This window comes from Lutra lutra, chromosome 4 (genome assembly GCF_902655055.1).
Source record: "Lutra lutra chromosome 4, mLutLut1.2, whole genome shotgun sequence".
Lineage (NCBI taxonomy): Eukaryota > Metazoa > Chordata > Mammalia > Carnivora > Mustelidae > Lutra > Lutra lutra.
In genome coordinates, this window is record NC_062281.1 from 122,052,032 (window position 1) to 122,167,316 (window position 115,285).

General features: G+C 38.6%; 2 protein-coding genes and 1 pseudogene across 6 annotated transcripts; all 3 read left to right on the forward strand.

Moving 5' to 3' along the window:
- The first annotated feature begins 16,900 nt into the window (after positions 1-16,900).
- On the forward strand, positions 16,901-32,926 carry GBP1 (guanylate binding protein 1). Its single transcript, XM_047727779.1, is given in 15 exon segments — positions 16,901-17,073; positions 22,911-23,119; positions 24,639-24,766; positions 25,919-26,028; positions 26,297-26,495; positions 27,297-27,461; positions 27,463-27,499; positions 27,502-27,543; positions 28,430-28,488; positions 28,490-28,711; positions 29,356-29,568; positions 30,356-30,458; positions 30,696-30,701; positions 30,704-30,888; positions 31,460-32,926. Coding segments are annotated over 14 exon segments (1,776 nt in total). The 5' UTR covers positions 16,901-17,073; positions 22,911-22,929; the 3' UTR covers positions 31,577-32,926.
- LOC125097367 (homeobox protein MSX-2-like) lies at positions 32,200-36,299 on the forward strand (annotated as a pseudogene).
- Positions 36,300-48,305: 12,006 nt separating this feature from the next.
- KYAT3 (kynurenine aminotransferase 3) lies at positions 48,306-107,093 on the forward strand. 5 transcript variants are annotated; one of them, XM_047725795.1, is made up of 15 exons: positions 48,306-48,444; positions 54,138-54,234; positions 75,359-75,417; positions 75,934-76,078; positions 79,760-79,909; positions 83,427-83,513; positions 84,874-84,999; positions 85,099-85,219; positions 91,667-91,743; positions 93,182-93,271; positions 97,142-97,328; positions 99,540-99,616; positions 99,882-99,968; positions 106,702-106,776; positions 106,939-107,093. In XM_047725795.1, exons 2-14 carry the CDS (start codon positions 54,139-54,141, stop codon positions 106,762-106,764), a joined length of 1,365 nt encoding a protein of 454 aa, XP_047581751.1. In that variant the 5' UTR covers positions 48,306-48,444; position 54,138; the 3' UTR covers positions 106,765-106,776; positions 106,939-107,093. The 5 variants fall into 5 exon arrangements, with proteins under 5 accessions (XP_047581751.1, XP_047581756.1, XP_047581754.1 ...); XM_047725796.1 differs by lacking the exon at positions 48,306-48,444 and adding an exon at positions 49,966-50,120; XM_047725797.1 differs by lacking the exon at positions 48,306-48,444 and adding an exon at positions 50,541-50,718.
- Positions 107,094-115,285: the final 8,192 nt, after the last annotated feature.

Below are 115,285 nucleotides of genomic sequence, written 5' to 3' on the forward strand. Positions count from 1 at the left end.
TACTGTGGAAGGAGCCAAGATGTCCTCCAGAAGATGAATGGATAAAGAAGATGTGGTTCATATATACAATGGAATGCTATTCAGCCATCAGAAAGGATGAATACCCACTTTTTACATCGACATGGATGGAACTGGAGAGCATTATGCTAAGTGAAATAAATTAGAGTAAGACAATTACATGGTCTTAGTCATATGTGGAATACAAGGAACAGCACAGAGGATCAAAGGGAAGGGAGGGAAAACTAAATGGGAGGAAATCAGAGAGAGAGACAAGCCATGAGAGACTCTTGACTCTGGGAAACAAACTGAGGGTTGTGGAAAGGGAGGTGGGTGGGGAAAGAGGTTACTGGGTGATGAGTATTAAGGAAGGCACATGATGTGATGAACACTGGGTGTTACATGCAACTAATGAATCATTGAACACTATATCAAAAACTAATGATGGGGGGCACCTGGGTGGCTCAGTAGGTTAAAGCCTCTGCCTTCGGCTCAGGTCATGATCCCAAGGTCCTGGGATCGAGCCCGGAATCAGGCTCTCTGCTCAGCGGGGAGCCTGCTTCCCCCTCTCTGCCTGCCTCTCTGCCTACTTGTGATCTCTGTCTTTCAAATAAATAAATAAAATCTTTTAAAAAAACTAATGATGGGCTATATGTTGGCTAATTGAATTTAAATAAAATATTATTGATGATAGTCAACATGCTGTACATCTAATATTTTTTAATATTCAGTCACTTGAAAAGTTGCTGAAATGCTCCAAGTTCCAACCCCATGCTTATAAAGGGGATGAATTCGAAGAAAATTGTTCTTCAGAATCAACTAGATTTTTCTGGAATTCCAGATTGTGTTTCTGGAAGAAAGATGAAGGTTTTTTTACATTAGTACATTTATTTGAACCTATTTTATGGGAATCAGAGCAATCTCAATCTCTGAATGGTCCTCCTGAAAAAAGAATGGGCAAAGTCTAGGACTCCACCCGTCATCACCATCAGAGATGTGGCACAAACAAGGCTGTCTTAACCCATGTAACCTTTTTTTTTTCTTTTAGAGATGGAGGGTGAGGAGAGGGACAGAGGGAGAGAGAGGGCTCAGTCTCACAACCCTGAGATCATGACCTGAGCTGAAATCAAGAGTCAAATGCTTGACAAACTGAGCCATCCAGATGCCCCGGTCTTACTGCATATAAGGGTGGATGATGGAAGAGAGGCACGTGGCCTGAACCTCTTTGGAGAATGAGCACAAAAGCTCACTGAGATAATAGCTTGAAAGACACTTTTATCAGCTCATAAATATGTTATACTGACACTTTACTGTCCAAGTCTTACTGGAGACTCTTTCCTAAATTCCATCCTGCAAATTAAAATCCTCTGTAATTTCAGTTTTCCTTATAAGACCTATGTTTTTGGTGCAATAAGACGGAACTTAAGGTATACTTTCTCGTGATGCAATTTTCAAACCAGCTTGCATGCAAGGTTGCCACTTTCCAATGGCCATTTGCCACTTTCCAATGGTGCACGGGAGAAGAATGAGGCACAAACAAGCCCTCTTCAAAAGAATGGGAGCGTGGGTTGGCAGTTGAGAAGACTGCCGCCCAGAGCTACCCCTCAGTCCCATACTTACTAGATACAAGATAACAACCAACAAAGAAGTTGAAGGAGATTATAGATAAGCAAGATATGTCTGATCAAGCAGTATAGGATTTGTGGTTGAATAAGCACATTTAAAGGAATCATCTAATTAAATACAAGTGATCTCTGGAGAAGGGGAGATAACAGAAAAAAGAACAGGGGAGTTCCACCCTGAGCCGGCCAGGCGTTCCCAGCTGCTGGGCTTTGAGGACTAGATCATCCTCTCCTTTAGAGGTCTGTTGCTGGTACATGTTCAACCATGTTTTGGTCAGTACATTGTCCTGAGGGACAGTTACACAAGCTGCCATGTGTATCACAGTCAAACCACGAAGCAAGTTCCATCATCTTACATTTTATGTAGTTCTGAATTTCTCTTCTCTTATTCTGTGTTTTTCAAAGCCCAGCAAATGCAAGGTGATTTTGGTTTTGGATTGTTTTTACTCTTATGTTACAGGGCTAAACGCTCCAGGTCTAGAATTCCCTAAACCTGTCCCTACACAGCTATTATTTTTTAAAACATTCAATTTTTAAATGAACAATTGCACTCACCACATTTCTGCACTAAAATTATTTCATGTTTGTACTTTTCTGTAAGGGCTGATACATTTGCTGTTTTGTGGTTTGGAGAGGAAGGATGTTAAAGGAGACTCTTCCTGCCTGAGAATTTCCGCTGTACTTCAAAGATGAGTGCATCACGTGTCAAATAACCACAATTTCTAAAACAATGTTAACACCCCATTTTTTGGAGTTAAATTAACAAAACATGAAAAAAATCATCTCTATTAAATTCTCGTTAGCTTAAGTTTTAGAAACTTAAGTTTAAGAAACTATTTTAATCATTCTTTATCAGTAGTATACTCTTGTTACTTAGACTTACAGAATATGAAAAGTTATCTTTCCTTGCATCATTTACAAATAATGAAATCTGGAAGAAAGCCTCCAAATTTATTTTTTTTCATTACTATGTAATAAAAACATTTTGCTAGAAATCCAAAAATAACTAGTGAGATTTAGACCCATCATCTCAAGCATTGTATCTTTATAGCTTCATAAATAAAATGAAAAATAACAAAAGTGAGAGAGAAAAGAGATTCTTTGATCTGATTGTTGAAGAAGGACCCTTTTTATTTGGGCTATAGTCATGTGCCCACCTTCCTCCTATAGCAGTGTCTTGTTTCAGAAAGTACAGGGCCTCTATATTTAGCCCAGCTTGGGTTCAACCCTTAAAATGGCCAAGTTTAATTTCAGGGATCATGAAAATATCTGTCTCTGGATGCCTGGGTGGTTCAGTTAGTTAAATGTCCGACTCTTAATTTCGGTTCAGGTCCTGATCTCAGTGTTGTGAAATTGAGCCCTATCTCAGGATTCACGCTCAGTGGGGAGTCTACTTCTCTCCATCCCACTCTCTCTCTTAAAAAAAAAAAATCTTTAAGATATATCTGCCTCAGATATTGTTGCATATATTTTATTGATTGTCTAAAATTAATTTTTGATTATTATGTTCAATTAGCCAACACAGAGTATATATCATTAGGTTTTGATGTAGCGTTCAATGATTCATTAGTTGTTGCATATATTTTTACAGTAATAACAGAAATCTCAGCTCTAAATATTAATAAGGTTTCATTATCAAAACTAGCTCATGAAAACCCTGTGAGATGTTAGGTTTTTCTAGCTGCTCTTAAAGCTAGCAATGGTCATGCGGTTGTGTTTGCACATGAGATATAAGCAGCAATATGTTTATGTGATTTGAGAGTCTGGGCCATAGATTTATGCTCCTGTGCTCCACCAGTACATCTTTTACAATCTCCCAGATCAGATTTGGCAGCAGTAGAGCTTTGACCTTGCCGATAAATAGGCTTTCTTGGTGGATACAGAACAAGATGGAAGGAACTTGAATCCCTCAACAACCTTGTGGAGCAAAGCTTCCACACATGCCTGGAATGGTAGAACAGTGATGTGTCTTCTAAGCTGTAGCTGCAACCTCTGAAGTGATCTCTATCTCCAGTGTCCTCACTTTACTTTTCCTCTTCCTGCCATCAGAATGTGGAACTCAATACTATTCTGAGCATACCTAATAATATTCAAAGCCTATATCTGCCTTTGGAATAAATTCCATGACTCAGGTCCCAACTGATCTATCAACCTCATCCTTAATAAGCCTATCGCTATAGTGAACTCCAGCTGATTCCTAGCATTTGCTCACTACCATTGCGTATTTGCTCATTCCCTTCCTTCAGTCTAAAATAGATTTCCTCTCAATTTCTCCTTGCTGCAATCTGAGTCCTCCTTCAAGATCCAGCAGTAATGGCACTTCCTCTGTGAAGCCATCTAAAATCCTTCTGAATATAATTCATTGTTGTTTTTGTAGCCAACCAAATACTTTATTTTTTTTAATATTTTTATTTATTTACTTGAGAGAGAGAGTGAGCAAGAGAGAGAGAGAACATGAACAGGGGGAGGGGCAAAGGGAGAGGGAAAAGCAGACTCCCCACTGAGCAGGGAGCCCAACATTAGGCTCTATCCCAGGACCCTGGGATCATGACCTGAGCTCAAGGCAGATGCTTAACCAGCTGAACCACATAGGGGCACCTCATTCACTTTATTTTTAACATTATTTTATCAGTAATCACTTCTTATCTAATGGTAAAGTATCTGTCCTTTTCATGATGCAGGTTAGCCAAGAATGAGAACTTTTCTTGTTTTTAAATATACAAAAGCAATGGAAATACTAGTTTGAAGGACTGGAAGGTATGTAATAATAACAAATAGGCAAAACATAAAGTAAAATCTTTTTGTCAGTAGGCTTTGATTGGGCTTAATAACAAAATCTCAAATTTAAAAATTCCTTAACTGTAAATGAACTATTCTCAAAAAGTCCAATGACATGTATAAAGGATACTTTCAAAAGTGGAGAGTAACAAAAATTGGTTTCTAGGAATTTATCCATTTCTTCCAGTTTGTCTAATTTGTTAGCATACAGTTTTTCATAACATTCTCTTATAATTGTTTGTATTTCTGTACAACTATGTTCACTCTTATCCTCCTAGATCTAATCTAGTCCTAGGAATTTTTTGCTTTTAAAAACTAATCAAAATTTCACATACATAAAGAATAATAACCAAATTATAATATTACGGAGATTTTCAAAGAGTAGACATGTCTTTGTGCCATTATGTAAGGAAAAGGATTTTACAAATGTGCCCAGAAGCTTAGTCATAACACCTTCCAGATTTCCACTCGCTCCCTTTTCCCACAAAGGAAGTGTAGAAAGCAATTTCTAGCACTAGCTTTCAGTGATCCCTGACTCCTATTATTCACATTCTTGTGCAACTGCCTCTGCCTTGAGTGTAAACTGAGCCTGGTGAACAGCTTCTAATGATAGAATATCATAAACATGAGATGTAACTTCTATGACTACGTAACAAAGGATTGATTTCCATCTTGATAGTATTTTCTCCCTCTTATTGCTGCTCTCTTTCTCTCTATCCCATTCTCTTTTTTTCTCTCTCTCCCTCCTCCTGCCCCTCTCGTTCTCTCTTTCTTGGCTTGTTCACATGGATGAAGGCAAGTTACCATGGTAGAGAGGCCCACATGGTAATGAATTAAGGATGGCCTTCAGACAACAAACTTCAAGGAATTGAGGGCTTCAGTCTAACAACCCATAAAGAAATGAATCCCGCCAAGAACCACATCGGAGATCTTGGGAAGTGATCTGGGGAAGTGATTCTTCCCCACTTTGCTCTGAACTGACTACCATTGCCACTCAGCACTGTATTACAGTCTATAGGAGACACTGAAGCACAGGACCCAACTAAACCCATAGCCAGATTACTGTGACCAACAGAAGCTTTGAGATTATAAATGTTGTTATGGAAAGCTGCTAAATTTGGGGAAAATTTATTATGTGGTAACAGATGACTAACACAGAAACTTTTATCTGACTTCTAACACCATGATTGCTATTGTCTGGGTTTCGTCTTTATATAAATTCAAGTATGTAGATGATTCATCTCATTTTGGCTTCTTTGGTTCAACAATGTATTTTTAAAATTCATCCAAATTGTTGGATTCAGTAGCAATATTTCTGCACATAACAAGGAGTGAAATTATTTGCTCTCTGTTATGTATTTGCTCATTTTATGGTAGGTAATATCAGTTTTTCAATGTGATTGTCCAAATTTATACAGCCATAAGTGATACATAAAATTCCTAGTTCCACATTCTTATCATCACTTAGTAATGCCAGACTTGTAAATTTTAGTCATTGTAATAAGTGTATAGTTTTAATTGTGGGTTTAATTTGTTTAATTAGTGGTAATTAGGAGGATTGAGTGCATTTTTGTGTTTGTTGCCTTTTGCATACCTTCCTATTCACTATTTTTGCTTATGTGTTTAATGGGTTGTCTGTCCTTTTTTCTTTTCTTCTTTATTTAGAGACTATATATCCTATATTCTATAATTTTTTTTCTATTAGCATTTAGTTTACTTTTAAATTCTCTTAGTGGTGTTTGAATGAACATGAATTTTTAATAGTAATCTGTTTACAAGTTATTGATTTGTTCTATTGCCTGACTTGGAGGACATGAAAATAATATTTGACTTACTTCTAAACATTTTGTTATTTCGTCTTCCATATTGGGATTTATAATCCACCTAAATCAATTTTATAATGTCAGAAGGTAAGAGTCAAGTTTCATTTTTTTATGAGTATGTAATATTGACCTAGCAACAGTTATTGAGAAGACTATCTTTTTACTATAGTTGTCATGAATCAATTTTCTTTACATGTGTGAAAATAGAAATTGTTTCAAATCTACAGATAAATATGTGAAGAAATGACACTCAAAAAATAGTCTTCTAATTCGTCATCATACGTCCCACAATTTGTTAGCCCTTTGAAATCGTTCAGTAATATTTTATATTTTGCAACATATACTCTTTGTACATTTTATTAGATTTATTCCTGAATGTTTTTAAATAACTTTCTGAAGCATAAATATACATGCTAAAATATATATATGTATAATATAAATTATTATATATAAATATAAATTACTAAAATAACTTTAAAAATTAAACTAAGAAGGCAAAAGACTTATAGAGTGAAAGCTATAAAACCTGGCTGAAAGAATTTAAAGAAGACACAAATAATGAAAAGACATCCCATGTTCATGAATTCCAAGACTTAATATTGTTAAAATGTCCATTCTAATCTACGCATACTACAGATTCAATGCAATTCCTATCAAAATCCCAATAACATTTCTTGCAGAAACATAAAAAGTATCCTAAAATTCATATGGACTTTCAAGGAATTCTAAATAGCCCTAACAGTCCTGAAAAAGACTGATAAAGTTGGAGACTGCACACTTTCTTATTTCAAAATATATTACAAAGCTAAAGTAATTAAAGCAGTCAAGTACTGGCATAAAGATAGACATATAGACAGCTCAGAAATAACCCTCACATATGTGGTCAAATGATCTTTAACAAGCTTATCAAGACGACACAATGGGAAAGGACAGTCTCTTCAATAAAGTTGGAAAAACTGAACATCCACATACAAAAGAATGAATATGGATCTTTAAAATATATATAAAATTTAACTCAAAATACATTAAAGAACTAGACATAAGATTTGAGAGATGAAGCAGGGGTGGGGAGAGGTGAGAGGGAGAAGGAAAAGCAGACTCCCTGCTGAGCAGGGAGCCAGACATGAGGCTTTATCCCAGGACCCTGTGATCAGGACCTGAGCCAAAGGTAGACACTTAACTGACTGAACCACCCAGGCACCCCTATAAACCTTAGAAGAAAACATAGAGGAGAGCTTCATGACATTGGATTTGGTAATGATTTCTTGGATATGACAACAACAAATCACAGAAACAAAAGCAAAAAGAGAAAAACAGGACTACATCAAATTTTAAAACTTCAGTGCATTAAAGGAAAAGCTATGATGTGATGAGTACTGGGTTTTATACAAAACTCATGAATTATTGAAGACTACATCTGAAACTAATGACGTACTAGAAGTTGGCTAATTGAATTTAAGTTTAAAAAAAGAAAAAATACAAATAATCTGATTTTAAAACAACAACAACAACAACAACAAACAAGCAAAAAAGAAAACCAATAGAATGAAAAAGCAATGTGGAGAATGGGAGAAAATATTTGAAAATCATATATCTAATAGAAGACAAATATCTAGAATATATAAAGAGCTCTACAATTCACAACAAGAAAGAAATAACTCAGTTTTTAAAATGTTCAAAGGAGTTGAATAGGCATTTCATTAAAGATGAGACAAATAGCCAACAAGCATATGAAAAAATGCTTAATATCACTAATCCTTAGAGAAATGCAAATCAAAAATATAATGAGATACTATCTCATACATATTGGGATGGCCACTATAAAAAAAAAATAGAAAATAACAAATATTGGTGGAAATATGGAGAAACTGAAACTCATATATAATGTGAATGGAAATTAAATAAATAAATAAATAAATAACAGGGGCATCTGGGTAACTCAGTTGGTTAAGCATCCAACTCTTGATTTCAGCTCATATCATGATCCCAGGGGCATGAGATCGAGCCTCATGTCAGGCTCCATTCAGAGCTTGGAGTCTGCTTAAGATTCTCTCTCTCTCTCTCTCTCTCTCTGCCCTTCTCTGTACCAGACACATGTTCTCTCTCTCTGAAAAAAAAAAAAATGCAGTTGCTATGGAAAACTGTAAGGTGGATCCTCAAAGAATTAGAAATAGAGTTAACCATAAGTTTTGGAATTTTACTAATGAGTATGCATCTAAAAGAACTGAAACAAAATCTTGAAGAGATATTTACACACCCACATTTATTGCAACATTATTCACAACAATCAAGAAGTAGAAGCAACCCATATGTCTATCTGGACAGACGAATGGATAAAGAAAATGTTGTATATATACAATGGAATGTTACTCAGTCTTAAAAGGGAAATCTGTCACATGCTAAAACAAGAACTAACCATGAAAACATTAAGTAAAATAATAAATTATGAAAGACAAATATTTTATGATTTCACCTATATGAGGTTTATCTAAGTTAATCAAACTCATAGACACAGAAAGTACAAATGGTGTCACCAAGGGCTCGAGTGAGAAGAGAATGGAATGTAGAAATGCTTGCTCTCTCTCTCTCTCTCTCTACACACACACACACACACACACACACACACACACACTCTGAAAGTTGTTTTCCTGGTCTTGCCTCCTATTGTATATGAGACTCAGTGACCCCAACTAAATAATGAATTCCTGTTGCTGAGTACCTTAAAATGTTCTGCTTGGGATTCTCCATGTGTAAAACAGCTTAATATAAAAACATTCTAGATGTGTAATTCTGGGTAACATGTGAAACCATTAAGCATATATACATACATAAATTTTTAATTTAATAATACTAACACACAAGTTAATTTGATTTGTGTCTGTCTTTTAGAATAAGTATTCCAGAGGCTGCAATTCCAATTATACTAGAAAGTAGGGAAATATAGATAGCTTCTTCATACCCAGTGTTTAAAAGAAAAAGTCCCTAGAACAATTTGCAAGGCTGACATAGAAACAAAATGCACAAAAATTGCACACAACTCATTATGTTACATAAGAAAGAGCTTTTTCTTAACATCTGGCCTATTTCTGAGAAACTAAGAGTTTGTTCCTGCTTTCATTTTCAATTGACATGTGTTCAATAAAAACAGTTTCAAGTTGTCCTTAAATGAGACAAGAAATCCCTTAACTGAGAAGCAGAGACTTTTATTTGCTGAAAGGACTAATCAGACTGTCAAAATTGGTAGGGATAAAAGATATATACTATACCAGAGTGTCCCAGGCCACTTTTGCAAATACAGAGGCATGGATGAACTTAATTTGACCTCTCTCTTTTAATGCACTGACATCATTTAAGGAAATCTCAATTGTCCTGTTGCCCACTGAACTCTTATTTAAAAAACATCTTTAAATGCCAGTTAGTTAACATACAGTGTTTCTGGTATACAAATAAAAACTTTAAAAAACATTCCAGATAAATAAAAACAGAATTTTTTGCTAGCAGGCTCATCTCACAAGAAATAGTGAAATTCTTCAGACTGAAAGTGAGCCCAGGTAATATGAATGCACATAAAAAGAAAAGAACACTAGTAAATTATATAATTATAGGACAGTATAAATAGTTTTCTTAACTGATTTTTTAAAATAAATAAATAAATAAAATCTTTAAACTGTATTTACTAGTCTACAGAATGCAAATGATAACACCTACTCATAAGCATGTGCTAAAGAATAAATTAAATTTAATTAGCAACACCTATAAGGAATTAGCACAATGTCTACCATATAGTAGGCACCAAATGCATTTTATTTATTATAACATTATTTCAGGCTTCAATGCCTCAACAAAACTTCTATACTATGAGATAAAAATGTGGTAAAAATAATCATATAAATATATGTTCTTTTTCAGCAATAATAAAAAATTGTCTATTGAAATAGCATGATATTATCTCCCTCTCAGTGTAGCTTAGATTTTTAAGAAGCTATGATTCCACTTGTTTGGGAGGATGTGAAAAGTACATACTTTATATACATATTTGGAGAGTAGGAAAGTATGAACATTTCCAGAAGCAAATTTTATAGTATGTCTCCAAAGTCTCTGAAAAGAGCAAAGCCTTTCACCAGCGTGTTCACTTTCACAATTGGATCCATTCAATCACAAATACTTACTGAGGGCCTATTGCATGCCAGGCATTTTTTTTTTTTTTTTTGAGAGATTCAGAAGTCGAAACAAAAATCACTGCCTTCGTGGAGGTTAACATTCTAGCAGGCAATAAAAATATCAACTATCCAGAATATCAGATGACAATTTCTATGCAGAAAAGTGAAATAGGAATAGGGGAAAGTGCCGGCAATTTGAAGTAGACCAATTTTAAATAGGGTGTCAGGAGCACCACCAGGGAAGCGACCTTTCAGCAAAGAGCTAAAGCTGTAAAGGGAGTAGATCACTTGGATGTATGCGGAAACAGTGTAAGCTGCAGGGGAAACAGCAAGTACAAAGGTCCTAGGGAAGGATCATGCTCAGCATGTTTGTGAGAGGCCAGGAGAGGGAAGTTATAGGGGAGAAACTCCAAGCCCATAAGCCCTGTAGTCTCTTGTGAGGACATGGTTTTTATAGATACTAAAGCAAGAAGCTCTCAGCCTGTGATGAGTTCAGGCTTTCTCTGAATTGCCCACTACAGCCAGAGCTAGCATCAGAGGTGAGATGGAGAAGATTCAAGTCCGTGCACCAGAAGCATCTGGAATGGTTCACTCCTTGCACCACTCTGATCGCTGTGCCTTATGTTAAATGAAATCCATCATCTTATCTTCAAGTTGGTGACTAGCTACAATTCTATAAAGGACTTACTACACATGACTTTGTACATGCCACAGACTTTAACTCTTGCAACTTGTCATAGACCATAATGGATGCTCACCATGTCCCTCTTCCACCACCCTAAACCAGGCATCCTGCTTTAGCTACTTAACAAAGTTGAGCTGTGTGTCTAAAACACTCGTTCTACCAAACAAGACTAACCCAAAGAGAAAATATAACTGGAAAGATACTTAAGGATTTAATAACTTCTAGGTACTAGAAGGCCAGCTTATACTCCGATGAAAAAGGTAATAAGCTCCCGTGGGACAGCACATTCCACTTATTTATTAACATTTATAAAGATTGCATGCAGCCCTCTGTCTTTACTTTTTATATGGCTGCATTGTTATATGACATACTCATACTAATGCCCACAAATACTGTCCAATAGCAAGTTACAATCACCCAGAATCTATTTCGCTGTGTTACATAAAGTCACAGATAAGTTATTGCAGTTGGGAAAAAAACCCCACAAATTTCTCATGGTTTTATGTAATAACTTCAACACACAGTATTGCCAGTTGATCAGTATTTATTAAAATCATGGAAAATCTACAATAACGGAGTAGCATTTGGACTCTACATAACACCTTATACATGTTTTCTTTTTATTCTGACTAATTCATCATAATCTATTTGGGATACGGATACTGAATATGTTGTGCTTTTTAAAATCTTAGCATTTTTCCTGCTTCCTCCTCTCTCTCTGCCTGCCTCTCTGCCTACTTGTGATCTCTGTCTGTCAAATAAATAAATAAAATCTTTAAAAAAATAAAAAAATAAATTCTTAGCATTTTTTCCAAGTAGTCATGCAAAACCACTTTTGGTTTTGGTTTTGGTTTAAGTCCAGGAACTAGTTGGAAGATTTCTATGACATTTGAAGAATGTCACTCTTCATCATGATGTCCCATAGTGGAAACCTCATTCTAAATGTAATTGCAACAATTCATTCAAAATAATAGTGAAGTTTCTTCAAGACATTAGTAAATATTTTCATATTTGATTTACATTGAATTCAAGAAATGCAAAGCTTTTTATGTTCTATGGAGTCTTCATCAGATTTTGAGGCTTCTTTTTTTTCTCAGTTTGGAAAGTACATGTCATAAGTATTGTCTGTCCTGGTGAAAATTATTCACTAACAACAACATATACAAACTTTTAATTCTGGAATAGGCTAGCTATGATCTCATAACAGCTTGAATAATTTTTAAAATTTGAATATTGTTTATTAGCTCAGGGACAAATATAGGCCTAAGTAGTCCCAACAGAATAACTCCAATCCCTCACCTAAAAAGCTCAAAGAATGTCACCAAAAGATGCCACAGTCTTGATTCAAATTTCCATCATTTCATAATAAAGGAGATAGATATATGGATAAGAGGCATCAACTACTCATTTCTTATAGCTACATATCTATTTAACATTTGCGATAACCAGTCTAAATGTCTGTTCAGACATTCAATGGTCCCTTCCAAAAGGGGTGGGAGGCAGAATTCCAGCTTTTTACAACAGCAACTACCAAAAAAGTACATGACCTAAGGAAATAATAAGCTTCTGTAAGAGCATTATTTTTTTTAGGAAATACACATTGGACAATTTAGGAGCAAAGAGGCATTGTGTCTATAACTCTCAAATAGTTCAGAGAGAGGAGGAAAGTACATGTGGTAAAATAACTTTTGACAAATTGGATAAATTTCTTCTTTCTTTTACCAAGTTATCAGCAATTCAATCTCTTTACTTGTGTACTTTGGTGCATTCAGATGAGCTATTTCTTCTTGAGACAGTTTAAGTAGTTTGTGTCGTTCCAGGTACTGGTCCATTGTTCTTTTCTTTTCTTTAAAGATTATTTATTTATTTGAGAGAGAGCATGACTGAGCAGGGACAGAAGCAGAGGGAGAGGGACAAGCAAAAGCAGAACCCAACTCAGGGCTCAATCTCACAACCCTGAGATCATGATCTGAGCAAAAATCAAAAGTCAGGTGCTTAACCGTCTGAGGCACCCAGGTGCCCTGATACTAGTCCATTTTTGAAACAATTTGTTGGTATACAGTTGTTCATAGTATTGTCTTACAATTCTTTTTATTTCTGAAAGTCAATATTAATATTCCCCTTTTCATTCCCGATTTTAGTAATTTGAGTCTTCTATGTTTTTTCTTGGCCTGTTTGACTTCAAATTTGTCAATTTTGTTGATCTTTTCAAAGATAGGGGGCCCCTGAGTGGCTCAGTTGGTTAAACAATTGCCTTCCGCTCTGGTCTTGATCCCAGTGGACTGGGATCAAGCCCTGCATAGGCTTCCTGCTCAGCAGGGAGCCTGCTTCTCCCTCGCCCTCTGCCACTCCCCCTGCTGGTGTGCTCTGGCTCTCTTTCTCTCTCTGTCAAATAAATAAACAAAATCTTAAAAAAGAAAAAAAAAGATAAGTTTTGCTTTCATTAATTTTCTCTATTTCATTAATTTCATTACATTCATTTACAAAAATCTTTATTATTTTCTACATTCCATCACTTTGGATTTTAGTTTGCTCTTCTTTAACCAGTTACTTAAGGTGAAAAGATACTGATTTGAGACTATTTTCTTTGGCTGCTCCAGGGCTAACCACATATAAACAAAGATATAAATAGATAGAGATATAAATCTTCTCTAAGCCTGAAATTTATGCTAACTTAGCTCCAGCAAGATATAGAATTGTTACTCCTACACTCCTACTCCCTCCTCCCCCTTTTAGTGCTACTAATCTTATATATATTAAATATATCTACATATATTACAAGTCCAACTATACATTGTTATAATTATTCATTTATACAATTGTGTGTCTTTTAAAGTAGCTGAAAGAGGAAGAATAAATATATAGGACTTGTTATATTAACTTTCTTACTTATAATTTCTGGTTCTCTTTATTTATTCCTATGGATTCAAGTCAATGTCTGGTGTTATATCTTTATTCCAATAAGCTTTGCACTCATGTAGCTGCTTTGTGCTGCTGTTAACATATTACATTTATATATGTTATAGGCCCTCTGATACAATTATATACATATTATTTTATATAATTTCTTTTTAAGTCAGTTAAGAAAAGAGAAATAATAAGCAGTTATTTTGTCTTTTATAATTACATATTCCCTCATTGGTGGTGTTAGTTTTTCCACTTGGGTCACTTGTTCCCTGCCTGAAAATCTCCTGTTAGTATTTCTTATAAATGTCAATCTGCAGCAATAAATTTTCTTCAAGTCCTCAGGCTTGAACTTCCCCCACACTCCATTTTAAATAAAGTCAGTCCCACCGGGGAGAGCTTCACGGTGCTCTGTGTTTATGGACTGCCTCTGTCCTTGGATAAAAATCTCTGTGCCCTTCCACTGGGCAGGTATGGTAGCCTCTGGTGTTTTTTTCACTTGCCTTTCCTAAACATGGAAACTCCACCCTACAAATGAACCAGAGTGAGGAAGGTCAGGCCAGATGTTCTCAGCCTGCTAAATCCGGCTAAAACCTCCACTCTAAAAGCAGGGCTGGGTAGAGACTGGGAGACCCCCGGTCCCTGGTCACACTAACCAGGAATTTAGTCTCTGCAACCCAATGTTGGAGGGGATGAGAAATACCAGTGACCTGCATTTACAAATGAGATACCTTATCTCTGCTTGGAAAATGAGGGAAAAGCAAGCCATATCTTTTTTGCCATACTGGCCATGAGTGGAGCTTTTGTTAAACTGAACTGGGAATGGGGAGGGAGTGCGTCCTTGCTCAAGTACCATGGACTCTCAGCTTTTCTTTCCAGAGTTGTAGGAAATCTTCCTGAATAAATGTTCCATTGTTTGATGTATGACTTTAGGACTGCTTGCAGCTATTTTTTTTTTATTTTAATTTTTTTAGAGAGACAGCATGTGTGCACACACACACACAAGTGGGGGAAGGGACAGAGGGAGAATCTCAGGCAGGCTCCATGCTCAGCGTAGAGCCCAGTGAAAGGCTCCATCTTAGGACTACAAAATCATGACTTGAGCCAAAACCAAGAGTTTGACATTTAACTGACTGAGCCCACAGGTGTCCCACAGATATTTTCAATAGTTCAAATTATTTGACTGAAGAATGATGCTTCTAAAAAAGAAATAAGTTAAAGGATTTTAAAATAGCTTTAATAATGATGAAGATAAATATTTTTAAAAGATGGGAAGTATTTGAATAAAATTATTTTATAAAATATGAGTAAGAAACAATATATCTGTATTACAAATACATGTAATATGGAATTTTAGAACTATATAATGAAATTAACAAATATGTTTTGTTTTTTTTAATCATTTTTAATTTATTTTCAGCATAACAGTATTCATTGTTTTTGTACCACACCCAGTGAACAAATAAATGTTTTACATAGGTATTCTACTATTTTTTCTATACTTCAAAAGGTTTATATATTAGAATTGGCAAAAGTGTGGGGTTTCTCTCATAGTTGGGGTCATTTTGTATTTAGTCACATAATAGCTATTGAACTTCCATTCCATGCCAAGCCCTACTGTAGGTGCTGTGAATACGTGAGTTAACTGCTTTTATGAACCTGAATTTCAGGTAGTCATAAAGGGAAAAAAAATCAAGGTGATGTGATGGGACACTGAGAAAGGGCTCATGGGAAACCAGTCGACTAGAAAGGGACCAATCTTACCAAGATCAAGGATAAGAAAGTTTCACATCTGCAAAATTGCCGTTTCCAGTCCGTTAAGGCAGGAAGAAACTGGGTGTATACCAGCAACGGTAATACCCAGAGAAGTCATACTTTTCTAGACAAATTGAAGAGCTATTTACTCAGAGACATTTGGAAAGTTAATGCAAAAAGGGACAAGAAAAGAAAGCGTACAATTCTATTTGTTAAATATCTCACACTGGCTTCTAGGTATAGAGAAATATCTGGGATCAGCAGAGAACCTGGTAAACCTCTCTCTTTCTCCTCATTTTCTTATTCCTTCCTTTCAGAAACAATGGGGAAGAAGAGGGAAAAGCAGAATTTAAAGGTAAAAATAGTTTAAAGTTTGATTCCCATGCTTATGACTCACTTACTGAATATGGACAGGCATATAATACACCCTCTCTCAAGCCTCCTTCTTTTCACTGTAAGATGAAGACAATGTCACTTATTCAGCATGATTGTTACCAGGAATGAGCTAGACATGTAACACATAAAAAAGGAGAGATAAACCTGTTACTTCTATTGCTATTCACTCAGATCTCTGCACAGTGAAGTAGCTTAACAAGAGGGGACAACACTGATTCAGTTTAGATTACTTATAGTGCTGTGATATGGCTTAAGACATTCACCCTTTCTGAGCCTCAGCTTCTATAAAATTGTGGGGAAAAGTTTAGCATGAGATATAAGTTATGAAACCCATGTACAGCAATCGGCATAGAGCCTGGAACATGTGTGCAATATATGGAGACACTTCCTAACTGTGCACTGGGGATTAGGGCAGATGCTGGGTGTTGTGAGTGTGAGGCATGTCCTTTTCTTCGCTTACTGTATGTATAAACGAGAAGCCAGGTCTACTGTAACTGTGTTCATTACTTAAGGAAATTAGACCTAAAAATTTATGTGATTGGTTCCTCATTCTGGGTTTCTCAAACTGAACCCCAAGTCTGAGATCCATTTCATTATATTTAAATATCTGATAGACATTTCTTTAAATCAGCAAATATTCTCTAAAATCTCTTCTTTCAAAGGAATGTGAAGTTTCCGATTGAGAAATTATGTTAAGCTCATCTACCCTCCCATTGACTCAGCTTCCAGAAATTCCTTTTATGGTCATTGAGTTCATTGTTTTGTGTTTAGTGCTTTCATTTTCGTGTTACTATAAAGTCTGTTACAGTGGTTGCTTTACTTCTGTTCTGTCTTTAAAGGAAATCTGGAAAGTCCAATGACGTTGGACAGGGGAAATAAAAGATCCACGATCCAGTGAGAGACAGAGAAGTAACAGAAACCACTCTACCTAACTGAGAAGGAAAAAAAAAGAGGTAAGAACTCCACTTTCTCTTCAAAGCAGCTTTCTCTTCAGCTTTAAAGAAGCTCTGCTCTGGGAAATGGAACTCATGATAAGGTTGGGGCAGAGATGGGAAGGGATTCATAAGGGGCGGTTTTCTTCAAAGGTGACCAGCATCGGGACAGGCTGCAGGTGAACCTGCTGTGGCTACCAGGTCAGATGGTGACATACTGGTGTTACCTGGTGGTAGCAGGTTCCTACCTATTCTGCACTGTGCTTCTGCAGAATTAGGCACCAGCAGACATGGGCCTAAATGAAGTTTGAAATGCATTAGGATTTCTTTCTCTTTTCTTTTAAAGTGTCATTGTCTTTGATGGAACTTGCTAGGTACCCATCTGACTACAAATAAGAAACTAAAAGGCAACTGAAATAGGTTACATTAGAGTAGTAAAAGAGGTGCTAAACAGCCAATGACACTGTTAAAGACAGAGAAAGAAAAAACTGAAACCCAGAGTGAAAGATGAGATTTATGAAAACACGGTACTTTTTAATCACATACTTGAACTTTATTTCATAGTGTATTTTTCTTCCTTTAGAAATAATCCAGGTTCAGTAGATCCAATGTCTTGGTACCAACTTATTTCTTACCCCTTACAAATAGTATCTGCAGCCCTGTTTTACTAAACGCTTCCTCTGTAAAGAATCTACTGTGGTGCATCACTGAAGGCAACATCTTTGTTTGCCTTGACCTCTCCGTGCCCTCAAGCAGTTCCAACCTTGACTTCTGGAAACTCCTGCCCTGAATTCTTTGGCTTGGCATGAGCTTTATTCATCATCCCCTTGTCTGACAGCTCCCTCTCCCTCTCCGTTTCTCTTCCTCCTTTCCCCTCATCTCTCATTCTTCTCCCTCTCCCCTTCACCTTCTCTTCCTGCCTTTCCTTCTCCACCAAATGGAAGAGAAAACAGAACAGAAAACTTAGAAGTGTATGGCTGAAAATACAGATATTTTCTTTGAACAGCTTCCCCTCTACCTCTCCTGATCTGCCTCCTGCTTTTTTTTTTTTTAGTTTCATATATACAATATAATGATTCAACAATTCTGTGCATTACTCAGTGCTCATCACAATAAGCACACCCTTAATTCCCTTCACATATTTCACCCAAACCCCCACCCACCTCACCTCTGGCAACCTTCAGTTTCTTCTCTATATTTAAGGGTCTGTTTTTGGCTTGTTTTTCTCTTTTTTGCTTTGTTTGTTTGCTTGGTTTCTTAAATTAATTCCACATATGAGGGAAATCATATGGTGTTTGTCTTTCTCTGACTGATTTATTTCACTTAGCCTAATACTCTATAGATCCACACATGTTGTTGGAAATGACAAGATCTTATTTTCTATGGCTGAATAGTATTTCATCATATTAAAGGCATATTATTATTCTATTAATATGTATTACATATAATGGCAATTATACTATTATATATATGTACCACTTCCTCTTTATCCACTTTAACTACTCATCTACTGTTGGACACTTGGGTTGCTTCCATATCATAAATAATGCTGCAATAAACATGGAGCTGCATATATATTTTTGAATTAGCATTTTTGTTTTCTGTGGGTAAATACCCAGTAATGGAATTACTGGATCATATGGTAGTTCTATTTTTTTAAGTTTTTATTTATTTATTTGACAGAGAGAAAGAGACCATAAGTAGGCAGAGAAGCAGGCAGAGAGAGAGGGGGAAACAGGCCCCCCGCTGAGCAGAGAGATTGATGTAGGGCTTGATCCCAGGACCCTGAGATCATGACCTGGGCCAAAGGCAGAGGCTTAACCCACTGAGCCACCCAGGTGCCCCTCTATTTTTTAATTTTTGAGGAACCTCCATACTGTTTTCCACAGCGGCTTCACCCGTTTGCATTCCCACCATCAGTGCACCAGGAATCTTTTCTTCATATCCTCGCCAACACTTTTTTCTTGAGTTTTTTATTTTAAACATTCTGACGGGTATAATGTGATATCACATTGTGGTTTTGATTTACATTTCCCTGATGATGAGTGATGTTATGAGCATCTTTTCATGTGTTTTTTTGCCATCTGTATGTCTTCGTTGGAAAAATGTCTGATCATGTCTTCTGCCCATTTTTAATTGGATTATTAGTTTTTTGGTGTTGAATTATGTAAGTTCATTATATATTTGGATATTAACTCCTTATCAGACATGTCATCTGCAAATATCTTCTCTGATTCAATAGGTTAACTTTTTGTTTTGTTGATGGTTTCCTTCACTGTGCAAAAGCTTCTTATTTTGATGTAGTCCCAGCAGTTTATTTGTGCTTTTGTTCCACTTGCCTCTGGAGAAAAATGCTTGTAAGGCTGATGGCAAAGAAATTATTGTCCATGTTTTCTCCTAGGAATTTTGTGCTTTCACATCTCATTTTTTAGGTCTTTAATCCATTTGAATTTATTTTTGTGTTTGGTATAAGAAAATGGTCCAGTTTCATTCTTTTGCATGTACTATCCTGTTTTCCCAATACCATTTGTTGAAGAAACTTTTTCCCATTGCATTTTCTTTTTCTTTTAAAGATTTATTTATTTATTTTAGAGAGAAAGAGAAAGAAAAAGAGAGTGTGTGAGTAGGGGGAGGAACAAGGAGAGAGACAGAGAGACAATCCCAAGCAGACTCCATGCTCAGCATGGGGCCCAATGCAGGGCTCAATCCCGCAACTCCGAGATCACAACCTGAACTAAATTCAAGAGCCGGACACTCAATTGACTGAGCCACACAGGCACCCCTCTCATTGCATATTCCTGCCTCCTTTGTTGTAGATCAACTGACCATAAAAGCACAAGTTTATTTCTAGACTGTCTAGCCTATTCCATTGATCTATGTCTCTCCTTTTGTACCAGTACTATACTGTTTTGATTACTAGAGCTTTATAGTATATCTTGAAATCCAAGATTCTGATACCTCCAGTTTTGTTCTTTTTTCTCAAAATTGCCTTGGCTGTTTGTAGTTCTATGCAAATGTTAGGATTATTTGTTCTAGTTCTGTGAAAAAATGCTATTGGTATTTTTATAGAAATTGCATTATATCTGTAGATTTCTTTAGGTAGTATGGACATTTTCACAATATCCATTCTCCCAATCATTGAATATGGAATATCTTTCCATTTGTTTGTCTCACTGAAATTCTCCACTCTCCATTCTCCAATAGGTATCTTTATCATCATTATTTTGAATTCTCTATCAGACATTTCTTATCTCCATTTCATTTAGCTTTTACTGTGGTTTTGTCTTGTTCTTTCTATCTAGAACATATTCCTTTGCCTCCTCATTTTGTCTAACCCTCTGTGTTTGTTTTTATGTATTAGCAAAGTCAGCTATATCTCCTGATCTTGAAAGTAGTGGCCTCAGCTCTTTGCAATGGACTTCTTTGCCTGTTGTGAGAAGGATTTGGTCTCTGTCTGTTCAGGGACCAGTCTGGGGCAGCCTTGCGCTTATAGTTAGGTCAGACCAGATAGCTGCCCTGAGCCCATTTGCAGGAAATGTGGTTGCACAGAACTGCAGGGTGCTTTTTCTGCATTGTCCTCTGAGAGGCTTTCATTGGTGGGAAGGAACTGCAGTCAGATCAAATGTCTGACTCCCAGTCTATCTGTTGGGGTTGTTGTGACTCCAAACTACAGGGAGCTCTGTGCAGACACTTGTGAGGTTTTTCTTGGTGGGCAGAACCAGCAGTCAGATCAGACCATTGAGGCTGCAGTTAAACTGGTGCGTGTATGGTTATCTTCAGACACTTTGGAGTGGTGCTGACAACTATCAGAGCTACTTGAAAGATGAGACCAGGCCAAAGCACTTTGGAGGAACTCCTCCTGAGTGGGGTAGGTTGGATAGGGGGATCTGCAGGAGAACAGGGTATGTGGTGTTAGGAAATTAGATGGTGAATGTTCACACTAGTTACCACAGGTGTCTGCATATCTAGGCTGGGGTTGAGAGAGAGAAATGGCATCCACCAGTTCTTTTGTTCTTGGAGAAGTCTCCCAAAGATCCTTGCCCCTCCTGTGCACATTCTGAGGTTAGTAAATAAATCTCCTCATATACCCCAGTTGCCTTTCAAACTGTTGCCTCTGTGCTGTGTCTTACTGGGGTTGTTTTTTATGCAGGCTCTTTAAGGGTGGGTACTCACTTTTCCATCACCCTCCAGGCTCTCTCAGAGCCAAGTCTTTTAAAGTTCTTGATGTTAGGTGCCTGGTTGGTTTAGTCTGTTATGTGTCTGCCTTCAGTTCAGGTTATGATCCCAGAGTCCTGAGATCAAGCCCCACATCAGGCTCCATGCCCAGCAGAGAGTCTGCTTTCCCTCTTCCCCTGCCCATCTCCTGACTTGTGCTTTCTCTCTTTCTCAAACAAGTAAGTAAAATCTTAAGGGGTGCCTGGGTGGCTCAGATGGTTAAGCATCTCCATTCAGTCCAGGTTATGATCTCCAAGTCCTGGGATGAAGCCCCATGTCGGGCTTTCAGCTTAGCTGGGAATCTGCTTCTCCCTCTCTCTCTGCCTCTCTCCTTGTTTATACTCTCTTTCTCAAATAAATAAATAAAATCTTTAAAAAAAATAAAGTTCCCAATGTTAAGCACCACTGACTATAAAAACTCAAAAAGTAAATCCACTCTAGTTTTCAAAGCCAGATGTAATGGGGAGTGTATTCCCAGTGCAGGTCCCCCATGTCTGGGGTGACTGGTTTGGGGTCTGTTCCTCTCCATTCTCTGTACTTGTGGTATTCCTCGTGCTTGTGGTTAGTCTTGCATGTTAGTTTCATTTCCAACCAGACTTTACCCTTGCTATTATTTTCGATGTGGTCTCATATCTGCGATTAACTGTTGACAGTCTTCTCTACCAGTCTTTGCTTCATTTTTGGGTAATTACACTGATGTAGCTGTTACTAGGTATGTCCATGGGATGAGGTGAGCTTAGGATCCTCCTATTCTGCAATCTTTCCAGGCTTCTCTGCCTCCTGATCATTTAATCCTTATTTCAGTCTTTTGTTCCCTTACTTATATATGTATACACACACACACATATATATGTATATTTATGTGTATATATGTATATGTCTATACACATAATTTTTAGCCACATTAAGTATTTCCAGTTGTGCACTTGTGCTGTCATGTAGCTGGAGGCTAATTTACTTGTGAAGGTAATGAAGTTTAAGTTTAAAGGCCCCTTGCTTACACAACCCACACCAAGGCTTTGGATGGGTCTCTACTTATGTGTCTCACATGGGCATATGTTTTTATAAAATTTGCAAAAGTAGGTTATATTGGTTCCACTTTTGGAATGGCAGTGTGAGCAGCTCTGTGGACCATCATTACAGCCAAATAAGAATAACTAGGGGGGAAAAAATACTTAAAAATCTCTGGGAACTGTTCAAAGGGTATACATGAAATGATGTATGAAAGTCTTTATTCGCAGTAAGAAGTAATGAATACATCAACATTGAATTTTTTACATATAACCAGGAAGTAAAATAAATCTTTCTAAATTCTATTCTATTTTACACTTAAAGTTTACTCTAAATTTTTTAATGCAAATCCAAAAAGAAAGTTTTCTATAGTGAACTAAGTGAACAATATTTTTATGAGGGAGGCTGAATGTTCCTAAGATACTGTCATACCAGTATTTTTTCAGTGGACTACTTTGACAATCCTTCTGCCACTTCCTAAAATGATACAGATATTACCCTCATCTATCTCAATGCTGACATCAAACTTTTGGACATTTGGGGACTCTACCTTCTGAATGTAAAATAACCTGGTGAATTATTTGATCTACTTATACTGGAAGTTTTATTTCATCCCATCTTTTCTCTTGCAGACTAAGGAACACTCTGAACATGGCCTCAGAAATGGTGATGCCAGCCCCCATGTGCCTCATTGAGAACACTGGAGAGCAACTGGTGGCTAATCAGGAAGCTCTGAAGATCCTGTCAGCCCATAAGAATCCTCTTGTTGTGGTAGCTATTGTGGGCCTCTACCGCACAGGCAAATCCTACCTGATGAACAAGCTGGCTGGGAAGAACAAGGGTGAGTGGCACCAACAAAGCTCTGCCAAGTCCTTTCTGTCCACCCTCTGCCACCATTGAGTGCAATGATGCAAGAAGAGGAAGTCAGAGATGCAGAAGAATATTGAAAGTTACCTTTCAGCCCACAGTTATGCTCTTATTTTCACTATGGTGTATAAAAGGCAGTTCATCTCACTTCCCACTTTGCCTTTGTATCCCCTTTTAAAAGCATAAATTGTTCCTTTCCTAGAAAGACTAATAATGCAGTAACAAAAATAATTAGTGTACAAAATAATAAACTACAAGACATTTGCTGAAATGTTTATGCAGTAAAAGCAACTTTCCACTGATTATTAAGTGGAATGTTTAGGTCTGTATTGGCTGTTTTTTTTAACTGTTGTAAAATAAACATAACATAAAATTTACCATTGTAACAATTTTTAAGTGTACATACAGTTCTGTGGCATTAAGTTAAGTTCACACTGTTATGCAATCATTGCCATCATCTGTCATCATAACTTTTTCATCTTCCCTAGCAGAAACTCTGTACCCATTAAACAATAACTTCCCACCCCTTGGTAGCTACCGTTCTATATTCTGTCTCTATGACACTTGCTCTAGGAATCTTATTTAAGAGGAATCAGACATTATTTCTCCTTTTGTAATTTGCTTATTTCACTTAGCATAATATCTTCAAAGTTCATCAGTGTTGTACCATATGTCAGAATTCTCTTCCTTTTTATGGCTGAACAACTCTATGGGCATACCAATTTGTTTCTCCATTCATCTGCTGAAGGATCCTTGGGTTGCTTCCATTTTTGGCTATAATGAATAATGCCACTAAAAACATGAGGGTACAAATATCTCTTCAAGTGCCTATTTTCACTTTTGGGGGGTATATACCCAGAAGTGGGATTGCTGAATCACATGGTAGTATGTTTAATTTTTTTAAGAAATCATCATATTGTTTTCCAAAGTAACTGCACCATTTTATATTCCCACCAGAAAAACACAAGGTTTCTATTATCCCCACGTCCTCCCCAATACTTACTACTTTCTGGCTTTTTGGTAGTGGCCATCCTAATGAGTGTGAAGTAGTATCTCATTGTGGTTTTCATTTGTTATTTCCTTAATGAATAGTGATGTTGAGCATCTTTTCATTTGTTTACTGGTCATTTGTATATTTTCTTTGGAGAAATGTCTATTCAAGTCCTGTGCTCATTTAGAAAAAAATTTTTTATCACTTTCAGAGGTGGAATTTAGTGATTCATCAGTTGCGTATAACACCCAGTGCTCATTACATCAAGTGTCTTCCTTAATGCCCATCACCCATTTATTCTTTGCCCCTACCCTCCAACAACCCTCAGTTGGTTTCCTAGAGCTCAGCATCTCTTAGGGACTATTCACCACAACCAAGTGGGATTTATTCCTGGGCTTTGCTCATTTTTTAACCAAGGTTGTTTTTTGTGTTGCATTGTGGGACTTCTAGATCCATCCGCTATTAAAACTCTACCCCCTCTTATCCCCACTCCCCTTCATAGGCTTTTCTCTGGGCTCCACAGTGCAGTCCCATACGAAAGGAATCTGGATATGGTGTGTGCCTCATCCCAAGAAGCCAAACCACACGTTAGTTCTTCTGGACACTGAGGGCCTGGGAGATGTAGAGAAGGTAAGGATTAAGGATTTCATTTTGGCATAAGAACCTAATAATATTCTCTACAGTATTTATTTTTTTAATAAAAGCTTTCATTTAAATATGTTTTTTCATTTCTGTTTATGTGCCCTGAGACCAAGTTTAGCAACCAGAGGTCAGGAAAACATTCAGAAGGCAGAATCCAAGAAAATCATAGTAGTCAGTGGGTAGTATTCTAATTATTAACAACAGCCTATATGCTAAGTCAGTTAACCAAGATACATAAAAGTAGTACAAATAAAATCAATGTCATGAGTTCAATCCTGCAGAGAACTTTAGTTAGAATTTAGGTTCTGAGGCTCTTGGGTGACTCAGTTGGCTCAGGTGGCTCAAAGTCTACCTTTGGCTCAGGTCATGATCCAGGGGTCCTGGGATCAAGCCCCACATCAGGCTGCCTGCTCAGTAGCAAGTCTACTTCTCCCCATCCCTCTCCCTCTGTGATGTCTCTCACTCTTGCTCTCTCTCAAATAAATAAATAAAATCTTAAAAAAAAAAAAAGAATTTAGGTTCTGAAGTCCCATACCCTGTGTTTAAATATAAGCCCTGTCACTAACTCAGTGGTGTTGGCAAGTTATTTGACCTATTTTGACCTCAGTTTCTCTAAATCTATAAAACAGATTTTTGCCTATCTATAGATCTATATTTGCCTCATAGTATTATTTTGAATAAGGTAAGTAATGGAAATGTTAAGTGCCTAATAATTGCTCAATGAAGTAGGCTACACATATTATTACTCTTATATAAGTCAACTTTGTTATAAAAAGGAAAAGAAAACTTTAAACTTAAGTTATATTTAAAGCCTTAGCATGCCCACCAATCTTGATTATTTGTTTCGTAATTATCTGTCAATGATCATAAGAGGACCTAGTGAGAATCAATGAACACTAAAATACTAATTATAAAATGACCCAAAACTGAAGTCCCACTCACATATTTGTTTGGATTTGGTTTTCTCATATAGGTCATTAACCAAACCAAAGCAAACCAAACTAAACTAAAACAAACAAACAAACAAGCACAATGACCCTCTAATTAAATGAGCATCCTTTTACTGCTGCTGATCTGCAAAGTACCAGGAGAATGAAACATAATCTCAGCATCTCAGCCCAAATGTGTTCTGATTTCCAGGGTAATAACCAGAATGACTCCTGGATCTTTGCCCTAGCAATACTCCTGAGCAGCACCTTTGTGTACAACAGCATGGGAACCATCAACCAGCAGGCCATGGACCAACTACAGTATCCTTTTTGCTGTTCAAAATAGCACCAAAGTAGGAGGGGAGACCTATTTAAAAACCAGCTGCTTGGCTGTTGAATCCTGGTGAATCAAGCACAAAAAGAGAAAACATAAGAAATAATTCAAGGGTAAGAGAAAGATCCAATGTACCCATTGAAGAATTGACCCGGGTTAAAAACAAGGGTGAAATGAAGGTTTTAAATATATGGAACTAATGTGAGATGGAGGACACTGTTCTTTTCTGCTAGTTTTCCTTAGTTTGCTACTCAGCTATGTGACAGAGCTGTCAGATCGAATCAGGGCAAAATCCTCCCGTAATGCCAATGGGATTGAAGATTCAGCTGACTTTATGAGCTTCTTTCCAGATTTTGTATGGACACTGAGGGATTTTTCCTTAGATTTGGAAGTAAATGGACTACCCATCACAGCAGATGAGTACCTGGAGAATTCACTCAAGCTTAAACGAGGTAAATGGCAGGGATTTATAATTCAAAGGGGATAACAAAACACAAGAAACTATCATGTTCAGCATTCCATTTACAGTTTTCTTACATTTATAGTTTTCTATTTATTTGTAGCTAGCTATAACTAAGAATTATTGTTTATTTAGGGGCGCCTGGGTGGCTCAGTGGATTAAGCCGCTGCCTTCGGCTCAGGTCATGATCTCAGGGTCCTGGGATCGAGCCCCACATCGGGCTCTCTGCTCAGCAGGGTGCCTGCTTCCCTCTCTCTCTCTCTGCCTGCCTCTCCATCTACTTGTGATCTCTCTCTGTCAAATAAATAAATAAAAATCTTTAAAAAAAAGAATTATTGTTTATTTGATACATGAATTTAATAAATTTGATTTTAAATTATAGTCTCCTCTTTTCTAAGAATAATTATTTTTCTTTCATCTTTTCCTGTGCTATTATTAGATTGATTTTATTTCCTTGTTTAGGGCTTGCAATTAGCTATGGAATATGGAATAGAATAGCCTTGATTGGAAGAAAAATAGTTAAGGCCTGAACAGTGTTCCAGTCCAAGGGTTGGCAAATGATGGCCAATCCAGCCTGCCAGCCTATCTTTGTACATAAGGTTTATTGGAATAATGCTATAGCATTCATTTATAGATTGCTTATGGCTGCTTTCATGCTGCAACAGCAGGATTGTGTACTTGGAAAAGAGACCACCTGTTTTGAAAAGCCTAAAATATTTACTGTTTGGCTGTTCACAGAAAAAGGTTTGCAAGCCTCTATATTTGGGAAATTCGTTTTTTATCTTCCTGCAGGTAACCACTGAAAGTGACCAAAATTTTAATCTGCCCCCGTCTCTGTATCCGGAAGTTTTTTCCCCAACAAGAAATTGCTTTATCTTTGATCGGCCCACTCACAGGAAGAAGAAGCTAGGCCAGCTTGAGACATTGCATGATAATGAGCTGGATTCTGAATTTGTGCAAACAAACTGCAGTCTTCTGTTCCTACATCTTTAGCAATTCCAAACTAAAACTCTTTCAGGAGGCATCAAAGTCAATGGACCTCGTGAGTCCTCTTCCTAGTCTTTTTCTTTCATTGTTAAGACTAAGGAGGGTAGAATTATACCCACACAGTTTCAGCTTTGAAAAAATGCAAATCCTACTGTTATTACCATTTAAATTCTAGATGACCAACCAACATTTCCAATAGATTTTACTAGCCAAATTCCCTTGGGTGAGAAAAGATGGGTGAGGCCAAAGGAGAAAAAAGCTCTATTTCTTAAATTTATCCTAGTTAATTTGACCTGCATTGCCCCAATATGGTAGCCACTATACAAGTGTAGCTCTCTCAATTTAAGTGTAAATTAATTAAAATTAAGGAAAACTTAAAATTCCAATTATACAGTGATATTTCAAAGGCCCATACATACCTACATGGGGCTAGCAGTTGGATACCATACTGTACAATACACATAAAACACTTCCATCGTCCAGAATTTCTCTTGGACAACACTATGCTAGAACAAACAAAACTCCTTTTGATTTGTTCTACAATATTGATCAAATGCTTACCACAGACCAGGGCTGATGACAGAGACTTAAATGAGAGAGGGTATGGTTCTTGTCCCTAATGATGTTTGGGGGGGTAAAGTGGATGCAAACACTCAAAAAACATAGGCATATGTTACTATAATAGAGATTCTTGACCTTTCATGTGTATACATATCACCTGGGCCTCTTGCCAGAGAGGAGGATCTAATTAAGTTGATCTGGGGATGAGAATCTGCATTTCCAGGAAGCTTCCAGCTGGATGTTGGAAGGAAGCAAGCTTCCTGAGGGACGTTGATGCTGTGAGGCAAATGAATAGTAATAGACGTGATCAGAATTATACAGAATAGAATGTTTCCCTCATCCCACCAGCAACAAGTATTCTCATTTGTTCTCATTTGTAGGTCTAGAGAACCTGGTGTTGACCTATGTCAATGCCATCAGTAGTGGAGATCTGCCCTGCAATGGAGAATGCAGTTCTGGCCTTGGCCCAGATTGAGAATGCAGCTGCAGTGCAAAAGGCTATTGCCCACTATGACCAGGAGATGAGCCAGAGGGTGCAGCTGCCCACAGAAACCCTCCAGGAGCTGCTGGACCTGCACCAGGCGTGTGAGAAAGAGGCCATCGAACTCTTCATGAATAGTTCCTTCAAAGATGTAGACCATTTATTTCAAAAGGACTTAGGGGTAATTTTTTCTCAAGTTTATATGGATTAGGGCTTGGAAAACAAAGTACTACCAGAAAATGAAATGGGCATTTATTTTGAGAGAGGGAATGTCTACTAGACTTTAGAATGGTGATAACCACTATTTGTTATTATCATAAAAAGAAGAACAAAGTTTGTTATGATAAACTCAAAGTTTTGAAACAATTTTCTTTCATAAATAATAATCTTCCTCAAAATTTAACTAAATGTATATAGGTAACAATCAGAGCTTCTATTCAAATGCCCACTGTTATCAGACTGGTTTGATATCCTAATCAAAGACAAAGAAAACTGTAGTCCTGATTATCATATGCAGGCTTATGTTGAGCCACATTTATTCTATGTAATCACTGGTCTAATTTGACAAGCAGAAGTCTACCTCTTAAAGGTGTAGCAAAAAAAAAAAAAAAAAAAAAGCCAGCAATCTCTGCTCTGAACTTCACCTCCAAGGAAAAAAGACTTTAGTAAGAGTCAGGAGCAAGAAGAAGGATATGATCCTGTTGAAGTGCCTATAACTTTTTCTAGGGTCATAGACTTGTTCTTGAGATGCCTTTCCAAAATCTCCAAGGTCAAGCTAACATCTTTTCCCTGTTACTCTTTTTACTTCTCATTTTTAAATTAAAGGCCCAACTAGAAAAGAAGCGAGATGACTTTTGTAAACAGAATCAGCAAGCATCAACAGATCGTTGCTCAGATTTACTTAAGGATATTTTCAGTCCTCTAGAAGAAGCTGTGAAGCAGGGGGTTTATTCTAAACCAAGAGGATATCGTCTCTTTATCAAGAAGATGCAAGAGCTAAAGACGGAGTACCTTCAGAAACCTGGGAAGGGGATACAGGTAACCAAGATTTATCCGCTGACTCTGGAAAGCTGCTGACATGCCTCCTTGGAAGACCAGCATAACCAAGTGTAATTGAGCACGTTGCAAGAACAACAGCATTCAAACTTTCGTTTGATAAACACATACAGGGAGCCTATTATACCACATATGTCCTATATGCTCATCCAAAAGAATGCACTCAATTAATAACTGAGTTATTAATTGAATTTTCAGATTAACCACCAAGTTGTTACTGTAATTCACTATTATAGCTGGATCTTTATGCTGTAAGGGACAGAAACCCAGTAATGGTCACTTAAACAAAAATGGTAATTCATCAGTTTAGGCTACAAACTGGCTTTAAGGACAGCTAGATTCAAGATTTCAAGAAATGCCATCATCTGTCTCTCTGTCTTCACTCTCCTTAACCCCACACTTCTGTCTTTCCTTCTCCCTCTACCTTTCCTTTGATCTGCTTTCTCCATGATGGCTTCCTTTTTTAGTAACTCAATCAAAAGGATGCCACAGCACCAATAACTCCAAAACTAGAGCCCTTAGTCTGAAAGAACAAAGAATCTCTTTTCCCCAGTGTCTCTATCAGTCTCCTATAAAGGATTCTGCTTAGTAGGTGCTATGATTGGCCAGCCTGGAGCAAGTGCCCATACCTGTGGCAAGGAATCTTGACCAGCAGCCACATCAGGGCCCAGAGGAGCAATTCCTAGAGGAAAAGATGGTGGGAAGACAATCAGGAACAAGGGTTTCTGGCCATTTCCTATTACTAAGTCCATGTTTTCTGGGTCCTAAGGCTGAAGAGGTTCTTCAGGAATACTTGAAGTCCAAAGAGTCTATGACTGATGCCATTCTGCAGACGGACCAGACTCTCACAGAAAAGGAAAAGGAGATCGAAGGTGAGGAGCCAGTCCAGAGGCTAGATAGCCTCTAGAGCTCTCAAAGTTTAAATAATTTGGCTGGGTAAGCCTGTGATCCTTACACTTGGGCAAAAAGAACGAAGATACCCTTCACTTGCTGAGGTCATTTCTGAGTAGGGCATATGCAGTGAGCAGCAACAAGGACAGGTAAGTGTGCAGGGAAAGAAGGGACAACATGCTTTCTCAATACATTTTTCTTCTTTTTCCTCCTCCCAGTGGAACGTGGAAAGCCGAATCTGCACAGGCTGCAACAAAAGCACTGGAGGAAATGCAAATAAAGAATCAGCAGATGATGGAACAGAAAGAGAGGAGCTATCAGGAACATGTGAAACAATTAACTGAGAAGATGGAGAGGGATAGAATCCAGTTGCTGGAAGAACAAAAGAGAACTCTAGCTTGCAAACTTCAGGTTTTTAATTATATTACCTTGAGGTTTCTGTTTTTCTCTTTCCTCTCCACTGTCCCTGATCATATCTTAGTGTAGCAGTGAGAACAAGATGCCCAGAAGAAGGTCCTTGCACCACTTGTATTTTTCGATTTCTGTCTTCCTGCCTGACCTGGCTCCTGCTTCTGCCTGGTTATTAAAAGATTTTATTTGCATTAGGTTCCATCTAGTCCTTTATCTATACATCCTTCAATCAGTGGTGGCTGCTATCTGCTAGACTTTCTGAAAAATCAGTTATTTGTATCTCTTGCTTAATACTATATGAAGCAAGAACTACCATGCCTCTATTACTTGGGAAAAGAAACAGAAGTTCAGAAAAGTTCCAATAACTTTTATAGGGTCACATAGCTGGGTAAGATATCTGAACTGTCTTTACCACTCAGTGGAAATGTAATCACAGATGTAATCACAGGATGCCCAAGAGAAACTAATGAAAAGTATATGTAGAGAAAATGTCAAAAAGAAATGAAATATCTTTTAAAAATCTATGAATGTGGAAACCTGATATACTCAGTCTCCATTTTTCCCTTTTTAGGAACAGTCCCAACTACTAAAGGAAGGATTCCAAAATGAGAGCAAACAACTTCATAATGAGATAGAAAATCTCCGGAGGAACATGGCAAGGCCAAGGACAGTATGCGTCATAAGCTGAAGACTTAAAGAACAGAGCTTTAATGGTCATTCTTTTTTTTTATTTTATTTTTTTAAACTTTTAATTTATTTGACAGAGAGAGATCACAAGTAGGCAAAGAGGCAGGCGGTGGGGGCAGGGGGGTGGGAAGCAGGCTCCCTGCTGAGCAGAAAGCCCAACGCAGGGCTCAATCTCAGGACCCTGGGATCATGACTTGAGCTGAAGGCAGAAGCTTAACCCACTGAGCCACCCAGGCGCCCCCTCTGGTCACCCTTAACCAAGGCATAGCTTAAGTAATTTTTGAATTTGTAAATACAGCATTACACTTGAAAATAATTAGGTCTTGCATTTTTATAACACTATAAATTTGCAAAGACATGCAGTGCTATAATTAAAATCATGTCCATCCTCCTAAAAACATTGTAAGTTGTGTAACAAAGGTCAGTTTTACCTCTTTAACAACACAGAAGGTATTTCAGCTGGTACCATTCAGGAGCAGTTTATTCTTCCGCGTGACCATTAGTTGACAAATGGATAAAAACCAAATCTTAAGTAAAAATTTAAGAACAAAGTGGGGCATCAGTTTGGCCAAGTGTACAATGGGCTTCAATGTCAGGGACAACCATCTTAGCTTTTTAGTGAAGATGGTGTGTGTGCAGTTTTCTACTGTGTCACAACTGCACAGTCTGAGCAGTTATGTGATCACTAGGCCCTGGAAAAGGACAACCTTCCTGATGGATTACAAGCTGAAGCAAGCCACCTTTTATAGAGACCCAGAACTTCTACAGAATTTTCATAAGATGGAAGAAATCATTAGCATGAGTAGGGTTGGGTCACAAACAAACAGGCCAAAAGGAAACTCTCCTTTCTTGCTCAATTCACCCAGATTATAAATTCAATGAGACATTTTAGAATTTTAGGTAATTGACACTGAGCTGAACATAGTAACGTGATGACAATTATGCATTGTGTATTTATAACAATATATAATTCACAAAGATGGACCTTAAATGATGATGGATAATATATTAGAAAACTGAACTAAATTATTAGATTGTTTATAGTGTATAATTTAGGCAATATTTTCCCAGTTCTTAGCAGTCTATACTTGGAAGTTTGCTGATTTTCCCCCAAAGAAATTATAGATTTCTTTTTATATTTTTTGGCCAACAAAATAGTGTTCTTGGTATTACATAGTGTATATAGAATTTATCCTAATTTTCTAAACCCTAGGTAGGTGGTTGTTTCTTAAAATGATTAAAAATTATTTTCAACATCATTCTACATCAGGGAAATACAAATCAAAACACAATGAGATACCACCTCACACTAGTCAGAATGGCTAAAATTAATAAGTCAGGAAACAACAGATGTTGCCAAGGATGCAGAGAAAGGGGGACCCTCCTACACTGTTGGTGGGAATGCAAGCTGGTGCAGCCACTCTGAAAAACAATATGGAGGTTCCTCAAAATGTTGAAAATAAAGCTACCCTATGACCCAGAAATCGGACTACAAATGTAGTGATCCAAAGGGGCACGTGCACCCGAATGTTTATAGCAGCAATGTCCACAATAGCCAAACTATGGAAAGAACTTAGATGTCCATCAACAAATGAATGGATAAAGAAGATGTGGTGTGTGTGTGTGTGTGTGTGTGTGTGTGTGTGTGTATGCAGTGAAATAATATGCAGCCATTAACAGAAATGAAATCTTGCCATTTGCAACAACACAAATAGAACTAGAGGGTATTATGCTGAGTGAAATAAGTCAATCAGAGACAATTATCATATGATCTCTCTGATATGAGGAATTTGAGAGGGAGGGTGGGGGGTTGTGGGGGGTAGGGAAGGAAAAAATGAAACAAGATGGGATCGGGAGACAAACCATAAGAGACTTAATCTCCGGAAACAAACTGAGGGTTGCTGGGGGGGTGGGTAGGTGTGTAGGGATAGAGTGGCTGGGTTATGGACATTGGGGAGGATATGTGCTATGGTGAGTGCTATGAAATGTGTTAGCCTAATGATTCACAGACCTGTACCCCTGGGGCTAATAATACATTATATGTTAATAAAATTTTTTTTTCAAGCTGAAAATAAAATGTGCTTCACTAGCCTTTTTATTTCTGATAGTGGTTTTTTTTCAGTTTTCAGCAAAAAATAAGGCTTTATTCTTGATAGAAATGGTTGACTAACTTTCCTGCAAAAGACCAGACAATTATTATTCATGGCATTGTGGTCTCTGTAATTCCTGTCTCAGCTGTGCAACTCTGCCATGTAGTATGAAAGCAGTCATAGACAATACATACATGGATGGGCATGGCTGTGTCCAATACACCTTTATTTAAAAAATAGGTGGCACCCCCCCAAGCCATAGTTTTCAGATTATTGCTCTATTAAAACATTGATCAAATTCTATGTATCTGCCTTACATTGCTTACATTTGTAAGGGGATGTGTATTAAATTGTATGTTAGGATCTTGAAAGTATTACACAATGTTTCAATATATTACAAGATGAGAGAAATACAGGGAAGCAGCTAATGCCATTGAATGATTTGTCTGGTTTAGTGCCTTTTCCATACTGTCTCCCGGAACAAAATAAAGCTCTCTCCCCAGGGAGGCATGTTGCTTTCAATAGTGGTCCTCAGTCCAGCTGTGGAAATAAAACCAGGAAATCAGGAAATAAAAATCAGGAAATAAAACTGATATAGTGTTGGGTCATTGGGTGATACAATAACAAAAAAAAAAGGTAATTCAAGGCTCTCAGCTTTCAGTCTGCCAAAGCTACCCACGTTAGGACTGATATTTGCTGACCCTTATGGTGTTCTTCTGTCAAAATTCTTTTTAACGCAGAGAAGTATATTTTCTCTTGCTTAAATGTCAGGATGTTACTTTTCCTTCTGTGGGTTTAGTGAAAGGATGTATAAGATCTCCCGATTTAGAGAAAGGCAACACAAAACACTGAGATCCTGACAAAACAGCAGAGCTTCCTCAGTGAAAGCTGTCCTCCACAGGTCAAAAATCAGCTGGGCCGGGAGTCCCCCGCTCCATAGGTCAGAGAAGTCATGGCTTCTGCGTCAAAGGCAAGGACCTGTTTTCGTCTGATGAGGAGGCCCAGGCAATGGTGGCTAGGCTGGGCCGGGGCCTGGGGGAGCGAAGGGGATGGTGGAGGAGTGCCACATGGAGGTCTCCAGACTGCCCTTCAGCTGGAGGCGCTTAAGCTCATATGGGACAAGAAGCTGCCCAAGGGGGTGTCCCCACTGCCAGCCAGGCAAAACCACCTCCACCACCCTCGCCACCTTCACCCCACTGAGCTGCTGGGTAAGCCCTTAGACTGCCTTCATCAAGTCGGAAAACTCAGGAGACCAGGCCGCCAGCATGCAGGAACCTGGCAGATATTCCCCGCGGCCAAGACACAGGAGCCCCACCACCTGCTCCCTGCAGAAGCACAAGACACATCAGTAGCCGCGAATACCCCTTACGAAGGCCCAGCTCCTTGCTCCAGAGCGAAAACTGCGCGGGAAGCAGCACTTCTCCATTGTACAGAGGGCAGAGTTGTCCAGGGCTCCAAACCTCACAGAGACCCAGGTCAAAATCTGGTTCCAGTACCAACGGGCCACAGCGAAAAGACTGCAGGAGGCAGAACTAGAAAAGCTGAAAATGGCTACAAACCTGTGCTGCCTGCCCTCTGGTTTCAGCCTCCCTTTCCCCATCATTTCTTCCCTGTGAGCAGCATCCATATACAAGGCGTCCTACCCTTTTCATAGATCTGTGCTTTTCATCCCGCCATTGGACTCTATGTGACTCCAGTCAGATATGGCATGTACCATCTATCCTAAGAAAGACCAGTTCCGTAGACTCCGTGATGGATGTTTGTTAAAATGGGTCCTCCTTCCCTCTCCAAGAAGGCAGTAGCAAGCCGGTACTCCTGCTCAGCAAACCTTGCAGGAGCCACCCCTAAGTGGCTAGACCCACAGGGCCACAGACATAGTTCGAATTTGTTCTTTAGGCTGGAGGCACCAAGCCCCATTTTCTTGGTGTGATCTTCTAGAAGCCCCCTTCTCTTTTCACAAAGATTGGCTCTGATGGTTTTCATACATAAATATATACATAATAAAATATAATGACATTTTTATACAGCAGATGTAAAAATTCAGTTTATTTTGAAAGGCAAAATTTATATGCACATATGTATACTTTTTTCTCTATATCCCCTTCCTAAAAGAGACTGCTTAAGTCCATTTTCTTTTCTTATAAGAGAGACCAACTATTTGCTAAAATTGCTGACATCTGGTGATTTTGATTGGATGATTGACTTTTGTTTATGGAGAACAAAGGTTAGAATTAGGCATGATGTTTAGGAAATAGATTCCTCAAAATAGAGACATCGTGTTTTTGAGTTTTTACATGCGTTAAAAAAAACTCACGGGGCTCCTGGGTGGCTCAGTGGGTTAGAAAACTCATTAGGTACCACCGTATTTGGCCCTATATTTTCCCCTCTGTCCGCATTGTTACAGATTGTTAAAGTCTTAACTTTTTTTTTTTTTTTTGTAAGATCAATAAAAGGGGGGATGAGAAGAATCCCGAGAATACCCTGGGGTAAGATGGGATATGGAAGTACTTCCTAATTCCTCTCAAGGCTGTTGCTTAACTCCATTTCAGATAATTAGTAAAAAGTTAAAACATGTTGGGGGATTGATGGTTTCTGTGAAATATGAGCACAAGTCAGTCAGCACACATTACAAAGGTGATTGGGGGGCAGGGAGTATAGTTAATTCTCTGCTTAAAATATATATATATATATAGTAACTATTACCTATATGCTAAATATTCCTGAGCAATGAACAGATTCAGAAAGAAAAAAAAATCATGCTTTCTCTGGTACCTATTGTATGTGCTAAACTTATTAGAAAAACTTATATATCTTTTAACATGTTGGCACAGGGTAAAGCCATGTTTTGACTTGCTAAAAATGGTGTTGTCAAACAGCCCACTTAGCTCCCTGGTTCTTCATCTTTCTCTCAATCTTTCCCCCACCACATCCCTTTGAAAGGTTGACTCATAATATATATTTCACTGAAGAGTTATTTCTTCTCATTTATTCTATTAGAATTAAATATTTGTTTAATTGCCAAAAAAGAGAATCAAGTAGGCCAATGAAGATATTCAATGAAAAATTAATGCAAACATAAAGATTTAAGAAATCTTTTAAATATTTGATATATAGATAAGCTAAAAATGAACACTGTTACCATTCTACATGCATATTTTCAACAAATTAGATGAAATGGACCAATTTCACAAAAACACAAACTGAAACCAATCCAAGGTGAAATAGATGACCTGAACTGTCCTATAACTTCTAAAGAAATTACATTTGTAGTTCAAAAATAATAATAAAAGAAAGTAAAACCTGCAAGACGATGGAAAAGGAAGTCCTAGGCCTCATTCTCTAACAAAAACACCGATAAAAGAATGCTATTTCACTTTACTGGTATCAGTCCCTCCCATTAGTTGTAATGGTCAGCATCTAAAAAAAAATCCCTTCAGCCCACAATTTCTCCCTCAGGGGCAGAAAAATGAGTGAAGCAACGATCTGACATTACCCTCACTTTTCAAGATGCTGCCCAAAAGATCTACTTCTATCTCAACTCATTTAAGAGTGCAGAGACAACTTCTGGGGGTAACTAAGAACAAAGATAAGGGGTAAGAGCTCTCAGCTGCCTGCATGGATCTATGGGATTGAGAGAAGGTATGCAAAATTCCCAGAAATTTGTAAACTACCAAAACTGAAACAGGAAAAAGTAGAATATTTGAACAGACCCATAGTCAGCAAAGAAATTAAATTAGTCATCAAAGATCTCCTGACAAACAAAAGTCCTATGCCAGATGGCTTCCCAGGTGAATTCTACTGGACATTTAAAGAAGAGTTAATACCTTTTCTTCTCAAACTGTTCCTAAAAATAGAAATGGAAGGAAAATTTCCAAACTCATTCTATGAAGCTGATATGGGAAACAGAGGCAGAAGAAAAATTATTAAATTTCCTTACCCACTGACAAGCCCTTGAAACAGTCAGAGTGATATTCCTCTAGGGACTCAACTACCTCCACCTTTAGGCTTTGTTAAGGGCAAAGGGCCATCCTAGCCTGACCTACCCCTCACCCCAACCACGATCCTCTAAGTCTACTTTAACAATTCCTTTGGAAACTTCCTTTATCTCTAAACCCTCCAAGATACTGTTGACAATCATTCCCAAGCATAAGGCCCACTGATACACATCTAAAGGGTGTCATGACAAAGGTTTTATTACCATTAATGAATAACCTTTTCCCCAACAACAGCTAGCCCCTCAAGGTCCTGGAAACCTTGCTCCCAAAATTCCTTAGAGACTTACTCCATCCCTAATCCCCTCCCAACTTGCAAGCATAGAATGGACCACTCCGCACAACCCTGGGGCAGCAGCTCTTTCTGCCCATGGGTCCTGTCCCCGTGCTTTAATAAACCACCATTTTGCACCAAAGATGTCTCAAGAATTCTTTCTTGGTCATTGGCTCTGGACCTCACCCCACAGAACCTCACTTTTATTCTAAAACTTCATCAAAGCCAGCATTACCTTGATTCCAAAACCAGACAAGACCCCACTGAATAGGAAAATTATAGGCCAATATCCCTGATGAACATGGATGCAAAAAATCCTCAATAAAATACTAGCAAATTGAATTCAACAGTAAATTAAGAGAATTATTCACCACAATCAAGTGGATTTATTCCTGGGCTGCAGGGCTGGTTCAATATTCCCAAATCAATCAACATGATATATCACATTAATAAAAGAATGGATAAGAACCATATGATCTTGCCAATAGATGCAAAAAAAAAAAAAAAGCATTTGACAAAATATAGCATCCTTTCTTGATTAAAAAAAAAACCTTCAATAAAGTAGAGATATTTGGAACATATCTCAACATCATAAAGGCCATATGTGAAAGACCCACAAGTAATATTATGCCTCAATGGGGAAAAACTGAGCCTTCCTCCTACGTCAGGAAAAAGACAAGGGTGTCCATTCTCACCATTACCATTTAACATAGTACTAGAAGTCTTAACCTCAGCAATCAGACAACAAAAAGAAATAAAAAGTATCCAGAACAGCAAGGAAGAAGTCAGACTTTCACTATTTACAGATGACATGATACTCTGTAGAAAACCTGAAAGATGCCACCAAAAAATTGTTAGAACTAATTCATGAATTCAACAAAGTTTCAGGATAGAAAACCAATATGCAAAAAGCTGTTGCATTTCTATGCCCCAATAATGAAGCAGCAGAAAAAGAAATTAAGGAATCCATCCATTTGCAATTGCACCAAAACCGTAAAGATACTTAGGAATAAACCTAAAGAGGTAAAAGTTCTGTACTCTGAAAACTATAGAACACTTATGAAAGAAATTGAAGAGGACACAATGAAATGAAAAGGCATTCCATGCTCATGGATTGGAAGAACAAACATTGTTAAAATGTCTATACTACTGAAAGCAATCTACATACTTAATGCAATCCTGACCAAATATCACCAACATTTTTCACAGAGCTAGAACAAACAGCACTAAAATTTGTATGGAACCACAAAAGACTCTGAGTAGCCAAAGCCATTCTGAAAAAGAAAAACAAAACTGGAGGCATCACTGTTCTAAATTTTAAGCTATAGTACAAAGCTGTGATAACCAAGACAGTATGGTACTGGCACAAAAACAGACACATAGATCAATGGAACAGAACAGAAAATCCACAACTATATGGTCAACTATTTTTTGATAAAGCAAGAGAGAATATTCAACTGAAAAAAGACAGTCTCTTCAACAAATGACCTTAGGAAAACTGGACAGCGGCATGCAGAAGAATGAAACTGGATCATTGTCTTACACCACACACAAAATAAATTCAAAATGGATGAAAGACCTAAATGTGAGACAGGAAACCACCAAAATCCTAGAGGAGAACACAAGCAAAAACCTTTTTGACCTTGGCCATAACAGCTTCTTTCTAGTTACCTAGCCAGAGGCAAGGGAAACAAAAGCAAAAATGAATCACAGGGATTTCATTAAGATAAAAAGTTTCTGCACAGTGAAGGAAACAATCAACAAAACTAAAAGGTAGCCTACTTAATGGGAGAAGATATTTGCAAACAACATATCTGATAAAGGGTTGGTATCTAAAATCTATAAAGAATGCAACACCCAAAAACCAAATAATCCAGTTAAGAAATGGGCAAAATGGCCAATAGACACATGAAAAAATACTCAACATCACTCATCATCAGGGAAACACAAATCAAAATCATGATGAGGTATCACCTGACACCTGTCAGAATGGCTAAAATTAACAACACAAGAAACAACAGGTTTTGGTGAGGATACAGAGAAAGGGAACCCTCTTGCACTGCTGGTGGGAATGCAAACTGGTGTAGCTACTCTGGAGAACAGTATGGTGGTTCCTCAAAAAGATAAAAATAGAGTTACCCTATGATCCAGCAATTGCACCACTAGATATTTACTCAAAGGATGCAAAAATACAGATTCAAAGGGATACATGCATCTCAATGTTTATAGCAGCATTATCAACAATAGCCAAACTATGGAGAGAGCCCAAATGTCCATCAATGATGAATGAATAAAGAAGAGGTGAGATATATAGATATAGATATAGGTTGATATATATGTATATATAGGATGGATGAAATAGGTGAAAGGGATTAAAAGGTACAAACTTACAGTTATAGAATAAATCATGGAGGTGAGAAGTACAGCATAGGAGACATAGTCAATAATATTGTAATATGCTATGTAGTGACAGATGGCGACCATAATAGTTACGGTAAACATTGAGTAAAGCACAGAATTGTCAAATCAGTATGTCCCCAGGAGCGCTGACAAAACTGACTCCATCATTGACTATGAGTTTGGGCCCCTTGGAGATTAATATACATACCTTAGAAATGCCTCTTGAGGTAGAGAAGGGGGCAGGCTTGCTTTGGCCTCCTAGAAATCTGTTAGAGATAACATCTTTCCTTCCCCTTCCACGCATAGGTAGTACTACAAAATCTAATTGAAGGGTAGCTGTCAGGTGTATGGAAGCCCTCTGAGGTGCACGCTAACCCTTTGATCTCATTACAGTGCCCCTTCTGAGTGTCCCCTCGCTCCATAAAATCTGTGGACTAAGGTCTGAATTTTGTGCAGAATAACTAGACAGCTGACATGGATCTCCTCCACCAGATCTTCCCTCTTGGTAAGTTTTCCTGAATAAAACTGTGTAAACTGTACGGGGTGGCCTGCTTTGTTTTCTGGTCTCAAAATGCCTTTTAAGTTTGGGGGATACTTTCCTGTCTTTTCTCTACCTTCTAAAAATGTTACACACCTGGGGCGCCTGGGTGGCTCAGTGGGTTGAGCCTCCGCTTTCAGCTCAGGTCATGATCCCAAGGTCCTGGGATCGAGCCTCGCATGGGAATCTCTGCTCAGCAGGGAGGCTGCTTCCCTTTCTCTCTCTCTGCCTGCCTCTCTGCCTACTTGTGGTCTCTATCAAATAAACAAATAAAATCTTAAAAATAAATAAATAAAATTTAAATAAAAATAAAAATGTTACACACCTGAAATTAATGTAACATTGTATGTCAATTTTACTTCAATAATTTAAAAAAACCTATATTCAGCTGCATTTCTATATATAAGCAATGAACACTTGGAAGCATGGGTGTGCTCTCTCTCTTTCAAAAGAAAAGAAAAGAAAAATATGCATGTGTCTGTGTGTGTATGTGAATGTGTGTGTCCATTTGGTGTGTTAGGCTTCCTCTAAGTAGAAAAAGGAAAAAATATGGCCCTGTACTCAGAAAGCCAAAAAGTACTTCTGACACACACACACACACACACACACACACACACACACACACATTTCCCACTGACTGAGAGTTCTTTGGCAGAGAGAAATTCACAGAACACAAGACAGACAAACTTACCTAAGGTTTTATTATGGAGATTTTTTCCCCCAACCAAACATCAAAACAGAGTTCCCAGGGAGTTAGGTGAGACCACAGGGAAAACGGCAATTACTTGGATTAAAGGGAGTCATTCATTCAAAAGGTACTTGCTGGGTACTCTGTCAAGGACTGGGAAACATTCCTGTAGTCCCTCTCTTGAGGAGCCAATAGTCTAGTTGTGAATACAGATATTAAACAAATAAATACATAAAAGGAAATACCCAGGAAATTGAGGGGAGAGGATTTCTATGATATAGGAAGGATGTGATCTAATCCACCTATCCTAAGATATCTTGGTTGGCTCCGTTGTATGTGTTGGGTCCATGGTCAAAGGAGCGAGAAGGTCAAGCAAAGCTTTATTTCACACCAAGCATCGAGAATCAAACTGACCAGCCAGGGCCGTCTCTTGCAAAGAGGCGACCCCTCCCAGCCTCACAGACTAATTTTATAGAGTAAAGGCCATGTGGTTGAGCCTGGCCACACACAGGTGACCAATTGAATTACAATTCACCCTATAGTAGTTATTTGAACTAGCCTATCACTCTGGTCAGAATTGGCGCCCAAAAGGCAGGGCCCACATTCTTGGGTGGTTAGGGAGGTGCTTTCCTGATTGGATGTCTTCACCTGGCTTGGCTCATCCTTGTATTCTGGGCTCTGTTACCTCCCCCTGACCTGACACGTCCTGGTATATGGGCTCTGTTACCAGGGGCTGGTCAGTCATATTTTTCTGGTTTCCCAGACTTGTTTCTAAATAAGTTCCTCTGGGCAGGACAGGGGCAATCTAAGTTTACTGCATAAACAACAAAATGGCTCGCTCTGGCTAAGCAGGCCCTTACAGTATGTCTTAACTCTGTTTCCCCCTTTCAGTTCACAGAAAAATAAAATCCAAATTAGGAGGGAGATATAGGGAGAGAGAGACAGCCTATCACCTGACCCCAAAATACAACTTTAATAGTAGGTCATGCACTCAGCATCTCTTTTTGAGTGGATTGGTTAAGTGAAATGAAAAAGGCAATGAGCTCCATCTAGTGGCCAACGTCTTAGTTTTTCCTCATGGTATTCTTATCACGGCTTTTCATCACTTCAGTTTGTCAGTATATATTGCCTGCTTCTCCCACTAGAATACAAGCTCCATGTGGGTAGGAACTGTTTTGTTCATCACTGGAATCAGCAGAGTCCAGAAGGGTGCCTGGCATAGTAAACACTTCATACCATATATATCTTTAAACATATAAGAGAACATCCTTACGCTGCTTATCATCACAAGTCCATTCCTGAGGGTTCTCCCCGGAAGTTTACCATTTGGTTATTTAACATCATATTGACTATTGCAGGAATTTGATAGTTATTTATATTCTTGTACTATTTAAAGGAGAATCTTCTCCCTCTCCCTCCTCACAAAGAATTTCATCATTATCTCTTCCTTACAGACCTAGAGAATCTGGTTTTAATTTCCTGCCACTGCTCTGGAGAGTCACCCAGCATAACGCACGTGGCACTGCCACGTGCAGCAGTGCCATAGAGATACTGCACACTATGACAAATACAGAGATCAAAAGGCCGTCACCATAGAAACCCTTTAGTGGGGGCACCTGGGTGGCTCAGTCGGTTAAGGGCTGCTTTCAGCTCAGGTCCTGGGGTCAAGCCCCACATCAGGCTCTCTGCTCAGCAGGAAGTCTGCTTCTCTCCCTCTGCCTGCCGCTCTGCCTACTTGTGCTCTATCTCTCTCCGTCAAATAAATAAAGAAAACCTTTTAAAGAAAGAAAGACAGAGGAAGAAAGAAAGGGAAAGAAACCCTTTAGAAGCTGAGAATCTGCATATAGCCTATAAGAGAGAGGCCTCTGAAAGATTGAGAGCTCCATGAAGAATGTGAACCATGAATTGCAGAGACAGAGTAGATTGAGAAGAAACACATGACACCTGGGGCGCCTGGGTGGCTCAGTGGGTTAAAGCCTCTGCCTTCAGCTCAGGTCATGATCCCAGGGTCCTGGGATCGAACCTCGGATCGGGCTCTCCGCTCAGCAAGGAGCCTGCTTCTCCCTCTCCCTCTGCCTGCCTCTCTGTCTACTTGTGATCTGTCTGTCAAATAAATAAATACAATCTTTAAAAAAAAAAAAAAGAAAGAAACACATGACACCTCCCTGAGAAGAGCGTTTTCTATTAGATTCTAACACAATGATACTCAATTGTGTAGGGACATTTTCTAACACTATTTAGCCAGAAGCCACACACCTAGCCTAGAAGGGTATAATATTTGCCAAAGCAAATATTATTGTATCTTACATATGAACCCCATGTTTTGCATTAATTTTTTCCTACCAAATTTATTTGTAAAGTCAAAATTTATTTTCTCTTGTAAACGACTGTTCAGAGACTATGAAGACTTTCTGAACAGCTTAAATAACCAATGCTAATAGCTACATTGCTATAAATCCAGCCAAATGTGTGTGTAGATAGACAGATGGATAGACAGATAAATAGATCCATAGTTACCTTAGGCAGGCTTTCCATGGGAAAATGTATAATTTCTACTACAGTTTTTGAATTACTTAAACTAATGTTTGTATATCTATTATTTATCTAGCTGGAAAGCATTAATACCTCTTGTGAAGCATTTCCAGGTAATGGAGCTTTGCTTCCACCTTGTTCTCCTCCCTGTTACTCCTCTATTGTCACCTGGGAGGTCATGTAAAAGTAAAGTGGAATGCCTTTGGTAAGCAAACTAGAAGTGTCAGGAACGCATCAACAGTCACAGTACAACAGCATGTCAAAAAATTCATATGAAAGAGTTAAACAGAAATGAAGTTGATTTCTCTCCCACTTAAATACAGTAGATGTGGGGCTGGAATAGTGGCTCCCTAATGTCAGGGGCTCAGGCTCCTTCTCTCTCATTCTATTTATTGCTCCACCATCTTCAACTTGCAGATTCCATCTGGTGGCCCAAGAGATCTGCAGCCATCTTGTCTGCACACAGACTGTCAGGGGAACTGCAAAACAAGGGAGCAATAAGGGCGTGCTAGCCCTTTAAGATTTTTCTGGATGAAGCACATGTAGTTTCCATTTATATCCCAGTGACCAGAATTTAGTTTTACCCCCCAACCCAGCTACAACAGAGGGTGAAATGTAGTCTTTATACCAACTACCCACAAACTCTGCTGAAATTTTGTAAGTTCTGTCATCAGCTAGACCCCAAGACCTGAACTTCACTGCTCACTTGCTTGTATCTACTGACCTTTGTGCCACTTTTTCCCCTAAGCTCTTCTTTCCAGTTTATCTATTCTGTAAGGAAAATACACCTATGAGCTATTAATTCCAGGGAATCACTTATATTTCTATATTTCTCTTTAACATCAACATGATTTCTCTTAAACATCAACATGAGTATAAAGAATAACATGAGGCTTAATGTAGGAACAAAGCATCTGAATCCCCAGCATTTGGTCATTCAGTCATTTAATGAGTCTGTATGTAAACCGATAACAACAATAGCAAGAGACAGCAAATCTAAGATATTTATGTTTTAACTCTACGTAAGCCCACCAAAATAACAGTAAGGAGGTTCTTTTAAGCCATAAACCCATGGGAACAAAAACAAAAGGAAAGAGAGTGGCCACAAAAATTAGAGAAGTTAGAAAGCAAGTGGGGTTTCTAGCAGACAGGTAGTAGAGAGCAGATTCAGATAAGTTGAGTCCTAGACCAGTCATGAAGAAAGTAAAAATGGCAGCTGCATTTACCCCCAGATGACTCTCCAAAGGTTCAGGACTAAACACAGAACGATCGTTTAAAGGACTTTCTAGGAAACGATTAGATCTCCAGACCCCCATTCCTGGTCCACATAGCCCTGCCAATTGCCCCCTCTTCATCTTAGCAAGAGATTAGCAGTTTATACTCTGAAGATGGTGAGTAAAGAGTGTCTGAATTTGGAGAAACCTAGCACACCTGAAGGTGGAGGGGCAACGCTGAGATAGAAGCAGTAACTTAATGTCAGCGGAATGAATGTTGAGATCCGTAGCCCTTTTTCCCTCCCCTGCCACCACCCAATATCAATATCACTCCCCACTTTAGCAACCTCCTAAGAGGTTTTCCTGCTTCAACTTTTGCCTGCCCCCAAGTCTCTTCTCCAAAGCAGCTAGAGTATCTTTTTATAAAAATGTAATTAAGATTACATTATTCCTCAGCTAAAGGTTTCCCAATGGCTGCTTCAAAATAAAATCTGAACTCCTTTCTGGGGTCTACAGGGTTCTGCATGATACAGCCCTGCTTTCTTCTCTACCCTAATCTAGAAGCACTTTCCTTCTGAATTGCTATACTTAAACCACACTGATCTCGTTTATTCCTTGTGCATGCCAAGTTTATTCCCTTTTCAGGTCATTTACCACTATTATTTTCTTTTCCAGAGTCATTTTTTGCAAGGTTGCTTCTTCATCATTCAATTCAGGATTGAATGTCACCCCTAACAAAAAAGAAAAGAAATTCCCAACCATCCTATTTAAATCATCTGCTGTCTCCACCCATCATTGCTTCTTTTATAGCACTTATCATCATCCGAAGTCACTGTATATATTAACGCCTCTATGTGTGTTTCTCCCTCTGTAAGGTTTATGACACACACTTCCTCTGCCTCATTTTTTTCAAGTAGGCTCAGCACCTATGTACTCAATTCATATTTGTTAACTGTGAGGAAAAGAAAAGCAGCACCAGACATTGGGAACTGAACTGACACTTACTCTTAAGGCTTCAGTGTTTTTAGGAACTGACTGCAGTGTTCACCTATAGAATATAACAGTTTAACAGAACACCAACATGAGACAAAAAATCACTCTGTGATCATGATGAAGTGAGATAACAGACAAGATCACTTAATAATCTGGCCTAAACACAGATTTAAAAACTAGGTAATAATGGAAACTACAAAAATACTAAATTTCCTCCTCTCCCATTTGGCAAAATTGTTGCCTCTTTACCAATTCCGGAGTTACCCTTGCAATTTCCTCCCTCCTTCTACATAAAATGTCATATGATACCTCATCCTACAATTGCCTCTACTTCCTGACAGGATTCAAAACAGAATGAATCTCCCTTTCCTTGAATCCTCCCCCCAAATCACCTAATACATGCAAAATTTTTTTAAGTCCTTTCTAACGCCCTGTTATTGGAATAACCAACCCATGGCTCCCCAGGGTGTGTGTTCTCCCTCATTGCAACCAGTAATATACCCAACTTTCTGACTACAGGTGTGTTCTTGGTGGTCTTCTGGACCATCAATATTGTCCAGCAAAAAGGAGAGTATTGACAAATTGTTGGAAAATATTGACAACTGAATGGTTTCCACAACAATTCACAATCTAGGGCCAGGGTCTCTGTAGCACCCAGTTATTTCTCCATTCACCTAATTGTCTCCTGAACCCTTGTACCTAGTTGAAGAGTATGTTCCTTCAACCAAAGATTACCTTTGTTCCTTCCTCTAGGCTTAAGTAACAATGTTGCTGTTACTCTCACTTCATCTATCCACTCATCTTCTTAAAATAAGAGAGGAAGAAAGTCTAATTGTGAAATGTGATTCTTAACAGAAACAGTGCTTTCACTAGCACTACATCACCTAAGACTGGTGGTGTCTTTTTCTCCTTGGCGATTTTTTCTTAACTTTTGAAATGTCGTCTATTTCCCTCCAGTGTCACACTCCCTTTTCTTGTCGGTTCTCTAATCAAACTCTTTTTTTTTATTTATTCAGAGATGTAAATTCCTGCCTTTTATTTCCTTAAGCTTTTGTTTATTAGACAGAGAGAAACAGCGAGAGAGGGAACACAAACAGGGGGAGTGGGAGGAGAACAGGCTTCCCGCTGAGCAGGGTGCCCGATGCGGGGCTCCATGTGGTGCTCGATCCCAGAATCCTGGGATCATGACCTGAGCTGAAAGCAGGCCCTTAACGACTGAGCCACCCAGGCGCCGGTAAATTCCTGCTTTTTTTCTTACCCCCATCACAGGCAATGAATACATCTACAAATCCCTTTTCACATTCTGTTTAGACTTGCCCTCTGCCAGGCACCCTCCAACATTATTCTTTCTACAGCCATCCCTGCCCTAAGCGTAGTGCCCCAAGTTTGCCCTTTCTTCCAAATCAGTCCTTGTCCTACAACCACCCAACCCAAATCAAGGACGCATATCTAATTAGAGCCCTGGGCCTAGTCTTCATCTCCAATCCCCGGCCTATCCAGGTCTCCCCGCCCCACCCCGTGGCTCATACCTGCCTCTACCCAGCCGACCTAATGCTGCCCCACACCTCCACCTGCCAGCGCAGTCCGCGCCCCTCCAACTCACTGCCACCCACCCCGCCTCCCGAGCCAACCAGTCCGCGCTGGCGGCCGACGCCTCAGCCAATCCGCGTTCTGCATCCCGCCTCAGCGCGCCCTAGCGCCACCCCCACGTCCGAGTTCCTCCGCTCCCTACCCCGCCCTGGAGCGCCCGGGGGCCGGGAGCCGGAGGAGGCGAGACTGTCGCGCGCCTGCGGTGAGTGTCCGGAGGGCAGGTGCAGCGGGCCCGGCGCGCCGAGTCGTGCGGAGCCAGGTCAGCCGGGAGGGAGGTCTCCGAGCGCCGTGCCGGGCGGGGCCGAGAGCCCGGCTGGATCTCCTTCGGGACTCGGACTGGCGCTCGGGGGCCGGCGCCCGCGCTGGAATCACGTTTCTTCCCGGCGGGTGGCTGGCCTCGCAGCGTGCGGCCTCTGCCCCCGGTCATCCAAAAAGACGGGCTTTGTGCCTCCTTTGGCTCTTGATTCGACGACGCTGGCACTGTGGGAACACCGACTCCAGTTCATCCACAACCGGGCTTCCTAAGAAGAAAGGGAACGCAGGCTGTTCTGCTGCTAAGTAAGTGAAGTGTGGAATCTCCGGCGTGTCGTGGAAAGAGCCGGACAGCTCCAGCGGCGGCTCCGGGCGGTCCTCCCCCGCCGCCGGGGGCCAGAGCTGGGCAGCTCGCTCTCTCCCACAGCGGCCGCAAGTGTCACCTCGTGCTGGGCAGAAACCTCGTTCCTTCTCCTGGAGACCAGGCAGCCCCACTTCTGACCCTGGGCACATGTATAGTCCACGGACCCCTGTTCACAGAACGGCTTTCCAGCAGTTTCTGGATCCGCCGCCTTTTAGCTCGGGCTAAATATGGCTAATTTTTTCCACTTTTGCTCCAGTCACGACTTGGGAGGCTTATTATTCCCAATGTACTTCCCCAGCCAGTACCGGTTCACCTTCTAATGCCTTCTGTTGCAGGGGGGAACCTTATAAACATTGTAGAAGTGGATGGGCAGGGAGAGCATAAAGGAGAAATAACCTTTGTTCAGACTTCACAGCGTGGGTGGTGCGTTGATTAGCATCAGCCTTTGTTTGCAGACACTCACCTTAGCCTTCCCTGACCTTGCAGTTAACCTGAAAGTTCGGAACTTTGTCAGGTGACTTAAATCTCCTCTCTCTCTCCTCCGCACGTGCAAAGTGGTTATATGTAAATTGATCATCTGGGTTTAAGGCCGTTTCAAACTTGATACAATTCACTTTGTCTACTTTTTTTTTTTTTTTTACATTGTAGCTGTGGATTCTGCACCCCGCCCCCCGCCCCCAGCAATTCACCAGCCTTCTCAGCTTCTGCCACACATACCTGCTGTATCTTCATTTTAAATAGTTGGCTCCCATGATAAGAAATACATTAGTTTTCTATTGATCATGCGTATTTGAATATGGAGATGACCTTATTTACAATATGCCATAATCTGGTTTACCAGATCACCTTGATTCACAATTGACTGGTTTTCTTCATAGAACATTGTTTTTAAGGAGAAACTAGAAAAAATACAGTGAAATTATTGTTTAGAATTAAAAGCCATATACGTTTGGATTTTCTCCAACTTTTCAATGACATCCAAATTTGTTCATCTATTTTTATTATTTGTGAATATATGTATGGAGTGTTAACTGCATTAGGAAGTGCTAGTCAAAATGTGTATGTAAAGCGCAGAAGAAAAGTAGTAGTTTCGGAGGTTCTGAATCTGTATGTCAGCCCACTTAGATTTCTCTGGAGCTATTTTTTTTTCCACTGATGTCCCCACAATTCTTCCCACAATCAGATTAGTTAGTGAGAGATTAGTGAGTGAGTAGATAGAATCCAGATGTGGGTATTGAGAAATTCCATCATTCAATGGCAGATTGGAGGAGAGGTAGGAGGGAAATGAGGGATTGTACTATGTCAAAAGCCAAGGGTACATGGTGTTTCTGGGAGGGGACAGGTTTGACCAACAGGATCTAAAACTGTAGGGAGCTCAAGGGAAGTGAGAGGATTGCCAGATGTTCACTGGACTTAACAATATGAAGGTCAAAGCTGACTTGAACAAGAGCTGTGTCTGTGGAGTCTTGGGTACAAAAGTCAGTTGGCACCAGGTTGAAGAGTATAGATTGAGGAAAAGAAGACAACTGAGAACATAACGTTTTAAAAGCTTTGCTCTCACGAGAAGGTAACTGGAAAGTTTTGATTTGAAGAGGAAATGAGCAACAGGGAGGAGAACGTAGAGTCAAGAGTTTTAATTTTTGTTTATATTTTGTATTTATTGTTTTTTAACCAGAAGAGATGTAAGCAAGGGATGTTGCATATACCAGAGAAAGGGGTAAAAATCATTGGAGCAAGGTCTCCATATAGTTAGTCACGGGAGGAAGAATTCTCCTTTTGTGGGAGGGTCACTTTCTTTATTATAATAGAAGGGAAGGAAAGCATTTGGGGGGTTGGTGTTTTCAATTTGAGTAAATTGAAATGGCAAATCTGATAGCTTCTGTTTTCTCTGTGATAGGAATCAAGGTCATCTACTTGGAATAAAGTGCTTTTATGTTAGAGGAGTATGGGAAAAATTAAAATATAGTCATTCTCGACTGTGGGAGAGAAGTATGGCCTGTTCTTTTAGGGTTTCCAGTTGGGCCTGAGAATTGAACTGCCATAATGAAGATTACAGAAGGAGAGTACACACATTTAATATAAGGTCTACGTGACACAGGAATCCTAAGAAAATGAAGACCTGAAGCAGTGGCAAGAACAAATGTTGTTATACTAGGTTGAACTTGGAGAGGCAATTGTGGAAAAGTAACCAAAATATTTGGGGAGGCTAAAGGAAGGTAAGAGTTATTTTAACAAGTTCTGAGTTTACAGAATTCTCTCAGCTTCAACTTTCCATGTAAGAATGTTTCTTTTTTCCTGTGCAGGGAGAGCACTTTTCACATGGGAATTTTATCTCCTGTTTTCAGAAAAAAGGAGAGGAATCAGATTGCTCTTCTTGTGTTTGCTGTTTTTCAAGTGCTTTTAGCTCAAAATAATTCTTATTCTAAAGTGGGATATTTTGAGGTGACATATTCTGCCATCCTTCCCCTGTAAAATACAGCATAAATGCTGGAGAGTTTGGGAATCAATTTGAGATTAATGACCATGAATTTATGGTGAAACCAAACATGTCCTATGTGACTTTCCCCAGCATTCCACAGCATGGGGAAATCAGACTCTGTGGAAGACTGCATCCAGGGCTAGAGTGTTGAAAACAGGTGAAAGGACAGACAGGTGGGTAGGGCATTGTCAAGAACATTACGAAAGTGGTAGAACTGGCATCTAATTTGGAAAACAATGGAATAGGAAGGCTGACTGGGAAAAGGAGAGGAAGCCTCCTAGAGATCTCGATAATACTGAAGAATAGAATAATTAACTGAAAGGGATGGTAGCTTATGGTCAAAAAGCAGAATGTTTCAGTTAGTTATTTTGGAATTAGACCAGACCGAGGTAATGGCAAGGTGCAGGGTCAGGATATAATGGCAGGAAAGTGACTAAGATGGAATGGAGCAGAAGACCAACAGACATGGGATTGTCAGCTGTTGGGAGGATCCTCTCTGAAGCCACTGAAATTATCTGGGATGGTCACAGTACTTTGCGTTGAGAAGAAAACTGTATGCCTAATCACAAATCTTTAGTAATGACAGGAAGTTATCAGCAGACCAGGAGATAACATTAGTGAGGCAGATGAGGGAACTAATAGTCTGGAAGTGGTGAAATGGACAACAGGAAAGACTTAGGTGTGGAATATAAAAACAAAAGCCAGCACTGAGGAACATAGAAATGGTATCTTCAGAGAACAATAAGATTGGCATTAAAGCAAGGAAAACACGCTGAGAATGTAAAGATATATTGATGTTTGCTGATTATGGCCTATCTGTTCCAAAAGACACATGGAAGGTATGGAAAGTGGCAGAGAAATGAAGAACTGGGTCACTTGCCGGGATTACATTGTACCGTGGAGGTAATACACTGTTGAAGGTAGCTAGAGATGATGCAGAATTTAGGCTTTGGGATTTCCAGATGAAAACAGATGGATTTAGTGTTGACTCCCTATAGAGAATGGGCACTGAGACCTGCAGGCCAGAGGGCATGGTTCACCCAGTGTGGAGTGAAATCTCCCAAGAATTGTGCCTAAGCTCACACATGATCAGCCATTGACTTACCAGCCCCTTCTGACTTGACCTTCAAATCAACGCTTTGTGTATTCATCTGTTTTGAAAAATGAGGGAACTGAGGTTCAGCAAGAATCAGTGACTTGTCCAAGGATAGAAAACTTCTATTTTTTAATTATTTTTATTAATATATAATGTATGAAAACTTTTTAAAATATCAGACTAGAATCGAGGTACTCTGGTTCCTATGCTGTTTTTTCACCTAGTTTATCTCAAGAACGTAGAAGAGGTTTCTCCCATTTTTCTACTTGCAAGAAAGCATTTTGCTTATACTTTGCTTGAATACCTAAGAAATTGGGCTGAACTTAAATAAATGGACATTTGTTTGCTGGGGGTGGGGGGAAACAACTGTATTATCCTAAATCAAATAACTCCGTGATACTAAATAAGATTTTTCGATATTGTTCCTGTTGTTTGGTAATATCTTTCCTTAAAACAACCCATATTGCCTAACCTAGTTAATATTTTATTCCTGAACGGAACAGTTAATGACAGAAGACTAGGCATTTCTTGATTTAAGAAAACCTGTTCTTCAACTTGAAAGATGTACAACATAAGGGGTAATTATTTACTTTAAAAAGGAATCAGGGGCGCCTGGGTGGCTCAGTGTGTTAAAGCCTCTGCCTTCAGCTCAGGTCATGATCTCAGGGTCCAGGGATCGAGTCCCACATCGGGATCTCTGCTCAGCAGGGAGCCTGCTTCCTCCTCTCTCTGCCTTCCTCTCTGCCTACTTCTGATCTGTCTCTGTCAAAGAAATAAATAAAATCTTTAAAAAATAAAAAATAAATAAAAAATAAAAAGGAATCAATATTTCATAAAAGACCTCATAAATAGTCCACCTAAATCATTAATTTATAGTGTGATTTTTCTGTATTTATTCAGTCATTTAATATTGTTATTTACCAAGTGCCTACCAGGTGCCAGAGAATGCATTGGTAAACTAAACACATCAGGTCCCTGTTCATGAAACATCGAATAAGTGAATGAGTGACCAACCAAACAACAGCAACAAAAGTGCTTTGCAGAGAATTTAAAGGGCTGATGTGATATAGAACAGCTAAAGATGGTCACTTGAAGCTGAGATTTTGTTGATACGGTCAGGATTTTATATTTAACCTTTTAACAAGCATCCAATATATTATTTCTCACCTTTAAATCTGTCTGTAGCCTTAACATTTCGGTAACTTGAAAAGATTCATAGCTAGCTGGCTTCAGTGGATTCCTTTGAGTAGTAGAGTATGTCTCTTTTTCTAAAGTTTAATTAACTACCAGAGATGGAGGAAGTGCCATCCACTTGATACAGCATTCTCGTAAGTAAGACCTTATGAGAAGTTTCTTCTTATACATTTGGATGTTTTTTAGAAAGCTGGGTTTTCTTATACTTGTAAGTGCGGTACAGTAATAGAATTTCATATTTCTTTGGTAAGTTTTCTTTATAGGTAGAGATGTAATTCAGAATGCATGCTTGTTATGTAACTGGAATCTATTGAAATAGTTTGCTCGCTGTCTATAGGATTGTTGAAGAAAGTACCATCTATGAAAATAACCTAAGATTCACTCATATATTCTTTATATTTATCAAGGACTTGATATAATCCTTTTCAAACAACTTGCTAAATTCTAACAACTTTAATTTACTGTCAAAAATTGTGCTGTTTTACCAGTGACTATTATCCAGGAAACTATGAAAATTGAGTATTTCCTAGATTGAAATATTCTGGTTTTTATAGCTGCTACAAATGAAACTTTTACTTACTGTAATTCTATGCCCTCGACTAAATGAGAGCCTTGTTTTTTGAATTTACAATATCCTTACACATCTTTAGTTTAAAATGACAGATTCATAAATTTTTGTAAGATAAGGAGGATTCTATTAGAATGATTCTAGTGGTGAGAGATTATATATGGGAAGAAAACAGCTATCAACAATTTTTACTTATATTTTATATAAACTTATGGTCTATTAGGTAGCTGCAAGTATCTGATAGTGATTCAAATATCATATATTTTCTTCCTTTTAAAGTTTTTCTTTTATTCTGCAGCATGTTTTCGGCCCAGCGGAGACTCTGCTCCCTTAACAGTACAGCAAAATTCCTGACAATTAATTCTTCAAAAATCCTTGGACTCCCTACTTCTGCTGTATGTATTGCTTAATCACTGACACAGATAAATATTGTGCATATCCTGTTATGTCAAAAAAAAATGAGATACAGTTTTTCAAGTACCTTATAAGCATTTTATTGGAATGAGTATTTCTATGCTATGTGAACCGGAGGTATCGTTTGTCACTGTTAGAGCTGACGCTCCCTGAGTGACTGCTTGTGTGTGTATGTATCAAACACAGGGTGGGCCTTGCCTTCTCATCATCTCATTTTATCTTTATAAAACTCATCAAGTTATGAATTGTTATATTTCCTTCCTGTGGAGGCTTAGATAGGTGTGGTAACTTGCCCAAGGTCACAGATTTTAAGCGGCATAACCAAAATACCACGCTCACGCCTGCCTAATACAGGCACTCCCAAGAAAGGGCATGCTTTGTCTAAAGATAGGATATTATAGTGACTATCAGTACTGGCCCCGTGACTTCCAGTTTTCAAAAAATATGGCAGATTGAGGAACAAGTTACGTGAAATCATGGAAAAGCAAACAAATCCAAAATGTGGGTCATAACCACAGGATAGATAACTGACCTAATTCCTTTAGTAAGTCAGTGACATGGGAGAAAAGTGGGAGAGGGTAAGTTTAGAAGGACTGCTCTAGGATGAAAAGAGGCTTGAGAACTTCATCCAGCAAATACAATGTGTGGACCTTGTTTACAAACTTGATGCAATCAAATGAAATGTAAAAAAGATATTTATTTACTTACTTACTTATTTCTTTTGTGGGGGGAGAGAAAGAGCATGTATGAGGGGCAGGGAGGAGGGACAGAGAGAGAGGGGAAGCAGACTCTGCTGAGCACAGAGCCCATCGTGGGCTCTATCTTGTGACCCTGAGATTATGACCTGAACCAAAATCAAGAGTCAGACACTTAACTGATTAAGCCACCCAGGTGCCCCTGTAAAAAAGATATTTTTAAAGGCAATCATAAAAATATGAATATGGACTGGGTACTAGATGGTACTGTTAAAGAAATAAAAGCCAACTGAGAAAATTTGAAGATCTAACTGGCTTTATTAAATGACTCTTGAGCAGGGCACCCATCCCATCCAGGAGGCAGAGAAGAGCCCCCAGGGAGCTGTACAGAACGGAAGGTTGTTGTAGAAGGAGGGTGGGGAAAGAAAGTAATTAGCAAATGAAAGTAATGAATTCCAGGCCTGGGTGGCTTTCCATTGGTGGGGTGGGGGAGTAGATGACAAGGGGTCTTATCATGCAGATTACCTCATCTTTCTTTGGGGGATGTGAGGGGCCCATGTGGTAGACTTTTTGGCACTAATTGAAAAATTCCTGGCTGACTGGTTAAGACAACATTTCTGGTGGAGGTTGAAAGTGTCATTAGATTAGGTATTAAACCCCAATTTGGGAACTTGATCTAAGTGGCATCATTTTGGGCTTGTGGTTTTGTTTTTAACAATTCTCTCAATTCTCCAGGTAACTGAGAGATATGATCAAAATTTAAGGCACTAGCACCACTCTCAGCTACCACTCTGAAATTCACAGTTTTCATTGTTTCTTTGTCTGGTGCCTATAGGTCATGATATTCCTGTTCAACTTCTTGATATTCATAGTTCACAGTTTCTAGTTTACACTTGTTAAGTTGGTTATTTTCTTCATTTCTTAGATGGTCCACTCATTTGTTTGGTGGTTAATGGCTACAAACACGCACTTAAAGCTTTTGAGAGAATACAGTGTGTCAGGAAGATTATTATGATTGCTCTAAGGAGGATAATTCCCAATGTTTGGAGTGTACTTTGAAGCCATGGTCCCAAGACCCAAACCAGTCAAAATCAAATAAGTCAAAGAAAGGCCCCATGGAAGGAGTCATTTTTTTCTGTGATCTCATGTAATTTAGCTTCAATTTCCCAGAATGCTAATCTTGGCACAGCAGATAGTGTTGGCCACACCACAGACACCTCCTTGTTCAGCTATAAGATCATCAAGAGCTATTCTAGTACCAAGGACAACTTTGCCAGAGAGGCTCAAGATCTTTATTGGGTGCCTAGGCCATCAGCAACAGATTCTACATTATCTTCAAGAGTGAGGGAGAGCTTTCTGATCACATCTTGTTTTCACTAACTCCTAACCAGGAAAGCATGGCCCTGCCAAAAAGACACAAATCCTGAATCATGAATGCCTCCTGGTAGGTCTTTTTTATCTCGATGATATAAATTCAAGGGAGTCAACTAATGAGATGTCTTAGTTTGCTTGTAAAAAGTTAGCTGTACAATTAACTTAAGAGTCATTGCCCAGTTGTGCACCAACTAGGCATTCATAGGCCAACGGAGAATGTTAACTGCCTCAAAGACATACAACCATTCCCTTTAGGTGGTGCTATTAATGAATTCATTCTCGGGGATTATTGCATTCACCCTCTCCAGCTTGGGGTCAGTTAGGTTTTCAGCACCCACCAGAAAATCTCCTAGCCTGAGAGAGTCGTTCATTCTAAATACCCTGCAAAGATGGGTGTTGCTGGTGAGATGCCTTAGAGCAGGGAGCAGAAGCTAGATGATCACAAGAACATGGGGGTGCAAATGTACCAAAGTTTACATAAGTAGTTGTGTTTCCTTGGGTACGTACACTCATAGTTGAAGAAAGATAAAAGCAAGGGACAGGTCGTTCTGGCTGTAAACGTTGAAATTAGTGGGAGTCTTCTGGAGGAGTCAATTGTAGTTTGCAGTGACATTAGGAAAAGAAGAGAAGTTAATTACAGAGAGGACTAGGGGGTCTCTAGCATCATGGACAGATTGGAATCTTTGATGACAAGCTAGCAATCTGAAAGATGACACCTCCCCACTCCTCAATGGCCTGGGAGATACACATGAGAGCGTATCTTTCCAGGCTGTCACCAGAGGAAAGAAAAAGGAGAAAAAAAGATTTCATGTTAAAGTATGAAGTCTTGATCTGGCACCTTGGGCAGAAGCTGCTCACCTTGATGTGAGCTACTTGTCTTCCCTTGTCTATTCAATTTAGAGGTCTCTAGCATCTCTATAGGACCAGAGGTCAGTTGGGGGCATGTTTAGCTGTGAGATTTGTAGGCAAGGCTCAGTGCCCTCTAGTTTTGGCCTCTAGTGTCAGGAACATTTGGTAAGGTCGTTTCCAATGTGGCTTAAGAGCTGCTTTTCCCACCTCTCCGCAACAGTGCTTCCAAAATTACCAGGCTCCAGACTAACCCACAGGGGTCAGAGAACCCTTCTTTAACTTGTTGATGGTAGGCTTTAGCATTAGACATTAAAGGCTCACAGTAGCTGGTCATACTGGCATGAGGGCAGAAGGGATCATATTGGCAGGGAATCAGCAGAAAGTTGCATGCCAGTACACTTTGGCCTACTGGTAACCATCTCATATGGAGTGAGTGTATATTTTCCAAGGGTGATATTGTCAATTAGCAACAGAGCTAGCAGCAGTGCCTTAGGCCAGGGGAGTCCAGTAGAGTCTAAGCTTAGAGATTTTAGGTTGGAAAATTCCATTAGTTCTTTCAACTTTGCCAGTAATTGAGGGTATCAGGGACAATGATAATTCCAGGATGTTTATAAGGCCTTTATTAAAGCTTGTATGATTTTCCCAGTGAAGTGGGTATCTTGATCACTAGAAATTATAGAAGGTGTACCCCAAGTGGAAGACATGTTTGCTAACAGTTTCTTTGCCATGGTGAGGGCATTAGCCTCGCAGCAGGGAAAAACTTTAGCCAGCTAGAAAACGTAAAAACAATAACAGGAACATACTGATAATCCCAGAATTGTGGCAAATGAATGAAGTCCAGCTGCAGGTGTTCCAAAGGTCCACAGGGAGGAGGTTTGAGGCATCTGGGAGCAAAAATAGGTTTTCCAGAACTATGGACCTGTTAGGTTAGATATTGACAATAAACTGGTTTTTGTTTTTTGTTTTTGTTTTTGTTTTGCAGTGTTGTAGAAATCTCCCCACCAATGTTTATTTATAAATTGAGTTATTTTAAATACATCATGGTGGGTGAAGCACTGTAAAAATAAAAAAAAAAGAATTTGCCAAGGGGCTGGGAAGAACGAAGGGGCCATCTTGGGTTTCCCATATCCCTGACTGTTGAAATTATAGCCATTATTTGCCCATCCTAATTTTTCTGATTCAGGAGCAGACTATTGCCATGTCGCAAGGACATTAGGATGGCAAATCTGGCAACAAGAGGTCATTCTTTTGTAGAAGCGGAATGGACTCTCCCCACATGTTCCACAACCTTTACAGATTCTCTTGCTGTTGACTCTGCATGAAAGTCCACTGGGGCATTTCCCTAATAGTCAGGCTTAGTCCTTTTAGTGTGTGTCTGTATTTGAGGACAGCAACTTCAGAAGATAGAAGAGCAGTTGTGGTCATGTACTTGTCCATTTTTGATCGGGGTCCCAGTGGACATGAGAAAACCCCTTTGTTTCCATAACATTCCGAATTCATGGACAACCCAACAATGTATTGGCCAGCATATAAATATTAAAATTTGTCCTCTTGATAGCTGGCACAGTCTGGTGAGGGTGTGGAGTTCTTCCTTGTTAGGCCGGTTTACCTTGTGGGAGATTTCCCTTTCCAGGTAGTTCATATTGGGTGGTAATAGCATAACCAGCCTGGAAATTCCCTTTTTCATTTTTTTTTTTTTTATTTGACAGACAGAGATCACAAGTAGGCAGAGAGGCAGACAGAGAGAGAGGGGGAAGCAGGCTCCCCACTGAGCAGAGAGCCCGATGTGGGGCTCGATCCCAGGACCCAGGGATCATGACCTGAGCCGAAGGCAGAGGCTTTAACCCACTGAGCCACCCAGGTGCCCCCCCTTTTTCATTTTTACAATATGACTCATCCACAAACAAAATTAGATCAGAATTAGTCAAAGGGATGTGCCTTGGATCAGGATGTGGTGTCATGAAGTGGGATGCCAGTACCTCCCGGTCGTGGGGCTTACCTTCATTAGACAGGGGCAATAATGTGGCAGAATTAAGAATATTACAGTGTTTAAGATGAAGATTGGTGGCAAAAGCAGAAGGGCATCATAAGACTTGTCTGCTTGCAGAGAAAGTTTGGGTTAATCCAGAGAAATAAGAAGGGATCTCTGTGAACCTTGGACTCAGAATACAACTGTCCAGATATATTGATTTTCTAAGTAAGGGCAAATAGGTCTTGGCTGTCAGGATCTTCAGGGGTGCTAAAAGCGGCTGAACGGAGGTTTGCCACATGAGCCATTTTGAGTCAGGTGGAACTTGTGACAAAAGGATGTTTCGGAAAGGCAGAATAACTGTCTTGATAGATTTGGACAAATTGCTATCCCTTCCCAATAGGTTTCCAGACTGGCAAGACTCTTGAATATTAGAGGGGCTGGTACAGAATTAACTGACTCCTGGCTGATTAGGTCTTCTCTTATTGGTTCAAGGCCCTGCGTGGATATTTGAGACAATTTAGGAAGAAGTTTAATTACATCTATAGGAATTTTTATAGGCACTGCTTTTTTTATCCTCCCAACTAGATACTAGTAATACTAGAAACGGCCCATCAAATTTCAGACACCTCGATTAAATTAAAGAACTTTTGTTAGAATTTTTCTGTTTCAAGGATATATGGTAAAGAACAGGAAAGACCATTACTAGTGTCAATGGAAACTTTTTACATAAAAGGTAACTCTGAGGAAAGGACCGTACTGGGGGCTGGGCTACAATTTGTCTGTCACTTGCTTGTTTTTACAACATTGTATTTTTGTTGCTTCTGTAATTTTAGATAAATAATACTTTAAATTGCTTATTTATTTTTATTTTATGCTATTTTTAATTGGCTAAGTATCTTTCTTTATTAATTTTTTAATTTTTTTTATAAACATATAATGTATTTTTATCCACAGGGATACAGGTCTATGAATCGCCAGGTTTACACATTTCACAGCACTCACCATAGCACATACCCTCCCCAATGTCCATAACCCCACATATGAACAGACATTTCTGCGAAAAAGACATCCAGATGGCCAACAGACACATGATAAATAATACTTTAAAGGTTAAGAAAAAAATTGCTGCTATACAGCAAGAAAAGGAAGAAGAGGAACTCAGGATAAAAATCACTCTCTGTCCCCTATTTAACACCTAGATCTCAAAGGCTTAGAAACTGGGATATAAAGTTTATATTATCCCTTGGCACCAGAAAGCCAAAGAAAAGAATTAGTGATTGATGAGAGAAAGGTGGAAGGGAAGAAACAAGGAAGGAAGAAAGGAGTCCTTGCTGGTGAGATGTCTCTTGGAACACCCTCTTCTACCTCACCATGTTACCCTTGGTTAGACTAACCTTATTTTAGGGTTAATCATTCAGACTGCAGTTTGTAGCCCACTGGTTTTCTGCTTTGCTTTCATTAATAATGTGTTGTCTGCTTCTCCTCCAAATAGCCTTCCTTAATAGGACTTCTCAAGGAAAACATTCTGTATGATGCTATAATGGACGCATGTTACACATTTGTCAAAACCCATTGAATTTACAACACATAGAAGGAACCCTAAGATAAACTGGAGTCTGGGTGATAATGTGTCAGTATTGGTTCATCAGCTATAACAAATGCACCACTCTGATGGGGGATGTTATTGGTGGGGAGAGAAGGTGGGGGTATATGGGAACCCTGTACTTTCTACTCAATTTGGTGTGAGCCTAAAACTACTCTCAAAGATAGATCTGGGGTGCCTGTGTGGCTCAGTTGGTTATGTGTCAGACTCTTTTTTTTTTTTTTTTAAGATTTTATTTATTTGTTTGACAGAGAATGAGAGAGCAAGAGTGAGCATGAGCAGGGGGAGGGGTAGGGGAGGGGTGGGGGATGGGGGAGGGAGATGTGGACTTCTGGCTGAGCAGGGAGTCTAACTCAGGACTTAGTCCCAAGACCCTGGGATCATGACCTGAGCCGAAGGCAGCCGCTTAACCGACTGAGCCACCCAGGTGCCCCAGTATCCGACTTGATTTCAGCTCAGGTCTTGATCTCAGGGTCATGAGTTTAGGCCCCACACTGTGCTCCATGCTGGGCATAGAGCCTACTTAAAAAAAAAATAGATAAATTTTTTTAAAGCATCTTCTAAAATTTACATGTCCATCAGAAAAAAACAAAGCGTTTATTTTATAGCAGCTAAAACAAAAACTGTCCCTTCTCCTTTAGTCTGTCCTTCCTAAAGAAATCACAGCTCTCTTTTTTGATGTGAAAATATTATCTCTTGTACAGTTAGTACCTACCCAATTCTCCTTACCATATTTGGTGTTAAGTCACTCATCCTCTTTGTATTTAAGATAATCTTTTCCACTTCCTAATTGGACACTTGGTGTTAAGTGTATGGTATGTTTTCCACTATGGATTTAATGTACTTAAGCATCATAGCAATTGCATGGGGGCACAGATTCATTTTCCTTATTAACAAATGAGGAAACTGAGTTTCAGAGAAGTCACGTAACCTCCTACTTCACACAGCTCGTAGTTTTGATGTTTAATTTCAAAGTAAGATCTACCTGGCTTGAAACTCTTTGTATTTCTCTTGGAGATTTTAATTGGAATATAGGCATATATTGCAGGATACAGAGTTTGAAAGGGCCCCAGATCTAGTTTTATGTATTTTCCTGGTCACAAATACACAGTAGGAACCCAAGACCTCTTGCCCAATCTCAAATCCAAATTTCTAAGAGTTGTCCTGATTAGTTTAGCTTGACTCTGTCCATCCCAACCTAATTAACTTTTGAGGGTTGGGGGATGGGATTATATAGTCCAGACAGGCAAAAAGATTCACCTCTGTGAGTATAGATGGGGTCAGTAAACACACAGGATCTTGGCCCAAGCCTGATTTTCAAAGAGAATAAATCAGGCTTTTTTTTTTCCTTGACCTGAGTCCCATTTTTTGGCATTCCAACCATATGTTTATTCTGTCGGCTCCCAGGTTTGAAGAAACTCTTGCTTCCAATAAACTTGTTTCTCTGCAGGTATTGTTAAAAGATAATTTTCAGAAAAGGGCAAAATCCTGACTTATACAGATGTAAAAATGAATGTGTATTAAGGATTTTTATTTTATTCATATGAGGGAATAACACAAGTTATAACCAGTTCAAAGGAAAGTCAGTCCCTGGATGGAGGGAAGTCAATCAAAATTCTAGAACCAGAGTTTGCATGTCTGTCAGTTACCCTCAGTCTGCAAAGGTCCAAAATATGTTAAAGACCAAATTTAGCTCTGCTAGAATTAGCCCTGTGAGGGTGTGCTGAAACCACTGCATATTCTCCCCTAGAGAACTCATTTTTTCTGCAATGTATTGTCTCTCAGAAGGGATTGAGATTCCTTCCCTTTCCCTCACTTGTTTAGTTGACAAATACCAAATAGCTACAGGATATTAGACACAAGTAAGTATAACATGAAACAACTATAGATGTTGCTTAAAAATTCTGGTTAAATATGTGTGCCTTTGAGTTATAAGCTGGATTGTTATATAATTAGATTTTCCCCACGTATATCTTAAGTCATTGGTCCCTGCTCTATGTTTCCACTTACGAGTTTTACTTTCGGTTCTTCTACCATTGCAGGAGCATTCTGTGCCATCTAGTGGTGAAAGACCCATTTGTCTGGGGTTTTTTTGGATTGTATGTACAATCATAACTTGGAAGACATCAAAATCTATGAGATAGCTCTATTAATGCCTGCCTGATTGAGGAGTATTTTGTTCAAAGGGAGAAAGAAGATACGATTTCAGAATGGTCTGGAACCTTTTTTTTTTCTTTTTTTTTTTCTTTTTGTTTTCTTTTTTAATAGATCTCTGTTTTTTAGAGCACTATAGGTAGGTTCAGAGCAAAACTGAGCAGGAACTAGAGAATTCCTATATATCCCCTGCCCTCTCACATGCATAGCCTGCCTTTTTACTATACCCGCCACCACCGTGATGCATTTATTCCAATCGATGAACCTACATTGAAACTACATTGTCCACAGTTGATATTAGGGTTCACTCTTAGTGTTGCACATTCTGTGGATTTTGACAATGTGTAATGACACAAATGCACCTTTGCAGTATCCTGCAGAATATTTTCATTGTCCTAAAAATCCTGTCTTTACTGCCAGTTTATCCCTCCTTCCGCCTCCCAAGCCCTGGAAATCATTGATCTTTTTACTATCTTTGTGATTTTGCCTGTAAGATTCCCACATGTGTTGTCTCTTTGCTGAATAGCTCATTTCTTTTTAGCACTGAATAATATTCTACTGTCTGGTTGTATCAGTTTATCCATTCACCTAATGAAGGATGTCTTTGTTGCTTCTAAGTTCTGGCAATTATAAATAAAGCTGCATAAACATGCACACACAGGATTTTTTATGAACATAATTTTTCAACACTTTTGCGTAAATACCAAGGAAAGTGATTGAGGGATTATATAGTGAGAGTATCTTTAGTTTTATAAGAAACTACTCTGGCAGCTTTTTAAAATCAGCTTTATCAAGATGCAATAAATAGCAACCATTTAGAGTGTAAAACTCACTGACTACTTAAAGATGTATGTATTATGAAACCTTTGCTGAAATCAACATTCAGAACATGCCCCTCACCCTGAAAGATCCCTCATGCTCCTTCGCAGTCCATCCCTGTCTCTATTGATTTGTTCTGGCTCTATGGATTAGTTTGCTTTTTTTTTTTTTTTTTAAGATTTTATTTATTTATTTGACAGAGAGAGATCACAAGTAGGCAGAGAGGCAGGCAGAGAGAGAGGAGGAAGCAGGCTCCCTGCTGAGCAGAGAGCCTGATGTGGGACTCGATTCCAGGACCCTGGGATCATGACCTGAGCCAAAGGCAGAGGCTTTTAACCCACTGAGCCACCCAGGCGCCCTAGTTTGCTTTTTTTAAAAAAAGTTATTACTTTAGGGATGTCTGGTGGCTCAGCTGATTAAACCTCTGATTCTTGATTTTGGCTCAAATTATGATCTCTGGGTTATGAAATCAAGTCCTGCATCTGGCTCTACACTGAGCGTGGAGTTTAAGACTCTCTCTTCTCCCTCTGCCTTTCCCACCCCCCATTCACACACATTCTCTCTAAATAAATGAATAAATAAATGTGTAAAAAATAATTTTAAATTATTTATATCAATTGTATTATATATATGTACAATTTTACCATTTCTTCATATGCTTAATGATTTTTAAATTTATGCATGTTGTGATGTATCAGTAGTTCATTCTTTTTTTATTTCTAAACAGTATGCCATTATATGGCATATATAAACAAATGATGTACCGTTATTTGTTTACCCCTTTACCTGTTAATGGACTTACAGATTTTTTCCAGTGTTTTGCTATTGTGAATAAAACTATTATGAACATTTGTGTACAAGCAGTTGTGTAACCATACATTTTCATTTCTCTTAGGTAAATACCTAACAGTGGAAGGTTAGGTTGTATGCTACAATTATGTTTACTTTTTAAGCTAAGCAGCTTTCTGAAGTGGTTGTACCATTTTACTTTCCCACTAGGGTTGTGTGAGTTCCAGCTACACATCCTTGCCAACACTCAGTGTCCATAATTTTAGCCATTCAGATGGGTATCTAGTAGTACCTCATTGTGGTTTTATTTTGCATTTCCCTAATGATTAATGACATTGAGGATCTTTTACGTGCTTCTGGCCATTCATATATCTTCTACAAAGTGGCTGTCAAATCCTGTTTGCCTTCCCATTGAGTTGTAGAAGTTCTTTACATATTCCAAGTAATTGTCTTTGTAAGATATGTGTTGTAATACTTTCTCCCATTCTGTGGCTCACCTGGCAACTATTTAAGATTTGTGAACCCATTGAATGATACTGCAGGGGAGGAATAATATAACTCTGTCATCCAGCCTCCTAGGTTTTCTGACTGAGGCCCTGCAAATTAGATTTATAAAAGACAGATTGATAAGAATAAAACGGACATAGTTAATTAACATATGCATTGTACATACACATGGGAGAGCTCAGTGATGAATAACTAACTCAAAGGGGTGGTTAGAACTTGGGCTTGGATAGCATCGTAAGAAAGAACAATAAATTTAAAGAGAAATGACAAGACAAAGGAAAAGAGGCTTAGGAATGGAAAATAAGGGAAGTTTTAATGAGGGTTCCTACATAGACTCCTCTGGTGCTATTTCAGCAGGTTAAGAGTCTAGAATTGTGTCTGGTGACGTCTTGCCTATCCTGGTAGAGAGGGGAGGGCAGAGAGTTTTTCCTCCATCTGCTGCTTCTCAGTTGCCATCAGCTCAAAATGGTCCTCATGTCAAAGTGGCATATTTTGGGGTGGCATACTCTGATTTTCTACAAAATCATAATAGAGCTCATGGATTTTTTTTTAAGTCAAGTGATAGTAATAATAAATGTCTTGGAGTGTTCACCATGTGCCTTTGCAGTATGTGCTTCACATGCTGTCTCATTGAATCCTTCTAGCTGTCCTATTTTGTAAATACTATTTTTATCTGCAATTTATGCCTAAGGAAGTGTGGGTTTGGAAGGGTTTAGTAATTTTCTTTAATCACATTCCTAATGTCTTTAATCATTATGCTCTATGTTGTCAGATAGATTGTGTTTAATAGTTTCCTATGGCTGCTTGCTGTAACAAATTACCACAAACCTGATGGCTTAATAATACAGAAATTTATTCTCAGTTGTGGAGATGAGAATTTAAGATCAGTATCACCGGGCCAAAATGAAGGTATCACTGGACCCAACTCCCTCCAGAGGCTCTCGGGAGTAATCTTTTCCTTACTTCATCCAGCTTCTGGTGGCTGCTGGTACTCCTTGGCTTTCGGTCATGTTAGCCAGCACCTTCAGATTGCCCTCTGCTCCATCTTCACACGGCCTTTTCGTCTATACGTGTATGAACACCTTCCGTTTCCTTTTTTTTTTTTTTTTTTAGATTTTATTTATTTATTTGACAGACAGAGATCACAAGTAGGCAGAGAGGCAGGCAGAGAGAGAGAGAGGGAAGCAGGCTTCCTGCTGAGCAGAGAGCCCAATGCGGGACTCGATCCCAGGACCCTGAGATCATGACCTGAGCCGAAGGCAGCGGCTTAACCCACTGAGCCACCCAGGCTCCCCCCGTTTCCTTTTAAAGATGTGTGTGACTATATTTAGGGGCCACCTGAGAAGTCCAAAATAATCAAGACCAACTCAAGACCCTTAATTTAATTACATCTGCAAGCATAGAACAATATATACTGCCTTATAAGGCAATAGTCCCAAGTCCCAAGGGTAAGCATGCAAACATCTTTTGGGAGGTCATTTCTGAGCCTACCACTGTGGGGATTATGGAGAAGATCCTACGGACAGGGGGAAAGAATTTGAATAAAAGCATGGGAAACAGGGGTACCTGGATAGCTCAGCTAGTTAACTGTCTGACTTTTGATTTCAGCTCAGGTCATGATCTCAGGGTCATGGAATTGAGCCCTGTGTTGGGCTCTGCACACTAGGGATGGAGCCTGCTTAAGATTCTCTCTCTCTGGGATGCCTGGGTAGCTCAGTTGGCTAAGCGTCAGACTCTTGATTTTGGCTCAGGGCGTGAGCTCACGGTCATGAGATGGAGCTCTTTGTTGGACTCTGTGCTCAGCATGGAGTCTGCTTGAGATTCTCTCCCTCTCCACCTGTCCCTCCCCCAGCTCTCTCTCATGCATGTGCACTCTCCCTCCTTCTCCCTCTCTCTGGGGGAAAAAAAAAAGGCAAAGGAAACAAACACCACGAATGCAATTAGAGAATGGCAAGTGCCTCTGAGCTGTTGAATCACTGTCTGTGAGGGGATGGCATGGTGGGAGAGAAGGCTGGAAATAGACTAAGGGCCGTGGATGCCAGGTTTGAATTTGAATCACATTCCTTAGTTTGCGGAGAGTCACTCAAGATTTTAGAGCGAAGTGGTAGCCCATGATGTGCTTTAAGTGCATAGCTCTGTTGGACTGGGTGATAGGTTAGAGGGCAGATGCCCTTGAAGTACTTAAAAATGAGGATAGTTAGAAAGAGGTGGGATTTCATTCATGTGTTCAGAAAATACTTGTAAATACAACCTGCCGAAGACCATTTTAGATCCCAGAAATACAGCACTGAACAAGGGAAGTCCTTGTTTTCTGAGGTTTTCATTTTAGTGAGCAAGATTGATAATTAAGAAATAATAATTTCAGGGGCACCTGAGTGACTCAGAGGGTTAAAGCCTCTGCTTTTGGCTCAGGTCATGATCCCAGGGTCTTGGGATCGAGCCCCACATCGGGCTTTCTGCTCCGCGGGGAGCCTGCTTCCTCCTCTCTCTCTGCCTGCCTCTCTGCCTACTTGTGATCTCTCTCTGTCAAATAAATAAATAAAATCTTAAAAAAAAAAAAGAAAGAAATAATTTCAGGGGTACTGGGTGGCTCAGATTGTTAAGCAGATGCCTTCGGCTCAGGTCATCACCTCCACATCCTGGGATGGAGCCCCATGTCATCAGGCTCCCAGTTCAGCAGGGCATCCACTTGCTTCACCCTCTGCCTCTCCTGCTGTGCATGCTCTTTCTCTGTCTCTCTCTTTCTCTCAAACGAGTAAATAAGACCTTAAAAAAAAAAAACAATCTTTAAAAAAGAAAGAAAGAATAATTTCAAATAATGGTGGATGTCATAAAAAAGTTAAATAGAGAAACATGCTAAAATTCTTGCTGGGGCTAGTAGGAGAGAGGCGATGAGTAATATTAAGGCATATAGTTTTAGAAGCCCTCTCTGAAGAGGGTATATTCAATTAATATTTGTGTGTGTACCTGTGTGTTTGTGTGTGTGTGTGTGTGTGTTTAACCATGCAAATATTTATTTATATAGTAGGGGAAACTCATTTGCATCTCTTCCAAGGCACCATGAGGCCCAACTGCATATACACACACATAAACACACACATACACAGCTTCCTTGCTACACACCAGTTTCCAAGTGGAGGAGGCAGCCATTGCTGTTCCAGCATTCACCCCAGGAAACAAAGGCAAGGCGAGGCGTGGTGGAGTGGAGAATCTGGGCCTAGGAGAAGGGCATTCCAGGTAGACCACACAGCAATTGCGAAGGCTTTTTCTTTTTTTTTTTTTTGACAGAGAGATCATGAGTAGGCAGGCAGAGGAGGAAGCAGGCTCCCTGCTGAGCAGAGAGCCTGACGCAGGGCTTGATCCCAGGACCCTAAGATCATGACCTGAGCCATAGGCAGAGGCTTTAACCCACTGAGCCACCCAGGCGCCCCTGCAAAGGCTTTTATATCAGCAACTTTCCTGCACTACCAAAACCCACAAAATCTTACCTTCTCAGGTCATGAACATTTTATACTCACCCGTATTAATATGTAGGCTATAAATCAGTAATGGGTTTGCTCCAGGTGGTAGCTCCACTCTGTGTCTTTTTATTCCAGGACTGAGGCTAAAGGAGTAGCCCTGCTCTGAGACATGGTCTTCTCATAGTAGAGAAGTATGAGTATGAGCCATAACCATGCAGAAGCAATTACAGCTTCTTAGATGTAGTATAGATCACATCTACTCACACTCCACTGACCAGAGCAAGTCACATGGCCAATTTCAGAGTCACTCCTGAAAAGGAGAGGTGAATAACTCTATAGAGTAATATAGTATGTGATAGAAACAAACCAGGCATGTTTAGGGTATAGAAAGAAGAAAGGTTCAGTGTGAATAGGGAATCTTGGTTTGTTTTGCTCACTGATCTATCCCATGCAGAAGAGTACCTTGTGCACAATACATATTCAATAAATAGTCATTGCATGAATGAATGAAAGCCAGTGTGGTTAGAATGTAAAGGAGACATGAGATTGTAGTCATTAGCAATGTATAAGTTGGCAGGTAAGAGGAAACTGAATTCCACCCCTGCCTGAGAATTTGGTTCTGTAGCCAGCTCTTTCCCCTGACCCTCTGTTCCAGCAGTAGAAGCTTCAGCTCTGTACCTTTAGCTCTGCCACAGATTCCCTGTGAACTTCCCATTTAGATGGACTCCCGTGGCCTGAGACCCCTCCCTCTTTTTAAGAACATCATCAACTCTTCTTTCTCCAGAAAATGCTCTTTTCCCCATTCCAACCATGTTTTTCAATAGAAGCTAATGTCTTTTGGAGGTACTATCCAAGGGTGTTGACAGGTTCTTGTTCAAGGAGCACATCTGGGAGAACCAGGAGATTGTGGAGCAGATCTGTACTATTACTTGACTGGGTAGTGAGCATGACATTAAAAAGACAGCATCCCCAAAAAAGGGCATCATCATTTGACTGTGTCTCTACACCTCTCATGATCTTGCTCTGCACTGCGTTTGCTAATATTTTTTCATCATGTTCTTAACAACCATACTAATATAGTACTTTTTAAATTGTTGTGGAAATGCCACAGTTCATTAGCCAAGGCTAGGTCATTCGGAGCCTTTCCCTAGAATTTTCGAAACTGAAATCGAGGAAGCAACTCTCAGTCCCCTCCACAAGTGACAAAAACACAGTGGTGGTAAAACTTTGACTGTGTTTTTGTCACCTGTGGAGGAAAGCAGACCAAGATTGGGTAAAAATGTAGATGGGTTATCCGTAAGCCTGGCCACATGTCTTTCTTTATCATGGTGATGTGAGCTTTCTCATAAATTCCCCTTTTTGCCTAAACAGTTTTTGATTGAGTTTCTGTCTCTGTAGCTAGAGAGCTGAGTAATATAGCCTGGGAGCTTCGAAGGCATCTGTGCACTCATCTGTTTCTCAGCCTGAAAGCTAGGAAAGAGTATAACCAAGTTTCTTTTTAGTCAGGTTAGGGAATAATCAATTTTCTGGCAAACTCTCAAACTGGTAAAGTGTCAATAAATTATGCAATTTGTTATGCAATAAATTATGCAATTATGTGCAAAATTTCTTTTTTTTTTTTTAAAGATTTATTTATTTTAGAGAAAGAGTGTGAGAGAGTAAGCATGGGGACAAGCAGGAGAGAGAATTCTTAGTCAACTCCTCACTGAGCGTGGAGCCTGATGTGGGACTTGATCTCACAACCCAGAGATCATGACCAGAGCTGAAACCAAGAGCCGGATGCTTAACCCGAGAGCACCACCCAGGGGCTTGCAAAATTTCTTTTTAAAGTAGATCTGTTTTTTTTTTTTTTTTTTTAAGACATTTAGGAAGTAAGTGCTAAGGAGGGAAATGAAAGTAAGTATGATCATTGTGGTTGTTGGAACATCAGATTTTATACCTTACTTTTTCCATAAAAGTAAATCAAAAGTTGCATGTTCAGTTAGTTTAGCTAAACTAGATGATATATATTGATGATATTTCATCCTTCTTGTAATAATAAATACTTGTGTTATAGTAGGGCATTCCCCTCCACATCAAACTCCAAAACTGAAGGAAACAGAACAAGAACCCTATAATTAAATGCACAGCAGAAACACACTACCTATAGTTGCAAAACACAAGAAATGCCCAAACAATAGGGAATGAATGAGTAAAGAACCTGAAATAATACCTGCTAATCAAAGTGAAAATTTTATGACAGAAAATTCATAAAATGTTTAAGATGCTCTCTTAAAAGAAAAAGCAAATGTTTAGAAAATTAGAAATGCCTGATTCATAGATCTGAAAGAGAAGGGATGTCTCAGTTACCCCAGCGGCCAGACACATTAAGGGGTACCCATTAGATTGTTACTTACTTTCTGCTGCAGCCTAGTCTTGAAGTACTGGGGTCTGTCTGCCTCTCATATCTGATTATTGTTGTCACCTCTCTAACCATTGGCTTGTTAGTTCTGTTTCTGACCTTTTCTTGCACTCTTTATCTTTTTACACTTGACTCAGCCCATGGTGCATCGATGCTGACAGCCCCCAGCTTCCCCAGGTTTAGCCCACCACTTGGGAAGACTTTTTCTACATCTATCCTATCTGACCCAAAAGTAGCAGTCTAACAGGAAGAGTGCTCAAAATATATATAGTTGAAACTTTACTATGCTAGAGTCTTGGGATAATGGGTAATATTTTTTCTTCTTTCCAAGTTTTCCTTGTTCCAACACCATTGCAGTAACCGTTGTGGAGAGAATTGGTAATAAGCTTTCTCTCATCTCTACCAAGAGTTCCACCTAGTGGTGACTCTGCAGAACTGCACTTTTCAGCCGCAAGTGGATGAAAAAAAGACGCTATTTATTATTTCACTAGCATTTTTGTGTTTATAAGATAGCAGTGCAATATATGTATGCACGGTATTAATTTACCTGGGAGCAGAAACCAGCTCATGGAGTAGCTGGCCCAGAAATTAATATGGGCCCTGTAGATTTCCCATCATACACCCAAAGCTCATACTTAATTCCCCATAGGATTCTGGGTTTACTAACATTTCATAAGACTGGATCTACTCTGGACAGTAATTCTTATATAGTGAGCATTTGCATCTACTGCTGAATCTTGATGTTTTTAGACACTGTCAGGTGTCTTGTAAATGTTCATCACTGTATTAATTTACTCTGGTTGCCTTAAGAGAGTAAGACAAAATCAGTGGCTGAAGCAACAAAACTGTATTAGCTCACAGTTTTGTAGGCTAAAAACCCAAAAGCAAAGTGTACCAGGGTTGGCTTCTTCTGTTTGATGTGAGAAAGAATCTCTTCCTGCTTTCCCCCTAGTTTTTGGTGGTTCTCTGGCATTCCCTGACTTTCATCTTTTCATGTGACATTATCCCTGTATACCAGACTGTCTCCAGATTCACCCTTTTTTATAAAGACAGTGTCATAGCAGTGTCCCCCAACCCATGACCTCAATTTAACCAATTACATCTGCAATGAACCTATTTCCAAATAAGGTCACATTCTGAGGTACTGGGTGGTAAGACCTCAACATGAATTTGGGGGGGAGGGGTGGTTACACAATTCAACCCACAGCAATAACTGTACCTCCGGACTTCATTTCTGCCATGTTGGTATCAGGCATAGCAATGAATTGCTTTGGCCAACACAATGTGAGTAGAAGTGGTATGTGCACATCTAAGTAAAAATTAACATTTTTCCCCTCTGCTATGAAATTGACAGTATTCCAAAAAGAGGCTATTTTGTCAGCTGATGTCTCAGAGTGACAGTGACATGGAACAAAGCAGCAGCTGACCTTCAGTCAGTATGTACTGTGAAAAAGAAATAAATCCTGATGATTTTAAGCCACCAGACTTTGGGGTCATTTATTACTGAAGCATAAATTAACTTAAGCTGACTGACACAATAAACCTAACATAAACTGACTGATACCTCAGTTCACTTCTGATGTGTGGATTCTTTCTTTCATTCGTCAGATATTTGTTGAAAAATTACTATGTGCTAAGCATAGTTCTATGTGTTGGACACTGTGATAGTTCATTTTGTGTTGACTTGGGCTGGCTAGGGAATCCAGGTATTTGTTCAAACATCCATGTAAATGTCTCTGAAGGCGTTTTTCAAATGAGATTAACATTTAAATCAGTAGATTTTAAGTAATTTGCCTTCTATAGAATGTGGGTGGGCCTGATCCAATCGGCTGAAGGCTTTAAGAGGAAAAAGACTAAGGTTCCCCCAGGAAAAGGGAATTCTGCCTCCAGAATGCCATTAGATCCTGAGCTGTAATATCAATTCTCCTTGGGTCTGCAGCGTGCCTTACTGCTCTGCAGATTTCAAACTTGCTGGCCCCCATAAGTCACACAAGCCTTTCTTGAATCACTATATATATATATATATGCACGTCATATTGGTTCTATTTCTGTGGAGAAACCTGATTACAGACACATACCAGTGAACAAGCTTGAACTAATCCTCAGGGTTTACAATCAAAGGAAGGTTATAGATAAATAAACAGGAAAATTACAGTGTTGTATAGTAAATGCTGGAATTTACTCCATGTAATAGAAGTATGTAGGAAGAGCATATAACCTTGACCTAGGGAATCAGAAAACACTCTGTGGAGGAAATGAAGTCTAACTTGAGAACTGAAAGTGGCAAGTGGTTTAGGAGGTAGCCAAGTGCAGAGACAGGGTGATGGGGAGCAGGGATTGAATTGAGTATAGAACATACATTCTCAACACGGGCATCATTGCCCTCAAGGGGAGAAAATTGGTGCTTGGCAGGTGAAATCAACCATAGCTATTACAATGTTCTGTGACCTTGGAAAGTTCAGCCCTATCTGACAAAACTTACCTTATGGAGCAGTAGGAGAGATGATTAGAAGACATATCTGAAAGGTCTTATGGGGACACTGATGAAAAGGAGATTAGGAAACATTGGTGTAGAAAAACCGTTAAGGCAGAGGAATGATCATATGTGAAGCTACAGAAGTAAGATGGAGTATGTCAAATATTAAAATGGTTTAGGCAGGTGGGAAGGAGCAGAGAGGCAGGGAGGTTGTATGAGAGAGGCTGTTCTGGACACAAATTTTAAAATTAAATCCGGATATATGTTTTGCCTTCAGTTACCTAAATATTTTAAATAAAATTGAACTTTTGTGTCTAAATGATCTGCTGCAGACTTTTCTCACCTATTTATATATGAATTTGTACGTTGTGTTTACAGCCACATGCTAAATGAATCATTAAGTTTTAAACATTTTAATGGCAAAGGACAATTGTTAAGATATTTTTTTCTGTCTATCATTCTGGGACTTTTTAGTTTTATAATTGTAGTTTCTGGAATAGCATCCTGTTCAGATGGGTAAAATTAATCATAATGCTATTCTGGAAGGCACCTTAACCTCTGGAGAATTTGCATGTGATTTACTTCGCTGGAGTTTCAAAGATTAAAAAATATGAGAGTAAGAAGATATTTTTCTTGGTTCCATTGTTGGAATAGAATGAGAACAATGGTGTATTTAATAACCATTATCATTATCTTCCTCCCAGATTGAATTAGAATTGCTTTAGTATTCTATTAGGAAAATCTTTATAAAAATGCTGCCAATCATTTTTTTCCCTAGCAGCTTGTTAACAGTGAACTTAATGCTCATTCAGTGCTTTGGTGAGATAGTATAAACTTAATTTTAAAATCTAGAGAACTAAAGAATTTTATGATGTACCATAGTTTTAACTTCTAATATTTTTCTACCATAGGCCTAGCTTGCTTAATATAAAGAGACCTGACCTAAATGTCTAATACACTCTTTTTAGGAGGCAGCATTCTGGTAATATTTTTTATAAGGTCTTGATACGTAAAAGACGGTATAGAGAAATAGATCTGGGGGCGCCTGGGTTGCTCCGTTGGCTAAGCATCTGACTCTTGATTTCAGCTCAGGTCAAGATCTCGGGGTTGTGGGATCAAGTCCCGCACTGGAGTCCATGCTCAGCATGGAGTATTGACAATGTCTCTGTCCCTCTCCCTCCCTCTGCCCCTTCCCCTGCTCACACTCTAACTCTAAAAATAAAGAAAAAAATAAAATCTAAAAAAAAAAAAAAAGAGAGAGAGAAAAAGAAAGGAATCTGAGTATGTATTCTGGAATCAGACTGCCTGGGTTCAGATCCTGGGTTGAATCTGTTTGGGTTTAAATGTTACTAGCTTTTGTAAACTTGGGCGGATGTATAAAGTTCTATAACCTTATCCTCTGTACCTCACTTTGCTCCTAACTAACTTAGGGGAAATAAGAGAACCACTACATAGGGTTGTTGTGACTATGAAATCAGTTAATTATGTACAACACTTGGAACAGTGCCTAGTACCTACTCACTACTCAATAATGTGAGCTGTTATGATTTGGGGCTCTCTGTTGAATAGTTTTAAAACCATTTGTTGAGTGCTTCCTGTGTGCCATACAAGGCACGTACTTGTGGAACTGTTACTACATCTTACCTAAAATGATCTTCAGAGAAGGACTCAGGGTATGTTTTTACCCTGACTTTTTTTTAGTATCATTATTGTTCTCTTTAGTGCATTTCAGGCCTTCAAAGTGGTTTATTTTTTAGGCTAGGATGCTATTTTTGTTCTTTTGTGAGAAGATAAACATCATAGGATCATAAGAAAAGCATTCCTTAGGGCAGTAGGTGGGAGATGATTCCACTTCAGAATTTTGTATCGGGCTCTGGCATTTGTCATGGTACCACTCTTCCCATAGCGACAATAGGGAAAATGTAGAGTTACCAGTGGTTTTCTGGCTTTTTAAAATTTTGATTAAAGAAATTTAAAAATACCTTTCAATATTTGTATCTTTCAGAAGATGTCTTTGAAAATCACCAATGCAAAACGAATCGAAGGCCTTGATAGTAATGTGTGGTGAGTGCCTTAGAATAAGCAGTAATAATTTGATGAAGCTTTCTTTTTTATTTTCTTAGTTGGGAATGTTTACCCTCATCTAAACTCTACAAATAAAGGCACTTATTTTAATTTACTCATTAAGTGAAATTGGAAGGAAGTTAAGGGTCCATACACTGATTTATTCATTCGTATAAATATGGTACATGTGCTAAGCCTACAGATAGGCAGAGAAAAGGACAAAGAACTTGTAATCCGTGAGCTAGTAACAGCTGGTATGGTTGAGGGAAAAAAAATAGATGATGAAACTGTGGGTTTCAAGAAATTGAGATTTCTAAGAAACTTCTAAGTTCATTAGTTCAGCCATCATTTAATTAGACAAAGTCATTTTGTAGGTGGTAAACTTTTTGTTGGGAACTCATATTTTTTTATTTGTAAGATTAAACTAGGTCTTAGTTTTTCAGTTTTATGTTAAGATCATGAGATATAAAAAGCTAACTGTAATTTTGGTACTTACTATTATTTTTTTAATTTGAGGATTGAATTTACAAAGTTGGCTGCAGACCCCTCTGTTGTGAATCTTGGTCAAGGCCTTCCAGATATATCCCCTCCCATATATGTAAAGGAGAAATTATCAAAGATTGCAGCAATTGATAGCCTGAACCAGTATACGCGAGGCTTCGTAAGTATATGAAGACCACGTGGGGCATGAACTTGTATTTTATATGGTGTTGTGTGTGAATGTGCTTCTGTCACTTCTGTGTAATTGGCTTTCTGGGACCAGCTGTCCCAACCTGGTAATCAGAGGAACCCCTAACCTTGCTTGACCTTATCTTCTGGAAGGAGCCATTCCCAACTTCTAACCCCTCCACAGTCCTATCTTGGTCTTCGCTTTACTGTTGTTCCAGCATAGGGTCTGAGGGCAACAAGGGAGGGAGAATCTTCTCTTTTTTTCCAGATTTTTTTTTTTTTTAATTCCAGCATGGTTAACGTACAGTGATATATTAGCTTCAGGTGCACAATATTATGACCCAGCAATTCTGTACATTACACAATACTCATCACAATGCATACTCGAATCCACATTACCTATTTTACCCTTCCTCCTGCCCACCTCCCCTCTGCTACATATTCATTTGTTATAGTTCAGAGCCTGTTTTTGGTTTGTTTCTCACCTTTTTCCTTTGTTTGTTTTGTTTCTTATATTCCACATATGAGTGAAAGTGTATACTATTTGTCTATCTCTGACTGACTTACTTCACTTAGCATTAGACTCTCTAGCCCCATCCATGTTGTTGCAAATGGCAAGATTTCATTCTTTTTGAGAGCTGAGTAGTATTCCATTGTGTGTGTGTATTTGTGTGTGTGTGTGTGTGTGTGTGTACACCACATCTTCTTTACCCATTCGGCTCTTGATGGACACTTGGACTTCTTCTATAGTCTGACTATTGTAAATAATGTTGCTACAAACATGGGGTGCATATTTCTTTTGAATTAGTATATATATTGGTATATATATATTGGTATATATACACACACACACACACACACACACACACACATACACATCACATTTTCTTTATCCAATCATCTGTTGATGAACATCTGGACTCTTTCCACATTTTGGCTATTGTGGACATTGCTGCTATAAACATTGGGGTACAGGTGCCCCTTTGAATCAACACTTTTATATCTTTAGGGTAAATACAGGTAGTGCAGTTGCTGGATCACAGGGTAGTTCTTTTTTATTTTTTTTATTTTTTTAAGATTTTTATTTATTTATTTGGCAGAGGGAGCATCAGGTAGGGAGAATGGGAGAAGCAGACTTCCCACTGGAGCCTGATGCGGGGCTTGATCCTAGGACCTCCAGGATCATGACCTAAGCTGAAGACAGAGGTTTAACCAACTGAGCCACCCAGGCACCCCTAGTAGTTCTATTTTTAACTTTGAGGAACCTCCATACTGTTTTCCAGAGTGGCTACAAGTTTGCATTTCCACCAACAGTGTAAGAAGGTTCCTTTTTCTCTGCATCTTTGCCAACATCTGTTGTTTCCTGAGTTGTTAATTTTAGCCATAGTGATAGGTGTGAGGAGATATCTCATTGTGGTTTTGATTTTTATTTCCCTGATGATGAGTGTTGAGCATCTTTTCATGTGTCTCTTGGCCATCTGTATGTCTTCTTTGGAGAAATGTCTGTTCAGGTCTTCTGCCCGTTTCTTGACTGGATTTTTTTGGGTTTTGGGTATTGAGTTTGATACATTCTTTATAAATTCTGGATACTAGTCCTTTATCTGATATGTCATTTGTGAATATCTTCTCCCATTCTGTAGATTTTCTTTTAGTTTTGTTGATTGTTTCCTTTGCTGTGACCTATGCCCATTCATTAAATATTTTCCAGTTTTTGTAAATATATGTAAGTATATTTATATATGAGTTTTTTATTTGAATAAGTACAGCGGATAGTATCGCACTGTCACCAGGCTGTGGATGACATTGGTCACCTCAGGGAGATGGGAAGGAAGTGTTGTTGAGGAGAGATCGTTATACTTTTTTAACAGAACTTTGCCTAGTTTTAATTATTATATGAAGCATGTGTTATTTTTGTAATTAAGAATTTTTTAACACACAGACCCTTATTATTCTGAGGAAATGTGTAGTGTTTATGGTTGCTTTCAGATCACCCCTTGCTAGAATTTGTTAGACCTGTTATTAAAATGAAATTCAAAAGAAATTTTGGATTTCCAGGAATGGTGACAATCTTCCCTTGCTCTTTTCACAAATTGTGTATATTTTTTGGAGCTTGAATTGAAGTAGTCTCTTTCTCTTGCTATTATTTTTTAGTTTACTAGCTGTATTCCGTCACCCATCCCCATTAGTAATTATACCCAGTTTCTCTAATATTACAATATCTCCTAGTTTCAAAATATGAAAAATATGCTACAGCTTTGTTTTTATTCATTTTAATTGGGTGAGGGTCTGTGACATACTAACCAACATTCTGACAAAGGTGACAAACAAAAGTATCTTTAACAACAACAACAACAACAATAACAACAACAAATGCCTCCTTTTTATATGAACTGGGATGGATAACTTAAAATGACCAAAGGCTCTTCTACTTCATAAATCTGAGGTATATCCTACCAGCCTTACTTGTGTCCTGACCCAGTTTATTCCTTTAGAGCCCTAGGTGCTTTGCAAAAAAGGCACATGCCCAGCACTTGGACTCTCACTTGCAACTGACTGAAAATTAAGGAAGTTCTCCAAAAGCAAAAAGAGGAGCTACATGCTAGGAAACCATAAGAAATAAGAAATACTGAATTCAGTACCAAATAAGACAAGGAGGGGAAAAGGGAAGGGAAAGAAAGAGAAGAAGGGAAGAATAGAGAACATAGAAGGACGAATCAAGGAAGATCGAATAAAGGAGTTAAGACTCCCTACAGGGATGCCTGGGTGGCTCAGGGATGCTTGGGTGGCTCAGGCGGTTAAGCGTCTACCTTCAGCTCAGGTTATGATCCCGGGGTCCTGGCATTGAGTCCCACATTGGGATGTTTGCTCAGTGTGGAGCCTGCTTCTCCCTCTGCCCCTCCCCACACTCTCTCTTCTTCTCTCTCTCACTGTCTCTCTGACAAATAAATAAAATCTTAGGGGGAAAAAAACACTCCTTATATGTCTCAGAGTTTTTGGATTTATAGCCCCTTCATTCCTCTAGTGAACATTGTTGTTTGCTTGAATGACTCCTCCCCTCTTGGCTATCATGTGGTGAAGAATGTCCTACTTCCCTCCTAACATAACTCTCATATAAGCACTAATATACATTTCTTTGGGGAATTTGTTTTTGCCCTCTCTCCATAGTCCATTGGTTGGCATAATAGCCTTCTCTTTGGTAACATGGAAGAACAGAGTCAGGATATATAGACAATGCAGGTTTTCTTATTTTAGCTGGGAAAAAAGTCCAACTCTACCCAATATAATTTAATTACTATCAAAAATAAAGTAATTGGAAAAAAAAGTCATTGAATGTGATTTGATTGCTGTCAAAAAATCTACTATCAAAGACATATTTGGTACTGAAGTCAATTTTTACCAAAGCAAATACGGTGGAATTTTAAATGCCAAAACCAATTGTTTAATGGGTTTTTTTTTAAGTCATTAGCAAGTTTTTATTACCCTTCATGTAGTAATCCTCTGAAAGTAGAGGGAAAATGTTTCTTACTTCCATTAAAAAATACAAATTTTCTTTGGATAATTGTAAACATGAAACCCAAATTTTAAAAATTCTTTCATTTTAGATCCAGAGTACCTTCAAGAAGTAGATCCCATAATCAAATTTAAGATTTTTTCCCTCTTTTTTGTTCAACAGGGTCATCCATCACTTGTGAAAGCTCTAGCCTGCTTATATGAAAAATTTTATCAAAATCAAATCAATCCAAATAAAGAAATCCTTGTGACAGTAGGAGCATATGGATCTCTTTTTAATGCCATTCAAGGATTAATTGATGAGGGAGATGAAGTAAGTGTATTAACATTATCATCTTACCTATATTTAATTATTATCATTTGTACTGCCTTTGAATCTTTTATTTTACATTCTATTTTTAATTATTTTTGAAGTATAGTACACATGAGTAAAATCCACAAATCTTAAGTACACAGCTTGACAAATTGTTTACATGCATATGTTTATATATATGTGAATATGTATCCAGGTAACCACAAACCAGATGAAGATACGGTACATTTCTAGCACCTAGAAGGCTCCCTTTTGCCTCTGCCTCATTTATATTCTTCCAGAGGTAACTACTCTTCTGTCTTCTAGCACTGTAGTCTCCTTTTACCTGCTCTCTAAGCTGATATAAATGGAATCACACAGTATGTACTCTTGAACAGCTTCTTTAATTTATCATTATGTCTGAGATTCATCTGTTTCGTTGCATGTGACTCATTCATATTTTTACAGCCTGTTTAGATAAGGGTAAGTGGAAGGGGCTAGCGGTGATGGGGAAAATGAATCTTTCATTTTCACGACTAAAATTACCCTTATCTAAATCAGCAAGTATTTGGTTGGTGTGTTTTTATGCCCAGCATCGTTAGCAGCCCCGTGTGTAACAAGAAGCATGAATGACTTCTACTTTGGTACTGTGACCCACATGACCCCAGACTCAGTGCTGCCCCTCCGTCCCCATAATAATTCTAGTACCCCTGCTCCAGTATTTCCTGACCTCTTCATTCATTCAGAAATCACTGAGGATCTCCAGTACTAGGCACCCTGGGAGACAGTTTCTGTGTGGCAGGAGTTCCCCGTCTAGTGGAGGAGATACTCTCCAACTGGTGAATTGGAATGCGTGTGACAGTCAGTTGTGGAGAATGTGTTAGTTATGGTGGTGACGGCTCTGCTAATGTAGGCTCAGAAGACTCCAGAGAGGCATTGCTTAAGCCGAGTCTGAAGAATGAATATTTACCTGGATCTATGTTAATTCCTTTCTTTGAACTCTCATGGCACTTTCCCTGTACAGCTTCTATAAAAGATACTGCTGTTACTTTGTATTATGTTATTCTGTTACATCTCTAATTCCCTCTACTATGCCAGACATAAGCTCCTTAAGGAAACATCTTAAGGAAGTACAGGTATACTTTCATATACATAATCTCCTTTGAGCCTATAAACTAGTTGAAAGTTTCATCTCATTCTTTGATACTCTTAATCCTTTCTTGCTCCCCCCCCTCCTGCACTCAGCAGGAGCATCCTGAGGCTCAGCCCTCGCCCTTCTTTCCTTTGTTGTTTCTTCCCTGATCACTGTATCTGATATTTGAAACCACACACATGTCACTTTCTATCACATTCATCTGTTTTATTTCCTTTATAACATTTATTACTATCTGAAATTATCTAATTTACTTCTTTGTTTTCTTATTTAATGTCTTGGTAGAATGTAAGTTCCAGGAGAACCAGTTTATTGCTCTACAACCAGTCCCTAAAACACTGAGTACTCAATAAATACTCTGCAGAAAGAGAGGGGAATTACTCCCACCATAAAAATAAGGAAATTGCAGCAAAGAGTGTCAAGTATATTCTTTCAATTTTACCTCCCTGCCTCTCCAATTTATTTTCCTTTATTGAGCTCTCACTTAAAATCAGGCACCTGTGTTTCTCACCGGAGTTCAAAGATAGGTCATCTTGGTCCCTGAGAATTTCGTAGACTAATTAGGAACTTACAGCCCACCGAGGGAAAGATCCCTTCCCAAAGGGAATGAACAAAGATAGATTTCTTTGCCCTGCACAGTAGCTAACACCTAGCATAGTAGACTGTATAGTAAGTGCTCAGTGTGAACTGAATGACTAGCACAAACAAAGGGGCTTTAGAATGTAAGGCCCTGACATGACTCTTGTGAGAAAGGCCTTTGAACAGGCATTTTACATCATAAGAAATACACAGTAAAAAGTGCAAATTTGCAACAACAGTCAGGTATCACTAATTTAACCGACAGAAGTTAAGTGAGACTACTTAGTGTTGATTTGTGAAATTAGAAATAGTTACTCAATTTTTCTAAAGCAATTTGGCTGTCTGTATAAGGTGCCATAAAAATGTTTGTATGCTTTAATCTAGCAGTAGCAATCATATGAATTTATTCGGCTATTTAAAATCAGAGAAACTATATATAATCACAAATAAACATAGCATTGTTATTTATTTATTTATTTTAAAAGATTTATTTATTTTAGAGAGAGAGAGAGCACACATGGGCACTGGTGGGAGAGGGGCAGAGGGAGAGAGAATCTTAGGCCGACTCCTCTGAAAGCACAGAGCCCATCATGGGGCTCAGTCCCACAATCCTGAGATCATGACCTGAGCTGAAATCAAGAGTTGGATGCTCAGCCACCTGAGCCACCCAGGTCCCTCAGCATTGTTCTTTATACAAGCAAATGATTTAAAAAAAAAAAAAAAAAAAAAAAGACTATTCTAAGACTCCCAAGTAGCCATTAAGATAATAAATATTAAAAGTATAATAATAGGAAATTTTCATGGAATATTACTAGGTTTAAAAAGATAAAAAGAGGGGCACCTGGATGGCTCAGTTGGCTAAGTGTCTGACTCTTGATTTTGGCTCAGGTCATGATCTCAGGGTTATAAGATTGAGTCCTGCATCAGGCTAGGTGTGGAGCCTGCTTAAGAGTCTTTCTCTCTCTTCCCCGACCCCTCACTTCCATATTCGTGTGTTCTCTCTCTCTCTAAGAGAAAAAAAAAAAAAAAAAGATAAAAAGAAAAAGAGAATATATATGATAGGTATAAATTTTGTGTTCAAACTTTCCTTATAGAAAAGTAAAAAGGATGCTAGATACCAACTGGACAGGTTGGATTGGCCCATTGACTGCTGTAAAAGCCTGCCCACAGGTGACTGAGAGAGAACACGTAGAGGCCAAGGAACAAGAAATATGTATCTTAAGGGGCTAGGAAAAAAGACTGAATCTAGATATAAGTCACCCACAGTGAAATTGTGAGTATCAGACATTAACAATAGCATCTTAACCTGTCTCCCTGCATCCAGTCTTTGTTTTGGAGTGCTTTTGAGCAGGAAGAAACATCTTTACCCTCAGGTTAATGCTTGGAAAGTGGTACCCCATAATGGAGAGCATTGTTGTGTCATTGGCTTCTGCCCCTCTCTGGTATTTTATTTTGTAATTTAAAATTTAAAGAAATACTTAATGTTTTGGCTGGAACATTCCTTCGAGGATGTGATGAGACATGGCCTCTTCCCCCAGAAAAATCTACCTAAGCCCATGTGAAGTTTTACATATAATTTCAAGAATCCCGACTGCAAGCCCTTCTGTAGACCTCATTTAGAGATCAAGGACTCCTGGACAAGTGTATCTCTAAGGTCTTTTCCACTTGGCTGTTAGCTCCATGAAGGCAAGGAAGACCAGCTTTTTCCACTGCTACATCTCATCATGTAGTATAATGCAGGTACACAGTATTTTTTTAAATGAATGAATAATTGATAAGTTAAATTCTTATTTGGTTTCATTTTAGGTCATAATAATAATGCCTTTCTATGACTGCTATGAGCCCATGGTGAGAATGGCTGGAGGAACACCTGTTTTTATTCCCCTAAGATCTGTAAGTTTGCCCGCACCATTCACATTCTTCAAGATGTTTTGAAAATATATGTAATTTCTTTGTCCCTGATGAAGTTTCAACTTTGATTACTTTTTGGGATTTACGGTGTATCTCTACTATGGCTGAAGGTAACCAATATCTTGAAGAGAGCAACTTTTATTACTGTCTCCTGTGTTTGCCATGTGTCTCTGTTGTACCAGCACTCACATTATATCTAATGTTATCTCTTGTAGCTATGTGTCTTCCTCACCAAAATGAGCAGGACCAGCTCGGAGACCATTTCTAACTCACTTTCATAGCACTGCTCCCCAGTGACTAACAGTTTATGCTGGGTCTCCATAAATGCTTGTTCAGTTCTGAATTAAGTGAAAATTCTGAAATTTTTAAAATTTTGCTTTTATTTGGGGCGCCTGGGTGGCTCAGTGGGTTAAGCCACTGCCTTCGGCTCGGGTCATGATCCCAGGGTCCTGGGATCGAGCCCCTCATCGGGCTCTCTGCTCAGCAGGGAGCTTGCTTCCCTTCCTCTCCTTCTGCCTGCCTCTCTGCCTACTTCTGATCTCTGTCTGTCAAATAAATAAATAAAATCTTAAAAAAAAATTTTTTGCTTTTATTTTTAGGAATTTAATGAAGCATGCTACCAATGTCTTTTTTTTTTTTTAATTTCTTTTCAGCGTAACAGTATTCATTGTTTTTGCACCACACCTAGTGCTCCATGAAATCTGTGCCCTCCCTAATACCCACCACCTGGTTCCACCAACCTCCCACCCCCCTACCAATGTCTTTTTAAAAAATCTTACTAAAATAAGTATACACTAAGATAAATCACAGAATCTTATATTGGCCTTAAAGTACCAAACGTGTTAACCATCATTACAGCTGGCTCCCTTGAAGGAATGTAGACACTTAACAGCTATTAAGTGTTGACAAGATTTTATTTTGCCATTTAATAGGTGTGAGCGTGAGGCTCTAGTCCTCTTGGACTCTTAAGGCTTAATGATTTCTTTTTTTTTTTTTTTTTAAGATTTTATTTATTTATTTGAGAGAGAGATACAGTGAGAGAGAGCATGAGAGGTGAGAAGGTCAGAGGGAGAAGGAGACTCCCCGTGGAGCTGGGAGCCTGATGCGGGACTCGATCCCGGAAGTCCGGAATGGTGACCTGAGCTGAAGGCAGTCGCTCAACCAACTGAGCCACCCAGGCGCCCAGGCTTAGTGATTTCTGTTTATTTTCCTTGTTAGTCATTTATTCAGTAACCTTTAAAGGCCTTACCCTTCTCTATTTTTTCCCCAGTAAGGTTATTTATTTGTAAGACAGCAAACATGAATCAATTGAATTAAATCACATTTTATTCTTCATACTTAGAAACCTGTCAACGGGAAAAAATGGTCTAGTTCTGACTGGATATTGGATCCTCAAGAACTAGCAAGTAAATTTAATTCTAAAACCAAAGCTATTATACTGAATACTCCACATAACCCCATTGGCAAGGTGAGTCTTTGATCTCTTTATACAGTCTTCTGACCTATCATTTTCTCACACGTTGAATCATAATTGGCTCTGCTCTTTTGTTTTCTTTAATACATACAGGTATATACCAAAGAGGAACTCCAAGTAATTGCTGACCTTTGCATCAAATATGACACACTCTGCATCAGTGATGAGGTTTATGAATGGCTTGTATATACTGGAAATAAGCATTTAAAAATAGGTACTGATTATTACATGGAGTCACAATCTAAATGTGTTTGGGCACCTGTGGAACAACTGATTGGAAAGGATCCCAGAACAGCTTTAAAATAGTCCTTACATTGGGTATCTGTCCGGATGAGCACTTAAATGGGATGTAAATAAATGATGCTTGAGTGAAATGATGAACAGATTGAAGGACAAGCAGTACAAACTAAGGGAAGAGATTTTTGGATCATACTATAAAGCTATGAAACCAGAGAAGTCATACTTTTGCCTATATCCTTGGCTTTTTGTCAAGAATCCATCTATTACTGGGACGCCTGGGTGGCTCAGTTGGTTAAGCAGCTGCCTTCGGCTCAGGTCATGATCCCGGCGTCCTGGGATCGAGTCCCACATCGGGCTCCTTGCTTGGCAGGGAGCCTGCTTCTCCCTCTGCCTCTGCCTGCCATTCTGTCTGCCTGTGCTCGCTCTCTCTCACTCTCTCTCTGACAAATAAATTAAAAAATCTTAAAAAAAAAAAAAAAAAAAAAGAATCCATCTATTACTTTGTACATAAGATACAGGGAGCTTACTTGTTCCCAAGCTGGACTCTGTGCTGAGCAAGTTGCCAAAATTCCAAGTCAACAGGAGAATGTAAGGGCCAGTAAGCTATTGCTGCTTGGTCTTTGCCAGAGATTTCTTCATTAGTACTGGGCCATCTCACAAGTACCTCAGTGTCTTCTAGAATTGTTCAGACTGATATCAGCTGTAAGATTATATGCACAGCTGCAGACTTGGAGTTTTTGCACTTGTCCTTCCAATGCCCAGAAACACTTTTCTCCCTAGATATCCACATGGCTCAGTCTCTCACCTACTCCAGGGCTTTATTCTGATATCATTTTTATGGCCATTTATAACATAGTTAAAGCTTTCTCCTTCCAGCATTTGCTTTGCTTTCTGCCCCTCCTGCCCCGTTCTGTTTTGTTTTTCCCTTTATAATAAATATCAAGACCTATATTGTTTACTTCTAACCTGCTAGAACATAGGGACTTTTGTTTTAGTGTCTTCTGAATGCCCAATTTCCAGGATAGGATCCTGCATATGTTAGAGGATCAGAGCATAATTGATGAGTAAATGAATAGAAAGTATGAAAAGGATAAAGGAAGGAAAACTAAAATCACTCAGGCAAAAAATCAATAAATAAAAAATTAGTGTACTTATATATAAATAGTTATATATATCATAATTATCCCTATGTACATTATAAATAGTAGAAATACAGAGGACAAAGCAAATGCTTGAGGGGATCAACAGAGGAGTGAGCAAAAGATGGAATTTGCTAAGCAGAGAGGTAGGAAGAAAATTCATACCAGATAAACTAATATGGACTGAGACAGGGAGGCGTAACAGATCAAGATATACTTAAGATTAGGGCAAGTGGTTTACAAGGATATAATAGGCACAGATGATGATGAAAAAGTAGGGTAATTATGACAGCCTCGAATAAGAACAGAGTATAAATTTGTGAAGGAAGTCACTGGTTCTGAAACTCAAAGCCTTAGTATACAGAGTACCTCAGAGCCACGAAATTCACATCATGAAATAGGGATACATTGTCTTCCATCCTGAAACAAGAGACAGTTTTCCTAACAGAAATTTAATAATTAGAAGTCATTAGGGGCGCCTGGGTGACTTGATGGATTGAGCATCCAACTCTTGGTTTCAGCTCAGGTCGTGATCTCAGGGTTGTGAGATCAAGCTCTGTGCTCAGTGGGAAGTCTGCTTGAACAGTCTCTCCCTCTGCTCCTCCACCCCCCCCCCCGACTCATGCACACACACACACATACACACACATACTCTCTCTCTCTCTCTAAAACAAGGAAATCTTTTTTAAAAAAGAAGTCAATATAAAAATCACAGTTCTGTGCATATTTGTAACAAAGAGCCATTGAAATAAACACATCAGAACTTTTTTATTTTGCCATTAGTATTTACTTACTAAATACTCATTTGTTTCATTGTTGGTAGCACACACTGTCAGATAAACAGTACTTATTTTAAGCACTTAAGAAAATTTCAAGGAAGAAAACTTAAAATTGATTTTTTTAATTAAATTTTTTATTTTTTTATTAACATATAATGTATTATTAGCCCCAGGAGTACAGTTCTGTGAATCGCCAGGTTTACACACTTCATAGCACATACCTTCCCCATGTCCATAACCCCACCACCCTCTCCCTGCCCACCTCCCCCGGCAACCCTCAGTTTGTTTTGTGAGATTAAGAGTCTCCTCTGGTTTGTCTCCCTCCCAATCCCCTCTTGTTTCATTTATTCTTTTCCTACCCCCCAAACCCCTTATGTTGCCTCTTAACTTCGTCTTATCAGGGAGCTCATAGGATAATTATCTTTCTGTGATTGACTTTAAAATTGATTTTTTTAAAAAATTCTACAAATTAATTTGATTGTCAGAGTTCCAATGAGCATACTTTGAGAACAAGAGATGTGTCATGTCAAGGGAATTGGTTACATGATTGGATTTGTAGTATAAAGCTAAGAACCAGCTATAGGTGAGGATCTGAAGTGAGTCAGATAGGTTAGCAGTAGAGTTTAGAATCAAAACAATGTGGGGCTTGGGCAGGGAGGGGGTATAGCCTTTGAAGATGGGAAGGGAACAAGCAAGTATGCTTCTGAGATCTCTGGCCTGGCCCCCCCAGCAGTGATGAGGCTCTTAAGCAGAGGTGGGGATGTGCTGAGAAGGAGCAGATCTGTGGGGTGTAAGGAATCTTCCTGCTTCTCGTGCTTTAGTCTTGCTAAGTTTCAGTGTTTGAGAGATATAGAGAAGGTGTCTGGAGACAAGTGGAATTATAGACCTGATAGTCAGGATCAAATTATGAGGAGAACCAGTTTGGGCAGTCATCAAAATTTTGTTAATGGTGAAACCCATGGAAGAGAATATTCTCAGGGAGAATGGATAGCCAGAGAAGACAGCCAGAGATCTGAAAGGTACGGTGATGCCTTGACACAGCAAACTGCTGTTCCATGTGAAAACTGCATTAGGGTTCATCTTCATGATCTCTCTGTTTTGGGTCATTTGAACTATTTCCAGTCGAAAATCAGATCAATATGGACGAATAATTATTTTTTGTCATTTTTAATTTAATTAATTAAATAATAATAATAATTAATAAATAAATTTAATTTTTTAATTAAGCAGAGAGAAGAGTCATCTTTCTAATGAATATAATTCTATATTTAACATAAAACATATGTTCATGTCTATGCAATAATGCCTCAAATCTTTAGAGTTTTAGTTAACTCAGTTTAACAATATTTTTCCAATAGATAACTTTAAATGATCTTAAGATATATTGTTTGAGCCTTTATTATACTGCTTAAACCTCATATGATAAGGTAAATAGTAAAAATGTAGCAGATATTACTTGCTGAAGATATCAAGACTGATATTTTTAACTCAGATTTTTTAGTTGTTTATAACAGCCCATAAACCAGAAAAAAAAAAGAATTCACTATTTCATTATTTAGAGAGTGCAGTTTGGTTCCACAAAAAGTTAGCTCTTCTTCAAATACAGTGGCCTTTGTTATATGAAAGATGCAAAATGGCTATTTCATCAATTTGCAGAGTGTGATAGTAAGGCTTTCTAACCACACATCATGAAGCAGCATCATCCTCATGCTTTCACTGAAGCAGTTTTCCCCGGGGTAGCACTCTTCCTCATGCCTCTCATCCCCGTCTGACTTCCACTGAAGCCTAAGCTACCTGGAAATAACTCATAGCTGCTGTGGCTGATTTAAGGATCATGGGTCATATATGGGAAGTGCAAAGACCAGTTGCCTTAGAGATATAAATGCAAGCTTAACTTACCAACTTTAGGTATTGGGATTTGTTTGTTGTTGTTGTTTAGTTTTTATTTATTCATTTAAGTTATCTCTGTACCCATGGTAAGGCTCGAACTTACAACCCTGAGACCAAGAGTTGCGTGCTTTTCCAACTGAGCTGGCAAGGTGCCCATAGGTTTTTTGGTGTTGGTTTTGTTTTTAAATAACTCTACCCAACATGGAGCTTGAACTCACAACTCCAAGATCAAGAATGTCATGCTTTACCAACTGAGCCAACCAGTGCCCCTAGATACTGTTTTTTTTTTTTTTAAATGGTCAGACCTACAAAGACTCTTTTTTGTTTTTTGTTTTTTTCCTGTTAGATTCACACACAGGACTGTGGTATTCTGTTCTGTTTACATTAACTTCTGTGGCTCTGAGATGGGGAGGACATGAACATCCAGATGTTTTAAAATTCCTTAGGGCCCTTTTTAGTGAAGTAGTAGAATTTGTTCTTGGATCAGATTCTTGATTCAAATGATATCTCCAGATTTCTATAAAATGATGTTTCAGTCAACAAAAGAAACCTCTCTTTCTAGAAAAAAGATATATTAATACATTGATATTGATATACAAATCTTTCAGTATTTAGATAACTAATATAAAATTCCTTGTAAGTTATTCAGCTGATCAGTTTACTGCTGGAAAAAAAAGAGAGGTTTATGTATACCATGACTCTTAGAACTTAGAACAATAGAAGAATATCTACTGTACCTCTACAGAACAGGTGAAAAACTCATGGGATTACATGAGAACTTCACAACTAAATTACTTAAGGAATACAAAGAGCAGTGTGGTTAGCATTCTTGGAAGATTCATAAGGCAACAGTTTATCAATGTTCAGCATAGTTCACAAGCTTTTACATTCTCTACCTTCATCATTTTGTCACCTACATGCCCTTTGCCCCAATTACCTTTTTTCCCCTTCTCTGACTGGCAAAGGCCTACGTGGTCTTCCAAGTCTCAACTCAAGCATTACTGTCAACAGAAAGCTACGCCTAACACCTTCTTCTGTTCTTGCATGATACTCCATGCCTGTTGCAATTACAGCACTTCCACACTGCACTATGGTTTCTGTTTTACTTTCCTCCTACTCCCACTAGACATTAAACTTCTTGAAGATAGGAATGGCTTATCTTTGTATCCTCTAGACCTAAATTAGCCTCTGGCACCTGGTCATTGCTAATAAATGTTTGGTAAGTAAATAAGTATAAGATTGAATGATTTTTTTAAAGATATCAACCAACTTGAAAACATTTATGCAGTCATTTCTCGTAATTTGTGCAATCCATACTTGTGAATCACTAACAAATAGATTTTTAACTCCTAAGTCAATACTCTTGGCACTTCATTCATAAATATGCAGAAAGGGGCAAAAAATTGGAGTGACCCGATGGACATGTTCTCAGTTGAGGTCAACAAGGCAACACTCTGTTTTCTTATTTCAGCTCCTTCTATAAACAAGTGTCCTTTTCATGATGATTTTGTTCTTTAAAATAGATCCCAAGCATAGTGCTGACATGCTGGCTAATATTTCTAAGAGCAGGAAGGCTATGGTGTGTATTATAGAAAGAGTAAGTATGGGAGATGAGCTCCATTCAGGCACAAGTTCTAGTGCTCTTGGCCATGGAGATATTAAGGGGTGATACCCAAAAGGTATGGACTTCCTCCAACTGCTTGCACAGCTCTGCTGATATACTAAATATCATCAAATTGGGCAGTTTAAAGAAGTGAATTTTATGGTGTAGGATTTATATCTCAAAGTTGTTAGCAAAACACACACACGCACATGCATGCACACCCAGATTGCCAGGCGCCACCCCCAGAGTTTCCGATTCAGTAGCTCTGGGATGCAGTCCAATAGTTTGCCTTCCTGACTAGTTCCCCACTGAGACTGCTATTGCTGGTGTGTGCTGCTATTGCTGCTTAAATGCTGGCATTTTAAGAACCATTGCCTTAGGAAACCTGGAGAAATAGATTCACAAAATGGGCAAAGTAGAGTGGAGACAACAATAGCCAGGACCACAACCAAAATGGAGCCACAGGAAGAGAATATTGAATGTACTGCCACTGCTGACACTGAGTGCTAGGTGCCAAGGCTTGTGTGACCTCTGCCCGGAACACTGGCTACTGACACTCCTGCCCCTGGAAGTAATTTTGCTACTTAAAATTACTTAATCTGTCACATATTACAGTGTTTTCAAGTACTGTAACATTTTTTATTGTGTTTGGGTTAAAGTTACATTATATTTAAAAACCCACTGAAGGGATGCATGGGTGGCTTAGTCATTAAGCATCTGCCTTTGGCTCAGGTCCTGATCCCAGCATCCTGGGATGGAGCCCTGCATCAGGCTCCCTGCTCAGCGAGGATCCTGCTTCTCCCTCTCCAACTCCCCTATGCCTGTGCGCTCTCTGTCTCTCCTTCTCATATAAATAAATAAAATCTATAAAATAAATAAAAATAAAAAATAAATTAAAAAAATAAAAACCTACTGAAATACACTGACGACACTACTTTTTAGATTATACTGAATATAGATTGATGGGAAAGCAATTACTTAACCTTTTTTCTTTTCTCTTTCCTATTCAGCTACGTTTCCAGGTATGTGGGAGAGAACAATAACAATAGGAAGTGCTGGAAAGACTTTCAGTGTAACTGGCTGGAAGGTAAGATGCAGAAGAAAATAATGTCTTCAAAACAGGCATATATTTTATTTCTCATAGAGTTTCTGTACCTGTAGGTTTTAAATGCATATATTCTCAGTTTACACAGGTTTTTATATTTACTGATATTTTCTTTATTATTTACTCATTCGGCTTTCATGTTGGCCTTTATCCTTTTTGAGACCTGATCATTTCTTTGTTATTTTAAAGTTTTTATTTAAGTTCCAGTTACCATACAGTGTCATATTGGCTTCCGGTGTGCAGTACAGGGATTGGGCCCTTCCATACAAACCCAGTGCTCATCACGAGTGCCTGCCTGACTCCTCATCACCTGTGTCCCCCATCCTTCCTCCCCCCTCCCCTCTGTTAACCATCCGTGTGTTCTCCATAGTTAAGCGTCTGTTTCTTGTTTTGCCTCCCTCCCTCTCTTTTTTTTTCTTCGCTCATTTGTTTTGTTTCTTAAATTCCACATATGAGTAAAATTATATGGTATTTTTCTTTCTCTAACTTATTTCGCTTAGCATAACACTGGCTCCATCCATGTCACTGTAAATGGCAGAAAAAATAGGTAGTTTTTTATTTTATAAGTAATGAACTAATGGCACTCTTTTTTTGCAAAAAGCATTCAGATTATTGCATATTAATATAAAAGGAGGAAGAAAATAATATAGAATAATAACTAGTATTTTGGCACTTACTCTGTGCCAAGCTCTAAGTGCTTTACACAAGCTCGTTTTCATAAGGGCATTATGAGGTGAGTGTAATTTGTCATCTCCTTTCTCAGGCAATAAAACTAGTACAGAAAAGTTAAGTAAGTTGCCTGAGGCTGGCTATACTGCAAATAAAGTCAAGCCAGTGCAGGCAGTTTAGCTTCAGAATCCACATACTTACGTACCACATTATGTAATACAATAACAATTTACCCAGTAAATTATTGTTTAGTTTTTATTTATTTATTCATTTAAGTAATCTCTACACCCATGGTAAGGCCGTGGAAACTTGGTCATCCTCCAACCGGCCTCTCCTGAACTTGGCCAAGAAGCAGGGAGTATCAAGAAAATGGGGCCTGGAGAACCAGCTTATGGAAAAGCCCCCTAGGCCCTCATTCAGAGTTACTTTTACTGAATTCAGATAACTTTTGTTACAGTTTTTAGACCTTCAGAATATCAGAAGTAGCAAATTAGAAAAGAAAAGAATAATAGTGACTAAGGGTACTGTTTACCTTCTAAAAGCAGAGTTCAGTGACTCCAGTGGAAACTTTCTCATAAAACAACAGTGTTGAAATGAGGGGTAAATACTAACACTGCACTACTTTCATAGTATGAACATTTTAGACTTGCATATACTTAATAATTACATTAAGCTGAGCTACTCCATCAGATTTGGTACATACAGTTAGATTTGTTTTTTGGAATCTGCTTTTTATCTTTTCCTTTTCCAGCTTGGCTGGTCCATTGGTCCTCATCATCTGATAAAACATTTACAGACGGTCCAACAAAACACCATTTATACCTGTGCGACGCCTTTACAGGTTAGTATTAATGATACTTGGGGTTGAAGCATGGTCTTTTGGTAAAAGTGTTATTTTTAAGCTGTGTATTCGAGTGCCCTTTTTGAGCCAGGCATCTAGTACTGTTTGGGAATTTAGGAACGGACAAATATCCATTGCTATCAAGAACAGCTCTTTTTGTTTATTTAAATACATCAAGTTTTAGTTCTGAACACTCATACACTGCTGGAGGGATTGCAAAGTACTGTGGACTCTGTGAAGGACAGGGATGACACCAAGCAAACTCATAGATGTGCATGCCCTACAGAGCAGCATCCATCTGCTGGGAATTTACCCTGTAGCGGTTATCTGTATACCTACGGAGCTGTCTATGTGTGTGGCCATTTATTGCAGGAGATAGGGGATAGTCATTATCCATCTTTAGAATTAAAACAAACCATGGTTTATCCAAACATTTAAACACTCTATGAGTTTTGTATTCGTTTCCTATTTCTCTGTAACAAATGGCCACGAACTTGGTGGCTTAAAACAATACAAATTTTTTATCTAACAGTTCTGGAGGTCACCAATCTGAAATGGGTCTTATGGCTAAAAACAGAGTGTCTAATTTCTGGTGTTCTTTCTGGATGCTGTAAGGGAGACTTCATTCCTTATCTTTCCTGTCTTCTAGGGACTGCTCACATTCCTTGGCTCATGGTCACATCACTCTAACATGATTCTGATTCTCTCCTGCTACCTTCTTGCCCTTATAAGGATCTTTATGATTGTATTTGAACATTTGCAAAGTTCATTTTACCATGTGGGGTACCATATTTACAGGTTCTGGGTTTGTTTGTTTGTTTGTTTTTAAGATTTTTCTATTTATTCAAGCAGTGGGGAGGTTCCGAGGGTGGGTGCCCTGATGCAGGGCTCTGTCCCAGGACCCTGGGATCATGACCTGAACTGAAGGACTGGGCCACCCAGGTGCCCTTACAGGTTCTGGGTTTTAAGACCTGGACACCTTTGGGGGCCATTCTGTCTGTCACTATGAGTATTTAAAAAATGAAAAGAAAGGAAAAGAATGAGGAAACTCTATAATGATCAAAATGGAAAAATTTCCAGAATATTCCATAAAGTAAAAAAAGCAAGATGCGGGGCAGTGTATATTTTTGCTATATCCTGTATAAGACAGGGGGAAACCATTCACTTGTATTTTCCTAAAGGATCTCTGGAAGAATCCATAAGGAGCTAGTAAAAGTGGCTAATTTTAGGGGATTGAGGAATAGGTGAAATGAGTAGATAGGAACAGGGCTGGATGCAAGACTTTTTAATGTATATCCTTTTTATATTTTTTCTGTTTTTAAAAAATGAATATGTAATAGGTATCTATGTATCATTATTCTGTGAATGATCAGAACAGTGAAAAAAAATTTTTTTTTCTGGAAGACAGTTAAAAAGCCAAAAGAGTGAAATATATTGGCTACAGTAAATTTACTTTTTTGCTTCCTGTCAAAAATATCTACTGAATGAGAAAAAAAATTTTTTAAATTCTTTCTCCAATGACTTTCTAAAGCAGTATCATAATAAAGACTAGTTTTGACTTTTGGTTTTATATAATAATAAATTCATTTTATCCACTCAAAATAAGTCCATTCATTTATTTAACAAACATTTATTGAGTATTGGAGATAGAGCAGGAATCTCTTTCTAAAAAGCTCTTTTTGAGCTGATAGCCCAGTTGACAGTACACAGATAATAAAGAAGTAAATATTTTACTGATATACCAGGTATTCATAGATGCAATAGAGAAAAATAAAGCAAGAAAGAGGAATGATATAAAGTGCTAAGGGAGATATACAATGTTAAATGGAGTAATCTTTGAAAGCCTCACTGAGATGACATCTGAGCTATGAATTGAAGCTTAAATAGTCACATGGGTTACCTAGAGAAGAACCTTCCAGACTGCAAGAAAAACAAGTGCAAAGGCCCTGGGGTAAGCAGTCTGGCTGTCATGTTTGTATCTGTGAAAAGCACAAAAGTGGGACGGGATGATCAAAGGACAAGAGTAGGAGGAAATAAATCAAAGGAGTAGCTGGAAGCCAGATCAAGTAAGGTCATGTTCCTTACTATAAAGGCTGAGTGAGATAAGAAGCCACTGGAGAGTTCAAGCACAAGGGTAACATGATCTAACTTGCACTATCAAAGGGACCTGCCTACTTTATTGAGTCAGAAGACTTTTGAAGTGATCCAGGAGAGAGACAGCAGTTGACTGAACCAGTACGGGAATAGTAAAATGGTGGAATGTGATTGGGTTGTGAATATATTTCGAGGGCAGAGCTGACAGTATTTGCTGTTGGGTCACATGTGGGGCTTGAGAAAAGGAAGTCCAGTATAAGACTACAGTTAAGAGAGATGTTTATGTCTCTTGAGCTTTGACTTTTTAGGGCAATATCTCCTGCAATGGGGAGTGAATAAATTGCTGAGAAAAAGAAGGATGCAGCTAAGAATCTGGAACATCCTTTCCTGACTGCTCTGGTCCTCCATTTCAGCTAAGTGCCTGGATTTTTCCATGCATTCAGACAACCAAGTCTGGAAGCTGGCCCATGCTTCCCAAGAGAACCCCAGCTTCCCAGGCTGATGCAGCTTGATCCTTATTTATCCAAGATTTTGTTAGTACTGGAAATTATTATTAATTCTTTTTTCCTGCTGGCTTCTTTTGGAATGCAGTCTTCTCAGTGACCTTATCCTTCCCTGTGTCTCCATGTCATTTCTTGCCATCCACTCTTGCTACTCTTGAGCCACGCCAGACTCAGTTCTTCCAACAGAACAAACTGTATCCTGCCTTTTGCATGTATTTGTTTCCTCATCCCTTCCACTTACCCCCTCCAGTACACACCAACTGGAATCTTCATAACGGTGAAGATCATGTTTCTCTTATTTACCATTATAGCCCCAGTGTTTTATCACTATGCCAATATTTAACATTGGTATTCATTATATGTTTACTGAATGAATGTTTTATCCTTTAACTCTTGATACCTCTTGGTTCTGATTAATTTCCTTAAAATTTGGCCACTTTGCCCTGCTATCTCAACCATTCCACTTATTATTTGCTTATGTTTCCTTCATTGTGCTGAGAACCAGTATTTCTAAGTTGTTTCAGTTCACACTGACCTACCAATCTTCTGCCCCCTTGCTTGTACAGATCCTTGTTCTTTATGCGTGTCCTGATTCAGACTTGTTTACCTTTTCCTGACCTGTTGCCTCCTCAGACACCCACATGACCTTTAACAACATTGGCTTTTTCCCTTCTCCCAGTTTCTCTCCTGTCACTTCTGGCTTTCTTGAGGAATGGTACAGAAGTGACTCCATATACCTTGGAAACTCTTTTCTAATCCCTGTGGTCCATAGACACTTCTGGGATACGAATGATTAGAACAGGGATTAGAATTTAGATTAGAATTATTGCATACCTATGGGTAGTGACATAGTGGGTCCGCTTTCATTTCCTCCAAGGTAATGGGAAAAGGCTGGCTAGTTCATCATTTCTTTGGTCATCTTTCAGACTTAGATCTAGCAAGTCATTCTGCAGCTCATCTCAGTGGAAAATAACTTCATGTCTTTTCATTTCCAAGTAAGCCATCTTTATACAAAACCTCTTTTTTAATTCAGATCTTCATGGCTCATTCTCAGTTCTTCAAGTTAGATTTAATCATTTACATGTAACTGATTCCTCCGTTAATTTACATCGTCTAACATAAGTTCACAGGAATTCAGCTATAATTCTCTGAATGACTTTTTTTCTTTTTTTTGCCAATCATGTGACTCAGGCAATTTTAATTCTACCAATAAATTCAGCAATAAGTAACATTACCTTATTTCCTTTCCACATGTTTCAATCTTAACATGCAGGAAGCCTTGGCTCAAGCTTTTTGGATTGACATCAAGCGCATGGATGACCCAGAGTGTTACTTCAATTCTTTGCCAAAAGAGTTAGAAGTAAAAAGAGATCGGATGATACATTTACTTGAAAATCTTGGCCTAAAGCCCATAGTTCCTGATGGGGGATACTTCATCATTGCTGATGTGTCTTTGCTAGGTTTGTAAGAGTTTTTATTATTTCATATATATGGAAACTTATGTGTGAAATTATATTAGAATTAGAGAGTAAAGATTGGTGTCAAAATTATACCAACATTTTGTCTATTGGAAAATGGCTTTTCACAATGTCACTGGTTTTGGTTGTTGTTGTTGTTGTTGTTGTTTGTCTTTTGTTTTAATAACCGTCTTGAGTTTGAGGTCCCTGAACCTTAAGTGTGACTGTTAACATGGTTATGCAGTAAGTTCTTTTAGGTATTCCATTAAACATAGAATTTGCTATCATCTTGTTCTAGTGTGGAATTTAAAACAAAAGTAAATGAAATAATATATGATCCCAGTGTTCCCCTGAGTAAAATTTTAGTTCTCTTTTTACTTAAGAAAAATAAAATTTCTAGAATGTTGTTGCTATTAGGGAATGTTTGTTATTTTAGAATATACTGAAATGATGTAAAGAAGGAAAATAATATTCTATTGAGAACCTATACCTGCCTAGCACTTTCAAACACCCTTTTGAAGAAAGTGTTGTTAGCTCCACTTTTAAAGATGTGAAGACTTCGAAAGTTTTAAATAACTTGCCTGAAGTCACATAGCTGGATTCCAAATAGTTTTGTCTCCAAAATCAATGGTCTTTATTTTTTTTATTTTTTTAAAGATTTTATTTATTTATTTGACAGAGATCACAAGTAGGCAGAGAGGCAGGCAGAGAGAGAGGAAGAAGCAGTCTCCCTGCTGAGCAGAGGGCCTGATGTGGGGCTTGATCCTAGGACCCTGAGATCATGACCTGAGCTGAAGGCAGAGGGTTTAACCCACTGAGCCACCCAGGCGCCCCAACAATGGTCTTTATTTTATTTTACCTGAAGCTATTTTATATATTTCTGACATTCCATACTAATCTAAAATTAGGAGCATGATAACATTTTATATATAACCAATTTTCCTCAAAAAAAAAATACCCTATAGTGTTAATATTAGTAAATTTAAAAGCATAATTTATTCTGATAGAAGTTGGCCAAATAGTTTGTTTTAAAGTTCTATTACAATAAAGTTATATTCCACTGAACTTAAGCATTTTATAAAAACTTTTGATTTTTATAACCAAAGAGTGACTTATTTCTTCATTTGTTGTGAGAGAAGCAGAGGCCATTATGCCCAGAGATTTTTGCTGTCCTATAGCATGAAAGCTATGTATGTTTGGCTCTATGAAGCTCCATTATTATATAAAACCCCTTAAGATGTCCTATATTCTGAGGTTTAGAAATCACTTTTCCTATGGTATATCTAAATGTATAACTCATTTTATGAGATGATAAAAAGAAACAGCTGTTTTCATCACCTTTAGTTTTGCTTTTGAATTGAAAATCCATACCATTTCAACATGAATTATTCTTTATTATTTATTTTGTATATTTTTATTTATTATTTAAAGATTTTATTTATTTATTTGTCAGAGAGGGAGAGCACAAGCAGGAGGAGGGACAGGCAGAAGGGGAAGCAGGCTTCTTGCTGAGCAAGGAGCCCAATGTGGGACCCTATCTCAAGGACCCTGGGATCATGACCTGAGCCATCCATTAATTATTTTTATTTTTTATGTATTTTATTTTTTTATTTATGTACTTATTTTATTATTATTATTATTATTATTATTATTGGTGGGCAACAGAAAAAGTTTATTGAGAGATATCTAAGTGACAGTACAAAAGCTCCTGAGAAGGCAAGGGAACCTGAGAGGGTTGCCCAACATGAGTTATTTTTAAAATAATTAATTTATATACTTGATTTATTTCCAAAAAGCATTTAAGCTAACTTACATTAAAAAGGTTTTTATGTAATAATATATATAAATAGAAATTTATATAACAGAGGATCAGTTCACATAGGAGGGGAAGGAAGTGAATTTTTCATATAAGTTCATATAGTATTGTGATTAGCATTAACTTCGGAATGAACTTTGTGGCTGCAATAGCAAATGGAAAATGGAGTTAGTTACATAATCTTGGAAATAATCGTTCTTAAAAAAACAAAACAAAACAAAAACTGAATTCCTCACTTCCTCACTGTGAATTCCTCACTTCCCAAACCACCATATAGTGTGAGACTTCAGTAGTTTCTGTGACTATTTTCTGAAAATATTTTGAATCTTGGCAGATTTAAATGAAATACATCTTCTCCTCAGATATAATAGACCATCTAATTTTCATTGTTGTTTTAGATGCAGACCTCTCTGGTATGGAGGACAGTAATGAACCATATGACTATAAATTTGTGAAATGGATGACTAAAAATAAGGTAATGTTTATTGGCCTCTAAGATACTGTGCTGTATTTTATGGTTAACTTATGAAGAATACTTGCTGACATGTTTTGAACAATGTTAACTACAGTTTTGTTATGTGATATTCCACTATGGCTCTGTGGAGGATTTTAAAAACATTTTTTCTTTTTGGAAGTTGTTGTGAACATTTAGAAGTATTTGTTTTTGACATTTATCTATTCTAAAATTAAATTTGAAATAGAAGTAGTTTTCCTATTTTATTTTCCTATTTATTTTTCAGAAACTGTCAGCCATTCCAGTTTCAGCATTCTGTAACACAGAGACCAAACTACAGTTTGAGAAGTTTGTGCGGTTTTGCTTCATAAAAGTAAGTTCCCTATTCTATTCAAAAACACGTTTATGATGTCATTCCTTCTGATTTATAAAGCACCTTTTTTCTCTTGCTAGGAATGATGTGCTCATATGCAGTTTTAAAATTTTGGCTTGCTGCCATGAAATTAACTGCCTACCAGAACAAAACTCAACACTTTGAAGTACTGAGTTTACTGTATTACAGCATAATCAGACACCTTACCATGTAACAATACAATGTCCAGCCAGAAATCAAAAATTACTAGGCATGTGAAGACATAAGAAAATGTGACCCTTGGGACACCTGGGTGGCTCAGTCAGTTAAGTGTCTGCCTTCAGCTCAGGTCATGATCCCAGGACCTGTGTCAGGCTCTCTGCTCAGTGGGGAGTCTGGTTTTTCCTCTCCCTCAGCCCCTCCCCCTGCTTGTGCTCTCTCTCAAATAAATAAAATCTTTAAAAAATATATATATAACCCTTAATAAAGAAAAAAAGTAGTCAGTAGAAGCAGATTACAAGGTGACCCAGATATAGGAATCATCAGACAAGGACTTTAAAGCAGATATTGGAAGAAATTAAGAAGATTAAATTAAGAAATTTAAGAAAGCAGATATTGGAAGAAATTAAGCAGATATTGTTCAAGAAATTAAAAGAAAATATAGTCATAACGAGTGAACAAATTAAAACTATAAAAAAATCAACTGGAAATTCAGGAATTTAAAAGTGTAATATCTGATATGAAAAATGTACGGGGCTTAACAGACAGAGGATTGAGGATATCAGGAATAAAGACCCACTTGAGTTATAGATTCATAGAATTATCCAATCTGAAAAACAGAGGGAAAAATTATTTTTGAGAAATAAACAGAGCCTTAGGTCTATGAGACAGTATCAAGTGATGATACATGTTATTAGAGTACCAAAAAAAAAAAAAAGAAAGAAAAATGTGGCAGAAAAAGTATTTTAAGAAGTAATAACCCAAAAAAAAGAAGGAATGGCCAAAATTTCCTCCTATTTGGTGAAAAGCAACATCCTTAGAGATCTAAAAGTTCAGTGAACCACAACAGACTGTAAAGAAAATCACCCTAATGGGCACCTGGGTAGCTCAGTTGTTAAGCATCTGCCTTTGGTCAGGTCATGATCCAAGGGTCCTATGATCGAGCCCCAACTTCGGGCTCCCTGCTCAATGGGAAGCTTGCTTCTCCCTCTTCCTCTGCTACTCCCCTGCTTGTGTTCCCTATCTCGCTGTGTCTCTGTCAAATAAATTAGTAAAATCTTAAAAAAAAAAGAAAGAAAACCACCCTAAGACACTTTATACTCAAACTGCTGAAAACCAAGTGTATTGGTAAGATCTTGAAAACAGCAAGAAAAAGACTCTACTTCACATGCTTATGAATATAGCAACTTCTTATCAGAAAAAAATGGAGACCAGAATACAGTGAAATGACATCCTCAAAGTGCTAAAATAAAAAATATATCAGCCCAGAATTCTTAATCCAGGAAAATAGCCTTTAAAACTGAAAATGAAGTATATATTCCTGACAAACAAAAGCTAAATGAATTGTTTATCAGCTAAATGAATTGCTTATCATCAGATCTGTACTTAAAAAAAAAAAAAAATCTGCGGGACACCCAGGTGGTTCAGTCGTTTAAGTGGCTGCTTTCAGTTGAGGTCATGATCTTGGGGTCCTGGGATCGAGCCCCACATCAGGTTCCTTGCTCAGCGGGGAGCCTGCTTCTTCTCCATCTAACGCTCCCCCTACTTGTGTTCTCACTCTTCTCTCTCAAGTAAATAAATAAAATCTTAAAAAAAAATCTGAATATATGCATCATTGCTATTTTTAAGATGTTGCTACTGAAGACAGGCTTAATAAGATCCAAAATCTACCAACGCATTCATCTATAAACCTAGTCAGAATGATGTAAACATTATTTTCAACTTTGAAAGACAATCTACAAACTCTGGAAGACTCATTCAGAAGAGAATAAAAATGTTAACAACCTAATAATATTTTATTTATTTTATTTTTATTTATTAATATTTTATTTAGTTGACCAAACTGTAGAAGAGAGAGTAAGGCCAAGAATATTCTCATCTTTCAGAGGATCCTAGAAAGAGAAGTGTACCTTTTAAAGTTATAAGCAGAACTAATTAAAAAAAAAAAAAGGTAACTTAAGACTTCCTGTTTTAAAATCATAAACACTGCCCTTCCCCATTCTCTTCTTGGAAATTATTGAAAACAACTAGGAGAATGGAAAACAGATTCACAAATTCCCCAGTAAATGAAGAAGAATTGCCAAATACTGTGAAAGTAAAGGGAAGACACCTAGAAAGTCTCTTGTATCTACATCTTCAAGTTATAAACAGCACCAGCAGGGAACCTACTCATTTAAAACAATAGGACAATAAGTACACTAGCAGTGGGAGCTTCTCCAGACTCATTTAGCATATGCAAGGCAGGATAGATATACAGCTGTACCATCTAGAACCTGTGTGGGGCAGGGTGGAAAGGAGATGATAGTTAGGTTATAAATTTTCTTATTCACACCTGTCATGTTTGCTCCAACCGTGTTGGGGCAATGTGGAGGAGATATGTGGAGGAGATATATTAAATTGGAGGTAGCCTCTTAAATTATCTGGGAGGAGAAAAAAAAACCTCCCCACCACTAAAGTCCACATCAATCATATTAAACTTTACTATGAACCAGGGAGAATTTCTGCTGTCTTCTAGTGCTACCCTAACTCCTCACATAGATCTGCAGATACATCTTCAAATTACAGACAAAGTCAGTAGGTAGCATATTCATTACCAGAACAACAGGAACAGTAGGTGCACTAGCAAGAGATTACAGAGGTAATTCAATCAAAAATGACTCATGAAAAAGAATCAGCTATGAGTCTATAAAAATATACTATTAAGGGTGGAAGAGAAAAGTGCAGGGAAAACAAAGTGTCAGAAAGAGAATATTCAATCAGAGAAGTGTTGCTGTAGAGCAAATAAAAGTCGATAGTTCAAATCCAGAACCTTTAAAATGAGATTAAAGCAGAAATTTAAAAAGTTCAGGGAAGATAATGTCAGATAATATAAGAAGATAAAACGACAGCTTGTCAGAGCTCAGGTACAAAATTGAAGAGAAAAAAATCAAGCTGTTGGTAATTGTAGTGACACTGGAAACAGCGCAGGGAACACTGAATACTTACTTCTGTAAGCATCTTTTTTTTTTTTTTAAAGATTTTATTTATTTATTTATTTGACAGACAGAGATCACAAGTAGGCAGAGAGGCAGGCAGAGAGAGGAAGAATCAGGTTCCCCGCTGAGCAGAGATCCCGATGCGGGGCTCCATCCCAGGACGCTGGGATCATGACCTGAGCCGAAGGCAGAGGCTAAACCACTGAGCCACCCAGGTGCCCCCCTTCTGTAAGCATCTTAAGGATTGAGAAAAATGAGCAAAGAAGAGTGGAGAGGATCAAAGACTTTTAAAATATTAGAAAAATTATAGATGTGGAAGACAAGTGAAATATCTAGAATTCTGTGGTGGGGGAACAAATGGACCCTGAAAAGAATTTAATAGCTTTATTTTAAGAATGCTTAAGAATGCTCAGTAATTTCATTTTTTTTATGAAAAAAAAAAAAAAGGCAGCTAAATCCAGCAATTGAAAGGGAATGCTTTGCCTCAGGAAAGATTGTCACAGAACAATTAACACTGAGATATATTGGACTTAAAAGATAAACAGTCCTTCAGCATCTACACAAAAAAACTGAAGGCTTCATGGGGGCAGAGTAAGAGGATCTGTGTGAACACACCCCCTTTTCATCAACACTCAATCCTCGAAGATACGGGAGCAATACCAAGAAGTCTAAGGAAAGTTACCATGGCTGACTCAACCTCTTGGAAAGGCTAAAAATGAAAGAATGGCAAAACATGCCAAAATAATGAAAATTGAAAGAAAGCAGGTGAAACTTAAGGCAAAATAAGCCAAAAAGGAGCACTTTACAGTGGTTATGGGTAAAATTCTCAGCAGCTCTCAAATATATGAAAGGACTCCCACTTTAGTCATATTACAAGAAATGAAAATTAAAATGGCAACAAAATTTTATTTTATCTATTAGTTTGGAAACAACCGAACAACTAAAAATTTCTATAAGACACTCTCACAGAGAGCAGGGGTCTCATTTGTAAAATCTCTTAACAGTGGTTAGTTTGACCATTTCCATCCACATGTAATGCACATACCTCTTAACACAGAAATTCTACTTCTGGGATCTTTTTCCCATGAATTGACTTGCACATTTTGAATGACTAGTGCTCAAGGATTCTCCGTATTTCTAACTCCCCTCTTTGACAGTGAAAAAAACCCTGACCTTCATCATGGAATCACATCTTTAATCAGTCCCTCTATGTGCCACTGTCCCTCCAGCCACCACCCCTCAGGCTTTGACACTTTGTACCAGGCTGCTATTGCTGTCACCTGTTGCAGAGATGCCCTCCTCCAATTCTCCATCACTGCACACGAGGCTGCCACTATCACCCACTGCATGGAATCCTTCACCCCTCGTAGTTTCTGACATCCCATGCCCGTCTACCTTGGCACATGCCCGCCTCATCCCATCTAGGTTCCAACACCCTGCCTGGAGCCACCCTGCCATACAGATGCTGGCTTACCCTGCTTGGATCCTGACATCCTGTTCCAGTCAACAATGCCACTGCCATCACCAACACCTCATGCCACCCACATAAGAAACCGCCCCCCTCTCCACTCAGGCTGCTACATCCTGCACCAGGCTGCCCAGGCTTCCCCTGCCTCCATATGTGGACACCTGTTTCACTCAGCCCCACCGAATGGCTTTTCAACTAAATCATTCAGTAGAGAGGGAAAAGAAAAGAAGTAGAAAAAGCAGAGGAGAAAAACAAGAGAAAAACAAGATTTTCACTGTTTATCTGTCAGTTTAATTTTATACCATATGCTGGTATTACCTATTCAAAAAGTAAATGAGTTTTATGAGAAATCATAACTGAAACATTGAAGGGAATGGGCATAGTAGTGTGAACGAACAATTTTTCCTCATTCAGAGCAGAGAATTGTGAATTTTGTCTGAAGTCGATAAATAAGGAAATAGGACCAAATGCTTTATTTAGATCTTGGAGGTAACCACTAGCACCAAAATCAGAAATTACCATAAAAAGTTGTCTTGGGGGATGGTGGGCATAGTAGGAAGGAGTTGGGAGGAGGAGCAGATGATTCTGACTCTGTGTAAGCTCTTCTACACTCTCTGATTTGTTTCCGTAACTATATGTTAATTTAATTGCATTCCTTTTATAGGTCTGCCTTTTCATTTTTGAAAATTTTGAAAATTCTCTTCACTTGAGATCAAATATTCACTTAAATCTTCATTTAGTGCTATTATGTTAAATATTTTTTCTACTTTACCACAATCTGTCTTTATTTTAAAGTAAACAAATCATTGGAGTACTATCCAAAACTAAATGAATGATAGCTGTAATTTGCTCAACGTGCCTATTTTCATTTAGGCAAATGCCAGCCAGTAGTACCATTCACCATGATTTTGTGTCAGAAGGAATCATCTTCATATTTGTAAATGTCATTAGGAGGAGAGAGACTGCTGATTTTAATGCTTTTAGTGAACCAGTATTTTCAGTAAATTTTTCTGAGCAGCACGGAAAAATGATTTTTTCAGAAATCTTAGCATTGGATATAAATGTTTACAGTAAACACCATCAATAAATATCATGCAGTTTCTCAAATGGAAAGGACTTCCCCCTTATGAATTCCTTTCCTAAAGACATTCAAATACCCCAAATGGAGACTGAGTCTCAGTCCTTTAATATCCCAGGCTTACGGCTGGATATCATCAGGGGTGTCAGGTCATGCACAAAAGGGGGTGCAGTGAGAGGCAAGAAAGCCAAAATAATAAGTGTTGATCCCATGAGCACATCCTTCAGACTCGCTGCCGCCATCAGTGTCATTTATAAGTCTGGGTCTTCTTTGGCATGGCAAGCTGCTCAGACTGCTCTGATGGTTATAAATAGTGAGAGTGTCCGCACTAGTGGCTGTGGTTTTGTCAGGGATCAGTTTAAACTGTTTTCAGTCTGAACTGCATTTAACAGTTTGTCGGTCATTTTCTTGGTGATGCTTTTTGGCCACATGCCTGTTGATTTGTACATTTCTTTAGTGTCAGGATTGGAGCAATAGACTGGCAGCCAGTATCACAAAACAGTATGATGTAGTGATCAGTGTCACACTTCTCTAGCTCCTCTAATAGTGAATTCTTACGAAGTTCATTCACTTTTCCAGCTAGGCAGTAATGGGATATAACATTATACATAATTGATTTGTTTAATTTGCTCCTAGGCTCCTTAAAGAGCTCAGGACCTGTGTACTAGACCACCAAGGTGTGGGGGAAGATACTACGGATGCCATTTTCCAGTTTCTGTCCATGCAGCTCTCAAGAGTTGTGGCTTTATATGGGCAAGGCTTCCAATGACTCATCTTCTGAGAAGGCATGAGCCCGGATTGAACACTGTGGGATTCAGTGCTGTGGAGGCCAAGGACAGGCTAGAGCCCAGCTGGGCCCTACTCAAGTTATCAGGGGTTGAAGAGCACTTGGTTCCCAAATCACTACATGACTTTTCCTGATCCATTGACTTTGGTATATTTTTTATATATTTAAATATGTACTTCATCTTGAATTTGTTTGATATATAATGAGATTATTTCATTTATTTACAGAAAGACAGTACACTGGATGCTGCTGAAGAAATAATTAAGGCATGGGCTGGACAGAAGTCTTGATCCGAGCAGAAGGTTTGTATTAGACCACCTGATATGGAATTGTTATTTAGTGCTGCCATCTGCTGGATACTGAAAAACAAATATTTCAGTACCCATGAAATATGAAGAAATATTTCCATTGCTTTTCCAAAATGTTAACCCCACTGGGGTTTTTCTCTTTTTGTTGTTTTTCCATTTAAATGTATGCAAACACCTTCCAGTACCATTTTACCTCAGGCAGAGTAGCATCGTGGATAAGAACTGTGAGATGCTGATTGATGCTTCACCTCTCAATGCTTCAGTTCCCTCATCATAAAAAGGGAATAAAATATAGCACCTACTTTATGGTACCTGGCTGGCTGCAAATCTTGATCTTGGAGTCATGAATTTCAGCCCCATGTTGGGCATGGAACCTACTTAAAAAAATAATACCTACTTTAGATGAAGTTTATGAGGATAAAATGGATTGATATACGTAAAGCCTCAATAAACCCCCAACTAATGTTAGTAGCAGTTCCATTTCTCCACCATTGTGTGAAAACTCTTGCCACTTATACGCCTTCAACTCCAAGTCCTTTCTTTCTCTACTCACATGTAGTTCCCTCCCCTTCATTTACCAGTGCCTTTGAACTTTGCTCATAGTTTTGCCTCTCTGTCCCAAATACTGCCATCTTCCAGAGTGGCTTCAAGGTCCACATGGATTATGGAGGCTTTCAGAACTTTGACCTCACCTTTGGCGATGTTCACCTCTACCCCACTCTCCACTTCAGCCACCCACCCCCTTGGGTACACCCTGGACCTTTCATCATTTAAGGCTTTCCTTAATGATAATAAATTAGTCATCTCACACTGTACCCACCTATGCCTATAGTATTCTCCTGATGTTTCTCATCTGCTCTCAAAATATCACTTCTTTAAACTCACTATAATTTCATTTCAAATCCACCATTTCTCAAAAAAAAAAAAAAAAGTCTATGGCCTTCTTACAGCAGAATCAGAATCAATCCATGAGAATAGATTCTGGTCTTCACCTTAGACCTGCTGAAAATAATTTCAGGATCTGGCCCTTCCAAGGTGATTTTTATACCAGTTGAATTTTGATAATCACCTGGAACCCTCTATGTCATTCCCATCAGTCCCCTTATATTTGCCCTGCCCAGCTTAGACTGCATCATCTTTCACTTCAACCAAGATACTTTTGCTGCCTTGAATAACTTGCCCATTATTACATCTCACCTAACTGGTCAAAAAACCCCAAAACTTCACCCTGGGATTAAAATGTTTATACTGGGCTGCTGACTATTGCTGTCACAAAATACACATTGTGCAGATACCAACAACCATGAATGAACATTGTTAAGCTTAACTAGATTTAATCCTTCCCTGACACCCTAATGAGATTTCTTCTACCTATTACCACAACAGCAATTCCTAATACTCTCCTGTTCTCTACCATAAAAATATCCAACCTCCTTTCTCTCTACATCTCAAAGCCTACCAGGACCAACACAATTAAACCACAGATAATGACCTCATCTCCCACTTCTGTGAGAAACAAAATGTAAAAACAGATGCTGCCAGACAAGCATTGTCGACTGAGATCTTACCAAAAGGCCTATGACCTGTCTGCACCAGCATTCATCCTTAATTCATTTCACCCAGGGTTGGGGCAGAATGGGGAGGATTGGTAGGAAGGCAGAACCAGGTCCAGTCATGCAGAAGGAAACCCAGGACCTCAAGAGCTGACTACTGCATACCAGTATAAATCCCATGTATAATTTTGAGCCTGTCCACTCTTGCTGGGGACATGATACAGTTTTTGCCAGGATTTAAATCTGCTCTTCACAGTCCTGGACTTGTCCAATGCTAATCCTACCACCCTTTCTTCTCACATTTTCACTTGGTTCAGTCCATTCTCTTGTATTTTCAGCCTCTGGTTCCCTTCCTCAGCAGTGAGACATATCCAGATTTCTCTATTAGAAAATCCTCTCCTAAATGCTATTTACTACCCTATTATTTTTTTCTCTTCAAGGCAAAATTTCTCCTTCTTTCCTCCTTCCCTCCCCCTCACCTTCCTTCCTTTGTTCCTTCCTTTCACAAATATTCATTGAACTCATACTATGTGACAGACACTAATGTAAGTCTGTTTCTTGGGTTTTCTCTCTTTTTTCCCTTTCTCATTTGTTTTATTTGTATTTATTTGTATTTATTTGTATTTGTCTTTCTCTGGCTTATTTCGCTTAGCATTATACTCTCTGCTTCATCCATAGCATTGCAAATGACAAGATTTCATTCTTTTTTATGTCTGAGTCATAGTTCATCTTCTTTATCCATTCATCTATCAGTGGACACATGAGTTGATTCCAGTTTGGCTATTGTAAATAATGCTGCAGTAAACATACCCAATAAACATATGTCTTTTCAGATTAATGTTTTTGTATTCTTTGAATAAATGCCCAGTAGTGTGATTACTGGATCATAGGGTAGTTCTAGTTTTAATTTTTTGAGAAACCTCCATACTGTTTTCCACAGTGGCTACACCAGTCTTCATTCCCACCAACAGTGTACAAAGGTTCCTTTTTCTCCACATCCTCACCGATAACTTGCTTTGTTTTTGATTTTAGCCATTCAGACAGGTGTGAGGTGATATCTCATTGTACTTTTGATTTGCATTTCCCTAATGATGAGTGATATTGAGCATATTTTCATGTGCCTTTTGGCCATCTGTATGTCTTTGGAGAAATGTCTGTTCTTGTCTTTTGCCCATTTTTTTTTTTTAAAGATTTTATTTATTTATCTGACAGACAGAGATCACAAGTAGGCAGAGAGGCAGGCAGAGAGAGGAGGAAGCAGGCTCCCCACTGAGCTGAGAGCCCGATGCGGGACTCAATCCCAGGACCCTGGGATCATGACCTGAGCCGAAGGCAGAGGCTTTAACCCACTGAGCCACCCAGGTGCCCCTTTTGCCCATTTTTAAAATGGATTATTCATTTTTTGGGTGTTGAGTTGTATCAGTTCTTTATATATTTTGGATGCTAACCCTTTATCAGATGTTATTTGCAAATATCTTCTCCCATTCAGAAGTTGTCTTTTGGTTTGGTTGATTGTTTCTTTTGTTGTACAGAGCTTTTTATTTTGATATAGTCCCAGTAGTTTTTTTTTTTTTTATTTAATTTTTTCTTCAGTGTTCCAAAATTCATTGTTTATGCAACACACAGTGCTCCATGCAATACTTGCCCTCCATAACACCTACCACCAGGCTCACCACCCCCCCAACTACCACCCCCTCAGTTTTTTCTCAGAGTCCACAGTCTCTCATGGTTTGTCTCCCCCTCCAATTTCCCCCAACTCACTTCTCCTCTCCATCTCCCAATGTCTTCCATGTTGTTCCTTATGCTCCACAAATAAGCGAAACCATATGATAATTGACTCTCTCTGCTTGACTTATTTCACTCAGCATAATCTCTTCCAGTCCCATCCATGTTGCTACAAAAGTTGGGTATTCATCATTTCTGATGGAGGCATAATACTCCATTGTATATATGGACCATATCTTCTTTTCCATTCATTTGTTGAAGGGTATCTTGGTTCTTTCCACAGTCTGGCGACTATGGCCATTGCTGCTATGAACATTGTGGTACAGGTGGCCCTTCTTTTCACTCCATCTGTATCTTTGGGGTAAATACCCAGTAGTGCAGTTGCAGGGTCATATAGGTAGCTCTGTTTTTAATTTCTTAAAGAATTTCCACATTGTTTTTCAAAGTGGCTGCACCAACTTGCATTCCAACCAACAGTGTAAGAGGGCTGCCCTTTCTCCATATTGTCTCCAACATTTGTTGTTTCCTGCCTTATTAATTTTGGCCATTCTAACTGCTGTAAGGTGGTATCTCAATGTGGTTTTGATTTGAATCTCCTGATGGCTAATGATGATGAACATTTTTTCATGTGTCTGTTAGCCATTTGTATGTCTTCTTTGTAGAATTGTTTGTTCATGTCTTCTGCCCATTTTTTGACATGATTATCTGTTTTGTGTGTGTTGAGTTTGAGGAGTTCTTTATAGATCTTGGATATCAGCCCTTTGTCTGTAGTGTCATTTGCAAGTATTTTCTCCCATTCCATGGGTTGCCTCTTTGTTTTGTTGACTGTTTCCTTTGCTGTGCAGAAGCTTCTGATCTTGATGAAGTCCCAAAAGTTCATTTTCGCTTTTGTTTCCTTTGCCTTCGGAGACATATCTTGAAAGAAGTTGCTGTGGCTGATGTCAAAGAGGTTACTGTCTATGTTCTCCTCTAGGATTTTGACGGATTCCTGCCTCACATTGAGGTCTTTTATCCATTTCAAGTTTATCTTTGTATGGTGTAAGAGAATGGTTGAGTTTCATTCTTCTACACATAGCTGTCCAATTTTCCCAGCACCACTTATTGAAGAGACTGTCTTTTTTCCACTGTATATTTTTTCCTGCTTTGTCGAAGATTATTTGACCATAGAGTTGTGGGTCCATATCTGGGCTCTCTATTCTGTTCCACTGGTCTATGTGTCTGTTTTTGTGCCAGTACCATGCTGTCTTGGTGATTACAGCTTTGTTTTAAAGCTTGAAATCAGACAACGTGATGCCCCCAGTTTTTGTTGTGTTTTTTTTTTTTTTTTCTTTTTCAACATTTCCTTAGCAATTCAGGGTCTCTTTTGGTTCCATACAAATTTTAGGATTGTTTGTTCCAGCTCTTTGAAAAATGCTCCGTCAATGCTCTTTGAAATATTCCATCAAAATGGAATTTTGATGGGAATGGCATTGAAAGTATAGATGGCTCTAGGCAGTATAGACATTTTAACAATGTTTATTCTTCCGATCCATGAGCATGGAATGGTCTTCCATCTTTCTGTGTCTTCTTCAATTTCTTTCATGAGTGTTCTGTAATTCCTCGAGTACAGATCCTTTACGTCTTTGGTTAGGTTTATTCCCAGGTATCTTAAGGTTCTTGGTGCTATAGTAAATGGAATTGATTCTCTCATTTCCTTTTTTATTTTTTTCATTGTTAGTGTATAAGAAAGCAACTGATTTCTGTATATTGATTTTGTGTCCTGCCACATTACTGAATTGCTGTATGAGTTCTAGTAGTTTGGGGGTAGAGTCTTTTGGCTTTTCCATATAAAGTATCATGTCATCTGCAAAGAGAGAGAGTTTGACTTCTTCTTTGCCAATTTGAATACCTTTTATTTCTTTTTGTTGTCTGATTGCTGTTGCTAGGACTTTTAGTACTATGTTGAACAACAGTGGCGAGAGTGGGTATCCTTGTCCTGTTCCTGATCTCAAAGGGAAGGCTGTCAGCTTTTCCCCATTGAGGATGATATTCGCTATGGGTTTTTCATAGATAGATTTTATGAGGTTGAGGAATGTTCCCTTTGTCCCTACACTTTAAATCATTTTAATCAGGAATGGATGCTGTATCTTGTCAAATGCTTTCTCTCCATTAATTGAGAGGACCATGTGTTTCTTTTCTTAATGATTTGTTCTATCACGTTGGTTGATTTGCAAATGTTGAACCACCCTTGCCTCCCATGTATAAATCCCACCTGGTCATGGTGGATAATCTTTTTAATGTACTGTTGGATCCTATTAGCTAAGCTCTTGTTGAGAATCTTAGCATACATATTCATCAGGGATATTGGTCTGAAATTCTCCTTTTTGGTGGGGTCTTTGCTTGGTTTGGGGATCAGAATAATGCTGACTTTATAAAAAGAGTCTGGAAGTTTTCCTTCTGTTTCTATTTTTTGAAACAGCTTCAGGAGAATAGGTATTATTTCTTCTTTGAATGTTTGGTAGAATTCTCCAGGGAATCCATCAGGTCCTGGGCTCTTGTGTTTTGGGAGGTTTTTGATCACTGCTTCAATCTTATTACTAGATATTGGTCTATTCAGGTTGTCAATTTCTTCCTAATTCAGTTTTGGAATTTTATAGGTTTCCAGGAATGCATCCATTCCATCTAGGTTGCTTAACTTATTGGCGTATAACTGTTGATAATCATTTCTGATCGTTGTTTCTATTTCCTTGGTGTTAGTCATGTTCTCTCCCTTTTCATTCATAATTTTATTAATTTGGGTCTTCTCTCTTTTCTTTTGGATTGGTTTGGCCAGTGGTTTATTGATCTTATTGATTCTTTTCAAAAACCAGCTTCTAGTTTTGTTGATGTGTTCTACTGTATCCCTAGTTTCTATCTCATTGATCTCTGCTCTAATCTTGATTATTTCCCTTCTTGTGCATGGGGTTGGCTTACTTTGTTGTTGATTCTCCAGTTCTCAAAAGGTATAAAGAGAGCTGGTGTATTCTGAATTTTTCAACTTTTTGAAGGAGGCTTGGAGGGCTATGTATTTCCCCCTTAGGACCACCTTTGCTGTATCTCGCAGGTTTTGGACCAAAAGTATCTTCATTCTTATTGGTTTCCATGAATTGTTTAAGTTCTTCTTTGATTTCCTGGTTAATCCAAACATTCTTAAGCAGGGTGGTCTTTAGCTTCCAAGTGTTTGAATTCCTTCCAAACTTTTTCTTGTGGTTGAATTCCAGTTTCAAAGCATTGTGGTCTGAGAATATGCAGGGAATCATCTCAATCTTTTGGTATCAGTTGAGCCCTGATTTGTGACACAGTATGTGGTCTATTCTGGAGAAAGTTCCATGTGCACTCGAGAAGAATTAGTATTCTGTTGTTTTAGGGTGGAATGTTCTATATATATCTATGAGGTCCATCTGGTCCAATGTGTCATTCAATGCTCATGTTTCTTTATTGATTTTCTGCTTGGAAAATCTGTCTATTACTTAGAGTGGCATGTTAAGATCCCCTACTATTAATGTATTCATATCAATATGACTTTTTATCTTGATTAACAGTTGTCTTATGTAGTTGGCTGCTCCTGTATTGGGGGCATAAATATCTACAATTGTTAGATCTTCTTGGTGGATAGACCCTTTAAGAATGATGTAGATTCTTTATCTCTGACTACAGTCATTAGTTTAAATCTAATTTATCTGATATGAGAATTGCTATGCCAGCTTTCTTTTGAGGTCCATTGGCGTGAAAGATGCTTATCCATCCCTTCACTTTCAGTCTGGATGTATCCAGGTAGTTTATTTTTGCTTTTATTTCCTCTGTCTCAGGAGACCTATCTAGAAAAATGTTGCTATGGCCCATATCAGAGATATTACTGCCTGTGCTCTCTTCTAGGGTTTTTATGGTATCAAGTCTCACTTTGGTCTTTAATCCATTTTAAGTTTGTTTTTAAGTATGGTATAAGAAAGTGGTCCAGTTTCATTCTTTTCCATATAGATGTCCAGTTTTCTATGCACCATTTATTGAAGAGACTTTCCTTTTCCCATTGCATATTCTTGCCTCTCTTGTTGAAGATTAATTGACCATATAATTATGGATTTGTTTCTGCGCTTTCTATCCTGTTCCATAGATCTATATGTCTGTTTTTGTGCCAGTATCATACTGTTCTGAATACTATAGATTAATAGTATAACTTGAAATATGATATTATGATACCTCTAATTTTGTTTTCCTTGTTCAAGATTGTTTTGGCTATTTGGAGACTTGTGTGGTTCCATACAAATTTTAGGATTATTTGTTCTAGTACCGTGAAAAATGTTGGTATTTTGATAGGGATTACATTAAATCTATAGATTGCTTTGGGCAGTATGGACAACTTAATGATATTTGTTCTTCCAATCCATGAAAATGGAATACATTTCCATTTGTGTCACCTTCAATTTCTTTGATCAATTTTTTTAAAAATTTTACTTATTTGACAGAAAGAGAGAAAGAGCACACGTAGGCAGAGCAGCAGGCAGAGAGAGAGGGAGAAGCAGGCTCTCCACTGAGCAGGAAGCCTGACATGGGGCTCTATCCCAGGACCCTGAGATCATGACCTGAGCTGAAGGCAGATGTTTAACCGACTGAACCACTCAGGTGCCCCTCATCAATGTTTTATAGTTTTCAGAGTATAGGTCTCTCTCTTCCTTGTTTAATTTTATTCCTAGATTTTTTTTATCCTTTTTGGTGCAATTGTCAATGGGGTTGCTTTCTTAACTTCTTTCTGTTGCTTCATTAATAGTGTATAGAAATAGAACAGATTTCTGTGTGTTGACTTTGTATCCTATGATCTTACCGAATGTCAAACTTATACATGGAAATTGTATGAAGAAAAGAAGTAGAGCAGGATAGAGGAGAATGAAAGTGTTAGGGAAGCAATTTGGAATGTTAAACACTTTGTCAGGTAGGTCTCATGGAGGGACCATGGAGGCAGAGGAGAGGAGGGAGGGACCCTTGTGGAGATCTTCAGGAGCAACATTCTAGCCAGAAGGAATAACCAGTGCAAAGACTGTAATAGGAGGGTGTATTCAGCATATTTGATGAGTACCAAGAGTCTGGTATGGCTGGATATAATAACCAAGGCACAAAGTAGCAAGTATGAGGTCAGAGAAGTAATGTAGTGTAAGGATAGTGTTAGGATAATGGTTCAATCCAGACAACCAGGGTACCACTTTATACTTATT

What these genes read in the sequence shown, in the direction of transcription:
- KYAT3 (XM_047725795.1), top strand. Translation starts at nt 54,139, where the DNA reads ATGTTTTCGGCCCAGCGGAGACTCTGCTCCCTTAACAGTACAGCAAAA. An exon ending in GGCCTTGATAGTAATGTGTG is followed by an intron (nt 75,418 to 75,933) that starts GTGAGTGCCTTA and finishes TTTTAATTTGAG; the next exon opens with GATTGAATTTACAAAGTTGG. An exon ending in TGCTGATGTGTCTTTGCTAG is followed by an intron (nt 97,329 to 99,539) that starts GTTTGTAAGAGT and finishes TTGTTGTTTTAG; the next exon opens with ATGCAGACCTCTCTGGTATG.